The sequence below is a fragment of the Pelobates fuscus genome, chromosome 6, assembly GCF_036172605.1.
Source record: "Pelobates fuscus isolate aPelFus1 chromosome 6, aPelFus1.pri, whole genome shotgun sequence".
Lineage (NCBI taxonomy): Eukaryota > Metazoa > Chordata > Amphibia > Anura > Pelobatidae > Pelobates > Pelobates fuscus.
The window spans coordinates 163,561,749-163,705,927 of record NC_086322.1 but is presented as its reverse complement, the minus strand read 5'-3'; the positions used below and the strand labels follow the sequence as shown (position 1 = coordinate 163,705,927).

At 42.8% G+C, this 144,179-nt stretch overlaps 1 protein-coding gene across 1 annotated transcript; it reads left to right on the top strand.

Moving 5' to 3' along the window:
• Nucleotides 1-51,595: 51,595 nt before the first annotated feature.
• SETD7 (SET domain containing 7, histone lysine methyltransferase) lies at nt 51,596-135,409 on the top strand. Its single transcript, XM_063460076.1, has 8 exons — nt 51,596-51,816; nt 93,973-94,102; nt 111,426-111,627; nt 112,911-113,100; nt 114,341-114,422; nt 130,073-130,190; nt 130,391-130,548; nt 135,061-135,409. The coding sequence occupies exons 1-8, from the start codon at nt 51,777-51,779 to the stop codon at nt 135,239-135,241; spliced, it is 1,101 nt and encodes a 366-aa protein (XP_063316146.1). The 5' UTR covers nt 51,596-51,776; the 3' UTR covers nt 135,242-135,409.
• The last annotated feature ends 8,770 nt before the right edge of the window (nt 135,410-144,179 follow it).

Here is a 144,179-nt window from a genome sequence, read left to right as displayed (position 1 = left end):
GAAGGGGTGCTAGAGGGGAGGAAATGTGGTAGCCAGGAAGAAACGTGTTCAATGAATAGCCTAGACTGGGGGGGGGGATGATAAATTATGGCAATTCTTAGAGGAGTGGGTTAAAATAGACGGACAGTGTGAACTTCAAAGGAAGAAAAGGATAGGGCAGGGGCAGGGATTATAGGTTGAAAGGTACATTGAGGGTAGAGAAGGATACCTACACCACCTCCTTTACAGTTGTTTGGTCTGGGAGTGTGGGAGAATCACCCACGATAACATAAGAAAGCAGGAGTAGCAGTATCAGAGGGGGACAGCCAGGTCTCAGTGAGTGCAAGAAATGTAAAAGAATTTGAGATGAAGAGGTCGTGTATGGCTGTTGATTTTATATTGCTGCAGATGGAGCGGGCGTTCCAGAGTGCACACTGAATATTGGTCCACTACACAAAATTAGTCACATATCACGTGTTTTCATACAGTTATCTTTCTGGTATAAAACCAACTTAATCGGAGTGCGTGATAAGCCTCAATAACAAGTTTAGAGTTGTCACAATGATTTTCACAAATATTTTCATATCTGAATGGATTAGTGATATGAGCCTGTAGTTTCTTTGAAACAAAAACACGATATATGGTATAAAACTATATACCAATAAGTGGAGCGCTGTTATATAAATAAGTGAATAAAAAACACAACTTGTGCAGGGGTTGACTTTCCCTATAAATTGTCAGGATCGGGACAGGGATCCAACACGCAGAGTACAAACAGGTACAGGGTGCGTATACCGGACCTTAGAATGGCCGGACTAACGTAAGAGTAGTAAAGAATGGTCTAAAGACAAGCCGAGGTCGAGGGAACGAGAGAGCAGGTAAACGAGATACAAGCTGAGTCAAAGGGTAATAGAGGTAAACGAGGTAGAACAGACAAGCCGGGTCAAAACCAAAGAAACTAACAGAATACAAGAGCACTGAGTGACTAGACAAGCTAGAACCACGACAGGGCAATGAACAAACGTAGAAAGCCCTCTTTTATACCCTGATTCTAAACAGGTAATCACGCCCCCGACGAATCCTCATTCGTGCTTGGGGCTTGATTGACAGATCGGGTTGGATTGTCGTCATGACGTCGGCTACTGAACGCCGCGTCATAAAAGGAAGTGGATCTCTCGCGGCCGGCGTGTAAACGACCGAGGGAGCCGCGAGGAACGAGTGATTCAACCCTTTTGCGAGGAAGAACGTCCAAGTGTCTCACCTCCACAGAGGTAGAGACAACAGGTACCCTGACAGTACCCCCCCCTCAGAAACGCCCACCGGGCGGAAGGAACCGGGACGAGATGGAAAACGGGAGTGAAAAGCCCTGCGGAGGCGGGGCGCATGCACATCCTCCTGAGGTATCCAAGACCTCTCCTCAGGACCATATCCCTTCCAATCAACCAGATATTGTAACTTCCCCCGGGAGATACGAGAATCGATGATGGAATTGATTTCGTACTCCTCTTGTCCCTCAACCTGAACAGAGCGAGGAGGGGATGCCGTGGAGGAAAACTTGTTACATATTAGGGTTTTAACAAGGAAACATGAAAGGAGTTAGGAATGCGTAAGGCAGATGGAAGAGCCAGACGATACGCAACTGGGTTAATTCGAGTCAGGACCCTGTAAGGTCCAATGTAACGAGGAGCAAATTTCATAGAAGGAACCTTCAAGCGAATGTTTTTGGTACTCAACCATACCCTGTCCCCTGGGACAAAGACTGGAGCCGCCCTTCTATGTTTATCAGCGTGTTTCTTGAACAACATGGAATTATGCAGAAGAATTTGTCGAGTCTGATCCCACAACTTCCTCAGATTGGCAACATGAACATCAACCGATGGTACTCCTTGGGAAGGAGAAACCGAGGGAAGAATGGAGGGGTGAAAGCCATAATTCATGAAAAAGGGGCTAGAACGAGTAGAATCACAAACGAGATTGTTGTGTGCGAACTCTGCCCAAGGAATCAGACCAACCCAATCGTCCTGGTGTTCGGAAACGAAACAACGCAAATATTGTTCGATCTTTTGATTAGTGCGTTCAGCAGCTCCGTTAGACTGGGGATGATAGGCAGAAGAGAAATTCAATTTGATACCCATTTGAGAGCAGAATGACTTCCAAAAACGGGAAACAAATTGGGAACCTCTATCAGAAACAATTTCGGAAGGTATCCCATGTAAACAAAATATCTCTTTAGCGAATATCTCAGCCAATTCAGGGGAAGATGGAAGTTTAGGTAAGGGCACGAAATGAGCCATCTTAGTAAACCTGTCAACCACCGTGAGAATCACAGTCTGTTTTTTAGAAACAGGTAAATCGACAATGAAGTCCATAGCCAAACAGGTCCATGGTTTCTCGGGAATTTCCAAGGGATGCAAAAGCCCACAAGGAAGCGTCTGAGGTCGTTTAGTCTTCATACAGACCTCACATGCTTCGACGAAATCCCTAATATCTTTACGTAAGGTGGGCCACCAGAAATCTTTGGCTTTTAAGGAGCATGTCTTACGAATGCCAGGATGCCCAGCCACCTTACTATTGTGAAAGCATTGTAGCAGTTCTAGTTGGAGTTCAGCAGGAACAAAATGCTGTGACTCAGGACTCTGTCTAGGAGCCAGATGTTGTAGCTTCATAATCTCGGCAAGCAACGGAGAATGAATCCTGAGGCTAGTGTTGGCGATAATATTGCACTTGGGAACTATAGAAGAGAAAACCGTCTCAGATATAGTAGAAGGTTCATGTTGGCGAGACAAAGCATCGGCCTTAGAGTTCTTAGAACCAGGTCTATAAGTGAGCACGTAATTGAAATGGGTGAGGAACAAGGACCAACGAGCTTGTCTGGCGGATAAGCGCTTGGCCTCCCCAATATAAGACAAGTTCTTGTGATCCGTCAGAATAGTAACAGGATGCAAGGTCCCCTCCAATAAATGTCTCCACTCCTTTAAGGCCATGATAACAGCTAGTAGTTCCCTGTCACCAATATCATATCTGCTTTCAGTCCCAGATAGTTTCTTAGAAAAAAAAACACATGGATGTAATGGTTTATCCACGCCTAACCTTTGAGACAAGATGGCACCTATACCTGTCTCTGAGGCGTCTACCTCGAGTAGGAAAGGTAAGGTTGTATCGGGATGAACTAAAATTGGTGCAGAAGCAAAAAGTTCCTTAAGTGTCTTGAAGGCAACGAGAGCTTCAGTAGACCAAGTCTTAGTGTCAGCCCCCTGTCTGGTCATATTGGTAATAGGAGCAATAATGGAGGAGTATCCTTTAATGAAGCGCCTATAATAATTGGAGAATCCAATAAACCTCTGAATGGCCTTGAGACCCCTAGGTAATGGCCAATCTAAAATAGACTGGAGTTTATCCGGATCCATTTTAAAGCCTTCCCCAGAAATCACGTAACCAAGAAAGTTTATCTGAGATTGATCAAAACTACATTTCTCCAATTTGCAGTACAATCCATGTTGTAGGAGTTTGCGCAATACCCTTCTGACTTGTCTGTGGTGGGTCTCAATTTCTCTAGAGTGTATTAGTATATCATCTAAATATACAATAACACAATCCTGTTGAAATTCCCTAAGAACTTCATTGATCAGATCCTGAAATACTGCCGGTGCATTACAGAGCCCAAAAGGCATTACCGTGTACTCATAGTGCCCATATCGAGTATTGAACGCTGTTTTCCACTCGTCTCCCTGCTGAATTCTCACCAAGTTATACGCCCCTCTGAGATCTAACTTGGTGAAAATCTTGGAACCCTTTAAACGATCAAAGAGCTCAGTAATCAAGGGAATTGGATATGCATTTCTGATAGTTATTTTATTCAAACCTCGGTAATCAATGCAAGGCCTTAACGTACCATCCTTTTTATTCACAAAAAAAAAAACGGCCCCGGCAGGCGAGGATGATCTCCTAATGAATCCCTTGTCTAGATTCTCACGGATATATTCCTCTAAGACTAAGTTCTCCTTAGTGGATAAAGGATATACATTGCCCCTCGGAGGCATAGTACCAGGTAGGAGATTAATCTTGCAATCAAAGGACCTGTGTGGAGGTAAAGTATCAGCATTCTTTAAGTCTATGTATCGAGACGGTATTTGTAAGTCTGTAGACTGGGTGGAGTTAACCGGTGTATTACCTACACAAAGTGGTGAGACTTTCTGTAAACACCTGTCCTGGCAACCCTGACCCCATGAAGTTATCTCCCCTAGCTCCCAATCAATAATAGGGTTATGTTTCTTTAACCATGGATACCCCAGAACTATAGGAACAGAAGGGGAAGAGATAAGCATAAGGGATATATCCTCCTCGTGTAAGATACCAACAGTCAAAATAACAGGTATAGTCTCATGAGAAATCACAGGTTCAGATAATGGTCTACCATCTATGGCCTCAACGGCCAAGGGAGTATCTCTTAGCTGAGATGGGATAGAGTGTTTAGAAACAAAAACTTGGTCGATAAAGCTCTCAGCAGCTCCGGAGTCTATCAATGCCATAGTCTTTATTACTCCCTTCTCCCATGCTAAAGAAACCGGTAGTAGAAGCCTGTGATCTTTATAATTGTGTGTAGAGGACAAAATAGAAACACCCAAGGCCTGTCCTCTAGAGAAACTTAGGTGCGAGCGTTTCCCGGACGATTAGGACAATTTAGGGAAGGTGCCCTCTTACTCCACAATACATACACAATCCCTCCTTTCTTCTGTACTGTTTCTCCTCTTCTGAGAGGCGAGTATTGTTTATTTGCATAGGTTCAGAAAAAACTGGGATAGTGGTTTGAGGACTTTGAAATAAAGGCGCTAGTTTAAAGGGAGGTCTACGAATATTATCACGAGTGTTCTGTCTCTCTCTTAAACGTTCGTCAATACGAGAAATAAAAGAAATTAAATCCTCCAAATTTTCAGGGAGCTCTCTAGTAGCCACCTCGTCTAGGATTACATCAGATAATCCGTTTACAAATACGTCTATATAGGCCTGTTCATTCCACTTAACTTCTGCCGCCAAAGACCTGAACTCTAGTGCATAATCCACAAGGGTTTGGTTATCTTGTCTAAGGCGCAATAGTAATCTAGCTGCATTGACCTTTCTATCTGGAGGGTCAAAAGTTCTTCTAAAAGCAGCGACAAAGGCATTATAATTATAGACTAACGGATTCTCATTCTCCCACAGAGGATTGGCCCATCTCAGAGCCTTATCAATGAGGAGTGTGATAATGAATCCAACCTTTGCCCTATCTGTAGGGTAAGAGCGAGGTTGTAATTCAAAATGAATACCAATTTGGTTTAAGAAACCACGGCACTTCTCCGGAGAACCACCATAACGTACAGGAGGTGTAATACGGGAAGAAGCACCTACAGTGGCTACTTCTAGACCTGAACTTACAGGAGAGATGGACGTAGCTCGCATCTCCTCCGGTGGATTGCTAGATCGAGATAATAAAGCCTGCAGCGCTAGAGCCATCTGGTCCATTCTGTGATCCATGGCTTCAAATCTAGAATCGGAAGGACCAACCTGAGTGTTTGTACCTGCAGGATCCATGGCCCTGTCGTAATGTCAGGATCGGGACAGGGATCCAACACGCAGAGTACAAACAGGTACAGGGTGCGTATACCGGACCTTAGAATGGCCGGACTAACGTAAGAGTAGTAAAGAATGGTCTAAAGACAAGCCGAGGTCGAGGGAACGAGAGAGCAGGTAAACGAGAGACAAGCCGAGTCAAAGGGTAATAGAGGTAAACGAGGTAGAACAGACAAGCCGGGTCAAAACCAAAGAAACTAACAGAATACAAGAGCACTGAGTGACTAGACAAGCTAGAACCACGACAGGGCAATGAACAAACGTAGAAAGCCCTCTTTTATACCCTGATTCTAAACAGGTAATCACGCCCCCGACGAATCCTCATTCGTGCTTGGGGCTTGATTGACAGATCGGGTTGGATTGTCGTCATGACGTCGGCTACTGAACGCTGCGTCATAAAAGGAAGTGGATCCCTCGCGGCCGGCGTGTAAACGACCGAGGGAACCGCGAGGAACGAGTGATTCAACCCTTTTGCGAGGAAGAACGTCCAAGTGTCTCACCTCCAAAGAGGTAGAGACAACAGGTACCCTGACATAAATATAGTGTAATAACAAACTTGAAGGTACATATGAAAAGAAAAAGAGCAAGTAAAAAATATATAGAGTAGATGGTCTTGAGAATAGTAATCATTAGTAGAAAAATAACTAGAACCACTCACATAGTATGGAGCCTATAAAATATTGGCTCCATAAAATGGACCTCTTTGCTTTTAGGGCAGCAACACACCACTCACTCTATGACGTTTCCTCCAAAAGAAATACAAAAAAAGAGAGAAGTGACCAATGTGTGATATTGTACAAATTCTGATAAATCTCCTGTTGGTAAGTATTACGCTCACCTTTTTCAGAGCCTTCAATGTCTGGCTCTGAGGGTAATTAGCAGAGTGCCACTTTTCTGGGGATGGCACTTGCCCAGTGAAGATTCTTTAAAGCTTCAAGGACTTGATTGGAATAGCGTATATAAATAAAATTCAAATGTATAGTCTGACTACAGCTGACTGAGGAAGCTCATGGATGAGTGAAACGTGTTTCGGCAATTTGGACTTTAATTAAATTTTTCTTTTGGTTTGTTTTAGTTTTGAATGTTCGCCTTCGCAGTCCAATGGCCGTCTGTTTGTTTGTCCCCAATCGAATGATCTCATAAGGTGTAAGTTTCCTCCAAGACACTCAACCCCATCAAGAGAGTCAATAAAGGTAGGGAAGGGGAGGGAGGGGGATGGGATTATAAGAAATAAATAGAAAAAAAGAAATGTCTTATTGGATGCCAAGCTTGTGGGGGAAGGTCATCTACCAACTGGGGGATACCTCCAGAGCACGTAAAGCCCCTTGGGTGCCTAGAAGTCCTCCGGCACCTCTACCCCCAGGCCCAACAGGCCTCCTTCTGGGTTCGATCTGTGCGTGAGCCCTGATATTGTTCCTCCTTGAAGACAAGGATTTTGAATGGGAAAAAATGCAAATTATAGATTGTTGCCTCGTAGGTCAGTGATTGGCTTCCATTCTCGCAGTAGATCTTTTTCCTTGCTTTTTGAAAGCTGCATCTATGCTGCTTTTAAGGATTCTCTTCTTTGTCTGGTAATGATGAAATGTCATGATGATATCTTTGGGGTGATCTGAGTTGGCTCTGCCTGCTCTAATTTCCCTATGCACCCATTTGACATGCCAGTGCGATTCACGAATCCCCAGCAGTTGGGGCCAGAAGATCTCAATAAGATCGGTCAGGGATTCCCCACCCGCTCTATTTGGCAGACCTCTTATGTGGAGGTTGTTCCTCCTGGTGCAGTTGGGTAAGTACTCCACCATTGCCTCAAGCAGCTCCACCGTGCAAGAGAGTGAGTTAGTGTGAGCTATGGCTCCATTATGAGCAGTAGGGATGTGCATTGGCAAAAAATTCGGTTCGGTTCAGCACTTCTGAAATTCGGGACTTCAGCAATTCAGGACTTCCGAAATTCGGCACTTCTTCGGTTCAGCACTCCTGAAATTCGGGAATTCGGCGATTCGGCACTTCCGAAATACGGGACTTCAGTAATTTGGCCCTTCGAGACTTTGGCAATTCTCTAACCCTACCCCTAACCCTAACTCTACCCCATGACCCTACCTCAAACCCTAACCCTACCTCTATTCTTAACCCTATATCTAACCCTTACCCTAACCCTAGGGGTAGGGTAAGGGGTAGAGGTAGGATTAGGGTTAGAGGTAGGGTTAGGGTTAGAGGAAGGTTGGGGTAAGGGTTAGGGGTAGGATTAGGGGTAGAGCTAGGGTTAGATTCCTGTCAGCATTCCCTTAATTTTATCTCCCTATCCTGTTTTTCCACTTTTCAGAAATCCGAAGCACTTCGGCACTTCCGAAATTCGGCAATTCGGTTCGGAACTTCCGAAATTCGGCACTTCTGAAATTCGGCAATTCGAACATTCAGAAACTACCACAACAAGAGGACATAGTCTTAAATTAGAGGGACAAAGGTTTAAAAATAATATAAGGAAGTATTACTTTACTGAGAGGGTAGTGGATGCATGGAATAGCCTTCCAGCTGAAGTGGTAGAGGTTAACACAGTAAAGGAGTTTAAGTATGCGTGGGATAGACATAAGGCTATCCTAACTATAAGATAAGGCCAGGGACTAATGAAAGTATTTAGAAAATTGGGCAGACTAGATGGGCCGAATGGTTCTTATCTGACGTCACATTCTATGTTTCTATGTTTCTATCCGAATGTCCGAATTGCTGAAATTCATCCGAATTTAAATTCGTACTGAAACGAATTGCACATGTCTAATGAGCAGCCACAACTTCTTCTAGCAGTTGCTCCAAGGCTGGGATCCAAGCTCCCAGTATTTGAATTTCTGCTTTGACCTCTTTTGCACTCCTGTCAATTTGCCTTGTGTCGCTTCCTGTGAGGATTGTGAGGTCCTCAGGCTCAACTGACTGCAATTTCATGGGGTTTGGTCTGCCCTGTGCAAGGCCAGCAAGGGAAGCTGTCAGTCAGCCTTGTGTGCATCCACATCAGGTTGAAACGCTACTTTTCTGGGTGGTCAGCCTCGTTTTTGGGTAGGTGACAAAAGACAAAAGAAGCATCACAGGCATGCTTATTATGCTCGCCAGGGGAGGGCTGGCAGCCTTAGACCTGGGGGGCAAAACCAGTCAAGTGGCCCATTGCACCACCAAATCAGTTCACCATCCATGCCCACCTTTTCCTGGTGTTATAACGGATATCGATGTTATGCTAATACCCGCTCCTTCACGGCTCTGACTTTCAATGTTGTCAGAGCGCAGGCTGAGAATCTCTGAGCCTGTGCTCTGACTCACTAACTGAGCGCCGGAACCACGAGGGAGAGGATGTAATCTGACTGCACCTACTGCTGGTGCGCACCAGTGGACCACCAGCGAATCGTTTAAATTGAATATGCTGGTGTCCCCAACTTGTGAGCTGTGTTTGCCGCCGGTCGCCTCTGTTGTCATGGCGCCCTGCGTGACCGCACAGCGTGTACACCCCAACAGCTGGCCCTGCTGACACACACTGATGTTACTACTTAGACATCCCTCAATATTAATACAGACATCAGAGTAAACACCAATAAACTATATGATCTGCCATACGAACTAATGCCAGTGCTGCACACAGTGTGTGTTTACATTAAAAAGCCTGCAGGGACCGGCTATAGACACCAGAACCACTTCATTAAGCTGAAGTGGTTCTGGGGACTATAGTGTCCCTTTAATGTGAGGTAAATTATAGATTAGTGTCACTAATAATATACTAGATTGCCTACTTACAACCAGATGGGGATGATGATGCCCTGCAGTTTGGCTCCACTGGTCTGGTGTAGAACAGGATCTCTGGAGGCTGTTTGTAAATGTGGTCACAAAATTCAAAGTTCTAGTAGAATGGGAAGCAGCTCAATTTTTTGGGGGCCCCTTACGCAGCTCAAGGTCTGGGCCCCAGGGCCTGACGGTGAGTATGCCCATAAGGCCCACCTACATGTTCCACCCATGAGTTCGCTCACAGGGAGTGGAGCGTGTAGGGGATGTGTTATGTGTTATTGGAGAGGATCTAATGTGTGTGCTTATGGTATGTAGTGTATAGGGATACCAGTCTGTGTAGGTGATGCAGTGTATTTGTTTGTAGTGGGAGCAGTGTGTGTTTGTGTATAAGGGATGTATTGTGTGTTTCTGGTTGTGTGTAAAGTATGCATTGTGTGAATCTGTGTTTGTATGCATAAGGGATGCAGGGTGTGTTTGTAAGTGTGTGTAAGAAATGCATTGTGTTTCTGTGTATATGTAAGAGAAGCAGTGTGTGTGTTTGCATGTGTGTGTAAGGGTTTGCATTGTGTGTTTCTGTGTATGTGTGCAAAGGATGCATTGTCTTTGTGTGTAATGGATGCATTGTACGTTTCTGTGTGTGTAGGGATGCATTGTGTGTTTCTGTGTATGTATAGGGATGCATTGTGTGTGTGTGTGTGTGTGTGTGCGCGAAGTGTGAAAGAGCTCCCTGTCCTATAGAGCTCTCCCTTCTGTCCCTTAGAGCTCTCCCCTGCCCCTCAGCGGTTTCTTCTCACTTCCCCCCCCCCCCGTGTGTTCTCCTCACCTCCCCCCTCCCTGTGTTCTCCTCATTTCCCCTTCTCCCTCCTCCCTGTGTTCTCCTCATTTCCCCTTCTCCCCCTCCCTGTGTTCTCCTCATTTCCCCTTCTCCCCACCTCCCTGTGTTCTCCTCATTTCCCCTCCTCCCCCCTCCTCCCTGTGTTCTCCTCATTTCCCCTTCTCCCCACCTCCCTGTATTCTCCTCATTTCCCCTCCTCCCCCCTCCTCCCTGTGTTCTCCTCATTTCCCCTTCTTCCCCCTCTTCCATGTGTTCTCCTTACTCTCCCGCTCCCTGTGTTCTCCTTATTCTCTCCCCCTGTGTTCTCCGTACTCTCTCTCCCCCTCCCTGTGTTCTCCTTCTTACTCCCCCCGCGTGTTCTCCTTCTTACTCTCTCCCCCCTCCCTGTGTTCTCCTTACTCTCTCTCCCCCCTCCCTGTGTTCTCCTTCTTACTCTCTCCCAGCCCCCTGGGTTCTCCTTCTTACTCTCTCCCTCCTCCCTGTGTTCTCCTTACTCTCTCTCCCCCCCTCCCTGTGTTCTCCTAATTTCCCCTCCTCCTACCCTCCCTGTGTTCTCCTCATTTCCCCTTCTCCCCCCTCCTCCATGTGTTCTCCTTGCTCTCCCCCTCCCTGTGTTCTCCTTACTCTCTCCCCCCGTGTTTTCCTCTCCCCCCTGTGTTTGCCTCTCCCCCCCTGTGTTCTCCTCTCCCCCCTGTGTTCTCCATACTCTGTCTCCCCCTCCCTGTATTCTTCTTCTTACTCTCTCCCCCCTGTGTTCTCCTTCTTACTCTCTCTCCCCCCTCCTTACTCTCTCCCCCTCGCTGTGTTCTCCTTACTCTCTCTTCCCCCTCCCTGTGTTCTCCTTCTTACTCTCTCCCCCCTCCCTGTGTTATCCTTCTTACTCTCTCCCCCCCTCCCTGTGTTCTCCTTCTTACTCTCTCCCCCTCCCTGTGTTCTCCTTACTCTCTCTCCCCCCTCCCTCCCTGTGTTCTCCTTCTTACTCTCTCTCCCCCTCCTCCCTGTGTTCTCCTTACTCTCTTTCCCCCCCTGTGTTCTCCTTCTTACTCTCTACCCCCACCCCCTCCCTGTGTTCTCCTTCTTACTCTCTCCCCCCACCCCACCCCACCCCGTGTTCTCCTTCTTACTCTCTACCCCCGCTCTCCTTCTTACTCCCCCTGTTCTCCTTCTTACTCTCCCCCCGTTCTCCCTCTTACTCCCCCCTGTGTTCTCCTTCTTATTCTCTCCCCCGTGTTCTCCTTCTTACTCTCCCCCTCTGTTCTCCTTCTTACTCTCTCCCCCCCCCTGTGTTCTCCTTCTTAATCTCCCCTCCCCTGAAGCGTGGCCGAGCTGCTCTCCGGTCCGCGGTGCCCGGCCGGAGTGATAGGAAGGTGCACACTCAGTGTGTACTTCCTGTCAGTCCGGCCGGTTACAGGAAACAGAAACTCCGCGTGGAACAGGAGTATTTTTTTTTTCACACACACTACTCTTAGGGATTCCACCTTTCTTTTATCTTATTGGCAAAGCCAGTATTTGAGGCTGCCTGGCTGGTGCCAATATTGCAGTGATACTGGCAATACAAATGCTGGTATTTTTCTCAGTATAAACAAGAGATTACTCTGCAATACCAGCACTGGCCAGTAGGGGTCGCTGTATGTGGAGACAGGCAGGGATAGGAAGTTCCAGCATAAACCTCCCTGCCTATCTCTACTCACTGATCTGCAGGGGTGCAGCTACAGAGAGTCCAGACAGCAACACCCACCCTGCAGAGACAGCCTACAGCTCAGCGAAGTAAGGAATGGAGGGAAAGACTGCAAGGAGACATACACTGAGGCACTAAGGGATACTGGGAGACATTATGGCAGGCACTGAGACACTAAGGAACATTGGGAGACATTATGACACAGACACATGGGGACACAGTGTCCCTAGTCTCCCAGTGACCCCTAGTCTCCCAGTGCCCCCAGTCTGCCAGTGTCTCACTGTCCCCATGTCTCCTAGTGCCTCCATGTCTCCCAATGCCTCAAGTGTCTCAATGTCTCCAAGCTAGTGTCCCTGGTGTCTCAGTGCCCCCTAGTCTCCCAGTGCCCCCAGTCTGCCAGTGTCTCACTGTTCCCATGTCTCCTAGTGCCTCCATGTCTCTCAGTGGCTCAAGTGTCACAATGTCCCCATGTCTCCAAGCTAGTGTCCCTAGTGTCTTTGGCCCTGGTGTCTCAGTGTCCCCATGTCTTCCAGTGCCCCATTTCTCCATGTCCCCATGTCCCCCAGCCAGTGTCTCTAGTGTCTGTGTCCCCATGTCTTCAAGTGTCCCCTATTTTCCCAGTGTCCCCATGTGTCCCAGCCAGAGTCCCCTAGTCTCCCAGTGTCACTGGTGTCTCCGTGTCCCTAGGTCTCCCCGTGTCCCCAGGTCTCCCCATCTTCCTAGTGTCCTAGTGACATGGGGACCCTGGGATACATGGGGACAAAGGGAGACATGGGGCATTGAGACACTGTGATACATAGGATCACTGGGGGACCTGGGGACACGACACTAGGGGACACTGGGAGACATGGGGCACTGAGACACTGATACATAGGAACACTGAGACCTGGAGTAATCGACACATGGGGGCACTGAGTCATGAAGGCAAAGTAGTTTTTTGGTGATTTTACAGCATTTTCTCTTATGTCACTCCTTGTGATTTACATCATGTGATGTTACCCATACATATTTAATTATGAAAATTAGTAAGGCCGGTATGTTTTTCCAAGAAAGGTGGCAACCCTAACTACTTTTCACATACTCTTACTTAAGTATGGAAACTTAAGAGGGATGTATGGGAACAAAACTTGTGTGGACTGGCTGACAATGAATATAGTTAAAGGGACACTATAGTCACCAGAACAACTGCAGCTTATTGAATTTGTTCTGGTAAGTAGAATCATTACCGTCAGGCTTTTTGCTGTAAACACTGTCTTTTCAGAGAAAATGCAGTCTTTACATTACAGCCTAGTGATAACGTCACTGGCCACTCCTCACATGGCTGTTAGAGATCCTTCCTGGGTCATGGCTGCCTAAAATGCATCCAAACATTCAGTGTCTCCTCCCTCTGCATGCAGACACTGAACTTTCCTCATAGAGATTCATTGATTCAATGCATATCTCTAAGGAGATGCTGATTGGCCAGGGCTGTGTTTGAATCATGCTGGCTCTGACCTGCCTCTTTGTCAGTCTCAGCCAATCCTATGGGGAAGCACTGTGATTGGATCAGGCCACCACTTCTAATGATGTCAGCAGACTGCTTTTTTTCTGAGGCAAACAGCATGCAGAGTTACAGCTTCGGCTTGAATATAGTAAGATTTTGCATGAGGGGCCCAGGGGGGCTAGATGGTGGTGTTAACACTATAGGGTCATGAATTCATGTTTGTGTTCCTGACCCTATAGTGATCCTTTAAGGTAATGCTGACTTTGGTCTCTCTAACACTATGGCATGTTCCCTTTCTTCTGCACTCACTACTTTTCTCTGTCTCAGACTATATACCAGGAACTTCTGCCTGCTAGTAAGAAGGTAAGGAGACAAGTGGACCAGCAAATGCTAGGGGACAGTCCTTAGAAAGCTTTGAGCGAGCGCATCATTAGATGCATTTATGCCAAGCTCAGGGTGCTGCCTGCATAGTATGCCCTTAGTTGGCCAGCTGCATGATTGGCAGGCAGCCTGACATGCATTTAGGCCAGGCTGGCTTTCTAATTCTTTGGGCAGGCATGTCCTCTTTTTGGGCATGTTCGCCCCTTTTGGCAGGTTACGTGATTTGTGTCAGTGGCACACCCTTTTACCCTGCCCATTGACTTCCTGCTTGGCTGGACACTGCTGTTAGGGGTTATGGATTTACTTGAAAGATGAAAACATAAATTAGTGAGAGATTAGCATAGGGTATGTGTTTTCTTATAGCTGCTGTTTTCTTTCTCTCTAGCACCATCTCCATCAGATACATGACGCTTAGGAGTGTTTTATTGTTTTTGGTCGATATGATTCTGTAATTAGGCCCGTCATAATTATCAGCACCAGGCCCACTGGGCTCTTAATCTGGCCCTGATTGTAGGTGTTTCTCTCTAAGTTTTGCAGAACTAACCATGAAAAGGGTGCAAAAATCAGACCTTGTTTGTTTCAGGACCCCACTCAGAGCTCCACCCCATATCAGCTACCACCTAGTGCTCTGAGAGGAGGTGTTTATGAGTAGGTTTGCCATTGTGTGTCTCAACAACATTTTTTCTCATTTTTTTACTTTAAAGATACAATGAATGAATATAGGGCATATCCTCTGCCAACCACCTTATCATGTGTTTTAAAGGCAGCTAGCCTAATTTAGAGAAAGGAATTTTGCTGATCATGGACTACAGCAAACTGGAATAGAGTTAAGCCAATTAACAAATATATCAACAGCTACTATTTTTATTTACTATATATTTACAAATAAAGTTAATACATGCTTTTTTGCTTTAAAAGTAGCAAAAGTAGCAGAGTGTACTTTTCCTAAAGTGTCTCAGAAGATTGCCAAGTTGCGTAGCAAACTGATTCAAGTAAGTTAGACTATTGAAGTGTATCTTGCTTTAGACAAGCTGGAAATTTAAGCATTTACCCCTTTTTTTTAGGCAATTACAATCCAAATTTATGAAATTTGTATGGGCACACAGGAGATCACGGTTGAACTATGACATCTTAACTAGACCCCGGGAGATGGTCGCGGAGGTCTTACCCAACATAAAACTCTATTATCATGCAGTACATCTGGGTTGTATTGTTGAGTGGTCCACCAGCTCCCTCTCCAATCAGTGGGTAGCTCTGGAACAATCTCACACAGACACTGCCCTCCAGGCCCTTCTATGGCAAGCAACACACACCCACTTACACACATACCATCTCACAATCACCACAACTATTCAAATATGGGCCAAATGAGCCAGACACTCTGACCTATCACCAAATATATCTCCTAGATATCCCATATCCCACAATCCTTTAGTTCTAGCCGCATGGCAAGGAAACTTTTTTCCACCAGGAACCGAATTGCACCCATTTTCACACACTCCTCTGTTCCATATATATAAAGACACTGATATCAAACGTATGTCAAACCTGTTCCCGGGAATCCAACATAGTACCTTGCAAATATTTCAATATGCCCAACTGAAACACTTTATTAAAACCCTGCAGATACCATCATCTGGTCTCCGAAAAGATTCCAAGTTTGAACAGATGTGCTCTTCCACCAAACCAATTCCAAAACTACAAACTACTCCAACCAATAACATACCCAACCCTCTCCTCTTTTGTTTGTATGTGTAATGACCACATTATCCCCACCCTGTCAGAGAAAGATTGGTACCTTTCACTCTCACCCTAGCATTTCATTGATAGAGGCAAATTACTAACTATTATCAAGATAGAACTGAGTCCCTATGGACATTCATAGATATTTTCCATCGGTCCCATAGTGCTGTTGGAAATGTAAGAAAGACATTGGTACTCTCCACCACATATGGTGGACATCCATCCTTTTTAGAGAGTAGTGCAGGAACTAATTAGAGAAGTCATAGGGCTCCATGTAGATCTGGACATACCCTCCATGCTCTTTCACAAAGTGGACATTGCCCAAAAACAATATAAAAGCTCCTTTGTCTTCTTCATACTTGAAGCAGCAAAATTAATGATCACCAACCTGTGGAGGTCAACGACGGTACCGACCTTACCATACTTGCTTAACAAAATAGAACATTTCCACTATGGAGGAAATGAGATGGTCTTCACTGTGCAACTACTCCCAATACAAGGCACTTTGGCATCACATATATGACAAACAATAATAGCACGGGGCTCCCCACTTAGGAAAGACCCGGATAGTCAGGTACCATACATTGGGATGCCAGAATAACACATATTCAACATGAAACCTTCATGACCTTCGAACAATGCTCCTTCCTTCCCCCCAATGAGGGAAATCCACATACTACTTAATGCACTATATTCTCTGTGACAGTTCATTACAACGGCCCTTGGGAGGTCAGTAGGCTAGACCCAGGGCATCCCCCCTACTACGATTGCACTGTCTATATGTATTAACTGGTTCAACATATCACTCTTCTTTGCTTTCATTGCTAACTCCCCTCCTCCCACCCCCTTATATATATACACACCTTGTTCACCCCTCAGGGCATTATGCAGGCGAGAATGTAGTAACGTAATGGTTTGCAACAAGTTACATCACGATTTTACTCTCTTTCTCTTTGTTTTCTATAAATGTTACAATGTCATCTCTATGACCAACTTATTTCAGATTGGTCTACACCTGCTAGTTTGCCTAACTGATGTATAATATCTCAGGCATGATATGACTGTCAATCTCCTGTACTCTTTATGTAACCATACACCTGTATTGGATTGTCTTCACTTTCATATGTATATATCGATGCTCTTTCACCTTGTTAAAATCTAATAAAAATATAAATTAAAAAAAATGTAAGCATTTACCACATTCTGATCCAAAATTTGTATTCTAAGCAAAATATTTTGATGTTTGACATAGTTGGAGCTCCCTCTGTCTTCAACGCAGAGATATTGCAGCTTTCTAATAAATGTGTGAATTCATAAAAGGAGCAGTCTACAGAAAACTTTAGACAAGTGAAACTGAAATGCAAAGTTAAGACAAAAATAATTGATTTAGAAAAAATCTCAAATGCAGCTACAGTCCCACATTGGCCAATTAAGCCTACAGTTTACAATTCTCTTTTCAGTTCTGTACAATTTACTGTTTAGCAAATAAACCCTTTGGCTTTATAACCATTACGGCTCAGTGTAATGGCATGAGCAGCAATAGTTACTTCCACAATATGTTTATGAAACTATTTCAGAGTGGTTTATCAAGGGCCTGCTTGCGCTATGAAGCTATCGCTATCGCTATTAAGGTGCAGACCTTAAGTTTTGCCCCGTTGACTACCAGTGAACATCATCACAGTCCACCAGGGAATTTGGATCATAGCTCCCAACACCTTCCTAAAGGATAGCAAAATACAAACATCACAGATATATACATCACACACAGTCCCAATGCACATCACACACAGTAATTCCCCCATGCACCGTCACCTCATGTGCACAACCATCCCAGATAAACTATTAAGTTTAGCTTCACAACACACACACACACACACACATTACATGAAGCAACACCACAAACAACATACACTCTGCCATAATCAGCCTCCCACAAACAGTCAGCAGGTAACCTCCACACATACTGCTGCACTCATCCTGTCACAGTCATCTCCCCTATAGTCACCCTCATAAACAGACACCCGCCAACAGCAAGTCACTCTCATACATACACAGTAAACATCATGCACACTCGTCATCCCTCACACACAACAAAACCTAACCATAAACACAACGTGCACATCAAGACCACAAGTCTCCCATAGTCCCCCTCATAAACAGACACCCTCCAACAGCAAGTCTCTCTCATACATACACAGTAAACATCATGCACACTTGTCACCCCACACACACAACACATCCTCACCATTAACACAACGTGCACATAAAAAACACAAGTAGACCGCCATTCTCATATGCTCCAAGACACAGAGACATATATGCTCACAGACACAGAGATATGCACATACAAACACAGTTACAATACACACTGCCAAACACACTCAGTCAGAAATACAAAAAGCTAGATACACATTGTTAGATAAACACACTGATTGTATGTCTGTACCTGCCAATGTGTATGAGTATCATTGTGTGTATCTGTGCATTAGTGTGTTTGCATGTGTATGTATTGTATCACAGTGTATATATGCATGCGTAATATGGTATGGGTAATATGACGTGTTAATGTGGCATATGGGATAATGTATATGTGAGATAATTATAGGCTATGTTACATATTCAGAAATGTTATTTTCAACACTGTTTTCTTACCTGTAACATAATTTTGTAAATGACTCTGACTCTTTAAACATTTTTATGTCCAACCAAAATATTTAGTTTTGTTTCCATTAAATAATGTGCTATCAATGCATACTAACATGATAGATACTTTTAACCTAATACATCCCAGTAGACAAATAAATCGAGGATGCCATTCACCAGCTTTAGCTGCCCAAAATGCATCCCACGGAAACCTGGTTAGTGTACTTGCTATATGATATGTTTTGGCACTGGTATGTGGATCACTGTGATGGTTATGTTATGTCACATGCACAACAGAGCCAGATACTCTCTACAGATGCTGTCATACAGGCTATCAGTCGGATTGGCATTCACATCCCTTCTTTGGGTGTCCAGCAATTTATAAGGTAGGATCTCCTCCTTTGGGCATTGCCTCTTTAGACACAAGAGGCATCACTGGCATGCCCCCATAGGCCCACCCACCTCCTGTCCTCATTCCATGCCTCCCAGTGTCTAGAGGCCATGGGATGCACTTTTCAGTTAAATATTCACCTTCTAATGTTTTACCTATTAATATGAAATTGTCAGAGTGCAGCTGTAACACTTAGAAGATGGACTTGATAACTAATTTCACCCATTAGCATCCATGACCCATCTGCTCTTACTATCTTTATTGGTAGCTGACTTCAGGGACAGCCTCGTCCATTCATAGCAGGGGTATGCAACCAGGTTTAGTGGATTACATGTCCCCCGAGGCTTTGCCAGCGTTATAACTATAAGAGGATTACGGGAGATGTAGTCCACAACATCTAGAGTGCCAAAGGTTGCCAACTTCTGATCTATTCCATAATTTACTGATCTTCTCCTGTGTTAGACAAATGCTGGATTAACAAACTTGTCTTGCTCTTTTTTTGGTACCACAAGCATTAAGCCTATCATACACTTAAAATCCCAATGAGGGGTATTATTATTGTCTGTGACCATACAGTCACTGGACTGGACTAACACTGATTTGCAGAGAATAGGTCAGAACAGACTGACTGGAGAATACAGAGGTTAGATACACATTATTGATCCTTATTGCGCCCGTGATTAACATGAATACCTATGAGAGACAAAAACTACATTGGAGTGAAAAACAAGAAAAGCCAAAAGACAAGCCAGGTATTGTAGTATGTAAATTAAAAAAATCTGTTAACAATATCTAGGTCGAGGCATACCAGAAAGAGAAACCACGCAAGACTAGCCAAAATTGTATCCAGTAAAAATAAATTGAATAGAGATGTCCCGAATAGTTCGCTGGCGAATAGTTCCTGGCGAACATAGCTTGTTCGCGTTCACTGCGGATGGCGAACATATGCGATGTTCGGTCCGCCCCCTATTCGTCATCATTGAGTAAACTTTGACCCTGTACCTCACAGTCAGCAGACACATTCCAGCCAATCAGCAGCAGACCCTCCCTCCCAGACCTTCCCACCTCCTGGACAGCATCCATTTTAGATTCATTCGGAAGCTGCATTCTTTTTTTTTTTTTGTATTTTTTTCTTTTTTTTTTAGACAGAAGTGTGTTATATTTGAGCATGCTAGGCTGAACGTGCGTATATCATGGCTAGTTGCACAGAGGGTATGAGTATATAGCAGTACATTGTTGTGAAAGATGGCTGTCATGTTTAGGGTGTAGCTTGCACGTTATCAACTGTGTATTTATATCAGCAGCTCCACCACTAGTTATAAATCAAGTGTGAGTCGCCCCATGAGGTGAGACTAGTGAATAACATAATATATGAACGGTTAAGGTAAAGGCATGTAAGGAACTACGACAATAAACTCTTTAGGAGGTGAAATAATGGCATGTTTAAACGCTTGCTACTTTACAATTAGTTAATGTGCAGAGAGCAGTTCATGTGATCAAAGGCATGGTGTGGAGGATCGGCTATAGTGGGACATGCTTGGCAGGCTGCTGTTTACTGCTTGTGCTCATCCTATCCCTTCTGGGTGCCAGGTGCAGACCCTGGAAGTCCCTGATACCTGGAACAACAAAGGCAAGTCTCTGGCTGAGTGCCGGGTTCGCGGCTTGAGGTTGTGGAAGCTTGTTTTGTCGGGTGGTCGGATCTGTCCTGGTGGTTCTTCACGTCCGGTGCGGGATTGTGGTGGCTTAAGGTGGAGGCGAGTGCTTGATGTGGGGCAGGATCTGGTCCCGTCTTCGACGCCTTTTGCGTTGGTGGATTTTTAAAAACTCTTTATTTTTGTTGTGCTTATATGGATCACAGGCAGGTAAGAGGTGCCCCAAAGGCAGTCCTCCAACTTTTCCCACACGCAACATGCGGGGTACAGAAAAAACAGGCACATTTTTTATATAATAACGAGTGGTAACAGACGTTTGTGTCGATAGCTTGGTTACTGTAGGCCAGGTCCATGTATTGACCATGCTTTCGGTATCTAGATAGTGTTAGCTTATAACGTATATTTTGAGAACAATCCCAATCTATGTGTTTAATCGTGTAAAGTATATGCGTACTTGGTAAACCAAGCTAAAATAAATAGAAAGAAAAACGCTGAACAAGAAAACAGTAGGTTATTCGAGTCATACTACATGGATTGACATTAGAGCCTTGCCGTTAAATTAGTGGTATGTTTTGGACTAGGGGTTGGTCGTGAGGGACGACCCGGGGAAACTCACATGTAGGCGTTTAGAGATGTTTAGAGATATCGGCTAATACACTATAAAACTGAGGCCTGTGACTATGAAGATCATGTTGCTGGGTGGAGGCACAGTGTAGTCGGTGCGTGCAGGAGTGAGCTGCGCTTATCAAGTCCACCGCATACATAGTAAAGGCAGATAGTGCTTTGAGACCTCTGCCGCCACAATTGTGTTGGCAGGCCCTGCATTCGAACCCGTGGGTTCACATGGGGCTCGCTATGGGGAGTAAGAGTAGTTTTTATGGTTGGCTATGGAGGGCGTTGGCGGATTTTAATGGGGACTGCTTTGCTTAGCTGTGGTGGAGCTTGTTGGGGCTGTGGTGGAGCTTGTTGGGGCTTCCTGCTTGTTATTTGCTTCCAAAATTGATTAAAGAGTTTGTCCAGCTTAGACTCAATATCCTGCCATGCTTTGCTGGTACCAGGAGGACACGCGGCTGCCGCCATATTGGGAGAGTCGCAGATGAGTATGTCAGCCTGGGCGGCTGTGCTCTGTGCGTCCATTAGCTCCAGACAGCCTCTCAGGGGTGGACCGGGATAACCCCCACAGGTCCGAGGGGGGGGGAGTAACGGAGCCCCTGCCGGGAAGTAGCTGCTCCTGGGCATCCCAGGATCGGGAGATCGGCCTCCTCTCCCGCCAGTTGAGCACCAGGCCACACTTGCCACGCGGAGGTAAGTAAGACTCTGTCGAGTTGCTGACCGCTATTAAGCATGTTGGGTCGGTCAGGTAGGAGCAACATTGCTGGGTCATCCCCTTCTGGGGTGAAATTCGCTTGTTGATAGCTTAAAGTGAGATATTGAGGGAGCTCACACAAAGTGCGTCTTTCCTCCATGACAGATAGGCCACGCCCCCCGGAAGCTGCATTCTTAGTGAGAGGAGGGACAGTGTAGCTGCTGCTGATTTAATAGGGAAGTCGATAGCTAGGCGAGTGTATTCAGTGTCCACTACAGTCCTGAAGGACTCATCTGATCTCTGCTGTAAGGACAGCACCCCAAAAAGCCCTTTTTAGGGCTAGAACATCAGCCTGCTTTTTTTTTTTTGCCTGCCTGCCTGCCAGCCAGCGTGTGTGTCAGGCTCACAGCGTATACTGTGCCCACTTGCCCAGTGCGACCACTCATATCTGGTGTCACAATAGCTTGCATTTAAAAAAAACAAAACTTTTTTGACTGTAATATAATATCAGTCAGTTTCCTTCACACATGTGAGTTTCAGGGCCTGCCAGGGCACAGTGTCACACCAGTGCAACTTATATCTGGTGTAACAGTAGTGTCCATTTAAAAAAAAAAAAATACAATTTTGACTGTAATAGATTGAATAACAGTTAGTTGTCTGCAAGCGTGTGTGTCAGGCCTACAGCATCTACTCTGCCAGTGCACAGTGCCACTCATATATGTTGTCACAGTAGCTTGCACGCATAGTACCACTAATCAAAAAAAATGACAGGCAGAGGCAGGCCACCCCGCAGGGGCCGTCGTGGTTGTGGTGCTGTGATTCCCTTTGGCCCTAGAATAATGCCCAGTGTTCAGAGGCCATGTACCCTGAACTCGAAAAGTTCTGAAGAAATAGTTGACTGGCTAACTCAGGACACCCAATCTTCTACAACTTCCGCTCGGAACCTTGACGCACCATCCTCCTCCAGCTTAGCTTCGGGCACCTCTCAAGTTACCACTCGCCCGCCTGCCGCCACCACCAACACTAGCACCACAGACGGTTCACTTGATCTGTCAGAGGAGTTATTTACACATCAGTTGGAAGAAATGAGTGATGCGCAACTATTATTGCCAGAGGATGTAGATAACAGGGATATGTCTCAGTCAGGCAGCATTACACACATGGACGTACAGTGTGATGATGATGATGTTGTACCCGCTGCTGCTTCCTTTGCTGAGTTGTCAGATACAAGTGAAGCAGTTGATGATGACGATGCGTCCGTGGATGTCACGTGGGTGCCCGCTAGAAGAGAAGAAGAACAGGGGGAAAGTTCAGATGGGGAGACAGAGAGGAGGAGGAGACGAGTTGGAAGCAGGGGGAGGTCGCCGCAAGGAGCTAGTGGCACAGTCAGACAGCATGCATCGGCACCCAGGGTCAGCCAGACAGCACGCCAATCAACGCATGCTGTTGCCACCACCATAATGCCGTCATTGCAGAGCTCAGCAGTGTGGCATTTTTTTGGTGTGTCTGCCTCTGACAACAGTTTGTGGTGTTTGCGGTGCGTTAAACGGGGAGTTTGGCCTGTCACTGTGAAGCGGGCGTGACCCTTACACTACCTGATCGATACAACATCATACCTGATGTTTTAAAGCACGTTATTCCAAACAATTTAGGAATGTTAGGTGATTTATGCCCTTTATGGATTAAAACCAGACTCTGCATCAACTATGTAATTTTCCATGGGAGTTTCGCCATGGATCCCCCTCCAGCATGCCACACTCCAGGTGTTAGTCCCCTTGAAACAACTTTTCCATCACTATTGTGGCCAGAAAGAGTCCCTGTGGGTTTTAAAATTTGCCTGCCCATTGAAGTCTATGGCGGTTCGCCCGGTTCGCCCGTTCGCGAACATTTGCGGAAATTCGCTTTCGCCATTCACGAACGGAAAGTTTTATGTTCGCAACATCTCTAATATTGAACAATAAAATGGTAGCAGGCCAAACAAAACCACAACGGTGCAACTTGGTCCTGAATGCAGCAGACTAAGAGACTTTGTAATTCTTGTAACTGAAAACTGGCTCGATATACACTGTGCGCTCAGCAATGGCAGGTGATGTCATCTGTCATCATTGTGTGAAAGCACAGTGTCAGTGAGAAAGAACAAGGGACAGAAAATGGCTGATTCTGACTCAAGATTACTCAGAATGGCAATCTTCACCAGGTAAAGGAGAAAAGTTGGCAGAAGCAATATCCCTTCTGTTTAAATAGACATCATTACTGGAAAATTGAGCAGCAAGTAATGTGAACTTTTAAACTACCGACAGAAAACAAATGGAACAATTTTCGTTACATTTGGAACCTGGAGAATTTACAAAAGTTTTCACTCAGCAGAAATAAAGTCTGTAAAGTAGTGGAAGGTTTAGAAATATAAAGCAGCACATCTTCAGCAAATGCAGTGATTCTGGTAGTGCGTAATTATTGGATTGTATGTGAAGGACAGGACACATAGGGGTCAAAGGTGAAGTTATGATGTGGATAATCATTTGTTCTTTTTAACTCTGCTTTCACTGGCAGCTTGTGCGGCCACCTGATTTATCTGTGGGGTTTTTTAGGGCTAGTAATTAATTGATGTGTCATTCTTCCCCAATTCAAGGATGATTTAGGTCAATTTATTAGAATTAGCATAAATTATTTTTAATTCAGCCATTGTGTATTATGAATTTCACATGAATTCATGAAATTGACCTGTATTACTTTGCTCCTCAACTTTTAGCTGCAAATGTGTCCCTTACTTAGTAATCCTTTGTGACATTATGTAGTATGTATAACTGGGCTGGACTGTGAGATAAAATTGTTCTTGGCACAGTTTGGTCCACACAAGCACAGAAAAAGCAAGTTTATAGAGAGCGCAAGTAAATATCTGTAGTATAGTGGATTTTCTAAGCAAATGCTCCAAATAACATTCATCCACAAGAAAGAATTAATACATACAGCTGCTTAATACTTAAAAAATCTTCCCAAGTTTTAAAACATCATATATGACACAAATAAAATAAAGAACAGTATCAGCGCTTAGTTAATATACCCCTATATTACACATAGGCATCAACTATAAGAATATATAAAACAAAGGAGTCCCAATTCCAATCTTAATGTGGGTGCTTTCAAATGTCCGCAGGGATTTGATAGTTGTAACAGTAAACTTTGTCTTTGTAACGGATCGCCTGGCACCCCGACTGAGTACCTCCGTTAATGGATGCTCCTAGTGCTTCCTGAGGACTCCAAGCACTCTGGCAGACACCACAATCACCGAATCCGAGAAACCTTTTAAATTCTCCCAAGCATATGAATGCTGTAGACCATTGAATAGGAACCATACGAATAGGCTTGTACTCCTAGCAGTCAACTGGAACAGCATGCAATAAATCCTTCCCCCCAATAATGAGACGACACATCACTTTGAGGGTAAAACAGGAACTCTGGACTGGCTCATCCAGCCTGGCTTTTATTTCCAACTCACACATACAGGCCACACCCAGGGGGAGGCATAAAAGAACCAATGACATAGATGTTACCTCCCACACATCCCCTCCCCTTAGTGTGACACATAATCCCATTATGCATACAGTGTAAAATATACTTTTACACAACTTTCATAACTTTAAAACCATACATCACATTCACATAAAAATACATATCCACAATCAATCCATTCAGGGGAACAACATATTAAAAAATGGCATGAATCCGACCAGGGGTTCAAAAGTTACTAAAAGTATCTTTTGTTCCTTTCTGGCTGGCAGAAAAACATCCCCACAATGCACCCTGGTTTCCTCCCTTCTGCCCTGGAGTTAATTGGAGAAGTAATCCAATTACCCAGGACTAAAGGCAGACTCCATTAACCACATGGTTGCAAAACAACATAAAACACTTTAAAATACATAAAGTCACATTTACACATAACACACAGACATTTCACCTATCCCCAGATAGCTGGGATCTGCACGCACAAAACTACCGAATAGCGCGCAGATCCTACTCACACAGTACAATTGCCATGGAGCTAAAGTCTTTCCCATAGTCTTTCATTATATGAATAGGCTCCATGGTATGGCTATCTGGGGTATCACATTCCCATAAAGTCTGGTCCATAGTCCAAAGGCAAGAGGCGGGCAATCAGCCCCCTCCAAGGACACGTGGCGAGGTCGGTTTCGCCACACTTCTCCCCTTTACCCCCCAGACTAACAGGGTACTTGACCTCCTGCCGGTCAGTGCCCTTGTTAGTCCAGCAGCCCACCCACAAGACAGAAACAGCAGAGCATCCCACCCACAATAAACAGTTACTACACCTGGGTGAGGGAGAATCTTGTCCAGGTTCAGGTGCCTCACCACGGCTGTGTGGGGGACTGGTAGGCTGCCTTGGTAGGTTGCTGAGGGGGCAGAGACCAGCGGTACTCTGTCCTGTTGCCAGCACTACCACGGGAGTAGTCTGGTTGGAGCCTGGTTGCTGGAGACCGACTGTCTCCCCTTTAAATACACCGCTCTGCTGCTGGAGACCGACTGTCTCCCCTTGAGTTACACCGCTCTGCTGCTGGAGACCGACTGTCTCCCCTTGAGTTACACAGCTCTGCTGCTGGAGACCGACTGTCTCCCCTTTAGTTACACAGCTCTGCTGCTGGAGACAGACTGTCTCCCCTTTAAATACACCGCTCTGCTGCTGGAGACCGACTGTCTCCCCTTGAGTCACACCGCTCTGCTGCTGGAGACCGACTGTCTCCCCTTTAGTTACACAGCGCTGCTGCTGGAGACAGACTGTCTCCCCTTTGGCTAAACAGCCCTGTTGTGGGGGGGCAGGACCGACCGTCCCTACCACCTGTGCTGGAAGTGCAGAGACCACGGTCCCATCTGCACAGGTGTGGGGCTTACAGTCTCCCCCTGGTACATTAAGCTGCCGCTGGGGAGAGGTGGTAACCAGCTCCTCTCCCATTAGAACACTCTGCCGCTGGGGAATGGAGACTGGGCTCTCTATTCCCTGTACATTAATGATCCGCCGCTGGGGAGAGGTGGTAACAATCTCCTCTCCCATGCATACTTCCCGTCTCTGCGGAGGGAGACCGACTGTCTCTCCTCCCAGCACAGAGTCCTGCTGTGGGGGAAAGGGGGATGGGCTCTCTATTCCCTGCTGGATACTCTGCCGCTGGGGAATGGAGACCGGGCTCCCAATTCCCAACAAATCACACTGCCGCTGGGGAGGGAGGACGGCTCCTTCAGCTCCCTGTAACTTGGGCGCAGAGACCACGGTCCCATCTGCGCTGGTGTGGGGCTTACGGTCTCCCCTTGGTGGGTTAGGCTGCCGCTGGAGAGAGGGTGTAACAAGCTCCTCTCTCTGAACTGTAACCTGCCGCTGGGGATCTGGGCCGACTGCCCAGCATCCCTGTAGGGCCAGTAGAGAGACCTCAATCCCATCTCCACCTGCCATCTGTGGGTCTCTCCAGGACCAGTCTATGAGGTCTGGTTCTGCTTTTCGGGTAGGTTGGAGCTGCACGAAGCTGAGCAGGTGTTGGTAGTCCTGCTCCAGCTCCCACTCCCTTGTTACCAGGTGGGTCATGTCTTTGCTCACCTCGCATTCGTCAGCCCAGACATACATGCCCATCCGGTAGTCGTAGATGTCCCAAAACCTAGACCCCTCCGTGCTGCCAAGATCAATGTCGTCCTCCAAGGCATCCCATAATAAACCCGGGCCATCATAATCATCCCCCTCCGGTAAGTCGTCCTCGGCCGTCCATGGGGTAAGTCGAATGGTATGCCACCAGAGGGCCTGGTATGCGTTGTCTAGCCAGATCTCTCGCCATACCAGGGTCTCTAGTCTTGTCACCCACTCATCCAGGGGCTGCTCTCCCAATAGATACATGCGCATCGCCACACGCTTCTGTAGCCGCTGCTCATCACTGGGGAGACTCTCACCTCGCCGCCACTGGGCGTCTTCCAGGGCATCATACCAGACTTCCTTTCTGTCTGCATCCCTGTAGTCCGCGGCCGCCTCCTCCTCCTCATCATGGAACGCTGTCCAAAAACTAGCTGATTCCATCCTGCTGTAGCCAGGGGCGCTGTACGGATACTAGCGTTGCCCTCAATTTGTAATTCCAAACGTTACCAGTGTCTCTGAGCTGCTTCTCCTCGCACTAGGACGCCATCCCACCGCTTGCCACCAATGTAACGGATCGCCTGGCACCCCGACTGAGTACCTCCGTTAATGGATGCTCCTAGTGCTTCCTGAGGACTCCAAGCACTCTGGCAGACACCACAATCACCGAATCCGAGAAACCTTTTAAATTCTCCCAAGCATATGAATGCTGTAGACCATTGAATAGGAACCATACGAATAGGCTTGTACTCCTAGCAGTCAACTGGAACAGCATGCAATAAATCCTTCCCCCCAATAATGAGACGACACATCACTTTGAGGGTAAAACAGGAACTCTGGACTGGCTCATCCAGCCTGGCTTTTATTTCCAACTCACACATACAGGCCACACCCAGGGGGAGGCATAAAAGAACCAATGACATAGATGTTACCTCCCACACATCCCCTCCCCTTAGTGTGACACATAATCCCATTATGCATACAGTGTAAAATATACTTTTACACAACTTTCATAACGTTAAAACCATACATCACATTCACATAAAAATACATATCCACAATCAATCCATTCAGGGGAACAACATATTAAAAAATGGCATGAATCCGACCAGGGGTTCAAAAGTTACTAAAAGTATCTTTTGTTCCTTTCTGGCTGGCAGAAAAACATCCCCACAATGCACCCTGGTTTCCTCCCTTCTGCCCTGGAGTTAATTGGAGAAGTAATCCAATTACCCAGGACTAAAGGCAGACTCCATTAACCACATGGTTGCAAAACAACATAAAACACTTTAAAATACATAAAGTCACATTTACACATAACACACAGACATTTCACCTATCCCCAGATAGCTGGGATCTGCACGCACAAAACTACCGAATAGCGCGCAGATCCTACTCACACAGTACAATTGCCATGGAGCTAAAGTCTTTCCCATAGTCTTTCATTATATGAATAGGCTCCATGGTATGGCTATCTGGGGTATCACATTCCCATAAAGTCTGGTCCATAGTCCAAAGGCAAGAGGCGGGCAATCAGCCCCCTCCAAGGACACGTGGCGAGGTCGGTTTCGCCACAGTCTTTATATGTATCGAACCTTCAATAGAAAAGATACTGACATAGCGTAATATAGTTACAATATTTTATTTCCCATACGAAAACCCCCCCATAAGAAGAACTCTTACAATATAGAATGGTGAAACTTATTTCTAAGGTTCACAATAAATGCTTAGTGATACAGAGTATTAGTTGGTAGGTAGGTGGTTACCGCTCCGTTGATATTCAGTTCCAGACTGGTCCTGTGCACTCGGATCGGTCCTCACAGAAACGCCAACCAACCGATACTGCTGCAAACACTCCAAATTCAAAAATCTCGCCAGAAACACAATCTACGCGTTTCGCTCGTTCCAACAAGCTTTCTCAAGATACAGTGTTCTGGGGGATTGTGGTTACATATATACATCGTTCAATTAGAAAATCATTCAATTACAAAATCAAGAAATTGTCTAGTGCATATGAATCTTCTATGTATCTCTGTATTCTATAATTATTATTACTTTTTCATAGCAGCTTGTAAATGTTTCGTGTCAACCAATATAGATTTACACAATTAAAACACAGGTCATAACCTAATGTAACATAGATCAATTTCTAAACATAATAGATGGTTAGTCATGACAGATAAATTAGATCAGCACAGTCTTACATAGCTAACGGAACAATTAAGTTCCGATGTTTTATGCAATAAAAATTATAATAAATGATCTACTTTCCTCTGGTTTTTCATCAGCTAAAACATAATAAGTCTGAATCTTAAATTAATATATTATAGATTCATTTCTAAACATAGTGAATAGTTAATCTTAACACACAATTTAGATCAACACAGTCTTATATATCTGATGAAACAGTCAAGTCCCGATCTTACGTGCAGTGAGAAGATACACAATGTATTTTTCTCTGTTTTCTCGTCACTTTAGATCACATTGTCCCTTATTCCTGCATACTATTCAAAACCATAGAAAATGACAATTAAAATGATTAAAATAATACATTTGTAGCAAAAATCTAATTTTATCTTTGTATATTTCTGATAGTGAATATGTGCAGACATCCTCCTGTTCGTGTTTAAAGGTACAGACCTTATTTCTGTTCAATTATATCAGCCTATGTGTCCTAGATTTCCCACCAGGGATGTCTCGCATATTACAGTATCATGTAGAGATGCACAAACAAATATACGTAAATCAATAAAAAATGGAGAAAGATCTCATAAAAAAAGTAAACTATGAATCCTATTAAAAATACCTTATCTCCATTTATTGTGTTAAATCATAAAATATGCTATTTCCACTTCAGCATTAAGTCCAAATGGAGCCAGGGTTTTTAAAGTGTAAATCCAATAAGTTTCTCTATGAATCAAACTTTTGACTAAATCCCCCCCCTTCAAGGGACTTTAATATTCTGGATTCCACAATAGGATAGTGATGCTGGGTTGCTGTTATGGTGTGTATTAAAATGTTCTGACAACGAATGTTTTTCAAATTTTCTATTAATATTATATACATGTTCTCCCAATCTTGTCTTAAGCATTCGTTTCGTTTGCCCGACATACTGTAGACCACAAGTGCAACCTAATAAATAAATAAATAATCTGTTTGGAATTACAAGTTATACATTCCTTAATTTTGTATTTTTCTTAGTAATTGTTGATGAAAATTCAGAAATGGCCCCAAAGGGTGGACCTACTAATTTACATATTCTACAGGACCCACATTTAAAAAAACCTATATGAGAATTTAAGAAGTGTTTCTCAGGAGACGGTCTGATATGGCTATGTACTAATGTGTCTTTCAAAGTTGGTGCTCCCCTAAATATAATTTTGGGTTTTGGTGGTAATATCGATGCCAATACTTGGTCCTGTTTTAACAAGTTCCCATTTTTTGAATACTTCCTTTTTAATATAGTTGGTCTGGGCACTAAAATTGAAAATTAGAGGACAGAAAAACTTTTCCTTATTTTTATTCATCTTTTTTTCTTTTGGTGCCAAAATCTCCAGGATTTCGTTGAGGCCCTGTCAAGTAGATCCGGATCATACTCTTCTTCTAAAAACGGGCTTTTCACTTTCCTTATTTGGTCTCTGCACACAAGCACAGCCTGATGCAGCCAACTCATTTCCCGATGCCCTTATTATTCTTTCCTACTTTTTTTTACACTCTTTATTTTTATTTTTTGCAAGGTCAACGTAGTGGCATAGATTAAAACAGATATAGGGATATTAAACAATCAAATAATAGTTATACAGTACAGTCATAGGTAACCAGCATAGTACGGTGGCCCAGTTGCAGAGATGCTTGGGTGGAACATGAGATCTCCGAGTGCGATTTATATTCATCTCGGATTCAGCAAAATACTACATCAACCATCGTACTTTAGCATGATGTACCCTAGTGGAGTCTTTCCTACTCCTTATTGCTAGTTGTTGGCCACAATATTTATAAGTAATAGAGGCTCAAGCATCTTGGTCTCTACTAAATCAATCCAAAGCAAACTGAATTACCTCACAACAAGGCCAATGAGCGGCAGAGAGAGGAGGAAATCAAGTCTGGCTGATACATAACCCCTGGTTATTTGACTTGGAAAGATTCAACTGCCTCTGTCTATATAGCATTGCACCCACTGGCCATTTGAGTATGTGTGTATGGGTCAGTCTGTGTGTATGGATCAATGTGTGTGTGTGTGTCAGTGAATGTTTGTGTGTGTGAGCCAGTGTTTATTGTTTAGGTCAGTGTGTGCCTATATGGGTCATTGTCTATATGTGTGTGCGTTTGCATGTATGGGTCAGTCTGTGTGGGTTAATTATTATTATTATTATTATTATTATTATTATTATTATTGGTATTTATATAGAGCAAGCATATTCCATAGCGGTTTACAATATTATCAAAGGGGGAGATTTAACAATAAATGAGACAATTACAAAAACTTACAGGAACAATAGGTTGAAGAGGGCCCTGCTCAAACGAGCTTACAGTCCATAGGAGGTAGGGCGTAAAACCCAACAGGACAGGAGATAGAAATCAAACAAGGTGGAGTGAAGCAGACCTAGAGGAGAGAATAGAGTGCTGCCCTTTAGGAGAGGACCCTTTAGGACAGGTATGTGAGGTAGAGGTTACTCTGGGAGGCCATAAGATTTCCTAAAGAGATGGGTTTTGAGGCACTTTTTAAATGATTAAAGACTACAGAGGCGCTTGATGGTTGTAGGCAGGCTTTTCCAAAGGAAAGGAGCCACCCGCGAGAAGTCCTGCAAGCATGAGTTGGCAGTACGGGTGCGAGCAGCAGACAGGAGAAGGTCATGAGCAGAGCGGAGATACCGAGAAGGGGCATACCTACGGATCAGTGAAGAAATATAGGAGGGGCTAGAATTGGTCAGTGCTTTATAGGTGTGGATTAGTACCTTGAATTGACTCCTATAGGATACAGGAAGCCAGTGTAAGGACTGACAGAGGGGTGAGGTGTGAAAGGACCGACTGGAGAGGAAATCAGTCTGGCTGCAGCATTCATTAAAGACTGTAGTGGGGCAATACAACTTGTGGGAAGACCAATTAGGAGAGAGTTACAAAAATCCATTCGAGCGATTACTAGAACATGGACAAGCTCCTTAGTAGCATATTGTGTAAGAAAGGGGCGGATGCAGGCAATATTTCTTAAGGTGGAATCTACAGGATTTGGTAACAGACTGGATGTGAGGCTCAAATGTGAATGCAATTAGTTTGTATATTTTGTGGTTTTATGGCTCTGTCTCTGTGTATATATGTTTCAGTTGGTGTGAGTATGTCAGTGTGCATCTGTGAGTGTGTGTGTGTCAAGGAGTGCATACATTAATTAAAAAGTTCCTTTGAGGTATATATATAAAGTTGAATATAGTTCCTTAATACATGTGATTTCCTGTGATAATTGTCCATAGAATGAAAGTGTCCTAAAATGTTTTTCCGATTGTTGGCAACTGTGGAAAGCTTATGCCTGCACCTCCACTTCAGATATCACTTGCGAGCTCCAGCTCTTACAGTGTCAGAGTGTTGCCATGGTAACCCATGGCAATGCACTGACATTAAGTGTAAGTGTCAAAGCTCCAAGAGAGATACCTCTCATTCTTTGGCCTGCCCTGATCCAGGTGGATAGGCAGCCCTCTGGACCACCAGGGATCTGAAGTTAAGAACAGGGAGTGGGGAATATATATTTTTTTAATTTAGAATTTTTAAAATAAAAATACTAAAGCCCCTCCCTCTCCCCCCACCCCCCCAGACACACATCCATATACACACACAATACACCTCCCCATACACATTCACTGCACTCCTCAAACTAACACTTCACCCCACACAAACTACACCCTCACATACATACACACTTCATCTTTCTACACATACTTTACCCATATACATAGACACTACAACCCCTATATACATACACACTACAGCTCCTCGATACAAACACAAAGCAACCCAAATACACTCACACACTGCAGCCCTTAGAGGCACATGCACAAACTCTACAGCACCACACATACAATCTCCACAGCGCCTATACTTGTGCACATGCACACACCCCACACAAACTACATCCTCACATACATACACACGTCATCTTTCTACACACACTTCACCCATATACATAGGCACGCGCCTATACTTGTGCACATGCACACACAGGACAGTCCATAGCTATACATTGTACGCCACAAACAGACCCCTTTACACATGTTGCACCACAAACAGCCCTTTTTACACACGTCGGCCCTGTCCCAGTTTTGTTCTTTGCCGTCCCACTTATGGGGAAACCAGATACAAGACACCAGCAAACACAGTGCAAGCATGTCAATAAATTTGCTTGTGTTGGGCAAAACAAACACTGGGCATTTCAGCCATCCCCAGGTGGTGGAAATCTTGGGTGAGTTCTCACACTTTCTCCCCAGGACTTGACCACTGTTTGTGAGACAAGATATTCCCCTAATTTTCAGTCACTGGAAATAATTTGTGACAGATATTGCATCAAAGACATGCCTACACTTTTACTTTGCACCCTCTAACCCTATTCTGGTCTTCTGTTCACACTCCCCGATATTGCTAAGTGTGTAAATGTGTGTGTAGAGATTCAGTGTGTGTGTCATGCCCCAGCTACCGGTAATTCCCTGTCTCTTCCGGGTTGACGGAGTTTAGCCACCCCCCCTCTCTGACGCGGTCGCTCCACGCTACATAATGCGACCGCGCCAGATACAAGACGCTGGATTAATGAACAGCGTTACCGCGATATCAACCCGGCTGAAAGTTTTCTCTGCAAACCTACCTGTGTACCGAACCGGACTGGAACTCGAACTAACCTCCTTCTCCTCTCCTCAACCACGGGTAGTATCTGGACTTCTCTCATCCTGTCTCATAAAGAACCTCCCCGGAGGAGAACTCCGGAACCTGAATTCCACCCTCTGGAAGCTAAGTTAATCGTTTCATCTGTGATACGAACTTCTTTCTCTCAAGACTGCTGAGCATTCCTTCCATAGTCTGCTCTCAAGTTCTCCAATCATGACCGGTGTATAGTCGCCATATGGGCAGTCGGAATCCAGGACAACCAACCCACATACCTTACCCAATAATGCACTGACACTAGAGATATATGGGAAAAATTGTCCACAGCTTTATTAACAATTTCAACTAATAACCATTATAATAATATCATAATATAACATAACCAAATAATTTAACATGTAAACATGGGTCATTGCCCCCCATACTCTGCCCTTGCACCCGTATCCTTCTGTCAATATAAAAGGCAATGACCCCAATATAAATAACACGTATATACAAATACATAACATATCAAATTATTCCAACATGAACCAATTTAAAGTGCCAAACCATTAATTAACCACGGCAGGGGTATACCCGGATACCCCTACCCCACCAGGTTCTGAGCCACCGACAGGACTCGAAACCTACCAACCACCAATGTCCACCATTTTCCAATTCCATCCGGTTCCTCCTGGGGAGCCTATTTCTTCTCCTTCAGCTCCCCATCCCGCCGCTGTGACAAAACAGGATACCCTTAAAACAAAACCACAGGGAGGGTGGGCGGGACAAACTTAGCCAGGTAGGAATTAAAAGTGACTGTTATAAAATGGCTGCCTATTTAAATAGACAGCCCACTTACCCATAACTCCATTCCTATCTTCCTTCCTCCTAAGCCCGCCTCCTAACCCCTGTCAAGGCCCTTTTCCGCTAAGCTGTGCTTTTGCTCCATGGGGCTACATTTCTGCTACAGCCTGCTCTCAAGCCCGTTAAGCATTCAGGCACCAGCTGCTTCCTAACCTGCTAACTTTAAACCTAAAAGAATCTCTGCTGTTACAACTTCATTATAGCTTTCTTCATTAACCTAAAATTTGCAAACACCAAATCTGCTAGATTGCATGTATATAGGAAGCTGCTCACCAACAGCAAAGTATTTAAAGATACAGTACCTGTATTTTCCTTCAGCGAAGTAATTAAAGATACAGTACCTGTATTTTCCTATATTGAATAGACAATTCCTATTTTATTCTCTAATTTTCTATTCATCAATTTAAATCCTAAGAAATCTGCAGTTGCGCTCCATCTCAATCTATGTAAACGTGACAGTGTGCTGCTAAAACTGCAGTCACTGAGCTAGTCTTGGAAAATTATGCATGCTTCCCACATGCTTTGCTGACTGAGTTTTGACTCCTATAGTGAACTCCATGCTCAATTATTTTGTCTAAACCCAAGCAATTATATTCCATGTAGAAAGTCTCAGTGCTAGTACCCCGGCGTTAAAACAGATTGCTATTCAATTCAAAGTTCCAAAAAGAAACACTCCAATGGAAGGGTTACCTGCTGCTACAAATTGCTACCCAAAATTAGAACCACACAAACAGAGTGTAACAGATCCCCTATACTCCGCCTGAGTATATTTATTATTATTATTATTTATATAGCGCCAGCAAAATTCCATAGCACTGTACAATGGGTGGACTAACAGACACGTAATTGTAACCAGACAAATGGACACACAGGAACAGAGGGGTTGAGGGCCCTGCTCAATGAGCTTACATGCTAGAGGGAGTGGGATATAGTGACACAAAGGGTATAAGTAGGGGTAATGAAATACCTTAGCAGGTTATTTTAGACAGTTGCAGGAGAGGAGTCATTGGGGGGAGGGGGAATGATATGCTTTCCTGAAGAAGTGTGTTTTCAAAGATTTTTTTTGAAGGAGTGGAGACTGGGTGAAAGTCTAACAGAGCAGGGAAGGGAGTTCCACAGAAAAGGTGCAGCCATGGAGAAGTCTTGGAGACGAGCATCAGATGTGGGAGTACAGACAGATGATAGACGTAGGTCTTCAGCAGAGCGCAGGGGCCTCGACGGGACATACTTGTGTTTTAGGGAGGATAGGTAGGTTGGAGCAGCATTATGTAGGGACTTGTAAACAAGCACCAGAATCTTAAATTGAGCCCTATATCTAACTGGAAGCCAATGAGCCAATGTAAGGGCTGACAGAGGAGGAAGGCGTGGGAGGAGCGGGTGGACTGGAAAATGAGCCTTGCCACCGCATTCATAATAGATTGCAGCGGTGTAATGCGGGAACACGTAAGACCACTGAGAAGTGGATTGCAGTAGTCAAGATCTGCTGTAGTTCTCTCAAATCCCAAGTAAAGCAGTGATTACAGCTCTGAGCTAAGCAAACATCAGCCTGCACTTGATGAAGGGTACAACAGGAATGACTTTATTATGGCCCGGTGGCCCACTTTTATACACAGCAAAGGTACAATGAAACACGCCCAGAACACTCCCACAACACGCCCCGAATGTCTGTGTCAGAATAACTAAGCATAAAAATATAAAACATCAAAAATGCCCAAAAACATCATGAAACTATATAACAACCCCACAAAAATTACATCCCCAAATAGCCTTGGTCTAAGCGCCAACATTCTCCAAATAGCGCTTAGAAGCATGCAGTGTAGGGGAAACGCCACCATGTCAAAGTTCTGACCGACCGCATACGTGGTCCTATGCCCAAAACAGTTCCAGGGTGTTTGGTGCTTTGGCCGGTCAAACTTCGGGAGTTTCTGTGGCCATAATATGGGGTGCTCCGCCGGGGTCTGGGGTAGTGTTTGTTCCCCTTAGTCTCAGGCACCTTCCCTCCAAAAAGCGCTCTCCTGACGGATTTCAGTCGTTCAAAACCCAGCCGCACGGTCATCTCATGCCGAAAACAGTTCCATAACATTCGCTTCTAAGTCCCGCTGAGGTGACCGGGAACCCACGATGTCCTCGTGCCGAATTTAGTTCCATAACGATCGCGGCTAAGTCCCGCTGAGCACAATTTGTGGGTTTCTTCATGCGAACGGCCGCCAGGGAGCTAGTGTTCAGTTCCATTCGAATGAAGGGAAAGTGCTGAACCAGGGGCACCCAGGGAAAGCTGCTGATAGTCGCTGGGGAGATTTAACCCCTTTATGAATGTGGCCCATAGTCCTTGGGCAGGAGGCTAGCTAGTAGGCTCGTCCAGGAGTTTGTGGCAAATGTCCCGGGTAAGAAGCGTTTGTCGCACAGAGCTTTCTCAGTGGTTAACTTTTGAGAAAGTTTATCTGTAGATCTGAAATGAGCACAGCTGAATCATTTTTAATTATGCATTTAATCCACAACTAAACTGCAAACAATCATATAAACAAAAGACAGACATGTAATGATATCCTGAATATTTGTATACTTGGTTGTCCTGTTCTAATAATAACAACTTCTACCGACAAGGGAGTCTTCTTCTGGAAAGGAGACAGGTTTACGGTGCAGCAATCTGCAAAGCATTTTTCTTTGAAAAACTAAAAAAATTTGATCATAAAATACAGCATACTAATGGGGCTGGAATCTATCAAATGCACTAAGATTGTATATACATTTAAAAGAAAATGTAACACCACAGGTTTTAGGTAAATTTGAACATTTTATTCAGTGATGTAATATCAAGTGATGTTTTTTCTTTTTCTTTTAACTTTTAGTCTTCTGGGAAATAACTTGTCATGTTTTACTTGGCTCAACGGTTCGATTATTTCAATTAGGCACTCTAAAATGTCTTTTAAAATCTCCTACGGTGAAATGCTTGTTGTAGCTGAATGAATCTGAAATAATAAATATAAAGCACACAACTCCCAGTTAATCATCTGTAGTCTTAGACAGTTCTGTTCAGATAGGTGGTATGCTGTGAGTTCTCTAAATAAGTCTGTCACATTATGTAGACACAGATAAATATCTAACTATACCTTAATGATCTAATTTCTCCTTAATCATATAGCTAGCACCATTAAATTATGATGACTTCCCAGCTCCCACTAATGAAATCAGGAATGCAAACTGACATCACCCACTAGACATAAGTAAATCATTACTTTAACCTCTTAAGGACCAATTATATGTTTGATTTCATCTTAATCTGAACACTGAAGACCTACTGCCATCATGCACTTCTGCTTGTTAAACATCAGCAGCTCGGGGCGGGGCCTGACCAGCATGGCCGACATACGTGTGCAGGGTGAGCTCCCCACACAAACTCAGCTAAACCGGGCACAAATTACGATGCTATCCCCAAAACAGCAATCAACGAGAACGTATACTACAAATAACCGAAGGGGAGCACTACTAGACGAATCTGGAAACTCACCCGCCGCTCAGAAGCCAAATGCCACTCCTGAGGCCTACTCAGCCGGAGGGACCTGTGGGGGGAGGAAACGGCCGATCCTCCAACCCGGGACCACTGGGCAAATACAATCAACCCGTTCCCCCCCCTATGGACCGGTGGGGGTAATCCCGGTCCCTGCTGGAGGAAAGGCAGCCGAGAATACTGCATCAGAATATGACGCCGCTTCCCGCTCCCGGGCCACAACCAACATGGCCGACGGAGAAAGGGAACATCCTGAAACTACATGGGAAGCCAACTTTAACGCCACCTTCGACAAGCTATGCGCAGCATTCTGGAGTAGGATAGCTGCTCGGGCAAAGCAGACACAGACAGTAACCCTGCAAGCGACTTGCCCCACCAAACCAACAAACGCAGCCATGCACATGGACGATCCAGCAGTTACCGTCATGTGTACTTCTTCTGGGCTGGGTACCCACATGGAGACATCTCTCGAATGCCGGCCATACACCAGGGGAGCCACCCGAGCACCGGAAGCACCCTGGGCCCATGACCCTCAAGACTGGATCTATGGCACGACGGCGCAGGTTCCCTTTAAGGCCTCAGGCCAAAGACGGGTGGCATGCAGACTCCGCGAGACCGTGAGCAACTGGAAACAATCCAAGCCCAGGCACACCAAAAGTCCTCCTGCCACAGAAGAACCAGCTAGAGAAACACAGCTGACCCTTACTCGAGAGTGGGATGGACAAGGTCCCTCATTGCAACCTGATGAACTGATCCCCCAAGACCACCGCATTATCCCCCAATGCGGAGTAGGCTAAGGACACTTACCATCGTTTGCGCCTGAACCGGCACGGAGACACGCACAGTGCGCAATAGTCTGCTTAGACCTGATGAACCTAATTGCATATATAGCATAAAAATTTAAAGCTTTAGGGGCGGAGCCAGCAAGGCAAGGCAACGGAGCGGTAGCAACTTTCGGAGCTCCAGCTCTAACTTACCTTAACATAGCTTTGATGGTGGAACCCAAAGCCCAAAGACCCCTCAAACCTTGCCTACAATGGGCCGCAAAACGAAGAAGGCTAAAGCGGACAGAAACTCCCAAGGGAGAGACATTGGCGATATGCTGCGGAACTCGCAGCAGGCCTCGTGGTCCAAAATGGCGCCGGCCGACGACCTCACCTCCTACTCCTCGGAGGACTTCACACCGGACCTCCTGGAGGGACCACCTTACGGGGCCATGTCAGACCGCAAAACGGCTCCACAGAGGACCGGGGACCCGGTCACCGCAGACCAAATTAAAAAAATGTTGGCGGATCTCCGCAAAGACCTAGCAACTGATATGGCTGGATATAAAGAGGCCATAGCAGGGGCCACATCTAAAATCTCCCAGCTGGAGGCCCACTCTACCACCCAAGACACCAGGATATCAGAGGTGGAAAAGCAAGTGGCAGACTTGGCACGGCAGCAACTAGCTACATCAGACAGGCTAGACGCTATGGAGGTTCAGAGGCGGCGGTATAATCTGAAAGTCAGGGGGATACCTGACTCGGTCGACACCGCCGACTTACCCCACTTTATGCGGCGCTTCATCGGAGGCCTGCTCCCACCAAAGCAAGCTAAGTCCCTGAAGCTGGATGGCATGTTCCGGTTACCTAAACCGGCCAGAGCGCCGGCAACAGCGACGGCCGACCTCATCCTCAGACTCCAAACATTATCAGACAAGGCCGCACTACTAACGGCTCTGCGGGGTAAAACTCCCTTTCAATTCGAGAGCTCCTCCATTACAGTTTTCCCAGACCTCACCAAGAGCACACTTACCTGGAGGAAATCGCTGCAGCCTCTCTTGCACCACCTTCGAGCCAAAGATATCCCCTATAGATGGGGCACACCACGAGTTGTAATGTTTACACAAAACGGGACTACCCATAGAGCACAGGGATATAAGGAGCTGGAAGCACACCTACAATCAACGGGCATTTTGCAGGCCCCACCGACGAGCAGAACGGGACTGTCCCAGCTGAACCCGGCCACCATTCGGGAATTTACCCCGAGAGGGCAACGAGGAGCCTCATCAAATGGCTCACTCACCTGAGAGACTCATGGGGACTTGTGTGTTCCACCACTTCTAAAACAACATGCTTACCACAGTTAGAGAATGTTTTCGTTTTATCTGTATTACTGTTCTCCTTTATTTACGTTTTTTTTTTTCTTATTTTACTTTTCATTTCCTTTACTGATGTGCAACTGGTACTACAAATGCAAAGCCTAATAGCCTTCTAGGTGATCGACCAAACTGTACCATAAGTGAGAAATTTACACACATACAGAGAGGACGCACTGATACTTGTTAACTGGCGGCCTGCTTACCGCACGCTCGAGTAACCACCGCCGCTCACGAAATACTATTAACCCCCCCCCCCTCCTTCTGGGGAACCAACATTACACTGCCAAACACGTAATCAAGTAGAAGGAGCGGTATAACTCCATCGTAGGTAACATTACGCTGACTCCCCATTCTTACCATACCCATAAGGGGCTTCACATTTGAGTTCACCTAACTATGGATAGTATAATGTACTAAAAATATAAAATGTGCTATGTTTTTCTTTGAATGCCAACTATTGTTTAATATTGTTGACTGCTGCGTTAGCAATTGCTGTTGGGGCATTGCTCACCTACTTGTACTCTAAACGCACAACTAAATAAAGAATTAAAAAAAAAAAATGTAAAGCTTTAGACTCAAACTATAAAAGTGTCATTCTTACTACCCACCCAGGCATTATAACCACAGGGGCGCTAGAAAAATCGTATAAATAGTAATGTTTTGCGTATGCCCAGCATGATATTTAACCCACTGTCTTCCTTTAGCTATCAACCTACCCACTCTATGGCTCATAAAAGTCAAAAGTGATGCGTGTTCGCAAATACAGAATTTTCACTCCACATACATAAGCACCACAACCAAGCCATGTTTAAGCCTGACAGACACTAGATATATGCCTACTACCTAGCACACAGGTTAGAATAGAACGTAATGTTATACCGGTTTATATCTCGACATGTTAACCTTGCTAGCTACTGCATTCAACACACCTACTTACCTAACCTGTGATCTACTATTATACTCATGATAAAACATAACATGGGGCACATGTAGCATAGCAGACCTAGCTAAGCAACCAGCATCATTACTTAATTTTATCTCACTCAATCTTCTTTGGACAAATCAACTGTTTAGTTAAAATGTTAAATATAAAAATTGTGCAAATTATCATGCCACTGTCTACCATGTATGAAACTTGAACTACGCTGTTGTGGCGCTTGTTGAAATATTGTTTTTATCTGCACTACTAAAAATAAAGAATTTAAAAAAACAAACAAAAAAAAACCATCAGCAGCTCCTCTACTCCTACATGAGTGAGACATTCTAAACTGTGAAATAAAACTTAGTATTCACTAAATTTCAAGTTCTCAGTAATTAAAATTGAACTTAAACTGCATTTTAAATTTTAAGGCACAATAGCTGAACTGTAAAATTTAACTATATATTGAGCTTGGCTATTATGGCTTTGAATCTAAAATTCATTGTAAATTTATTTGAATTCCTGACAATTTTTACTGAACTGAATAACCCTGTTCCAGGGATACTCTAGGCATTATAACCACTCTGAGTTCTGAGCGGGGACCCACCGAAGGGCAGGCTATTTCAGCTGCTGTCCGTCCTCAGTGCACTCTTGCGACTTGTTTTTTGCTCTCCATTATAACCACTCTATCTCATTACAGAGTTTATAGTAGAAGCATTATCCTGAGCAGCAATTAGCGGCACTAGTTGTCGATAGCATCAGCTGAGCTATGGTGGAAAGTAATCTTTACCTTAACCATAGCTCCAGCAAGAACCAGGCTGCAGAGTGCTGGAGACCCTTCTGCTATTTACCAACTTGTTTATCTCACATACTTTTCTTTCTTTTTTTTTTTTTTTAATTCTTTATTTTTGCATACGATAGGCATAGCAAGAGCAATACAACTGTGAGGCTTGCGCAGAAGCCAAAATGCAAAAGATCAGTCTTGGAAACACAAAATTTGACATCAGCCCACATGACAAGCCTCTTTATAGATGCTATACTACTTGCCTCCCATCGAGGATTTTGTATTTTTTAAAAAGGAGTCCTAACTCTATCCATGTCAGATTTTACTTTAGGCATCCTCAATTCTCCGTCAGTATAATCATGCCTGAGTGACGGAAAAAAAGAAAAACGAAAACATAGACTGAGACAATGAGAAATATAAAAAGGTAAAGAAGAAACGATACCTTTGTAAACCAAGGATTTAGCAACAAGATGGAAAACGTGAAGAAGTAAAATAGGAAAAGAAAAGAAAAGATTATGCGAGAAAGAGGGGAGAAAAGGAAGAGAAAGATGTGAGTATAGAGGATAGGGAGGAGGTGGGAGGGTGGGGGGGAGGCGAACAAGGTTAACAAATTCCACTCCAATACTGGACCTCGCGGTGCCAGATCCCGACCTATACCAGATATCCATCCCATCAATCGTTACTGGAGTCCATTACACTATTGTCCCATGGTTCCCAAATCCTCTGGAAAGTTACGGTTGTTCCTCTTAATCTAGCAGTCAGGTCGTCCATGATTCTGCTTTCCTTTATCCTAGAAATCACCCCCCTGAACTCCGGGCCTCCAGGTGAGAGCCACGCTGTTGCCACCGCTCTGCGTGCACTTAAAGTTATCGCCCGTACCAGTTTCTGCTCTCTTCTCGTCCACCCCTCAATAGATCTGTTTAACAGGTCCATGGGTCCAAGATCAGGGGTTTGCCAAACGTCTGTTTCAATAGGTCTTCAACTGATTTCCAAAAACCGTGGATTTTCGGGCATTCCCACCACATGTGGAGATACGTGCCTCGGAATCCGCATCCCCTCCAGCATTCGTCCGTATCTATCTTGCGCATTTTGTGCAAAGTTATCGGAGTAATATACCACCTGAGTATGGTTTTCCATGCCTGCTCCTGTTGCGTGACACATATAGAAGCGCTCTTGGTTGCTTCCCAAATTTCCTGCCATTCGATTCCTTCCAGTTCCTCCCCCAGGTCCGACTCCCATCTATCAGTGTACTTCAATCTACCCCATTCCTTAGTTTCCGTGCTGAGATGAGCATATAGAAGCGTAATCATCCCTTTGGAGGCAGATCCCTCTCTACATAGTCTCTTGTAAAAGGTAAACTGTCCCTGGGCTGCTGCTTTAATACGGGGTCTTCTAGCGAAGTCCCTTATCTGGACATATCTAAAAAAATCTGCTTGTATGATTTCCCTGTCTCTATACAGTTGGTAAATACGTTGTAACCCAGTCTTTTCTATATTTCGGAAGTTCCTAGGGGTCATTCCAGGTGGAAACTCTCTATTTGTGAGTATCGGATCCATAGGGGAGGGGGATGAAGCGAGTCCAAATTTGACGCAGTTCGTATCCCATAATCGAAGAGAGTTCAGGATTGCCGGGCATGTCGCCCTTATCATGGGCCTGTGTTCTTTTGGGACCCACAACGTGAATTGGGGGACGTCGAGACCTACCATCAAAGATTCAATTTCCACCCATCTCCGTTCCCCAACAGGGGAATGCCACATGGACACTTGAGACACTCACATACTTTTCTGTGTGTGACATGCCTGTTTCTTACATTAAACTGCCTAATAAAGACTATAGAAAAAGAAATCAATTCAGTGATTATGTCCTGCTTTACTGAATAACCCTGATAATGGCATATAACATGTTTCAATGCCCGTGTAACCAGCTTCCGAAAAGGCAGCCACATACAATTGCTATATTACCGTATTAATTTCTCCTGCAAAACAAGACCGATACATCATAGTAGGGTTATGTAAGATGACACACACAGCTATTTACTATTTATTTTAAACTCCACATGTAGAGTATTAAATTCAAGCTAAAATAGCTGATTATGAATACAATTTATCCACAGTATCAGCTGTATAGTTATCTAATTTTTGCCATTTGGATTTCAATTTGTTGTAATTTTGAGGTTTACTGAATAAACACCACAGACACCTGCTCACATATTAGTAAGCCTTTACATACAGGGTTAGTTAAAAAACAATGAATGCCCCCAGCCCTAATTGATATTATGCAGTGTATATAAATCCTATATTTTTGCATGTAAAAGCAGATACCTGATAGTACCAAATGAAATAACCAAATTCCAAATAGATTTGCCTTTGTAAGGATGAGAGAATTGCAGATTCCATTAATAGTTTTTATAATTCATACAAAATTCCATCCGAAAAGGGTTATTCACTAAAGTCCGAATGGCTCCGTACTGAACAGAGCAAATCCATCAAGCTGTGTATGGGGCCATTTGGACAGCAAAACCGGGACATTGTTTACACTGTTTAACAATGTCCATATTTCGCACCTCAGGCTCAGAACAAGCCTGAATTAAGACCAAGCTGCCAGACAGCTGAAATTCAGACATGGATGCTTCCAAATCAGGCCCGGATTATAAAAACCAAACTATTTGCATGCTGACAGCTCTAGCATTCAATTGGCAAATAGTTAAAACCCCTCAGCACTGCGAGGTTTAACAACGCTTGCTAGCCAGCTGATACATTTAACAAGTTTTTTTTAAAGGCCATTAGGGGTCACTATGACCCTCATAATAAGGGAGGTTTTTAACCTTACTATGCAATGTGGCTGGTTGGGGTGTATTTAGTGCACCTTAAAACCTAGCTACTTGCTAGCCATTACTCATTTAAAATGAATAATGCTCGGTATTGGCCAGCAGGTGGGGCTATTAAATAAAAATGCCCAACCATGGTCATCGTGTTGGTGGCTACTTACAAAACGGGGAGGTGGGGGAACGAGTCTAGACAAATAAGCCAAACTGGAAGCATAGTTGACTTGGACATTTTTTAAATATTGTGGCTTTACATTTGGAATTCACTTTGAATTCCTGACAATTCACACTTTAGTGAATAAATGTAATAAAAAAAAAGTATATATGTAGATGTGTAATGGATGCAGGGACCATAAATTGCATAAAATTAGCTACATGTGTTTGCAACTGTGTTTCTATTAAAGGGTCAACAAATTACACTTAGCAGGTAGATATGTTTCATCAACCAACATTTGTAAGTCATATATACAAGTAGGTAACCTTTCTTATATTGTAATTCTTCAGTTATCATACTTCTATTATCTAGTATGTTCGTATTAGAAGAGTGTGTTCAGGGCCGGCGCCACCTGTAAGGCGACCTAGGAAGCCACCTAGTGCGCAACTTAGCAGGGGGCGCCGGATCCCTGCACCCGGAATCACCGGTGCATCTCCTCATGCTGCGCCGCCTGAGTGCTTTAGCAAGCCCCAGGCGGCGCAGCACTGCTGTGTGGGGGTGGCCGGATTTGAGTGACCGGCAGGAGGGAAGCGCAGAGCGCTCCCTCCTGCCGGTCTCTCAATGAAGCGTGGCCGGGCGGCGTGGAACGCGGGACAGGTACCTCTGTTTCCTGTACCCGGCCAACGGCGGACTGACAGGAAGTGCTCACTTCCTTTCAGTCTGCCGGCGGCCGGGTACAGGAAACAGAGGTTCCTGTCCCGTGTTCCGCGCCGCCCGGCCACGCTACATTGGCAGGCGGGAAGAGGAAGAGGAGGGTAAGGACCACTGGGGGAGGAGGAAGGGGGGACACTAAGGACCACTGGGGGAGGAGGGGGGACTAAGGACCACTGGGGGAGGAGGGACACTAAGGACCACTGAGAGAGGGGGGACACTAAGGACCACTGGGGGAGGAGGAGGGGGGGAGTAAGGACCACTGGGGGAGGAGGGAGGGGGGACACTAAGGACCACTGGGGGAGGAGGGTGGGGGAACACTAAGGACCACTGGGGGAGGAGGGTGGGGGAACACTAAGGACCACTGGAGGAGGAGGAGGGGGGGACAAAGGACCACTAGGGGAGGAGGGGGGGAACTAAGGACCACTGGGGGAGGAGGAGGGGGAATAAGGGCCACTGGGGGAAAAGGGGGGACTAAGGACCACTGGGGGATGAGGGGGGGGACTAAGGACCACTGGGGGAAGAGAGTGGGGACTAAGGACCACTAAGGGGGGAGGGGACTAAGGACCACTGGGGGAGGAGGGGTAGGGGACACTAAGGATCACTGGGCGAGGAGGGGGGGACACTAAGGACCACTGGGGGAGGAGGGGGGAGTAAGGACCACTGGGGATGAGGGGGGGAGTAAGGACCACTGAGGGAGGAGGGGGGAAGGTCCACTAGGGGTTTGCCAGAGGGAGGACCACTAAGGTGGGAAGAGGGGAAGGACCACCAAAGGGGGGGGGAGGGAGGACCACTGAGGGAGGGAGGACCACTAAGAGGGGGAGGGGGAGTGAGAAGACCACCAAGGGGGGGCTGCAGAGGGACAGGGGGCCAAGGGAGAACACTGAGGGACAGGAGGGAAGGGGAAATCACTAATTGACAGGAGGGGAGAGCACTATGAATTTTTTTTAAAAATAAAGAGCTGCTCCCCTCTCAGTCCCTATCCTACCCCACAAACCCTCTCTTTTACACTACACACATACACAATTCATCCCCCCCCCACACACACACACAGAAACATACAATGCATCCTTACACACAGACACACCCGAAACACACAATGCATCCCTTACGCTCACATAAACACTAATTATCTTACACACAGAAACATTCATCTCTTATACACTCAATGCACCCCTTACAGACACACACTGCATTCAATTACATACACAGAAACACACCTTGCATCCCTTACACACACACACACCCAGAAATATACAATGCATTCCTTACACGCAAACACACACTGCATCCACAATACACACACTACACCCCTTACACAAATTGGTATCCCTATACACTACATTCTATAAGAACACACACATTACATCCTCTACAATAACACATAAAACATCCCCTACACACATACACTCCACTACCTGTGAGAGAACTCATGGGTGGGCCATGTAGGTGGATTTATGTGTGGGCATTGTAGGCATACTCACGGTCAAGCCCTGGGGGCCCAGACCTTGAGCTGTGTAAGGGGCCCCAAAAAATGGCGCTGCTTCCTGTTCTACACCAGACCTGTGGAGCCAGACTGAGCCCATCATCAGCCTATTGTCCTCATCTGGTGGTAAGTAGGCAATCCAATATATTATTAGTGGCACTAATCTCTAATTTACCTCACATTAAATGGATACTATAGTTACCAGAAGCACTACAGCTTAATGTAGTGGTTCTGGTGTCTATAGCCTGTGCCTGTAGGCTTTTTAATGTAAACACACTGTCTTTTCAGATAAAAGACACTTTGTGCAGACTGACGTTGGCCCATTTGGCAGAGCATATGAGCGGGGCATTGTGATGTCACATGGTGGGCAGGACATATGGGGGGGCGGCAAATTTTTTTTTGCCTAGGGCGGAAAAAAATCTTGCACCGGCCCTTAGTGTGTTCTATTGTTATTGTAATTTACATAGTAAATTAAAGGAATCATAGAGCTCACATGATTTAAACAGAAATTCTAGCGTAAAAATATATTGTATTTGCATTTTGTTATTTTACCCTATGGTGTACGTAAACTCATTGCTTCTCTCAGTTGGCTGCCTGTCAAAGCTCACCGCGACCTGTTCTGCTCAGACTCAGGTGTACGTTGGCCAACAGGTGACTCAGGAGTACCCCCTGGTAGGAATTTGGTCCTACACATTTTATTTTTTGAGAATCTCATTCTGGTGTATCCCGTAACAGCATACCTCAAGGATTCATGGTATAAGTTGTTTATTCTTCAAAAGCAGTTGCACTCATCACTGAGCATTAGGAGCAGATGTTAGTCTTGAGGTGCTCTATGTACCTTTGCAGGCATACAAAGTTTTGATGGTGGTAAGAGTTTAACCTCTTTGGTACCATAAGGAAGTGCTCCGGTACTTGTAGAGTTAATGCTGTCCCTTTTTTATTGAGAACATCTTGAGGTGACATCATAGAGAAATTAAGTCATACTTCCAGTATTCCTCAAATTAATTATTCATAATGATGAGTTATCAAACAGTATTTATTTTTCTCTAATTTGTAAATATTACTCCGTGATATCCTCTGTGGTTTATTCAGAAAGTAGTGAGGTTTTTAGTTCACTGTAAATAATGATTATTTGATACATTTGGGTCAGAGAGATCAATCTTTTTACTTATTACAATTTTTCAATTCAAGGAGATTCCATGACCCTGTTTAAATAATAAAGGCTGATGATACTGCAGTGAGAGGTACAGGGTTCACTGTATTGATTACGGATAAAACAGTAATCTCTCAATGCAAGTTGCTGGCAACCTGCACTATTCATCTATAATTGAAGTGGGACTGTTCCTTCTCTGAATGGGACCGATCCTAATTCCTTCATCCCTGGACACACTATAAAACTTACTGTAGTGAGTAGGGTAGTGGAGAGGATGAAAAAAAAACTCTCCACAGCAGTTCCATGTCCAGAGGGATTTTATTACACCTTGATACACCAAGGCACTTGCCTATATGCAGAGAAATTATTTATGAGAGCATGGGTATTTGGTTATTCATTCGAAAGTGCTGTACATGTGCATGTGCCTGACTGCAAGACACCATGGGAGTTTATTTAATTTGCATGGTATGCTCTGGTTGTGCCAGGGAAGCCAGGTATACAATGTGAATATAAAAATAGAAAATGGTACAGACTTCAAAACAAAAAAATCACAACCCATTAATAGGCTGGTTCAGAAGGGAGTATAGGGGCAAATACTTACTGCCAATAAGCCAGTTGAAATTATGTCTGGCTGGCAACAGGGCCTAACAAAGTCTCTTTCTCCTAGCTGACTTGGCAAACGCTTGGCTGTTTTGGCTATAAATTTTCAAATCTTTTTGAACTCCCAACAATTCTCACTGAAGCTGCATGTCTAAGTGCGTGTAACTATTTGTCACTGTAAACATATTGGTACATTTCCATTTGGATTTGAGTGAATGTATACGTCTACCTTTTTAGAATGTGTTACAAAATTCCATGAAGTCCCTAAGTCCTCACGTAGAAACTGTAGAAAACCAGTACGTAGTTTGGACAGCTGGAAATAGGAGGCATGATGCTCTGTTATGAAAATAGCAACTGTGTAACTTAAATGGAGAGTCTTTACTGTGGATTAGAAGCCACCAGTAATTCTATTTATTTTGTTTTATTGAACAAGTCATAACCTAGATTACTTATGGCACACTTTGTAGTAACAGTAGAAGAAATAGTCAAATGTATTTAAGTGGCACTGTGGCCCACCACAAACTCTAAGCTGAAAGTTTGTGATGAGTGGAAATGCATTTGGTAACCTTTACCAACTTGTACTGTAGACCTTTTGAGACAGAGCAAGATCCCGCTAAGTTCACATATCCAGTCCACTCTTTGATGCATCTCAGTTTACATGAGTGAAAAACCTTGATAGTAATTATTGACTTACACCCTGATTATTTTTATCATGCAGGAATATTTCAAGACTTTACTTAAATATAACACTAAGGAGAATCCAGTTGGCATTTTGTTCTCATCTGATTTAAAAACATTTCATAAAGATAGAGATCCCAGAACAAAGTGGTTTAAAGGGACACTATAGTCACCAAAAAACCTTTAACTATTGAAGCAGTTTTGGTGTATAGACCATGCCCCTGCAGTCTTGTGCTCAATTCTCTGCCATTTCGGAGTTCTTTATTTGTACAGCACCACCCACACCTTTCCTGGGTAATAATACTATGACAACCTCCCTGCACGCTTTCTTTAACCCCTTAAGGACACACGACATGTGTGACATGCCATGATTCCCTTTTATTCCAGAAGTTTGGTCCTTAAGGGGTTAAAAAGCCTACATTATTTTAGGCTCCCATATTGTACAATGTGTTTAATTGGGTTGAGGGCCCTGCTCAATGAGTTTACATGCGAGAGGGAATGGGGTATAGTGACACAAAGGGTATAAGTAGGGGTAATGAAATTGGTTGCTAGAAAAGTATTCACTGAGAACTTAGTAGGTTATTTTTGACAATTGCAGGAGAGGAGTCATGGGGAGGGGAATGAAAACCCACTAACAGTTTAAATTATATGCTTTCCTGAAGATGCGTGTTTTCAAAGATTTTTTGAAGGAATGGAGACTGGATGAAAATCTAACGGAGAAGAGAAGGGAGTTCCACAGAAAAGGGTACAGCCCGGAGAAGTCTTGAAGGCGAGCATCAAATGTGGGAGTACGGACAGAGGTTAGACATGCTTCTCATCTATCCTATGAGTCACCATCTTCTTGGCTGAAGTATTCATCTAACTATGATAATGCCATTAAGTATCCTACTTGAAATTTCTTAAATTGTTTTTTTATCTCCAATATCAGGTTTATTCCACTCTGGCTCTGTTGACCTTAAATTTAAATTCCACTTTAGTGAAAACCTTGTATATCTGTGCTGTCTCTGGTGGTTTTAACGCTATCCTTGTGGCACTCACCTAGAACTTTACCTGAAGCTGGGTACCATTTGCTGTGCATCAGAATGGGAGCGCTCACAGAATAAAAAGCTTGAACTAGTAATAGCTGCTATTTTTTTTGTACGAATACCAAGTACCCTGCATGAAATGTAAACATTTTCGGGGTATTTTTAAGCAGCTAAATTAAATGGGAATTTGCACATCTGGGGCAAATCTCTAAATCCTGCCTCTGAAGTGTCCTTATTAAATACCTGATTTCTAATTTTGGTTTCAGATTTAGGAATCTGTCCACAAATTTAGCAATTTGGAGTTTGATGAATTATCCATTAAATCTCCTTAGTGTTTGAATGAGTTACTTGACCTATTTGTCACACTTTCCACCCAAAGGCTACATTTCACTTAATAAGTAGAGTATAAAACGAAATTAGAAATATATTACCATCCACCTGTAGTTCTGCAGTACAGTAAAGTGACATCACAAAGCAATGCATTTGTAACTACCTGGAAAATAAGAGATACCTAATTTCCTAAACGAAAAAAATAAATCATTTAGATAAAAAAATAAAAATAATATATATATATTCTAAAATGGAATCATCTGTTCCACATCATCACTGCTATATATATATATATATATATATATATATATATATATATATATATATATATATATATATATAGCAGTGATGATGTGGAACAGATGATTCCATTTTAGAATGTTAATATTTCTGGGAAGTAGGAGACAAAAGAAAGCAGCTCTGGGTGATGTCAGCACATGAGCTGTTTAAATCTCTCACACACGTTGCACTGCCCAGACTGGCATGGAGAAGGAGAGCACAGCGCAGAGCTCGCCGGGCTCTGTAACAGGAGGACAGTGTGACTGGAGGGGCAGGCAGTCCAGCCAGCGCTGACTGAGCACACACTGAACACATAACACCCAGAGGAGGGAGAGAGGGAGGGGAGCTGGGAGTCACACGCACGCCGAATAACTTGCTGCCTGTCAATCGCAGAGGAAGCCATGGACAGTGATGATGAAAACGTGGAGGAGACGGTGGAAGGTGGGTTCTTTGTGTCTAGATCTGCAGTCTGTGTCTCCTGGCACTCCGGTGCCAGCTAAGGGGCCCTCTATATCAGCACAAGATGCTTCTACCAGCTAGCAGGTCATCAATGAGCCTACTGCATCGACTCAATAACAGGTTTTGGGGGTGAAGGTATTTCATAGGTGCAGTGATCCCCAGAATTCCTTCCAAAGAATTCTAATAGTGCAAGTTGCAGAGGGCCCCTGTGATAGTGTGGTTGACCCTTGCAGGAGCATATTATGAGCAGAGGGTTTGCTATTTGCATGCAGTTCTTGCAGTGTAGGGGGTACAATCCATAGAAGGGAAGAGGAGAGCATGCTGTCCTATGATAGGGTGCATAGCCTTGGGAGGGAGTGCAATGTGTGCTGAGATATTAGGAGACACACATCATGTTTACAGAGATAGAGACACAGGAGCACTGTCTGTAATCAGGTGCTGTCACTGGTGCACAAACAGGACACCCTGTGCTGTCACTGCAGACTGTCCCACATCCTGACCACCTGCTGGCTCTATCCTGCTCAGATGGACTGTCTCCCCAGGGAGAGGACAGCATGTATTTTATTCTTGTCAAACTCAGACTTGCACTAATGTGAACTGCCATGGGCATCGTTAGCAGGAATGCCTTTGTCTTGGGATGATGGGATTTGCGATCCATGTCCTGCGAGGTTACTTGTATGTGGTTGTGGGTGTGATTATTCTTGCAGACATTATCAAGACAATGCCTTGTGTTCCAGGATATAATGTAAAACAAAAAAGTAGAAAAGCAGAAAACACTTTGTTCGGTATAATTGCATTAAATGTTTTTTTTTGTCAACTTGCTGAAGACTATTTTCTTTTTAAGTGAATGAAAGGAGCTTTTACTAAAATCAGCTTTTCACAACTGGTCATCTTGTATTCTGCAGCCTTTTCGAACCATAGCAAAGTTGAGATGAGAGGTAAATCAGCTTTAGTTAACTGAATTGTGGAGAAGTGATTAGCACTTTTTCTTTGCCCTGTCTATAAATATAACAAAGTGTGCATTCTCTGTCATCAGCTGTTTCTGCACGCAGGCCTTCCTACCAGCCTTGACAAAAATTAAAGCCAAAAGCAGAAGTGAATGCTTGGCAGCAGGGGCATGCCTTCAGCCCTCTACACTAGCATATGTGAATGTAAATCAGCTTTTCAGAAATACATTTGGATAACACCAGCCCCAGATTTATGGGGCAGCAAAAGGCCAACACATTTGCTCTAATCCACACAGAACTTGTAGGCAGCTATATTTAAATCTAATGTCAGCAGAACCGCAGAAAGTAACAGAAACATTGCACTGGGATTACCAGCATGTTACCCACATTTACTTAGTACTATTTAACTTACATGTATTTTTATTCTCTAATATATGAGTATTATTCATTTTCAGTTTAGGTGAGCCCCTGTCACAAACACTTGACCAAATGCTCAAAAATGAACAGACTGCTTAAATTCCGCTGCATCCTTTGTTTGCAAAAATACAATTTTACACCGTTGTTCTCAGAAAAATGGGTGTAAAACGGTAGTTGAGAGCTTTGTATTGTTCAGAAAGGAAGCTACATGTGAAACAGGTTGGTATAACATGAAGGCAGTTCTGAACAACCTGTGATATGTCCATACTACTCTATAATGTCCAGGAGCTGGTGGACAGCAGATTCTTATAGTCACCGTTTGATGCTTTTATTGCACCGAATAAACAATCTTCCGCAAAATGATTGTCAGCTCTTATTTACATGTTCTAAACCAGGAATCGAGTATATGTGAAATCAAATTAAATATTTCAAACCTCCAAGTGTCCCTATTTAGGAGGAACAGTCCCTGTATTTGGCCCAAACCCCTCTGTCACTATTTACTATCCTAATGTCCCTCTTTTCTAGGAGCTGCAAACTTTAGGTGTGTCTGAGTGTATAACAGAGCTCCAGAGCCATGATACACTCATTAATGTGTCTTCAAATAAAAATACATGTGTTTCGAAATCAGGCTGTGTACATAAGATACATCATTTTTGTTCTAAATTACTATATTACTTGTCCTATATTCTCATTGCTGTGTTCTTTTGCTGTGCTTCACGCAGGGTGTATATTGTGTAGCTTCTGAGTTTTTTACAAATTGCTACAATTATAAGTCCCTTCTCTAAGATTGGATGCAGGGTACTCTCTGCACCATATTGCAGCGTTATTATGCTGCTTGGACTAACTCTTTAACCCCTTAAGGACCAAACTTCTGTAATAAAAGGGAATCATGACATGTGACACATTTCATGTGTCCTTAAGGGGTTAAAGGGTTACTGGAAACACTATGACCACATCAGTGATTTGAAGTAGTCATGGTGCTTTGGAGTCTGGATGTGTAGTGTTTCACCACGAAAGGCTGCAAATACAAAGTTTAATCACTTTGCAGCCGGAGGTGTAACTCCACCTCTGGCTGTGCCGTTGGGGTATCATTAGCCAGTCTGGAACAAGCTAATACTAAAGTTTCTATGTTATGTGGATTTTTGTACATTATTAAAACACTCAAGGAATGAACATCGTGGTGCTCTGCATAGTACCTATATAGTTGTATCAAGAACTTGCCGTGGCAGTCTCCCCTTAAAATTGATACAGTTCAAGATTTTAATTCACTACAGTTTGTTGTTTAGTGCATAAACCCCTGATTTTCACATGGAATAAATGGTAATGAGGACACGGATTATGAGAGGTTACAGGCTCAACCAGCAATGGCTAAAATGAGCACCAGGTTTTTGAGAACTACATTCTATATGATTAGGTTTCCTAGTCTCCAAGATCTCTGGTTTCGATGTCCTGGCAATGAATGAGGCATATCTAGTTCATGGTGGAGGTACTCCTTTATTTGGAGAATGACCAGTCAGGTGGGTGAGGACAGGAGGTAGATAGGCGTTGGGGTTGAGTTTATGTTAGTGTGATACACTCTGGACCTGCTTACTGTTGGTGTTGCTGTTGTAGCTATAGGTAAATCTTTAACGTCTCCTAGAGAATAAAATATATCATATATGATTTTGATAAATGATCCATTTATTGCATAAATCAAATTTATCGTTTAAAGTGAACTATTACAGATTTACTTTGAATATTCCTACAAATATCCCTGTAGTCTCCTACAAATATCCCTGTAGTCCATGTGCTATAAAAAATATTTGTAATAATGCTATATTGTTTATTTTGGACCTGTGGTATGTAAGATGTCATTTTCAGAAAAGAAAGCACATAAAATTAGGTTGTCATTACAGGTGTTTATGTTGTTTGTTTTATGGATGAAACGACAATAAATCATGATCGAAACATTAATCAGACACTATTAAAAAAATATAGCAAAGAGTCAGATGGGTAAAGGAGAGGTCTTATATGCAAAACCATCTGAATCTTGACTTCTGGACCACACGTTAATAAACAAAGCTACAACAACTGGTACAATTTATTATACTAAACCGTTTTAGTTTTACTTTTGTAATTGATTGGGTATGCAAAAATACAATGACTGCAGAGACGCTGGGTGAAATAAATATAGATGCAAACCGTTGAAGAAATATTTTATGCATCAAAATGTATGCAACAATGCACATTACTGACTGTTGTATCCATGAATTTTAGGCTTTTTTAGTGAAGGCAAATATAATTATAATTCAGAAGGAAAAGCCTAACAATATTGTAGTTCTGACTTTTGCATTGGATCTCATGAGACCATGGTGTTTCTGTGAGAACGGTTTATGCATCATGCTGATCCTATGAGATTATACTGTATGAGAAAATTTTTATACGCTGTTAGATTTAGTTCAATTCTGTGAGAAAACATTATGAAAATGTCTGAAATTCTATTAACACTGTGATACTAGTTTTTATGCAAAACACAATAATTTAACATGCCTAGTGGATATGACAGATTAAATGTATCACAGCTATTCGCTGTTTCACTGGTGGTAGTAATTATTTTATCATTATTCATGCTTTGGCATCCCTTAAAAACTGCACTTTAAAGGAACTATAGGCACCCAAACCATTTCATCTCAATGTCATGCCTCTTCCCCCCGCAACAAGGTTAACCTCTGGCACTTCCGCCAGAATACTGGAATTAAACTTTTAATCAGCTGCACCAATCAGGTCTCTTAGAGACCATCTGATTGGCACAGCGTTGTGTTTGGCTGCATCTGTGTACTAGCCTCTTAAAATTTTCCTGTGGGAAAGCATTGGATTGGCTGAGTTCATCAATCTCAATAATCTCAGCCGAAGAGGCGGAACTGCATGCTGGTGGCCAGGGCCGGACTGGCCCACCGGGATACCGGGAAATTTCTCGGTGGGCCGCGGCATCTGGGGGCTGCGCAAGTATGTGCCACCGGGTGGTCGGTCCGGTGGCACACTCAGAGGGGGGCCGGCGGCCGCGTTCCAGGCTGGAGCCGCCGGGCCGGATGGCAGCCTCGCCGGTCCGGCGGCACTCCTATTGCTGTGGGCTGAAGGGGGAGGGAGCATATCTCTACCATGCTCCCTCGCGGTTCCCACAATTCACAGCACGGATGCTGCTGGGGATTGTGGGAACCGCGAGGGAGCATGGTAAAGATATGCTCCCTCCCCTTCAGCCCTCAGCAGTAGGAGTGCAGCCGGACCGGCGAGGCTGCAGTGTGGAATGCTGCCGGCCCCCTGACTCCGCTAAGGTGGGTAGGGGGGGATGGGGGGGGGGGTGAATAGAGAGAGAGACATAGGGGATGGGGAGCTGAATAGAGAGAGAGACAGAGGGGATGGGGGGGTGAATAGAGAGAGAGACAGAGGGGATGGGGGGTTGAATAGAGAGAGAGACACAGAGGGGATGGGGGGGTGAATAGAGAGAGACACAGAGGGGATGGGGGGTGAATAGAGAGAGAGACAGAGGGGATGGGGGGGTGAATAGAGAGAGAGACACAGAGGGGAAGGGGGTGAATAGAGAGACACAGAGGAGATGGAGGGGTGAATAGAGAGAGAGACGGGGGTGAATAGAGAGAGAGAGACAGAGGGGATGGGGGGGTGAATATAGAGAAAGACAGAGGGGATGGGGGGGGTGAATAGAGAGAGAGATAGAGGGGATGGGGGGGTGAATAGAGAGAGAGACAGAGGGGATGGGGGGTGAATAGAGAGAGGGACAGAGGGGATGGGGGGTGAATAGAGAGAGAGACAGAGGGGATGGGGGGTGAATAGAGAGAGAGACAGAGGGGGAGGGAGAGTGCCACAGGGAAACTCTAGCCCTGGAACTACGGGCTAGAGTTCACTCTCACCACTGCGACCACCAGGGATTCCTGGTGGTCCAAGTGGTGAGAGTGAACTCTAGCCCCATACAAACACTGCCCACACACTGCCCCCCCCATACACACACACAGACCCCCATACACACATTGCCCTACACACACAGCCACCCATAGACACACAGCCACCCACACACACATTGCCCCACGCACCCTACACACTGAACCTTTCACACACATTGCACCCCTCACACATTGCACCACTGCTCCTATACCCTACTACAGCCCCATATCCCAGCGGACCCCAGGTAAGTTGTCAAACTGTACTTAAACGGTTTGACTATTTACTCTGGGAGCGGGTCCCGGCACTCCTGGCACCATACCCACTACACAGAGCAGTAGTGGTTATTGTGCATGGATTATTTCTTTAAATAATCTATAGGTGCCCCTCCTGAGATCAGGCTCTGGATCCGCCACTGATTTTATATATATATATGTATTAAGGCCTTTTGGCCTGTAATTGTGGGAGGGGCGTATGACTCACCTTCTACCTACTTAAGGGACACCCCTTACCTGGCTCCATACCGTCCGAGGTCAGCGCTGCATCCTGAATCCACTTCCGGTTCACGGACGGCGCCATCTTGCTTTCGGGAAAACTCCGCGTTTCGTTGGTGTTAGCTGTGTCCAGGAACTCCTTTCAGGTCTTTCCTCCCGGCCAGCCACGCACAAAAACCCGGTCTTCATTGTTGATTGAGTCCTCAGGACTTCAAAAACGTAAGTCCGTCGCCCGGATCACTTCCCACGGCGTCGTGATTTTTCACGGCCTTACTTTACGGCCGCACGCTTTACGGCCAAGTCACAGGCGAATTAACCCTCTGGTTTCCGGAAACCTATGTACCGTGTATGTAGCAATCGTATGCATCCTTATTCAGTATTCACAGTATGTTACCATGTTTCTATTTATCCTTATCAAATTTTCTGTCAATTATCCTGGTAAATAAGCTTAATTATAGTCTTTTATTAAGTACCTCTGTATATATATTTTCATCTTGATACTTCATCTATTTTATACATACACAAACACACAAACACAGACTGTATTTTATATACATATGATGTTTAAAGCATATCCTCCCTATTTCATGTGTTATAAATTATACTTAAGTTAGGGCTCAAGATATATTATTAAATTGGGATATATTAGTATAACATCCTGTTATACAACAGTTATGGTTAGCCTACATTACGACTCCTTTTTCTGTCATGCTCGTACAACATACCACGAGCTCAAGGACACGGTCCTATTTTCTAAGAGTATAATGGAGATATGATGTTATTACAACCATGTACATTACGATTACATGGCACTAACTATTCAGGCCATTTCTTATCATACTCATACGAAATACCACGAGTATATAAGAACACGGTCCTACCTTCCAGGGTTTCGGGTTGAATCACACGCATTGGTTCAACCACTCATACGTCACAACATTTTCTGCATAGATTGTCATTTCACATAATTTCACATGGCATTTACAAACTCAGGCCTTTTCTTGACACACTCAGACGACGTAACACGAGTATTCAAGAACACGGCATATACGTTTCACAAGACTTTCGGTTTTGAATCACACGTTCTGGTTCATACATTCATACGTCACTTTACAGCAACATTTATGATTCTGCATATTGTCATTTTCACATTAAAAAGTCCCTTACATTCCCAGATCAGTTTAGTGACATGCATATCATCTGATCACCTTCCATATATACACATTACACGGCCAATCCCCTGCTGCCAGGTATCGGACTCAGCGTAACGCTTGTCACCAAGCATGGGCAGTCATGTCACTATCCTACTCATAGACTTTTACACCTCCCACACATACTGCTAGAAGCCCTAATCCCAGCCTATACAGATTACAATGGTCTCACGGGATCCATTCTCACTCTATCCCTTTTTAGGTTTATCCAGGTTTTCATACCTGTCGATTCTTAAAACTTTATACATACTACCAGGTACGTAAGCCTGCTCACGTTGTAGTTCACATACGTTTCATTCTTCTAGGCCATAGAGTACTCGCAAGTTAGGGGTATAGGCCCAAATAGGTATCTCCCTTCTTGGCATTTCTGCCTATCGTTTAGTGGTCCGCGAGGCCAACACCCCGCCTCAACGTTTCGGAGGCAAACGCCATCGGGCCACACGTGAGTTAGCCGCCTCGCAATATTTATAGAGAGGGCCTCACCTGTCACTCCCTCCCCCTGTTTTCTTTTACTATCACCGAGAGGCCTACGATTCCTGCCACTACGACGGGTGGCCTCAATAACCCCTCGCGCCAACTCATAGACAGAGCCTCTCATAGCCACTTGGCAACTAGCAGGGCCTCACCTGTCACCAAAGAACAAGATTAATGGTTTCGCTTTACCCGGCATAATTAGCCTGCCAGTACATCCCCTAGGATTTTTCCAAAGTGTCTGGCGCATTCTCACAGTACGGGACAAGGTCCAACTGGAGCAAGATTGATACAGTTATTTTCTGCAGACACTTTGCAGGTCTGAGAACACCGGCCCGTGCATACTGCTCCTCCATGGCCATACTGCCAATTTTTGTCCTACCACTGCAAACGAACCTACTACCTCACAGGGCACTGGTTCCGCTGGTTCAGCAGAGGAAACGCCCAAAGATAAACTGGGTCGTCCTATCAAGTTTTTGGGGAAATCCCAAATATGTAATAATTTCAATGTCTGTGCATGTAATTACAGTGGATGTAGGTTATTGCATATATGTTCAAACATGCTTTAGAGCACAGGCGAAAACTATGTGTCCGAATAAAATGTACCCTAAGCAATACTTAACGGATATAAACATTTCTGTACTCACGGCATTACTGTCACAACATCCATCTAGACATCTGGTAGACTTCATCATCACTGTTCTATCACAAGGATTCCATACTGGTCTAATACACATGCCTACAGAAATCATTGAATGCCTTAATTTGCAATCTGCCCAACAAAACTCTACAGCGGTTAGCACACTTATTGCCAATGAAGTGGCAGAGGGCTTCTTATTAGGACCCTTTCAGTCCCCTCCTTTTTCCACATGGAGGACAAATCCCATTGGTATTGTCACAGGGAAATCTTCCCACAAACAAAGACTTATCATCGATCTGTCTGCACCTCACACCTCTGCCACACCGAGTCTGAACTCCCTTATCCCCTCTGAGGAATTTTCTCTTCACTACTCCACCATAGATCACGCTATTACGGCTATCATGCAGGCAGGTGTCGGAGCACGGCTCAGCAAGACTGACATAACACATGCTTTCAAATTATTGCCTATCCACCCTACACTATGGCACCTGCATGGCATTAAGTGGGCCGGGCACTACTACTTTTTCTCACGTTTAACGTTTGGTTCAAAAGTAGTCCGGCCATTTTCGACGTATTCGCCGAAACACTATGCTGGTTATTGTTAAATGTAGCCAGATGCCCTACAGTTATACACTACTGGATGATTTCTTACTGATCAAAGAGAATATTTCTCCACCCAGTAGCCTCATAGAAACCATCAGTCTTTTTAAACAGGTGGGCGTCCCAGTTTCTCCCACCAAAACCGAAGGACCAGATACAGTTATCACTTTCCTAGGAATCATACTAGACTCAGTCACAGCCAGCAAGCCAGCAAGCCAGCCTGCCACACACCAAGATAGAGAACATTCTTACCAACATCAACCTTTACTTACACCTCGGTACTTGCAACCGCAAGAATTACAATCTCTACTTGGGTCACTAAATTTTGCCATGCGCATTATACCCCAAGGCCGGGCTTTCATCTCACGACTCCTAAACATGTTCCCACTGTTTAGCATGATGCACACAGGTTACCCCTGGATACCCAGGCCACGGCAGACCTACTTATGTGGAGAAACTTTTAACCACCTGGAATGGGAAGCATGTTCCCCCCTGAATTGTCTGACTCTTCACCTACCATCTGGTCAGACGCGGGTCTACCACAGGTTTCGCAGTAATTTACGGGAATGAATGGCTTTGGGGTAGTTGGCCTCCAGAGGTTCAGGACCTGGAGAGTTTTTCAACTACTTCAGCTCTATTTGAGATATATCCCATTGTGGCAGCTGCCGTGACATGGGGGCATCTATGGGCAGGTTCATCAGTACGTTGCTACTCAGACAACCAAGCAACGTACCACATCATAAACAAAGGTCGATCCAAATCACTGACCATTATGAGGTTCTTGAGGAAACTCACCTGGCTGGCCGCGTGTCACAATTTCTTCTTGTTTTGTGTGCATGTCCCAGGTGTATGCAACACGGCTGCTGACCATTTGTCTCGTTTCATTTACAGGCTTTTCGACAAATACTTCCGTCAGCTGCACGCACAGCCACGACCACTCCACCTTTCCACCAACTAGTCAGGGACTAGACGCTATAATGCAACATAGCAGGACATTGTCACAATTAGCGCTATCCGCCAATACCCGGAAGACCTATGACAGGGCTTTCCTTCTATTCAAAAGATTTCTGTCATCACACAATATCGCACAACCTTTCATTATGACATCCTTGTTGGGTTTTGCTTCCTTTTTGCCACCTCAAACTCAAATTATCATACAACACAATCAAGCTATATCTAACAGGCATACAACATCACATGTTAACATTACAACCAAACAACACAAGTTTCATGTCCTCCTACCAGATCAAAAATATCCTTAGGGGTATTCAGAGATCCGAACCCCCACGTACTGCGCAAAGGCTACCCATAGACGTCAATATTTTCAAAGATCTATCCAAACTACTAGATTTAAAACCCTTTGCCAACAACACAAACCTTGTTATTAAAACCGCCATCTATATGGTTTTTATGGGTTTTAAGACCAAGAGAATTTACCGCCATCTACACAACCCAGTCCACTCACATTCTGCTTCACTCACACTTAACAAAACACATGGATTACTATATCTTGCCTCTGCATCACTCCAAAACCAATCAACACGCACCTCCGGTAGAGGTTAGATACTATCCTACCCACAACGAGTGGTGCCCCGTCACATTACTGGACACATATACCCAGGTTTTACAAGCATCACCATCTCAACCACTTTTGTCTACAAGGTTCGGTACTCACTACCACCACCTTCATGACCCACGTCAGGTCATTACTTACACAACTAGGCCTAAAATCAAATAACTATTCAGGCCACTCCTTCCGCATAGGAGCAGCCACTACAGCGTCCAGTGCAAACATTCCAGTACATGTTATCAAGTCACTAGGGCGCTGGAAGTCCTCTGCATACTCTAGATACATACCTAACCCAGTACAAGAAGTTAGAAATGCCTTTCAAGATATGTCTGGTTAAAGTATGTATATTGCTCGTTTCGTAATAAATTTTGATTTTCTACTTTTGCCCTCTTTATTTACAGGTCTACCTCATCGTCGGTTCCGGCACACCACAACCGACTTGCTCTTGTAATACCATCCCACACCTAACAGTGTTTGTATCTTCTGTACTATCAGGAGCCCTTAACACAAGTATTAAGGCCTTTTGGCCTGTAATTGTGGGAGGGGCGTATGACTCACCTTCTACCTACTTAAGGGACACCCCTTACCTGGCTCCATACCGTCCGAGGTCAGCGCTGCATCACCCTCCCACCCACTCCTCTTTATCAACTCCTTTTTCTTACATTTCTTCTTGGTGGGCCCTCTTTATTTACAGGTCTACCTCATCGTCGGTTCCGGCACACCACAACCGACTTGCTCTTGTAATACCATCCCACACCTAACAGTGTTTGTATCTTCTGTACTATCAGGAGCCCTTAACACAAATATATATATATATATATATATATATATATTTATGCCTATAATATTTACACATATATTAAATGTCATTGTTATGTACAATATGTAATAAGCAGATATTGGCCCAGTCTTGTTGCTAGGTACATACTCCAGCACAATAACATATTTAACCCCTTAAGGACCAAACTTCTGGAATAAAAGGGAATCATGACATGTCACACATGTCATGTGTCCTTAAGGGGTTAAAGTGAAGAGTGCACCCACAGGACCTCAAAATTAACAAGATAACGTAATTGTGCCCTACATACATTCACCATTTCAGTCCCATTACCAAGCTTTCCTTAATATGTCATGGTAGTTGGACTGAAACATTGGTTATATGCAAAGGCACGTCTGCTTAAAATAAATCTGCACTCTTTTTATTTTTTTAAAGCCTATATGTGCTTTTTTTCACGTTGGAGTAATAATTTTAATTTTAAGGTATCTTTTCTAACTCTGTATCTGCACACTATGCTGGCGCGACGCATTATGGGGCTGGTAAATAATTTTTTTTCAGGGCTGCTTTTAATTCCCAGTCCGGCCCTGCTGGTGGCCAGCGTTGCAAGGGGAAAATGTTTAATAAATTAATCTTTCTAACAAAGGCAGCCAGCACTGTGTTTAGCACTGGGCTGACAAGGCATTTGACCTGTGCGGCACTAGGAGCTGGCCGGCTGGCCACCTAAGGGCCCCCCTGAGGCTAGCATGTGTTGATGAATGAGGCGGGCGGTGAGGGAGCTCTCTCCCCTGAGCTCGCTCTGCTCCCTCGCGCTAACTGCAGTGATGCCAGAGCCGTAATATGACGTCACTCCGGCTCCGGCAGCACTGAGAGGCGTGAGAGGGAGCTGAACAGGGAGATCAGAGCTCCCTTGCCACCCGCCTCCAATGTGAGCCTGCCTGCCCAAACGCAGCCTGCATGCCCTGCCAGCCGAGCTGCAGCCAGCCCCACTGAACCACAGGGAAGAATCCACTCCAGCACTCACAAAGGTAGGGTGGATTGAAATTAAAAAAATAAAATAAGTTAAATTGAGTGTATATGTGTTTGTCAGTGAGTGTATATGTGTCTGTCAGTGAGTGTATATGTGTCTGTCAGTGTGTGTGTATCTGTCACTGAGAGTAAGCATGTCACTGAGAGTATTTATCTGTCACTGTCTGTCAGTGAATGTGTATGTCTGACAGCTAGTGTATATGTGTCTGTCAGCGAATGTGTGTGTCTGACACTGAGTGTATATATGTCTGTTAGTGAGTGTGTATGTGTGTTTGTCAGTGTGTATCTGTCAGTGAGTATATGTGTGTCTCAGTGTGTGTGTGTCTGACACTAAGTGAGTGTGCGTCTGTCATTGAGTGTGTATGCATTTCTGTCAGTGTGTGTGTGTCAGTGCGTGTGCATGTGTGTCTTGTCAGTGAGTGTGTATGTGTCTGGCAGTGCATTTGTTTCTGTCAGTTAGTGTGTATGTGTGTCTGTCGGTAATTGTGACTGTGTGTGTGTCTAACTGTGAGGGAGTGTAACTGTGAATGAGTGAATATGTCTGTGCATATGTATGTTTCAGTGAAAGTGTGTGTTGGTTAAACAGTGTGTGACAATGACTGTGTATCTGTCATTGAGTGTATGTCAGTGCATGCATCAGTGAGGGCGTTTGTCTGTCAGGAAGAGACAGGGGTGGAGGGGGCAGGGTTTTGCCATGCCTAGGGCAGCACAAAACCAGAATACACTACTGATGGCAGCGGCCCGTTTTATGAGGAAGTTGCCAGTGTCGGATATCTGCAAAATATATAAATGTTTCACTCATTCAACACAGAGAGTTTACATCCAGGACCACAAAGATATGGGATGTCATTATACCTCAGTAACTGGGTCACCGGTCTCATCGTTTGATGCCACGTTACAGTGGACCTAGAGAGGTCATTGTAAAAGGACAGGTCAACTCCTTCGAACTGGTAAGCAGCTTAAGCGTGGGTAGCACTTTGGATCAATTGTTTGCTGCAAATTGTTTGGAAGCATATCAAAATGACTTCTGGGGCCCCATCTAGGGGCTTTAGGCGCCTTGGCCACTCTGTAATAGTATTAAATCTGAACATATCTGACTTTAGTCAAAGAAGTCACCAGCCATTGTAAGTATTTCATTGTCATCTACGTCCTCTGGGAAACCCCGGACTCTAAGACTGTTTTCTTTTATCTAAGTTCAGGAAGACAGGAAGTTTAATCAATGTCTCCCAGGAGCTCTGGTCATATGCGTCTGCTTCAGTCTGTGGCTAGCTTCACCCTCCTTCTTTAAGCACCATACATACTTCTGCTCAATATGGTGGTTATGGTACCATGAGTCCCATAATGCCACTCCTTTTTAAAAGCAAATCATGTTTGAACAGTTTGACACTCACCTGGGTGTCTCCCAATGCATTGCAATAGCATTTGTGTCCATATTTGGTGGAAATAATTGACTGACCGTGTCAATCCATGAATTCTGCCAAAATATGGACAAAGTGGATATGTTAATGCATAAGGAGAACTTAAGAACTCATATTCTAGCAATATATCTTTGAAAAGTGCCTGGAATGTGAGTGTCACGCCATTTTAAAATAATTTGTTTATAACAGAGGGACCATGCCAGGGTACCATAGAGGAGCACTCAGAATGTACTCGGAATGTAGTTGTTATGATCCCTGGAGTTGGCTTAACTTAAGGGGTTAAACCATTAACGAATGGTTTAACGCCAAAGTCTTCAGTCCAGCACTTTAAACTGTCCCTGAACTTCCTTCAGAGTTTGCGTCTTGAATCAAAGAGTGTTGAACAGGGGACCAACTAATAGGGTGAGAGCGTCAGATTATGCTCAGTAGCTCCCTATACATGATATGGAGTGAAAAAACTACCTTGTGATTTAAAATAGAATTTTTACAAGAAAATGAAGCATCATATAAATAAAACATTTAATACAGGTTATAGGTGATTTTAAATGGTTTATTAAATTTTGTAATTTCTTGGAACGCGACAATTCCCATTTTTAACGTGTGGCTAGTAGTGTAGAATTTTATGCATGTATATTCTTTTGGGTGATATCTCTCTCATTGTGACTGACCATGTAATTATGGATTTTTCATGTGTGCACAGCTTCTACAGGATTCTCCGTGAGTGTCTTTTTCAGATGGAATCATTTCATTAAAATTTGTTCCTGTTTCTTTGTTTGGAAGTCTTTATAAAACTCCACACATCATCCATTAACCCCTTCAGGACGGAGTCAATAGTGCACGTTCTGATCAAAACAAAACGTAAACAAAAACTGGAATTTGCGCTATATGTCTGTTCACCCGTAGTTCCCCTCTTTCATATTAAATGCACCCACACTTATTATATATCATTTTGTTCAGGAGAAACAGGGCTTTCATTTCATATAAAATATTTATATATGAAACAATTTATTATGAATAAAATAAAAAAAAACTGTAAGAAATTAGAATTTTTTTTTTTTAATTTGTAGTTCCGCCTCACATTTTAGCTGTAAATGTCATAATACTGTTAGGTTTTACTGCAACAAAATGCACATATTTGTAATCAGCGATGTCTCACGAGTACAACAGTACCCCCCATTAACAGGTTTTATGGTGTTTTGGAAAGTTACAGGGTCAAATATAGAACGTTCCATTTTCAAATTGAAATTTGCCAGATTAGTAATGTTACCTTTGAGACGGTGTGGTAGCCCAGGAATGAGAATTACCCCCATAATGGCATACCATTTGAAAAAGTAGACAACCCAAGGTATTGAACGTGGGGTATGTTTAGTCTTTTTTAGTAGCCACTTAGTCACAAACACTGGCCAAAGTTAGCGTTCATATTTGTTTCTGTGTGAAAAAAGCAAAAAACTAATATTTGGCCAGTGTTTGTGACTAAGTGGCTACTTAAAATGACTGGACATACCCCATTTGCAATACCTTGGGTTGTCTACTTTTGCAAATGGTATGCCATCATGGGGGTAATTCTTATTCCTGGGCAACCATACGGTCTCAAAGGCAACATAACCAATCTGGAAAATTTCAATGTCAAAAAAATGAAATGCGAGCCTTATATGTGACTCTCTAACTTTCCAAAACACCATAAAACCTGTACATGGGGGGTACTGTTATTCTTGGGAGACTTCACTAAACACAAATATTAGTGTTTTAAAACAGTAAAACATATTACAACAATAATATAGTCCATAAAAGTGCCGTTTGTTTGTAAAAAATGCAAAAAACGTCACTTTTACTTAAAATATCATCGTTGTAATACAATTTACCAGTTTGAAACACTAATATTTGAGTTCAGCGAAGTCTCCCGAGTAAAACAGTACCCCCTATATACAGGTTTTATGGTTTCTTGGAGAGTTACAGGGTCAAATATAGTGCTTGCGAATTAAATTCTCTGCACTTTCTCCCTGTGTTGTCAGGCATGTCAATCAAATTTTAATTAATTAAATGACATAATTATGTTAAAAAATTACTTAAATATACACGTAGAATTTTAATATATATGCATTTATAGGTATTTAAATTCTACGTGTATACTAATGTAATCTTTCATGTAATTATATGTATTTATCTATCTATATATATTTGCGGTTATTTGTATTTTATATATAGATAGATATATATAGAATGTCATTCTAAGTGTATTCTGTTTCCAATATATATATATTAATAACAAAATACAGTTAGAATGAAATTACATATGAATATATAATTTATTTTAAATTTTGTTTCAATATTTTATTTATTTATTTTATTATTTTATTTATTTATTATTGTAATTATACGTATATATATATAATATATATATGTAGATCTATTATATATATAATATATATATACATATTATATATGTAACGTCATTCTAAGTGTATTTTAATACTAATATATATACTAATATTAATATTAAAATACATTACGTATGACGTTACATATATATAATATGTATATATATTATATATATAATATATATACATATATTATATATATATAAATACTTGTATTTTATTTTAACATGTGTATTTAATTTTTTTTTTACACTACCTACCAGCAGGGGGACTCTCTAATATTTTAGACAGTCCCCCTGCTGGCAGATCCATAGCCAGCTATAGGGGGCCATGTGATCGCTCTTTGAGAGCGATCACATGGCCCCCGGGGGCCTCATTTGCCGGAGGGGGGCTGCCTGGGCTCTCAGGCAGACCCACAGAAGAGGATCGCGGCGGAGGTAAGTATAGCTTACCTCCTGGGGGCTTCAGCCGTTACGGCGTTCTATGCCGCCGCAACGGCTTTAAAGCCCTTTAAAGCCGCGACGGCATAGAACGCCGTAACGGCGTTAAGGGGTTAAAAAAGGCTCCAACTGATTAATAATATCCTCTCTTGTATCCTGATTTGACTCTGCTGTTCCAATTTTTTGTTTACTTTCACGATACCTATTAAAGGAACTCTATATCATTAAGGATGCAAACCTGTGTTTCTAATGCTACAGTGTCCCTGTCCTGTCCAACATAAAATTAAAGGAACACTATAGTCACCTAAATTACTTTAGCTAAATAAAGCAGTTTTATTGTATAGATCATTCCCTTGCAATTTCACTGCTCAATTCACTGTCATTTAGGAGTTAAATCGCTTTGTTTCTGTTTATGCAGCCCTAGCCACACCTCCCCTGGCTATGATTGACAGAGCCTGCATGAAAAAAAAAACTGGTTTCACTTTCAGATGTAATTTACCTTAAATAATTGTATCTCAATCTCTAAATTGAACTTTAATCACATACAGGAGGCTCTTGCAGGGTCTAGCAAGCTATTAACATAGCAGGGGATAAGAAAATCTTAATTAAACAGAACTTGCAATAAAGAAAGCCTAAATAGGGCTCTCTTTACAGGAAGTGTTTATGGAAGGCTGTGCAAGTCACATGCAGGAAGGTGTGACTAGGGTTCATAAACAAAGGGATTTAACTCCTAAATGGCAGAGGATTGAGCAGTGAGGCTGCAGGGGCATGTTCTATACACCAAAACTGCTTCATTAAGCTAAAGTTGTTCAGGTGACTAGTGTCCCTTTAATTAACAAACAGGTCTATGAGCTAAGTGGAAAGGAAAATATATCTATATATAATCCACCACTAGTTGTGATTGAGAAGCGCTTAAAAGTAAAATCACTTACCCCTAAGGGTTAATACAATATTCAGCGTTCAATAAATGTAGTATAGTTCTAACATCTGAAAATATAAAACACATATAGTGCAATAACGTAGTGGAACAATGTGAGTTAGATAATCACAATGGTCACACTCACATGGGAAAGAGACACTTAGGATAGGCTCAGGTCACTTTCGCCTGTGTGTAGTATGGTGACACTGTACCTCTTCTTAGTCAAATGGTCCCCGTATAAAAAAGAGAAGAGTGTAGGAGAACAATGAAAGCGAGGTAGCTACTAGTGCAATAAATTCCACAGGATATAATATAAAATGCAGTGAATGAGTGGCTTCTTACCATTTCAGGAGCCTAGACCTGGCTCCTGGTATGTAGGTAAAGGTGCCTTTGAGGGGGCAACAACCCTTCTTTAGACAGCAGATGATGGGAGGTCGAATGGACTATGAATAAAATTACATTTATTAAACAAGTTTGACAAAACAAACATATCAAAAGGATCTATAAAATCAATATAAAAAGTCATATCGAATCGTCCTTCCCAAGACGCGTTTCGCTGTATTGTGACAGCTTTCTCAATCGGTGTCCATCATGCTGCTGTTGGCGGTTTAAATACCTCTTCATTCCTGCTGATTGGTAAAATTAATTTAATGCATGTTTTACTTACCCATTTCAAGCACCAAGTCTCCCTTGGCATTGCTCAATCCCCCCGCCTCCTCCTTGGCACTGCTCACTGCGACAGTCCTGATTGGGGATCTGATGCGTGCGCATTCAAGCTTCTCCGTAGAAAAGCATTAAACTCAATGCTTTCTTATGAGATTCTGTTTCCTGTGATCAAGTTTTACTTGGCCAATGCAGTGCAGTGCAGTGTTTGACAGCCACTAGAGATGGATTTAATCCGGCATTTTAAACATTGCAGTTTCTAAAAAAAAACTGTAATGTTTTGCATTGTAGGCTTAAAATGACAGGACCACTGCATCCAGACTACTTCATTGAGATGAAGTGACATGGGTGATTTTAGTGGTCTTTTGTTGATACACATCTGGTTCATTTGGGTACCTGCAACTTAAGAAACCTGTTATTTTGCTTGTGGCTTAAGAAACTTGCTTTGCATTTATTCCTTACGCAAGCGTTCTTAAAGGGATTAAATACACAAACACAAACATGTATTCCTGACAGTATAGTTTTAAACCCACTATGGTCCTCGGCTCTCCTTGCATAGCATTAAAAAGATGTTAAGGTGGAGCCTAACCTCTGCAACGAGAAGCCGCACTAAATTGAAGCTACTAAATTGAAGCTAACTTAACTACGAAAACTCCGGTTTACACGACTAACCTGTCCCGACACACGGACTGGGGGACCACCCTTGTTGCCCTGAACCATATGGTTTGAAAAATGAAGAAATCGAAGCCGGACAAACCCACGTACGGGCTGACTATAGGGGATATGTGGAGGCAAGCGCATAGCGCCCTCGGTCCCAAGATGGCGACAATGTCAGGCGGATGCTCTGACTTCTCCGAGGAGCACTCAGAGGACGCAGATGAAGAATTCATACTCACCCCCGTTCCAGCACTAAAAGCCCAAACAGAGTCGGACAACTCTCCGGTGACGACGGCTGTCCTAAAGGCCCTCCTGGCGGACCTGCTGAAAAATATCCTGGCTGATGTCACCACAATCCGCAGCGACCTGCAAGGCCTGACAGGCCGCATGGCAGCACTGGAAAGTACCTCCCAATCAAACACACAGCAAATAATGTCACTCCAGTGCGAGGTACAAGAATTGAAGCAACCGGCTCAAATGTATGACCGACGCTTTGCAGCCCAGGAAGACACCCGGCGGAGACTAAACCTCAAAATCAGGGGTTTCTCGGAAGAGGTCCCAGAGGCAGAATTACCGCACTGCCTGAGAAGCCTGTTCACAGCTCTCCTAACTCCCAGACAGGCCAAAACCACAAGATTCCTGGATGGAATGTTTTGGGTCCCCAAGCCTGCCAAGGCACCGGCAGAGGTCTCCAGAGACCTAATCATCACCTTCCAAAATGGAAGGGATAAAACTACGGTCCTCACAGCCCTGAAGGAGAACACACCCTTTCAATTTGAGAGCATGTCCCTATCGTTCTATGCCGACCTTTCAAGCAGCACCCTGGCCTGGCGAAGATCATTGAAGCCGCTTGCCACCCTGCTCCAGCAGCACAGAATTCAATATCGCTGGCGCCGGCTCGAACACTAACCAGACAGAAGGGGAACAACTCGTACACCATCCACGACCTACAGGGCTCGGCGGCACTGCTGAAAGACATGGGCCTACCCCCGGACTCACTAACCAGGCAGAAGAACCATCCAGCACCACAAGTGACCCACAACTGGGACCCAGCGAGGAGCACTCCGTTTGTCCCAAGACAGAAGACACGGGACTCATACGCTGCTGTCACCACATGATTCAGGACTCATGCAGCCCAAAGGGCACTGTTTCCTTTGTTTGCAATGTTTCCATGTTTACTAGCTTAATATAAGCCGCTGCACACTGTTGACTCATAAGTCGCAACACCACTGACCTCTACCAGCCCACATAGGCTTGGGCATCCCCCCGACGGCCAAGGTGATGACTGATCGCCCCAAACACACCACCTCCCTAGACCCACCTAGGCCCCATCAGCGCCGCTACCTGGCGGCAACATTAGGGCTAAAAGCTCCCTGAATGTCCATTCAATTTACCTGGCAGAGCAGCACACGGCGAACCACCCATCTCTTACAGGTGGAGCTCCCCATACAAAGGACGTAGGCAGCCAGACTCACCCCCTTTAAGAGAACAGGACGCAGAAGCTGATCCCCAGCCCACAAACAACCCCTACTCAGGTACCACCTCATGCCCAAAGCTGTACAGATCCCATCTACCCCACCGACGGTACATCACCCACGACCAGACACACTACTGACACGCTCGACACTCTCACTAAGCATACTCACTCTGTACAGGATATACCCAGCTAACATACCCACAACGGCACTAGCTATAGACCCCAAAGTGTATCTTATGACCCCACACGAGTTGACGTTTTGTCTCATTATTATAAAAAATGTGTTACCACCCATTCTATAGACCTACCTAGTTGTTTTTTCAATATACTTGACTAAGCTGTTGTGGCTGATAAGCTCAAATGTAACACTATGCACAATGAAAAATAAAGAATAAAAAAAAAAAAGTGTTACAACTCACCTTTCTCCCATGACACTCCGGTTTCACTGCGGTTACCTCCGTCTCCATGGCTGAGATCATCAAAACTACCAAGGTTTTTTAATCTATTTGCTCGCGGAATGCTAGCACTTGTTTGGAGGTTTGCACAAAAGGATGGTAACCTAAAATGGAGTAATTTTTTATCCTTTGTTATTTGCGTTGGTGGTTGTTGAATATTATAATGCATTATGGTCCACTAAAAAGCATCGGTCAATTCAAGCCTAGAGTGTCCCTTTAACACCTGATACATTAAATCTCAGCCAGACAAGCTGTGGAAATAATCTACTTTACTCATAGACAACTACTGTGCTGTGACAGCAGACAAACAAAGAGAAGATTAGAGGGATGACGGATAAAGGTTTAGATGTAAAATGCTGCTGGAAGCTACCAGCATTGAAGAGACATTTAAAACACATGCAATGCAAAGCCCAGTATTACAATCATTGTGCAATAATTAGGTAGGCTGGAAACCTTAATTACACACTCCCAGTGTTATTCACTAATGTGGGAATCCAAAGTGAATTTAAAAATTAAGGCCAGAAAAACTAAACTGAAAGCATAACTGTCTAACAGAATTTTTCCTGTTCAGCCATTTTGACCTTAAAGGAACATTGTAGTGTCAGGAATACAAACATGCATTCCTAAAACTATAGCTTTAAAAGCACTGCTTAGGTGGCCGCACCCCTCTCCTGTGACAGATTCACTTTCCTTGTTTATATTTCATTAAGCAATGAACAGCAGTAATTTATCATAAAGATGAATTATCAGTGGCTTGTAACAATATATTGTTGTTTCTAATATTATTAGGATTCCTTATTTGACCCCTGCATATCCTGAATTCTTCATACCATAGATTTAGTAAGATGATAGAAACATTCCTTAGAGATATGGGTCTATGTTGACATGAGAGCATCACACAGTTTCTGAAGATTTGTTGGATGCAAATCCATGATGCATTCCAGTACTTCTCAATATGCATTGACAGTGGCCATAAAGCAACTGGTCAGAAACAACAATGAGGAGGTAGACTGTGCCACTTAAGGTGTATTTGGTATCAAGGGCCTAATATGTGACATGAAAATATTCCCCTACACTGTTGCACTACCACAAAATCCACAAATAATCCTTAATTCTCAATGCATCATTTCCATGTCCCTCCAGAAATCGAGATTCATCCCATTCATGGGGGCATGACAATGCACAGAGTTTACTAAACGGTCATTCTTCCCTTCTTTCATGGAGAGTTGGCTCAGCTCACCAGTTTAAATACCATATTCAGCTCACAGCATCTCTTTGTGTTGTCCTTTTCTGAGCCTTGCCTTGTGCGGTGCCTCTTAAAGTATCTCCGTTATAGGATGCGTTTGTGAAGTGATATGTAATATCTTACTTTGCTGACTGTTTTGATTATATATTCCTATCAAACTTGATAAATGATGTAGCGTCCTGTTATTTCAGTCATTGTTGTCCTCCTGTCATATTGTCATGAGCATTCTGACCACAACCACATCCAGTTTGTTGCCAAGTCCTGTAGGTTCCAACTCAAAAACATAGCCCGCATCCGCCCCTTTCTTACGCAAGATGCTACCAAGGAGCTTGTCCATGCTCTAGTAATTTCCCGCATGGATTACTGTAACCCTCTCCTGATTGGTCTCCCCAAAAGCCATACTGCCCCGCTACAGTCTGTAATGAATGCTGCAGCTAGACTGATTTTCCTATCCAGTCGGTCCTCTCACACCTCGCCCCTCTGCCAGTCCTTACATTGGCTCCCTGTATCCTATAGGAGTCAATTCAAAGTGCTAACCCATACATTTAAAGCACTGAACAATTCCAGCCCCTCTTATATCTCTTCACTGATCCAGAGGTATGCCCCTCCTCGTACCCTCCGCTCTGCCCGCGACCACCTCCTGACCGCTGCTCGCACCCGTACGGCCAACTCACGCTTGCAGGACTTCTCACGGGCGGCTCCTCTCCTATGGAATAACTTGCCTACTGCCATCAGACTCTCCCCTAGTCTTCAATCATTTAAGAAGGGCCTTAAATCCCATCTCTTCAGGAAAGCGTATGGCCTCCCAGAGTAATCTCTCCCTTACATACCTGTCTCTTGCTCTCCTATGGGATAGTGCTTTGCTCTCTCCTCCAGCTCTGCTCACTCCTACTTGATATTTCCTATCCTAATGTTTCTAATACCCCACCTCCTATAGACTGTAAGCTCATTTGAGCAGGGTCCTCTTCAACCTATTATTCCTGTAAGTTTTCTTGTAATTGTCTTATTTATTGTTACATTCCCCCCTCTCAAAATATTGTAAAGCGCTACGGAATCTGTTGGCGCTATATAAATGGCAATAATAATAATAATAATAATAATAACCATTAAGTGCAGTGATATACAATATAAAAATTACAAAATAAGGCACAGACAAGTAAAATATAGGTTGTGGTGGGTTATTTTATTATATAGAATAAAAAATATCATTGTGGAAAATAACATTCCATAAAAAAAAAAAAGCTACAAGTACCGTAGATAAAAATTTAATCAAAGACAGTCTACCCTAACCAATAGCCAAACAGCCATTCATATACGTCCTGTGCATCCCCTCTATTTAAAAGGACACTGCCTACCATGAAATAATATCACCACAAATATGTACATTTACAATGTAGAAAGATTTACAGTAGAGAGAGTGGTAGGGGCTATAGATATATATTTATAGTTCTTCTGTTTAGCTGCTGCCTCCCCAGAGGCCCCATCACAAGTGAGGAAAAACTGCCTACATATCTTGACTGCTTTCTAGATGTAATGCCCAACCAACCCGTTGCCCCCTTTCCCAATGACACACAAGAGACCATATTAAGTTGGGTGAGGGCAACGGCCACAGCTTTATTCATTCTTACATGCCAGCAACATAACCATACTGTCAGCTGTTGGGGTGATTGCCCAACAGACAGGTCTATCACCACAAACCATGAGTCCAGAGCAGCCTGCCTCCGCCATCAGCTCCCAACAGGCTGCGACTCCCCAAGCCTCCTCGGCAACTTCTTCACTTCTGCCTGCGCTGGCCAGGACTCCCGCCACCGCGATGACGACTTCCCTTCACGCCTCCTGCCGTCATCGCGCCCCCCGCCGACAGGGTAGCCTCAATCTCGCCCTGTAAACCCGTATTTAGGATATCCAACCTTATGGCATTTAAGTGTACCCTTCATCAAATCCTGGTTATCACCTTCCAGCTCCACGTGTCGGACGACCACCCCGCCCAACCACCGTACAAATTTTCCTACGGCAATGTTAAGCTTGCGCCGGCTCTTCTCCAAACCGCGTGAGTGCGGCAGCGCGCGCCAGCACAGCCTGAAAACCACCTCCGACCAAACCAAGGTCATGTCCGGAAATATCGCCATGCACCTCGCCAAGTCGTGCCGAATCGCGTGGAGAAGATCCACTGTCCTGGATTCCCCTAAGTCATTTCCTCCCGCATGGACCACCGCCACCACCGGCCCTGAGACAAACGCCGCAGTGCAACGAATTCTGGGTATATTTGCTGCCATCGGAGGCCCCTAATGCCCTTCCACCGGACTCGGGCCAAGTCAAATGAGAACCCCAAATTCCGTCCGTAGGCCTGGTCTTCTGCTCGCCGAGCTGCCCAGTACACATAGGAATGCCCTATAATCCAAACGTACCGGGGCCGACCACCTACAACGAGAAGAGGGTTACAGCATATGAGGACGGACATATGACTTAAAGCGTCGAATGCCCGCAGCCGAGTAGCCCAATACACTTGCCTGAGTGGCCGCCCCAATCCGAAAGGAATGGGCCGTAAACCGCGACCATCCATCCCACCAGCGGCCAATGCTTTTCGCAGCATCGCCGAGAACTGATTCCGCGTTAGGGGCGACCCATCCGAGTGAGCTAACAAAGGGCCCCCCCGCTCCGGACGCACCTTCAGAAATTCGTGAAAGGCCCCAACCGGGCCGCCTGGTCTGTCTTAGAACGCCGCACAAGAATGTCAACGGTGGAAGTAGACCACCGCACATCAGACAATGCCAATGGCGAAGCCTTCCCCTTACTAGGGGCAACCAACTCGCCGATGCGAAAAGCTCCAAAGAAGCAGAACGAGAAGGCCAAACAAAATAACTTGGAACCATACTCAGAACTACAGACCGTCGGCAACACTGAAAGAATCCGCCGCAACATCTCCGCCAAAATTGGGCGACGACGATCCGGGCACCGCCGCAGCCGCCACCCCTTTATCACCCTCTGAATCCCAAATTCCTTGGTGATATCCCGCCAACCCATGAAACGGAACAAAAAGGACAGAGCAGCCAGCAGCCGCTGCGCAAGACCTACCTCTCGTGACCATGTCCTCCAACAGCACAAGAGTCGCCTCCAGATACCCTGTTTCCGTGGATACATTCCCATCCCGTGCTGACGACAGCCACTGTCTCCACACTGCCCGATATGCCTTCCAGGAAGACTCCGCCAAGGAGTCCGATACCAAGCCCATCAGGCCTCGAAATCGAGCGTCCATAAGGAGTCCGGACACCGCAGACCGATCCGCCGCGCCTCCGGTGCTGCCTCGCGAAACCGCTCCCACTGCAATCGAGACAATGCATCAGCCACCACATTTTGCACACCCGGGACATGCCGCGCCCGCACCCAAACATTAAGCTGCAGACTAAGGAGCACAAGGTGACGGAGAAGAGCCAAAACTAGTGGGGACGAGGAAGACGACCGGGCAATCACATGAACCACACTCATGTTGTCCGTGTGAAAGACCACCGTGTGATTTCGCAGATCCTCACCCCACAGTTCCAGCGCGACCACTATCGTAAAAAGCTCCAAAAAAGTCAAATTCCGTCGAAACGAGGAAGACCGCCACTCCTCAGGCCACTCCCCCGTGCACCACTGGCCCCGAAAATACGCCCCGAAGACAACGGACCCCGAGGCATCGGTAAAGAGCTCTAACGCAGCATTGGAGGTGGCCTCCCTCAACCAGCAAGAGTGCTCATTGTAACGGCGAAGGAAGGAGCTCCACACTGCCAGATCCGCCCGAAGGCGCCTGGTTATCCGAATGTAATGGAAGGGTTCCCTCACCCCCACCGTGGACAAGGACAATCTGCGACAAAATGCCCGACCCATCGGTAAAACCCGACACGCGAAAACCAAGTGCCCCAAAAGGCCCTGCATTTGACGCAACTGAACCTTCTTGGAACCCTTGACCAAGTCCACCAGACAAAGTAACACCTCCAACTTCTCCTCCAGGAGCCGAAAAACCATGCTCTCGGTATCAATTTCGATACCCAGAAACGAAAGAACCAACACCGGGCCAACCGTTTTCTGTTCTGAAACTGGAACTCCGAAATCCGACGCCACACGCCGGAAGGCTTGGAGCAAAGAAAAGCAATCCTGAGAACCCGACGGACCGACAAATAAAAAGTCGTCCAGGTAATGGGTCAAGGAACCCAAACCCGACACTCTTGCCGTGACCCACTCCAAAAAAGAAGAAAACTGTTCGAAATAAGAACAAGAGATAGCGCAGCCCATGGGCATGCACATATCATAATAGTAGGAACCGTTAGCAAAACACCCTAACAAGTGGAAACAATCCGGATGGACCGGCAACAAACGAAAGGCGGACTCAATGTCCGATTTCGCTAATAACGCCCCACGACCGGCCCGCCGAAGGAGGAGCAATGCCGAGTCGAAGGACGCATAGCGCACCCTGCACACATCCCTGTCGATGTCATCATTGACCGACGCCCCCGAAGGGTACGAGAGATGGTGAATTAACCTAAACGCTCCTGGATCCTTTTTGGGTACCAATCCCAATGGAGACACTCTCAGATTGTGGAATGGGGGGGAATCAAAGGGGCCGGCCATGCGGCCCCGTTAAATCTCCGCCTCCAATTTTTCCTGTAATAAGCCCTCTTTTCCCCTGAGTGGACCGAAGGTTGTCGGCAAACTGACCCTCGGCCGACAGAACGAATGGAATCCAGAAACACGTTGTGAATCCGTCGAACAAAAGGCTTGCAACGTCCCGGAATCTACAGGAACTAAACCACTTACAATGGCTCTCGTTGAAGAGCCAACAGACTCTCTTCCTCTGACCCGCCGACGTACCCGTAGGAACGCCGGCAGCCCCCGGAAAGGGAGAGGGACGACATGGTGTCATCAGTAGCAGCCACAGGCTGCCGTCTTGCACCCCAAAACCCACGCCCGGACACGCCGCCATCTTCTGGCGGAATTGCTGGTCGTATTTGAACCAGCATTGCCCCCCATAAACCTTGTAAGCGCCCCAAATTAAGTCCAGATAGCCAAATAGCGAAGGGGCCCTCTCTGGGAATGACGCGCTAGAACACTAGCAAAGATATTAAATCCCTGCAGCCAATTACCAAACGTGCGCGGGATAGCCTTACCCTTCTCGCCTTCCAATTGTTCACCATGCCGCGGTCTGTCCACTGACTCCTTGTCCAGCGGAACGAGGGAAAGGAGATCCACATACTCACCCCGAATAATCTTCTCCTGCACCTCAGATGGCACATGTAAACCTAGCGGAGCCAGTTCACACCCAGGGAGAAAAGAACCAACCCCTACCCCCTGACCCCTCAAACTATCCACACTAACTTGACCCTGAACCCCTTGACCACTACCCTTGGCTTGTCCCTCCACTAAAAGCCTCAGCAGGCGCAGCACCTCATTATCCTGCCCTGATGCCCCTGCAGAACCCCAGGCGCCAGCGCATGCCAACTCACCGAATGGGGCAGCCACAGGGGTCGTCCCTCTCCTTTTATGACTCCTCCTCATCTCCCAAATCCCCCTGGTGCCTCCCAGCTCCCAGGGGTGCTGCAGCCGACACGGCCTCCCGACCGCCGGCATCCTGGCAGTACATGAGCCTTGGGGCTGCCGCCCGACCCGTGGCACCCCATGAACTGGCCGGTCCTGTAGACTCCCACAGCCTTGGGGCTGCCGCCCGATCCGCGGCACCCTTGGAACTGCTTGCTCCTGAAGGCTCCACTTCATTCCGAGTGCCCGGCATCCTACTTCCGGTGCGGGCACCCACTTCCGGGTTTTGCCCGTCGACGGCTGCTGATGTCACTTCCGGTGCGCCGTCCGTGCGCGACCGGCGTCGTGACAACACTTCCGGCCGCGCCGGAAGAGAAGGTGGAGGGCTCCTCAATCTTCCCGCCGCTCCGCCATCTTGAAAATGGCCGCCGGACACAGCCGCAGCCCTCACCTGGGACCGGACCACTCGGGGGGGCGACGGAAGGCTCGGCCCCACAGCCCCAGCCACCTCAGAGTGCCGGCGTCATCTTCCTTCTCGACCTCCTCTCACCGGGCTGGGAGACAGTCGCGACGGCGGCCTAGAACGCCTGGCCCGCCACCCTCCATCCACTGGCGCTGCCACTTCGCTTGGGACACCATCCATGCCAGCCAACACCGCTGCCAACGAGCCTGCACCATGTGCAGCCCGGTAAGCCTGCTACAGGGCCACCAAAGACTCCTGGGAAACTTCCATCTCTCTCAGAAACTCAGGAAAAACAGGTAAGTCGAGAATTCGGATGATTAATACATATTTTTTTATTTTTTTGGAGGGGTCAGCAAATGGGGACAGAAAGAAAGTCAGGATCCCTGACCATATTAAGTTGGGTAAGGGCAACGGCCACAGCTTTATTCATTCTTACATGCCAGCAACATAACCATACTGTCAGCTGTTGGGGTGATTGCCCAACAGACAGGTCTATCCCCACAAACCATGAGTCCAGAGCAGCCTGCCTCCGCCATCAGCTCCCCGCCATCAGCTGCGACTCCCCAAGCCTCCTCGGCAATTTCTTCACTTCTGCCTGCGCTGGCCAGGACTCCCGCGTGCTGTGACAAAACAAGAAAAGAACAAACCAACAACAAGCACCGGAAAAACAAACCCACATTCCTTCAGTACCCAAATGTCCCGGGAGGGCGGGAAAGTCAGGATCCCTGCACTTCCAAGAGCTGACTGGTAAGCCCCCCTCCCCTAACTGTCCTTATAACTGTCCTTCCATCTTGGCCACTATGTATCCATCTATACCCCTCCCCTCTCCTACTCCTTCAAGACTCCTTAGCCTAGCTGCAGTCATGCCCCCCCTTCCTTGTCAGTCCAGGGAGGTGTCTTTATAGGCACCAGACGATATGTCACATTTGCATGATCAGTCAGCAGTACACCAAAATATGCATGGAAACAGCGCAAGGATGTTCTTGAGTCAAAAAAATACAACCAATCGGTGTCAGGGAAATGTATGACCCAACAAACAGTATTTAAGAAAAAAAAAACAATAACATAAACACTAACAAAGATATGTATGACCAGGCTCTAAAGTAGCTGGACCTAACATAATAAGGAATGGTCAAGAACAAGCCGAGGTCAGAGGTACAGAATGAGACAGATACGAGAAGACAAGCCAATAGTTAAAGAATACCAAAATAGGAATAGTCAAGGACAAGCCAAAGTCAAAATACTAAAAGAATCCCATGATAAACGCACTCTGTGATAACCAACAAGTGGGAACCATGACAGGGCACTGACAAAAGTCCTTTTGGGGTTTAAATAACCCTAGGAACGTAATGATTGGTCAAATCAATGACATTTTTCTTTATTAAGAAGATTTTTTTCACATACAAATACGTTAGAATACAGTAACAATGTCTAATGACTGAAAAAAAATAAAAAATAAACAGGAAGCATGCATCCTTTAACAAAATACATCTGCATACGTATTCATAAACCTAACAATACACACATAAAACTATAACGCCTACCCTCTAGGCCCATCAGCCACAGTTATATATTAGTTTTTTAATATAATGAAATAATATAATGTATATTTACATCTTTAATACTCAGTATTGCTACCTAATCAATATAGATATTTATTCTATTTGAATTTATGCCAAGCCTCCCATCTTGTATTATGTTCCCTGATTCTCCCCTTATTCAGAAAGATAATCTGTTCAAGTAATTGGATTTCGTCAACTAACTCGATCCATTGTTTTAACGGGAGTGGTTGAGGCTGCCTCCAGTATCTTGGAATCAATAATTTAGCCGAATTTAATAGCCTCAATAATAGGGGGCCCACATAAGCTCCTTTTGATTGATTTGTATTGTAGATCAGAATTATTGAAGGTGATGCAGTAAGGGCATTATTTTCTATCTGGTTTATTGTATTTATATTTTTTTTTCCCAAAAAGGTTTATTAGAGAGCAGGTCCACCAGACATGTATATAAGTACCTTCATCTATCCAAATTGTTTTTATTTATCATATGAAGTACATATGGACCTCATACACCAGGCCCGGACTGGCCATCGGGCACACCGGGCAAATGCCCGGTGGGCCGCGATGGCCGCGGGGCCGAGGCCGGCAGGGGAAGGTCCAGGACTTCCCCTGCCGGTTTATGCAGGGCCGGCACTATCCGAGCGCCGGCCCCGCTGTATTCCATGACGGGCCGGTGGGGAGATCAAAGATCTCCCTCACCGGCCCACTTGAATAGATATGCGGCCGCCGGCGGGGAGAGAGGGAGGGAGCCAGCCCTCCCGGAGAGAGGACCCGGCGGAGCTCTAACTTGCAGCTCCGCCGGGTTCCTCTCGCGAGATCCGGAGCGTTGCCATGGCAACGACCGGATCTCGCGAGAGTGAGCTTTAGCCCGCAGGCTAGAGTTCACTCACCACGAGGACCACCAGGGAACACTCCCAGTCCCAGGTACCAGTCCCCCCCTCCCAGGCTAAAGGTATGAAGGGAGGGGGGGACATAATGCCTGTTATTTTATTTGTTTACCCCCCCTACACACAAAATCCATTCTAACATTTATACATCACTCACACCCATCACACTCAGCACTCTCACACCCATCACTCACACCCATCACACTCAGCACTCTCACACCCATCACACCCATCACTCTCACACCCATCACTCTCACCCACAGCACTCTCACACCCATCATACACAGCACTCTCACCCACATCACACACAGCACTCTCACACCCATCACACACAGCACTCTCACACAGCACTCTCACACCCATCACACACAGCACTCTCACACCCATCACACACAGCACTCTCACACTCAGCACTCTCACCCACATAACACACAGCACTCTCACAACTATCACACACAGCACTCTCACACACAGCACTCTCACACACAGCACTCTCTAACCCATCACACACAGCACTCTCTAACCCATCACACACAGCACTCTCTAACCCATCACACACAGCATTCTCACACACATCGTACACAGTACTCTTACACACATCACACTCAGCACTCTCACACACAGCACATTCAGCACTATCACACTCAGCACTCTCACACCCATCATACACAGCACTATCATACACAGCACTCTCACACACATTACAAACAGCACTGTCACACACATCACACACAGCACTCTCACACACCACATTCTTACACACATCACACACAGCATTCTCACACACACCACTTACCGCACCCTCACACACAGCATCCATCACGCACACATACTGCACCCCTCACATACACACAGAACCCCCCAACACACTGCACCACACACATACACAATAGTTCCAAACACACACACACACATATATATATATATATATATATATACATACATACATACAAACAGCACTGTCACACACATCACACACAGCACTCTCACACACCACATTCTTACACACATCACACACAGCATTCTCACACACACCACTTACCGCACCCTCACATACCGCACCCTCACACACAGCACCCCTCACACACAGCATCCATCACGCACACATACTGCACCCCTCACATACACACAGAACCCCCCCAACACACTGCACCACACACATACACAATAGTTCCAAACACACACATATATATATATATATATATATATATACATACATACATACATACACACACACAGCACCCCTCACACACATACTGCACCCCTAAACACATTACATTCCAGACACACACTAGATCCCTTACCCAACTCTGGATCATCTACACACATATACACACTAGATCCCTATATACACTCTGAATCCGTTATAAACACACACTCACTAGATCTCCTACACATTCTGGGTCCTTCAAACACACACTAGACTCCTACACATACACACACACACACACTACACTCTTAACATACACACTCTGAATCCCCTATACACACACACACACACACACACACTAGATTCCTTGGAAGCAAACACATACTACACCCCTAAACACACACTTTCTACAAACACTACATCACCTATACACACACTCTATAGCCTGTTTGCACACATGCTACATCCCCTTTACATACATTCTCTACAGCCCCTAGCCACATATGCATCACATTACACCACAGACACAACATGTCTAAAACTAACCTTATTACACAATACCACACCACAATCAGCTCACTCTACACACACGCAATACCACAAGCAGACTCCAAACACATGCACAATACTCTTTCCTGGCATTTTTGTCTCCTGGTATCCAGTTATAGAGACACCAGAGACAAGTTGCAATTAAACACAGTGCAAGCATGTTATTAAATTTGCTTGCACTGTGCAGAACAAATACAGGGTTTTTTTTTCTCATGCTAGAGCTCTTCAGCAGAGCTCTGTTCATGGTCTGCCCTGGAAGAGCATTGAACCAACATGCTCACTTTGAGAGGGGGCGTGCTTGTCATTAGTGATGACAAAACACACCTCCTCTGCCCCGCCCCCTTCTTAGTGGGCCGCTGGGATAAAAAAATGCCCGGGCCGAATTTTTCTCCCAGTCCGGCCCTGTCATACACTCTAGATAAGAAGAAAGTTTTCTTGTGTTCTAATAGATAGAGAACATTTATGGATTATTTTGGCAATTTTGTGCCATTGTTCATCTGAAAATAATATATTGCAGTCTATTTCCCAATTCCTAATAAAATAGGGTTTAGTCTGTGTTACCTCTTCTTTTAATTTTTTGTATAACTTGGAAACCGTACCTGTCTGAGGTTCACATACGGAACACATTTTTTTTTTTTTTTTAAAAAAAGCACACAACTTGGGATTTGGGGCTTTTTGCTTTAACCCCTTAAGGACACATGACATGTGTGACATGTCATGATTCCCTTTTATTCCAGAAGTTTGGTCCTTAAGGGGTTAAAGTAGTTAGAATATGGTTGATTTGGTTTTCTAAAAAAAAGCTCTGAGGACTAAACTCTTGCTGTTTTTTTTTAAAAAGAAGTATATTCATTAAAAAAAATAACCAATGGTGCAAGTGAAAAAAAAATTTGGTTACGACAACGAACTGCAATCAGGTCGAGACCCCGATGAGGATGACGAGCATGCAGATGAACTTCCCTGAGACAGGTTCTGACAGTTTGTGTAAAAATTCTTTGGTTATACAAACTGATTGTTGCAGCAGCTGTCCAGGTGGCTGGTCTCAGATGATCTTGGAGGTGAATATGCTCGATGTGGAGGTCCTGGGCTGGTATGGTTACTCGTGGTCTGCGGTTGTGAGGCCGGTTGGATGTACTGTCAAATTCTATGAAACACCTTTGGAGATGGCTTATGGTAGAGCAATTAACATTTAATTCACAGGCAACAGCTCTGGTGGCCATTCCTGCATTCAGCATGCCAATTGCACGCTCCCTCAAAACTTGCGACATTTGTGACATTGTGCTGTGTGGTAAAACTGCACATTTTAGAGTGGCCTTTTATTGTGGCCAGTCTAAGGCACACCTGTGCAATAATCATGCTGTCTAATCAGCATCTTGATATGCCACACCTGTGAGGTGGATGCATTATCTCAGCAAAGGAGAAGTGCTCACTAACAGATTTAGACAGATTTGTGAACAATATTTGAAAGAAATAGGCCTTTTGTGTACATAGAAAGTCTTATATCCTTGAGTTCAGCTCATGAAAAATGGGGGCAAAAACAAAAGTGTTGCGTTTATATTTTTGTTCAGTGTATATTACCCTGATATTCTTTAACCCCTTAAGACCGGAGGGCGTACTATTACGTCCATTTAAAAGCGGCTCTAAACGCCGCCGGACGTAATAGTACGCCCTCCGGTTTTTAGTAACTTACCCGGTCGCTGGCGGTCCCACGCCGGCGATCGCGGTTCGGGGGACTCCCAGGGAGCCCCCCGCGGCACGTCCGCCCTCCAGGAGCCCTCCCGGCCATGTGAGAGTGAGGTCCTTGCGAGGACCTCACAATCACATGGCCGGTATAGCTGCCTGCTGCATTGCCAGCAGGGGGACCAACTGTAATGACAGTTGGTCCCCCTGCTGGCTGAAAATCAAATAATAAAATGTTAAAACAGTGTAAAAAAAAAAAAATTATATACTTAGATCATATATATATATTATATATATATGATCTAAGTATATATATACACATATACACACATACACATACACCGTCTAGGTGTATTTTAATATTAATATATATATAATTATATATATATATTTATATCAAATTACACGTAGACTGATACTGATTAAATATATATATAATTATTGTTATATATATATTTATAAATAATATAAAAAAAATTAATATGTAAATACGTAAAAAAATTAAATAAAAAAAATAATTAAAAATAAAATATTAAAAAATATATAGATGTGTTTTATTTTGTTCTAACTGTATTCTGATATTAATATATATATATTTATATCAAAATACACTTATAACGAAATAATATATATATCTATATACATAAATATATACGTATATATCACTATATATATACCTATATATAAATAAAAATATTAAAAAAAATATATATATATATATACGTATATATACACATATGTATATATATACATATATTAATTCTACACATATATTTATGTAATAATTTTACATAATTAGGTATCCTAATTAATTACAATTAGCGGGACCTGCCTGACCACCCATGCCGAAAGTATAGGGAATTTAATTTGCTAGCACTATATTTAACCCTATAACTTTCCAAGACACCATAAAACCTGTACATGGGGGGTACTGTTTTACTCGGGAGACTTCGCTGAACACAAATATTAGTGTTTCAAAACAGTAAAATGTATTACAACCATGATATCGCCAGTAAAAGTGACGGTTTTTGCATTTTTCACGCACAAACAGCACTTACAGGGACGATATTATTGCTGCAATACTTTTTACTGTTTTGAAACACAAATATTTGTGTTCAGCGAAGTCTCCCGAGTACAACAGTACCCCTCATGTACAGGTTTTATGGTGTTTTCAAAAATTACAGCGTCAAATATAAGGCTTGTGTTTAATTTTTTTCACATTAAAATTCGCCAGATTGCTTACGTTGCCTTTATGACCCTATGGTAGCCCAAGAATGAAAATTACCCCTATGATGGCATACCATTTGCAATAGTAGACAACCAAAGGTATTGCAAATGGGGTATGTCCAGTCTTTTTTAGTAGCCACTTAGTCACAAACACTGGCCAAAATTGGCGTTTTTTGCATTTTTCACACACAAACAAATACAAACGCTAATTTTGGCCAGTGTTTGTGACCAAATGGCTACTAAAAAAGACTGGACATCGCTTATTTGCAATACCTTGGGTCGTCTACTATTGCAAATGGTATGCCATTATGGGTGTAAATTTATTTCCTGGGCTACTATACAGTCTCAAAGGCAACGTAACCAATCTGGCGAATTTCAATTTCAAATGTAACACGCTATATTTGACCCTGTAACTTCCCAAAACACCATAAAACCTGTACATAGGGGGTACTGTTTTACACGTGAGACTTTGCTGAATACAAATATGTGTATTTTATTGCAGTAAAAGCAAACAGTATTATGACATTGACAGTTAAAATGTCATGAAGAACAAAAAAAATCAAAAAAAATCTTATTTTCTCCCATTTTTTTCATATTAAATTATGTTTCATAGCTAAATATTTGATATTAAATGAAAGCCCTGTTTCCCCTGAATAAAATGATATATAATAAGGGGGGGTGCATTTAATATGAAAGAGGTGAATTACGGTTGGACAGACATATAGCGCAAATGCCAGGTTTTGTTTACGTTTTGTTTCGTTCACAACTTGTACATTTGGCTGCGGTGTTAAGGGGTTAAAATTCTGTGAAAATACTCATACTGACACATAAACAGACATTGTACCATATAATAATAGTAATACATTGGTAACGATAACATCTAGACCACAAGCAACAGGCCATACTTGCAAACCTGTTATTTTAAAGAAAAATAAGCGATTTTATCAAGTTACTAAGTTCCTGTAGCAATAAACAGTTAGCAATGCTCAGAGCTGTGGTGAAGGACCCACACATGAATGAATAAGGGCTAACTTAACCATTTATTTAGCTCATCAAATGGACAGCAATCTGTATGACATTTTACACCCACCAGGTTTAAAAATAAAGGGTTTTACTTATAACGCTGGAGTGTTTAACCCCTTAAGGACTGGACAGTTTTTGCGATGTTGTACATTTGCGACCAGGCCTCTTTTTACACTTTTGTGGTGTTTGTGTTTAGCTGTAATTTTCCGCTCTCTCATTTACTGTTCCCATACAAATTCTATATTGTTTTTTTCAGGACAAAAAAGGCTTTCTTTACATACCATTATTTATATAATCTCATGTAATTTAATTTTAAAAAAACAAACAAATATGCTGAAAAATTTAAAAAAATACATGTTTTTTTTACTTTTACTTGAAAAATATTTTACTCATCTACAAAAGTGAATAAAAAAAACTGCTAAATAGATTAAAAATATTGTCCTGAGTTTTAAAATACCCAGTGTTTACATGCTTTTTTGCTTTTTTTTTGCAAGTTATAGGGTTATAGGTACAAGTAGGATATTGCGATTTCAAAACAAATATTCTTTCAAATTTATCAATAGTGACATTGTAACACTATTATCTGCCAAAAGTCTCTGAATAACACCCCACATGTACATATTTTTTTTAAAGTAGACACACCAGGGTATTCAATATAGGGTATATCCAGTCTTTTCTAGTAGCCACCTAGTCGCAAACACTGGCCAAAGTTAGCGTTCATATTTGTTTTCTGTGTTGAATGCTAATTTTGGCCAGTGTTTGTGACTAAGTGGATACTAAAAAAGACTGAACATACCCCATTTGCAATACCTTTTGTTGTCTTCTTTTGCAAATGGTATGCCATCATGGGGGTAATTCTCATTCCTGGGCTACCATAGGCTCTCAAAGGCAACATAACCAACCTGGCCATTTTCAATGTAAAAATATTTGACCCATATATTTGACCCTGTAACTTTCAAAAACGCTATAAAATCTGTACATGGGGGGTACTGTTATACTCGGGAGACTTTCTTGAACACAAATATGAGTGTTTCAAAACAGGAAAACATATCACAACAATTATATCATCAGTAAAAGTGCTGTTTGTGTGTGAAAAATGCGAAACAAAGTCACTTTCACTGACAATATCATCGCTGTGATAGGTTTTACTGTTTTGAATCACAAATAATATTTGTGTTCAGTGAAGTCTCCCGAGTAAAACGGTACCCCCCATGTACAGGTTTTAGGGTGTCATAGAAAGTTACAGGGTAAAATACAGTGCTAGCAAATTAAATTCTCTGGAATTTCGGCCTGGGTTGGCAGGCAGGTCCCTCAAATTGCAATTAATAAAATTATTTAATTATGTAAAAATATTACATAAATATGCACGTAGAATTTAAATATATATGCATATTTGTATATTTGAAGTCTACGTGTATATTTATATAATTATTTATGTAATTTTGTATATGGACATATGTATATTTCGTATTATTTTTATTTATATATACATAGATATATACAATTTCATTCTAAGTGTATTTTGATATAAATATATATATTTTAATATCAAGATACAGTTAGAATAAAATTTCATATAGATATGTAATTTTTTTTAAAATTGTATTATTTTTACTTTTTTAATTTAATTTACTTATTATTTGTATTTTATAATAATATATACTATATATACAATATATATAGTTATTATATATATTATATATATATATACGTGTGTAATTTAATTATAGGTGTATTTTTATATTAATATATGTACATATTAATATAAAAATACACTTAGTATGACATTATATATATATATGATCTATAGACGTATATTATATAGGTATTTAGTTTTTTTATTAACTTTAACTTTAATTTTTTTTTTATAGGTATATAGGTTTTTTTTATTAACTTTAACTTTAATTTTTTTTATGATTTTACACTAGCAGGGAGACTGCCTGTCAGCACAGACAGTCCCCCTGCAGGCAGACACATGGACACCTATTGTGACCATGTGGTCGCCCTGATGAGTGATCACATGGCCCCAGGGGTCCTAATCCGCCCTGGGGAGACTGTCTGGGCTGCAGGCAGTCTCCCCACACCGGGACCAACGCCGATCGCCGCCGGGGGAACGACGGCGATCGGGTAAGTACATTGCACCGTTATGACGGTTCAGGACCGTCATCGGTCAGCAATGCAAAAATGCCGATGACGGTCCTGAACCGTCCTCGGTCGTTAAGGGGTTAAACAAGCTAAGCTGTAAGTTTGGTAATGAAATAGAATGTGTATATATCTATACACACTCACACAAATACAGTCCTGGAGTAGAAAAGAGGGGCAATAAAGTTAGAAACAGTTGACAAATTAGTTTGGGTCCCAAAGATGGATAACTGAGGGCATCATTAATTAAATTGAGATTAATTGTAGATTGCTTTTAAGGTCCTACATTACAATTATGTCAATTTTCTAGGTTACTTCATATTTTGTACAATTTCTTTCTTTTCAAGTTATTAATGTTTCTGTCATTAGATCAATGTAATATTTTTACATATATACACTGATCAGCCAATATATTAAAACCACCTGTCTAACAGCTCTGATGCATTGAATCCTCCATGGATCGGATTTGTTGTTCCAGCACATCCCACAGATGCTCAATCAGATTGAGATCTGGGGAATTTGGAGGCCATGGCCACACCTCGAATTCTATGTCATGTTCCTCAAACTATCCCCGAACATTTTTTGCACAGGATGCTGAAAGAGGACACTGCTGAAAGAGGACACTGCCATCAGGGAACACCATTGCCATGAAGGGGTGTACAAGGACTGCAACAATCTCTAGGTAGGTTGTAGCTGTCAAAGTAACATCCACATGAATGCCAGTACCCAAGGCTTCCACGCAGAACATTGCCCAGAGCAAAATACAGCCTCTGTTGGCCTTCCTTCTTCCCATAGTGCATCATGCTGCCATCTCTTCCCCAGGTAAACTACACATATGCACTCGACCATCCCCCTGATCTAAAAGAAAATGTGATTCATCAGACCAGGCAACCTTCTTTCATTGCTCTATGGTCCAGTTCTAACGTTCTCATCCCCATTGAATGCTTTTTGTAGTGGACATGGGCACTTTAACCGTTCTGCAGCCACACAGCCCATATGCAGCAAACTGTGATGCACTGTGTGTTCTGACACCTTTCATGGCCAGCATTACGCTTTTCAGCAATTTGAGCTACAGTAACTCTTTTGTGTGATCGGACTAGATGGGCTAGCTCCCACCGTGCATCAATGAGCCTTGGAGATCTTTGAACTTGATGCCGGTACTGTGGTTGTCCTTTCTTGCACCACTTTTGGTAGGTACTAACCACTGCATACTGGAATCTCCCCACAAGACTTGCCATTTTGGAGATGCTCTGACCCAACTGTCTAGCCATCACTATTTGACCCTAGTCAAAGTCACTCAGATATTTTCACTTGTCCATTTTTAATGCTTCAAACAATGAACAATGAAATACAAGAACTGACTGTTATAATATAACCCACCCCTTGACAGGTGCCATTGTAACAATATAATCAGTTCACTGCCTCTGTCTGTTTTTTTTTTTTTTATAAATTCTTTATTTTTGACGTATGGAAAAAGGTACAGACATGCCCCTATTGCCACAACAGCAAAGACAGGCTGAATCATGCAAACAATAGTATGACATGGTATAAAACAGCACAGGTTCTTAAAATTAAAACATGCTAAAACAAGGATGAATAAGTGTAAGTAGATGAAACATGACATTGTGATGCTCATAAAAAAGACAATGGTTCCAGGAGAAGTAGTATATTGCAGAGGCTAAAAATAAAAAAATAAAACTTAGACTGATGGTAGAAAACCACGCGAAACTCAAGCACTGGAGTTATGTCAAACAATAGATTGTAGAATCACTAGCAAAGACCATTGTGTTAGAGAGATGTAAAGTGTATATGAGCAGCACGATAAGTATGCTGGATAGATTGGAGAGCAGACAGGATAATGTCTAGTTTTGTCAGTGGTGTACAACAAGAAATACTGTGTATTGTTTGTTTGATACCCCTAACCAAGATGGCAACAGAGGCATTATATGTCGCCAAATAGCATTACACACAAAATAAATGCATAAAGAAAACCCTGTCAATCGGGCCAAAACAATAACCAAGACAAAGCAAAAGATATCAATCGTATCATAACCAATAGATGCAGATTGACAATAGGTACAGTGTGGGCCATATGGGGCCATCGCCTTATCCCGCTTTAGTCAGGCAGTTGGATGGTTGTCACTTCGGTTCTTGGGACAAAGGGCATGATGTTGCTAGGATCCCAGGTTCAACCAAAAGCCTGTCTGCCAGAGTCAGTATGTGTTTCCACTAGACCCCCCAAAAAAGTTGACGCTTCTGCCAATGAGGTGAGGGTATGAGTAGTCCTGTTGTGGGTAGCAAGTAGAGATCCTGGTGCTCCCCATTTGTAGGCCACAGAAATGAATGCAGTGTTTACATTACAGCATAGGAACACCTCTAGTGTTAGTCACTAAGACGGCCGCTAGAGGTTCTTTCTGGGTCAGTGCTGCACCATGTGCAACACTGGCGTTCAGCGTTTCCACACTCTGCATTGAGGCGCTGGATATTATTATCATTATTATTATGTTATTTATATAGCGCCATCAAATTCCGCAGCGCTTTACAATGGGTGGACGAACAGACATGTAGTTGTAACCAGACAAGTTGGACACACAGGAACAGAGGGGTTGAGGGCCCTGCTCAATGAGTTTACATGCTAGAGGGAGTGGGGTAAAGTGACACAAAAAGGTGAGGATTGTATTAGACTAATGACACAAATACAAAAGCATCAATTCAATGAGGATATGCTTATAGGCGGCATTTTGCCACGTATGTGCAATAGCCTCCCAATGGTTTCCCATGGGAAAGCATTGGATTGGCTGAGATCTTCAAATCCGATGATCTCGGCTAAGGAGGTGGAGCGGACTGGAGACAGCTGCGACAAGACTGGCACAACACTGTAAATAGGTGAGTTTTACTTTTGGAAGTAAGGAGATTGGGGCTGGGGGCCTACACTATGCTTTCAAAACTATAGTGTCAGGAATACATGTGTATATAGTTCTAAATCTATAGTTTCCCTTGATTAAAAGTAATGGTGGTTCTACAAATTACTGCCCACCTCTCTGTCCCCACCCGTGGCCAGCCGTTAGGAATATTTAATTTAAAAAAAAAATACCTCCCTCTCTATATACTCTATAATGATGATCCAGACCTAAATCCCTCCAAGACTGCACTCTTAGTGTATCAGTGTCTTTTTTTTTTTTTAATTATTTTTTTAAACAAATCTCTCTGCTGCAATCTATTTGAAAATAGCAGGGATATACAGGGCTCATTGCAGTTTGATTGATAGTGAATACAATGAAGAAGCATTTAGCTGAACTGAAATGAACGAGGCAAAGGGAAGAGACCACATTTTCCAAATCGAATTCAGTATTTAGTGAATACACCCCCTTTGTGTTTGTTAAATCCAGCAGATTAGTTGCTGTTAATCCATGCCGTGAAATCTACTCTTGTTCTTTGAAATCAAGATTAACCAGCTTTGTAAACGGCTGTAATAGACATTGCTATTCTCCTTAACACAACCTACTGAGGCATTGTATTACATGAGGGGTAAATGTGTGTATTAGCTATATGATATTTGTTAACATATAAAAACGACACCTTATTTAGTGCAATTCTACCTGTACCTTACATCGCCTTGGGATAGATTTCATTTTAACACTTATACTTTTATACACAGGCAAGTTGAAGGGATAATATAGTGCAAGAAATATTAGGCTGTATTCCCGGCACTATCGCTCCCTCTGCCTCCCTAGCGCCCCAATCCCCCACCCCGGCAAATAAAGGGTTAAAACCCTTTATTTACTTACCTGATACAATTCCCTCGGCGCTGGGTTGAAGCTCACTTAACCCCCCCTCCAACCCTGCCACAGCTTCTCCCACTCACCCTATCACAGTACCCCCTGAAGATAGTTATCGTCATACACAGTCACCTGCCGACATGAAATACAGCCTCACCATAAGCACAACACACAAAGTCCACAAGCATTGGCTGCTGGGAAAGCCAGTGGGCGGCTGCACTCTGGAATCTCTCTGATCCCAGCGAGCACTGGCTGCATGCACTTGATAGGAGAAATAAAGGACGTCCAACTGAGAATGCACCGATACAATTGTCTTTTTGTGTTTTGAGCCAATCTGCATGAGTTTATGTCAGAAAAGAAGACACTAAGAGAGTTGTCTGTGAAAACATTTGTGACTCATCATATTTCATTATTTTCATCTCTCTCTGCAGGTCTTTTGGATGACGACGGCTTGCCCCATGGTTTCTGCACTGTCAGTTACAGCTCCACTGACCGCTTTGAGGGACACTATGTTCATGGAGAGAAAAATGGTCGTGGAAAGTTTTTTTTCTTTGATGGCAGGTACAGACGTGTACTTTCTTATTTGTCGTGACAGGTTTACTTTCACAGAAATTGCTCCAGTAGATATGTGTCAAAATAAATATATATTCGATGCAAAATATTTGACTTAATTAAAAGGTATAGCTTTCCTCCAGGCAAGTATTGCAGTGTTCTCAGTGAGTTTTGCGGCTTTAACACCTGCCCTCAATCCTGGAATGTCATTTGCTCTGCTTGTGCCCTGATAATCAATCACCTAAAGCTCACTATTGCAGGGGTGAGACATTCATATTTGTGTGTGCCTACTGGAAGCTGAACTGTCTTTTCTTTTACAATGATTGTCTGGTGAGCAGATTACTGGAGGTGCAAAAATGGATATCTGCTAGGCCATTTCATAAACTACAGATTTCTCGATCAACAGCTTTGTTACAGACATGCAAAATCACACTTAATGAAATTTATGAAATTAGAACTGAAATTACTCTGAAAAAATAAATATGAAAAATTCTAGGAAAAAGTTCTAATTTTGCGTATTGAATATTGGGTAACTGGTAAAACAACTTGCTATGATTATTGTACAGTTTTTTTTTTGCTATTTATGAGCAGCTAAAACACATTGAATTCAGAGCATTCACTTGAGTAAAGAATAAATAAATTGGGTTGATAAAGGTAGTCGATGTGATGACGTACCCTCTTATTATGCAGCTGAAAAAACTTTGTTCACATTCTAATATTATTGCTGAGTTTCTACCTTAACAAATGCCTTTTTCAGCAAGGTTGCTAGAAACCATTTTATCATTTAAGAAAATTTATCACAACTACTTATATATAGAAAAACATTTCACAGGGTCAGACAAATAATGAATATTGCACAGTCAAAATAATAGCAAACAAAAAATGTCTTTTAAAACAATGTATTTAATCTACTTGGAAGGCACAAAGACCACAACATGGATTCAACGAAACACAAAAGAGCTGCAAAGAATTTGGATTTCCAGTCTCTGCAAAAAAAATTAGCAGATTAAAAAAATTATTTGGGAGGCCAGGTTTACCATTCAAAATTTTAGAGCCCTTCCTAAAATACTGGCTGGACACCCCCGTCGTACTCTTCCTGGATTGAGGACATAAGCTATCACATGCACTACATTATGCTGCACAGTGTTGGCATATTGTATGGTTTTAATGTACTGGTGCAGGTTTAATGCTGTATGTTTGGGGTTAATACAGCAGAATGGGAGTTTAATACATGTCTTCATGGATTGCAGGGTAAAACGTACCAGGAAAGGTTAAAGGAACTTAACATTTATAGCTTGGAGGAAAGACGAGACAGGGGGGATATGATAGAAACATTTAAATACATAAAGGGAATCAACATAGTAAAGGAGGAGACCATATTTAAAAGAAGAAAAACTACCACAACAAGAGGACATAGTCTTAAATTAGAGGGGCAAAGGTTTAAACATAATATCAGCAAGTGTTACTTTACTGAGAGGGTAGTGGATGCATGGAATAGCCTTCCAGCTGAAGTGGTAGAGGTTAACACAGTAAAGGAGTTTAAGCATGCGTGGGATAGGCATAAGGCTATCCTAACTATAAGAGACTAATGAAAGTATTTTAGAAAATTGGGCAGACTAGATGGGCCGAATGGTTCTTATCTGATGTCACATTCTATGTTTCTATGTTATTATGTCTTGTGTTAATATTGCGTGGAGTGGGGTGTTGTTTTGGGAGCAGATTTAGTCAGTATAAGAGATTGGTCATTCAAGTTACCCTTCGGCTGGGCCCCTCGTCTTTTTGCCATTTAGCAAAGTCCCTGTTGCCGAACTTTTTTTATTACAAAATGGAACAACTCTCAGCATGTATAATGCACAATGTGTTATTTTTAGATGCTTACGTGTGATTGACCACACTGTTGAATATAATGCAGAATAATATGCAGAATGCTATACACACAGTAATCAAACATAACACACCTTTTGTATTGTATGCAGTGTTAGCATTCAATATGTCTCCCTTTCTGAATTTCTCAATTTTTTTTATTCTTTATTTATTACTGCACAGGCAATATATTTTCACGTATGATACACATTAAGGGTAAGTACCCCTAACAAAATAAATCAAATGAACGGAAAATATAACATAATGCTAAAACAATAATACTACAACAGTAGTATACCACACATTTCACCCATCCCCAGGCAAGGCCGCTCTTGTCAGAACACACGGCCCTGGGAAACCAGTATGTAAAACATTGCAGTTCCATAGAAAATACAATGTTTACATTGCAGCTCTAAGTCTGCCCTCAGTGGCTGTCTATCAGACAGCCGCTAGAGGGCTTCCTGAAGTGAAATGGACGCTGCATGAGGATCTCCAGCATCAGATTTTTCCCCATAGGAAAGCACTGATTCAATACTTTCCTGAGGGGAGGTCTAATGCGCTTGTTGCATTTGCTGCGCATGCACATTAGACCCTGCTCGGCACCGGGTTAAGGTAAGTAAATAAAGGGTTTTTAACCCTTTATTTACAGGGGTGGGGGTAGCGAGGGAGAGGGTCAGCAGGGGGAGGGGTAGTGCCAGGAATGCAGCATTGTTTTCCTGGCACTACAGTATCCCTTTAATCTGGGTCATAGAGTGAGAGAGGAGAGAGTTTCTGTGTGACGAAACCAATCTCGCCACATTGTATTGGAGGAGCCTGGTTGCCCGCCTGCTGCCTTTGGATTATGGACCAGCAGCTAAAGGGTTAATTTTACTGTGCAGAAGGATTTATTTCTCCCTTTCTGCACAGCAGTTCGGTAGATTTCATCTACCGAACAAACAGCCGTTTACCAACCTTCCCAGAGCCGTGGGAAGCCGGCCGGCGCTGTTAATTGGCCACCCAGGAGCTGGAGTGTGCCTCCTATTTACCTCCCTGAAGCTGCGGTTAACCGCAGCTTAATTGCTTGTTAACTGGGTGGCCGCTGTTACACTTAGCGGCCGCTAGGTGGCGGTGTTATGGAGCTCCCCGGGCAGCCAGCACTTTTCTGCCCGGCTTTCATGCACCAAAATCGGACACTTTTACGTGCAGGCACCGCTGAACCCCCAGCCCCTGGTTCTAATTCGTATGGATTTGGTGAATGCAGGGAAATTCGGTATTTTATGTTTTATGTGAATGCTTTAACCCAGATAGCAATGCCATGGAGCTTGTTCGTATAATTAAAGACTTTAGCTCCATGGCACTTAAACTGTATTCGGGTGGTCTGGGTGCCATTCACCTAATAATGTGCACCCAGACCTGAGCTATCTGGGGATATGTTACATGTCTGTGTTTTATGTATAAAATGTGTCTGCATGTATTTTAAAGCGATATACTGTTTCTGTGTCACCACGTGCATAATGAAGTCTGGCCTTTGTCCTGGGAGATAATTGAATTACTTCATTAATTATCTCCAGGACAGAGAGGAGGAAACCAGGATGCATTGTGGGAAAGTATTGTGGCTGTGTGTACAAACATGATACGTCTGTCTGCTGTTTCAGTCTTCCATCTGGTCCCCTAGGGGAGTGTCCACCAGGTGGGAGACCAGCATAAAAACAGGGGCAGGTAGCCCTCAATAAACAGACCACTGCTTGACCCTCAACACGGAGCCTTGTCTCGTTCTTGGGGGGATTCACTGTATTCTGCTGGAGATTGATTGCTAGGAGTGTAAGCTGATGCCTGCTTTTCCTGTTCGTCTGCTAGCAGCTATTCGTGAGGTTCCAGTTTGGAGTGCTACCTTATTCCCTTCTATGCAGTTCGGGAGTTTGATGCATTCACCTATATCCGAATTCGTGAGTTTTGGTACTTTTACAGTAGCTGTGCCTTTCTGAGAAAAGGGGATTATCGCCTAAACGGATTTTAACCCCTTGTCTGCTGAAACGGTCCGTTACATTCTGATTATGACATTATGTCGATCCATTACATAGTTTTCCTTGACTTAATGTCTCCCATCCATTTAACTGCTAATAATCTTCTCACTGCCATCATAATCATATTAAATGACCTTTGCGAATGTGATGGAAGTCCCTCCATAGATCGTGAGAGCAGCATCAACCACGAGTCTTGGTCAAAAGGCCATGATAAACCTCCCGAAGAAGGTCCTCCAGAACTTCACTAATAAAAGTCAATCCCACCACATATGGAGCCAAGATCCCTTGTATACACAGCCTCACCAACAAAGGTCCATAGGGGACCATCCAATTTGATGCAATCGAACTGGTGTTGTGTGCCATCTAAATAATATTTGATACATTGGTTCTTGAGAAACTATGCATACGAACACCTTAGCTGGTGCCTCCCATGCAGTGCCCTCCACTTCTCCCCCCCAGGTTTCCCTCCTCCTCACTATATCCATCAGAACCTTGAGCCCTTGATTCCTTGCGGAAATTGGAGACACCACCTCATCCAAAGCTATCTTGGTTCCCAAAGTTTCCCTTATCTGGTCATTCAGTCCGGGTAGTTTAAAAAAAAAAAAAAGCTTTCCGTTGGGTCGGTCTTGTGCCTGGCCTCTGCCTTCCTACGTGTCTTCTGAAATTCAAGAAGAAAGTGAGATTCACTCATTTTTTATGCATGGCAATGCGAATAAATGCACCCTGAATCAATTCTTTATGAGCCATATATATTGTTGTGGGGGAGACCTAGGCGTGTTTTTATTAAAATAAGTAAGGGTCTGTAATATCTTCTTTAGTACTTACTGATCCCTCAGTAGCGAGGTATTAAGTTTCCACGTCAACATGTTCCCCTTTTTATCTATAATTATTCTAAACTCCTTTTCAAGGTGTATTAACCGAAGGTATTATTATGTAGTTGCTCAAATAGTTTTAACCTCAAAGTGACAACATTTCATCCTCAGATATATGATCTGTGTGTCAGGCATGCATTCTTGTTAAACTAGAAAAACCGCATCTTATCTTAAACGTTCTTCGTCTATCCTGTCTCCACCATTCAAAAATTCTTCCTTCTTGCTTGTTATTGTACTTGCATACTTGACTTCATAAGTTCCTTTCTGTACTTGGTTTGCACGGTTTGTTCAATAATGCAGTCCATATAAGGAAGCACAGCATAGGTTTCTAAAAGCTGTAGTCCAACTAACAACTTTCATAGACAGAAAGTTGATAACTAATCTACATCTTCCAGAAAATGCAGCAAAACCCAGAACGTTCTGCTGTGCAGAGATTGATTGTATAAAGACAGCACTTTGAAAGGTGCTATAGAGTAGTGTTGACTGCACAATATCTAAAACCTGTGAGTTTATCGAGAATTACACAACTTTGTGTGAATATATTTTGTTATCTCTTATTTTGGATATTTTTTTTGCATATATTTTAGATGCATTATCTATGCAATGGCTTAAAAATGTTGGCCAAAGAGCAGAGCTAACATTTAAATGAAGCAGACACCATACTTACAGGCTTCTCTTCTTTTAAGATTAATTTCGACAATCCCTGTGACTCCTGGTTCCTGTACAGTTAGCCATTACATATGCCAGCAGCCCTCTGCCTCAGTTGTGTGTGTACAGAAATGTGTGCATGTGTGTGTATAGGTGTGTGTATCTGTGTGCAGGCTTAACCCGATGCTGCCGGTAGGACATTCCATTATGTCCTGAACGGTATGGGCTTTTACAACATTAGGGCCTAATGATACATCCTAACATCTGTGACCCCACAGCCCTCTGGAAGCATACTCGCCTCACAAGTTCCGATCAGAGAGACTGCCTGGCAACCTAAGCAGTGCTTCAGCAGTCAATCGGTTGTAATTATTTATTAGTTAAATAGAACAATTTAAAAAAATAAAATTCCCACACTAACTCTTTTGGAACACAGCCAAATATTATCTTTCTGAATCTCTCACCTCAGCTCAAAGTGAGATTACAATGTCACAGCCCATGATGATACAACTGATTTGCTGTCATATTGTATCAGTGATCACAGTGACAGACAGTGAATTTCACTATTGATCCTACCGTGTTTCTCCGAAAATAAGACCGGGTCTTATATTAATTTTAGTCACAAAAAAACCACTAGGGCTTATTTTCAGGGTAGGGCTTATTTATTTACGGTAAAGGTATGTACATTGAACCCCCCCTTTAATTAATCCACCCCCCTTTAATTAATCCACCCCCTTTAATAAATCCACCCCCCCCTTTAATAAATCCACCCCCTCTAATTAATCCACCCCTCCTTTAATAAATCCACCCCCTCTAATTAATCCACCCCTCCTTTAATAAATCCACCCCCTCTAATTAATCCACCCCTCTAATTAATCCACCCCCTTTAATAAATCCACCCCCTCTAATTAATCCACCACCCCTTTAATAAATCCACCCCCCTCTAATTAATCCACCCCTCTAATTAATCCACCCCCTTTAATAAATCCACCCCCTCTAATTAATCCACCCCCTCTAATTAATCCACCACCCCTTTAATGAATCCACCCCCTCTTTAATTAATCCACCCCCTCTAATTAATCCACCCCCTCTAATTAATCCACCCCCTCTAATTAATCCACCACCCCTTTAATTAATCCACCACCCCTTTAATTAATCCACCCCCCTTTAATTAATTCACCCCCCCTTTAATTAATTCACCGCCCCCCTTTAATTAATTCACCCCCCCCTTTAATTAATTAAGTCCCAGACATAAAATATCTACTCACAGTTCAAAGAGTCCGACCACTGGGTGCCTCACCGCCCGGAATGGATCCTTCCGCTGAAGATCCGTGAAGGCAGACTGACGGCGCTGCGCACGTCGTCATCACGCTGCGCACGTCGTCATCACACTGCGCGATGCCGCGACCCGCAACGCTCCTCCCCCTCCTCATAGAAGAAGGAAGTCTCGCCGGGCCGCAAAGGTAAAATCCCTAGGTCTTATTTTCGGGGTAGGGCTTATATTGCAGCCCACCCCGAAAATTCGGCTAGGGCTTATTTTCGGGGTAGGTCTTATTTTCGGGGAAACACGGTAGTGAATTTCACTACAGAAGAAAGAATATTAGGCACCCTACTGCCACACTGATGCAGGTTTTGGGTGCAGGTGCTAGTAATTGGGATTGTGAAAAGAAACAACAAAAAAAACGTAATAGTAGTTACTGGCATAAGCACACCATTCTAGCCACCTCTCTTTTTTCTTGGGATTATAAAGAGAGATAGGTATAAACAGCTTCTCTGTTTCCTCCATTTCATCCAGTGCCCCCCTAGAAATGATGCCCCTAATTGATCACTTGTCAAAAAAAAAAATCTGAAAATTAAACACACACAAAAAAAAATCTGCATGGACTAGTCACTTTTACAATTCTTGGGAAGATTGCTTTTCAAGCAGTATGCTCCATCAATTTATTATCCATGGAATAAAATTTAAATTGGGGGAATGCAACACTGGGTGTACCTTGGCAGTTTGCATTTATGCAGGGAATGACAATCAACTAGATCCACAAGGCTGCCTTAATCCTGTGGTGACATTAATGAAAAAGGGATATCGCCTATGGCTAGGTCATTTTTATACTAGCATACATTTATTTGAAAAAAATATTTTACTTTGATACCCCAGCCTATGGCACAGTGCAGAATAATCAGAAAGGTTTTGCCACCGAACCTAACTGTTGGAAAAAACGCGAAGGCACAACCGCTTGGCGACATGATGAGTTTGTGGCCCTTAGGTACACGGACAGAAAAGACGTATACATGTTGTTCACACTTCATGATGAGAACACAGTGCCAGTGTCAGTCCACAGAAGCCATGCACAAATCGAGAAGCCAAGTGCATTGTTGAATACAACAAGCATATGGGGGGAGTAGATTTGACTTGTTCATATCTGACATACAATGTCCAGATTGCAGTATATAATTCCTATATACTTTACAGAAAGGCAGCCACAGGGAGGCAATACACTTTCCTGGAGTTCACCCTGAAGCTTTTGTTTTATATTTTATTTCGACAGCCCTCTTATCCCTCGTCATTGCCACCTGAAGATGTCTGAAGATTCTGTGGAAGACACACACTTCCCTAGTAGAATCCCCCTACAGCCCATAAAGTCACTCCAGAATGAGTGTATAGTCTGCTTCAAAAGAGGCATTAGGAGGGATTCAGCTACTACATCTCATTGAAGGGGTCTTGGTGCAGGGGCACTGTAGTTTAAACCCTGCAAGCTAAAACAGTACAGTTTGTAGAAAATGCAATATTTTCATTGCAGGGTTACAACCCCTCTAGTGCCTTTCTTCACGCTTCCTGACAACAACTAGAGGTGCTTCCCTGTAAGAGCTCAGTCATACGCAATTCTCACGCACATGCGCACTAGTCTCCCAATTGCTTCAATTTTTGGCTTCACTCGGGAATGTGGGGGGCGGGGGGAGGAATCTAAACAGCTAGCAGGTCACTGTATAACACTATAATGTTCTTTTAAAACACAACCTAAGCCAATCGAATGAAAATTTACATAACATTAATTATTAGCTAATTACCTATTTGACAATCATTGCGTCCACAAAAAAGCACAAAAACACATATGCATTTACTGGGCATAGGTTATATTTTATAACACGAAGAAAACTCTTTGGGATGTGACAGTGGGGGTCATAATGTTGTAAAATTGTATCTGCCTTTCTGCTTTTGTCAACTAGCTATTTCACAAAACAAAAGTATATACAGTAACAAATGGGACTAAATGTGGTAGCACTAAATGCCAAAGACCACCTGAGTGGAAACCCCTTACACCACTCAAAGAAATGCAAACATATAATACATACAATATAGTAGGTGGATCACACTTCTGGATATATCTGTAAAATATATAAAGCAATATAGTGTAATATTGTCTGTACAAATGATAAATAAATAGGAATTGGAGTCAGGTACTCACAAGCCCAGAGCCAAATCTCAACATATGGCTCTCATTGTCAATGCTGTGGGACTTTTACTAAGGATGTCCCTTTCCTTTTTACAGATGACCTTATGGTTGTTCCGGCTGAGCATCAATAAAAGCTCCGGAAGTGTATGGAGTGTATTTATTGAAACTAACATGAGCTTGCATGATATTATATAGAAATTCCGCAATGTGGGCGGGGCCTAGCCGCAGAGCCGAGCGGTCGCAATCTCAAGGGCTCCTGTACTAGCCCGCATGGAAAGCCATTTTACATGACCCAAACGGCGACCAACCGGCCCAACAATCAAAAGGGCACAATAAGCGGAGGACAAAGATACCCATTAAGCAATATTTGCCGGAAAAACAACTGAGGCCTACTCGAAGGCTGGTGCGGGAGAGACGGCCGCTCTCCCCCTGCCACGAAAGAGGCTCCTGTCCCCCCCCCCCGCTGGACCGGTGGGGGTCATCCCGGTCCACCAACACACAGAGAGCACCCACCTCTGGCACACCACTCGACACAAAGCCGTTCAGACGGCCCCACGAGGCCTAGCTAAGATGGCCGACAGCGGGACCACTGACCTGAAGCAGCAGACCACTGAAGAATGGGCAGCGGCCTTCAAGGCCAAAATCGATACAGTGTGCCTGAGATTCTGGGAGCGACTGCGGGTAAGAAGCTCACACCCAGCACTGATATCAGCCACAACGGCAGCACGCCGCCGCACACCACCTCGCAAGCAAGCAAAGCACCCGAGCAAAGCGCCACCACTGCTAGAGCGAGTGCAGGGCAATGTGACTGGGCGGCCGAAGCAACGAAAGGGCATTAACCACCGGCACCGGGGATCCCCATGGGAGGCTCGTGCGGACCCTCCTCCACCCGACAGGGTCACCACGCCCCACAGCAAACGAGGCACCGCAACCAAGACAAAAGCCTGCAGACATCACCCACCCACCACACTGCCAGCTCCACTAAGACTGACCTGAAGAGCAGAGTTACACAGCGGGTCACATACCTAGCCAAAGACGGCTCCTTGCTACAGCCCAGATCGGGGACGCCGAAGCTGAACAGCACCCGCATGCACGAAGCTCAACACCGGCAGCAGACACATGAGACGGCGAAAGGGAACACCATGAGGATTTTAACCCCTGGAGTGCTGGCAGTCAGGAGAGACCCTCGGCAGAGCGACCAACGACTTTCCCACAGACTGGGCATTGGATGAATGGGTGAGAGGCCCTGGACTGTCTTTCGGCACAGGCTCAGACGGCATTGCAGACCCGGTTTATCATGGTGAACTACCGATATGACCTCGCTTTCTTATATGCCCCTTACATGCCACCACCTTTACTCTGGGACTGATGCCTGGACACATTCCCTGCCTAACAACCAGAACAGTTAACTACTGAGTTTTTATTACTGCAACTCACATCATTCCTAACAAACACAGCATGCTTATTCCTGCACTGGGTATCGGCTAGTCTGTTGCATGGGTTGGTGACTGCCCTCCAGTTGCTCCCCGCAGAAGGTTCCCTCATGACTTGCCAGCTCCACCGGGACCCTTTCTACTAAGCTGTGAACCATATACATGAGGTTTTTCTTGTTTTGTCTTTTTTCCTTTCTTGATTCTCCTTTTCTTTCATGACTTGACAGAATATTAAGGCTAGCAGTGGTATGTGCCATTACCGAGAAGCATTCCAGTGGTATTCCCTGTTGAAATTATCTAACAAGTGCAACATTTCCCCTATCTCTAGACACGTTTGTTAGGCACGTTAACGCTCAACCTGCTATGCAGGACTCTAATCGAGACAAACGCAATTTACTGTAACCTACACTATAGCGAATCACTGGATAGTATGAAAATGTTGCATTGGATCTCTAGCATATTACCTACGCTTGCATATGGTATGTTAATCTTCATAAGTTCCTGATGTTAACCAAAATGTCTATCCTACCTTTCGTAGCTAGCAGCCTGATTGAAACTAATGGTATAGACATTTATGCCTTGCCTGATTCCTTTTGAAAATGTGTGCTGTCAATGATTGCCACAAAACTGTTTATTATTTGTTATTCCATCTGCTTGTATGTGCTGTCGTGGCGATATAAGCATGTTTGTAACTCTAAGCACTACAAAAATAAAGAATATAAAAAAAAAAAAAAAATGAAATTCCGCAATGGAACGCACGATCCGTTCGGTATGCGTTCCAGTGACGTCAGCCGACATAGGCGACGCCACCCGGAAGTGGAACGCATTCCGTCGGATTTGGAACGCACGTTGCGTTCCAAATGTGCGATAGCCGGAACCCGGAAGTGAAAATAACGAGGTGGTTAATGTCAGGATCGGGACAGGGATCCAACACGCAGAGTACAAACAGTAGCCAGATACGTATACCGGACCTTAGAATGGCCGGACTAATGTAAGTAGTACAGTATAGAATGGTCAAAGACAAGCCGAGGTCGAGGGTAACAAAAGACAGGTAAGCGAGAGACAAGCCGAATCAAGGGTAACAGAGATAAGCAGAGTAAGGTAAACAAGCCGGGTCAAAACCAAAAGGGATAATAGAATACACAAGCACTGAGTGACTAGAACAAGCTAGAACCACGACAGGGCAATGAGCTAATGAACGAAGCTCTGTTAAATACCCTGTTCAGAGCAGTAACCACGCCTCCGAGGCGTCCTGATTGGTCCTGCAGCAATTGAGTGACAGGTCGTTCCGGAGGAGTGTCCTGATGACAACTTCCTGCCTAGATGCTGTAAAAGGCAGTCACTCCCTCGCGGCCGGCCTTGCATGACCGGATAGACCTTGGGGAAGGGAGCCATCAGGCCGTCTGGATGGAGGAACAGCTAAGTCTCTACCTCTTTCGGAGGTAGAGACCGCAGGTACCCTGACAGTACCCCCCCTCTCAGATACGCCCACCGGGCGGAATACACCAGGGCGAGAAGGGAATCGAGAGTGAAACGCCCTGCGGAGACGGGGAGCATGCACCTCCTCCTGAGGTACCCAACTTCTCTCCTCAGGACCATAACCCTTCCAATCGACCAGATATTGCAGTTTCCCCCGGGAGATTCGAGAATCAACGATGGAATTGACCTCATACTCCTCCTGACCCTCCACCTGAACTGAGCGGGGAGGGGCGATCGTGGAGGAGAACCTGTTACATATTAATGGTTTTAGCAAGGAAACATGAAATGAATTAGGAATGCGTAAGGCATTAGGCAACGCTAAACGATACGCAACTGGGTTAATTTGAGACAGTACCCTGTAAGGTCCAATATATCGAGGAGCAAACTTCATGGACGGCACTTTTAACCGAATGTTTCTAGTACTTAACCATACTCTATCGCCTGGAACAAACACCGGTGCTGCCCTTCTACGTTTGTCAGCGGGTCTTTTAACCAGCGTAGAATTGTGCAGAAGGATTTGTCGAGTTTGATCCCACAACTCTCTTAAATTGGCAACATGAACATCCACCGACGGTATCCCTTGAGAAGAAGACTCCGAAGGAAGGATGGAAGGATGAAAGCCATAATTCAAGAAAAAAGGGCTAGAATGCGTAGAATCACAAATGAGATTGTTATGTGCAAACTCCGCCCAAGGAATCAAACCGACCCAATCGTCCTGGTGTTCTGAAACGAAACAACGTAAATATTGTTCAACTTTTTGGTTAGTGCGTTCAGCAGCTCCATTGGACTGAGGATGATAGGCAGAGGAGAAATTCAATTTGATGCCTAGTTGGGAGCAGAATGATCTCCAAAAACGGGAAACAAATTGGGAGCCTCTGTCAGAGACAATTTGGGAAGGTATCCCATGCAAACGGAAAATCTCCCTGGCGAATATCTCCGCTAATTCGGGCGAAGATGGGAGTTTAGGTAAGGGAATGAAGTGAGCCATTTTAGTAAATCTGTCTACCACAGTGAGATGACAGTCTGCTTTTTAGAGATAGGCAAATCAACAATGAAGTCCATTGCCAGACAGGACCAAGGCTTTTCAGGAACCTCTAAAGGGTGCAGAAATCCGCATGGAAGCGAATGGGGTAGCTTGGTCTTGGTACAAACTTCACATGCCCCGATGAATTCTTTAATATCCATGCGTAAGTCAGGCCACCAAAAATCTTTAGAGACCAGCGCATAAGTCTTGCGGATGCCAGGATGCCCAGCCACCTTGCTGTTATGGAGACAGCGTAGCACCTCCAGTTGGAGAGCGGTAGGAACGAAGTGTCGATCCCCAGGAGTCTGTTTGGGTGCCAAATGCTGAAACTTCATGATCTCAGAAAGCAATGGAGAGTGAATCCTGAGATTCGTGTTCGCGATGATATTCCCCTTAGGAACTATGGAGGACAGAAGTGGTTCAGTTATAGTGGATGGTTCATATTGACGAGACAAAGCATCGGCTTTAGAGTTCTTAGAACCAGGTCTATACGTGAGTACATAATTAAAGTGAGTGAGGAACAAAGCCCAGCGAGCCTGCCTGGCAGACAAGCGCTTAGCCTCCCCAATATAAGACAAGTTCTTATGATCCGTTAGGATAGTAACAGGGTGTAGTGTCCCTTCCAGTAAATGTCTCCACTCCTTTAAAGCCTTAATGACCGCTAACAGTTCCCTCTCCCCGATGTCATATCTGCTCTCAGGCCCAGAAATTTTTTTAGAGAAGAAACCACAAGGGTGTAACGGTTTATCCACCCCTAACCTTTGAGACAGAACAGCCCCAACTCCTGTCTCAGAAGCATCGACCTCGAGCAAGAAAGGCAGAGTCGTATCAGGATGAACTAGAATGGGAGCTGAGGCAAAAAGTTCCTTGAGAGTCTTAAAAGCACCAAGAGCTTCCTCAGACCAGAACTTAGTATCAGCCCCTTGTTTCGTCATATTGGTAATAGGCGCAATGATAGAGGAGTAACCCTTAATGAAGCGCCTATAGTAGTTGGAAAAACCAATAAACCTTTGGATAGCCTTGAGTCCTTTGGGCAAAGGCCAGTCTAAAATAGATTGGAGTTTACCAGGATCCATTTTAAAACCTTCCCCAGAAATCACGTACCCAAGAAAGTCTACCTGAGACTGATCAAAACTGCACTTCTCCAATTTGCAGTATAGACCATGTTGCAGAAGTTTGTGTAACACCTTTCTGACCTGTCTATGGTGAGTCTCAATCTCCTTAGAGTGTATTAGTATGTCGTCCAGGTAAACAATAACACAATCATGCTGAAACTCCCTAAGTACCTCATTAATCAACTCTTGAAATACTGCAGGAGCATTGCATAGTCCAAATGGCATAACAGTGTATTCGTAATGGCCATACCGGGTATTGAATGCCGTCATCCACTCGTGACCTTGCTGGATTCTCACCAAATTGTAAGCCCCTCTGAGATCTAACTTGGTGAAGCCCTTAAGACGATCAAATAACTCGGTAATCAGTGGGATGGGATAGGCATTTCTGACAGTTATTTTATTCAAGCCTCGGTAATCGATACAAGGTCTCAGCGTGCCATCTTTCTTTTTAATGAAAAAGAACCCCGCCCCGGCCGGAGAAGAAGACCTCCTGATGAATCCCTTTTCTAAATTCTCCTGAATATACTCCTCTAGAACCGAGTTTTCCTGAACAGACAAAGGATATACATGGCCCCTCGGAGGCATAGTCCCGGGTAGAAGCTTAATTTTACAGTCAAATGACCTGTGTGGTGGCAAAGAATCGGCATTCTTCTTGTCAAACACTGCCCTTAAGTCTAGGTAAAGGTCTGGTATTTGTCTTTCTGTGGACTGAGTAGGATTCTCCTGTATGTTAATATTAGCTAATGGAGAAACCTTGCACAAACACCGATCCTGGCAGCCCTGGCCCCACGAGTGTATCTCCCCTAACTCCCAATCAATAATAGGGTTATGTTCTTTCAACCATGGGTACCCCAGAACTATGGGAACGGAAGGAGACGAAATGAGCAGAAGAGATAAATTCTCCACGTGTAGAATACCAACATTTAACTCAATGGGTATGGTCTCACGAAAGATAACAGGGTCTAGTAGTGGTCTACCATCTATGGCCTCAACGGCCAAGGGTGTCTCCCTTAGCTGGGATGGGAAATTGTTTTTACTAGCAAAGGCTTGGTCGATAAAATTCTCAGCAGCACCGGAATCTATCAAAGCCATAGCCCTTACTACTTCCCTCCCGCAAGTTAAGGAAACTGGTAGCAGAAGCCTGTGATCTTTATAATTAGGAGTAGAGGACAAAATAGAAACACCCAAGGCCTGTCCTCTAGAGAGACTTAGGTGCGAGCGTTTCCCGGGCGGTTAGAACAGTTTGAGAGTAAGTGACCCTTAGCTCCACAATACATACACAAACCCTCTCTTCTCCTGTACTGTCTTTCCTCCTCAGAGAGGCGGGTATACCCTATCTGCATAGGTTCAGGAAGCAAAGATACCGTGGAGTCAGGACTTGGAAAAGCGGGGGCTAACCTAAAAGAAGGTCTCCGGTTCCTCTCTCGAGTGTTCTGTCTCTCTCTTAAACGTTCATCTATATGAGAGATGAACGAAATTAAATCCTCTAAATTCTCAGGGAGTTCTCTGGTAGCAACCTCATCAAGGATTACTTCAGATAAGCCATTCAAAAATACATCCATATACGCCTGCTCATTCCACTTGACCTCTGACGCCAGAGACCTGAACTCTAGTGCATAATCCACCAGTGTTCGGTTCTCCTGTTTCAGACGCAACAGTAATCTGGCTGCATTAACCTTTCTACCTGGAGGGTCAAATGTTCTTCTAAAAGCAGCTACAAAGGCGTTATAGTTATAAACTAATGGGTTATCGTTCTCCCATAATGGGTTGGCCCATCTCAGAGCTTTCTCAATAAGTAGGGTGATAATAAATCCTACCTTTGCCCTATCTGTAGGATAAGAGCGAGGTTGCAATTCAAAATGGATACTAATTTGGTTTAAGAACCCACGACACTTCTCAGGAGCCCCACCATAGCGTACTGGGGGGGTAATGCGAGAAGAAGCACCCACTGTGGCTACCTCTAGACCTGAACCGACAGGAGAAACAGGGGTATTACGTATCTCCTCTGGTGGGTTATTGGCACGAGATAATAGAGCCTGTAGCGCAAGCGCCATCTGATCCATTCTGTGATCCATGGCTTCAAACCTAGGATCAGGAGAAGCAAGCTGACTGTTTGTACTTGCAGGATCCATTGGCCCTGTCGTAATGTCAGGATCGGGACAGGGATCCAACACGCAGAGTACAAACAGTAGCCAGATACGTATACCGGACCTTAGAATGGCCGGACTAACGTAAGTAGTACAGTATAGAATGGTCAAAGACAAGCCGAGGTCGAGGGTAACAGAAGACAGGTAAGCGAGAGACAAGCCGAATCAAGGGTAACAGAGATAAGCAGAGTAAGGTAAACAAGCCGGGTCAAAACCAAAAGGGATAATAGAATACACAAGCACTGAGTGACTAGAACAAGCTAGAACCACGACAGGGCAATGAGCTAATGAACGAAGCTCTGTTAAATACCCTGTTCAGAGCAGTAACCACGCCTCCGAGGCGTCCTGATTAGTCCTGCAGCAATTGAGTGACAGGTCGTTCCGGAGGAGTGTCCTGATGACAACTTCCTGCCTAGATGCTGTAAAAGGCAGTCACTCCCTCGCGGCCGGCCTTGCATGACCGGATAGACCTTGGGGAAGGGAGCCATCAGGCCGTCTGGATGGAGGAACAGCTAAGTCTCTACCTCTTTCGGAGGTAGAGACCGCAGGTACCCTGACAGTTAAGAAGACGCCGAGCTACAGGAGAGCTTTACACACCGATTGAAAAAGCCCGCGTTTCGGACATCTTTATTTGGACTTCTTTGCCAATTGGCAGGACTTATTTTATAACTTATAGAGCTCTATAGTCATAAGCTATAGATACACTTTTATTATTTCTCTTTTTTTATCTGAAGAGTTTTATACAGTTTTTTACTCCAAATTGTGGAGCAATAAAGTTTCATCCTTAAAGGATATCATCTGATCTGTGGAGCTTTTATTGATGCTCAGCGGAACAACCATAAGGTCATCTGGAAATAGGAAAGGGACATCCTTAGTAAAAGTCCCACAGCATTAACAATGAGAGCCATATGTTGAGATTTGGCTCTGGGCTTGTGAGTACCTGACTCCAATTCCTATTTATTTATCATTTTATCATTACACTATATTGCTTTATATATTTTACAGATATATCCAGATATATTTTACAGATATATCCACCTACTATATTGTATGTATTATATGTAAACTAGCTATTTAAGTCTACTTATTTTTGCATGGCATAGGAATTAAAGGATTTCTGTATGTTTTTTTTGTATTTTGTAAAAAAAAAATATATTTTGTGTGGAGTTTTTAATATACAATGCACATCTCTATTTTCTAGTCTGTAATAAACATCCTAAATGACATTAGGTTAATGAAGCATAGGGAGAATATTTACATTTTTGATCAGTGATCTGATATGTTCCCTTTTCTCTCTAGCACTTTAGAAGGATTTTATGTGGATGATGCATTACAAGGCCTTGGTATTTACACGTATGAGGATGGAGGGGCCCTCCATGGAACATATGTAGATGGAGAGCTGAATGGGCCAGCTCAAGAGTATGACCCAGATGGAAAACTGATCTTCAAAGGCCAATACAAAGACAACATTCGACATGGCATCTGTTGGATCTACTATTCAGTAAGAGCATTCCCACAAGCCTTTTAAAAATTGCTTAACGTTAAGCTAATAGTCCCCAAAATAATATTCTTTTGTTTAAATATAATAAGGTCTCTGCCACTATAGTGACTTCTGCCCCTGTATTTTCATATAAAAATGAAATGCTTACCCTTTACTTACCTTTTTCCCAGCTTATTGCAGCAGCCTGATTAACCTCTATTCTTGTTATCATGCATTTTGACTTCTTTCTAACTTTATGTCCAGTTATATGCTTCTCAGAGAGCAGCTCTCATAGGGAAAGCATTGTGAACGAAAAGAGCCTATGCAGCAAGTATGGTGTTCTCAGCTAATCAAATGCTTCTAATGGAGGATGTCATATGCCAGGATCCGAGTCGGACTTGGTTGTGGGAGACACCCACTGGAGGTGTTGTTAGTCCCACAATGTAAACATTTCTGTATTTTCAAAAAGGAAAATGATTTACATTGTGAGACTGAAGTAGCAGGATTACAGTGCCAATGCCATTTCATTAACCCCTTAAGGACCAAACTTCTGGAATAAAAGGGAATCATGACATGTCACACATGTCATGTGTCCTTAAGGGGTTAAAGTGGTCTGGATGCCATGTCCCTGTCTGTTTAACCCTGCGACTGAAAACATGGAAGACAGTCACTAGAGACACCTCCGCAGCTATAACTGACTATGGCTAAAATGAGTCTCATTGCCACGTGGGCGCAATGGCCTTCCAATTCTTTCCTATGGGGAAGCAATGGATTGGCTGAGATCATCAAGACTGATGATCTCAGCTAGGGAGGCTGAGTTCCAGCATGGAGACCAGTGCTCCACTGGATGTAATGTAAGAAGCATTTACCTTTTAAACCCCTTCAAGTAGGTGGTAACTGAGACAATATAGGTAGGGGAGCCCTACAGTGTTTGTATTCCTAATGTTTCTTTAACATGAAATGGTCTTGGTGCTCATAATGGTCCTTTAAACCAAAGCAGTTTTTATGATAAAGAAACTTTGCACATTTATCTATAAGTTAGATTAAGTGCAATACTACTCAATCTAAATGCAAAGAAAAACATCTAGTTTATTGCATATTTTTTTAAATTGTGACTATAAGCCTACATTAGTTTTATAATCAACCTATTTGGAGGAAATAACAGATTGGTAGTTTGGTATCTATAAATCTTATGTGATTTAATCATGGCACTTTTGATGATGGCACTTTACAAAATATTAAGTAGGAGAACAAAGCAGACCCTGCAGTTCTTGTGATTATTTTCTGTGTCTGTGCTTTGGCAGGACGGAGGAAGCCTTGTCGGGGAGGTGAATGAAGAAGGAGAGATGACCGGAGATAAAATAGCCTATGTTTACCCCGATGGAAGGACAGCGCTCTATGGAAAGTTTATTGATGCAGAAATGTTAGAGGGAAAATTGTGCTATCTCACATCAGAAGAAGAAGGAAAACCTCACTTTGAAATGGTCCCTGGTGGTATGTATATTTAGAAATGTAACTTCAGAGTCTGGCTAATTTTATTCTTCGTTTGCTACAAACTACACCCCTAAAGAAACAACACAGCCATACATCTCCTTTTATACCAATTAATTGTAGTAAGTGGAATTGTTACATTGTGGCTAATAGAAGAAATATCTCAAGCCATATGAAAGGTACTCAGCAATCCTCGATCTCAAGGTTTCTCTTGGGGATGGACCGTCTCTGATTTTGAAGCAAATGCACATAGACAACTTAGGGATCATATCACAGCATTGTTTCCACTTTAATAAAATCCATCTTTATTTGCATCTCCTTTGAACACTATGCAAAAAAGCAAAAATAGCAGTAAGTTCTCACAAGAGCCCTGTTCACAGGGAACGGATATCAGAACAGATAAAGTGTGTTTCATGCATCCAAAGTAAGTAAAGTCCAACATCTATGCATCCATTTAATCATGATCAATTGACGCACATGTCTGTATAGACCATTATTGCTCTAAAAATGCTGTATCGCCTTTGATAGGGTGTTTATTAAATTCAGCCTAATGAACATTTTCACCAAAGCATAAAGGTGTGTTTGTAGAAGACAGCTTATTTAAAATATCCATTCCGCCAACTAACTAAATTATTTAGAGATTTATCTCGTACGCTTGTCAGGCTGGCAATGATGGAGAAATAAATGGGAAATCCTTGCTAGGGTCACAAACGTGTACCCTGTTTGAAGAAGACAGCTTATTTAAAATATCCATTCCGCCAACTAACTAAATAATTTAGAGATTTATCTCGTACGCTTGTCAGGCTGGCAATGATGGAGAAATAAATGGGAAATCCTTGCTAGGGTCACAAACGTGTACCCTGGTTATAGAAATTGTGTAGTGGTTCTAGACCATTAGCTGTAGATTTTAGAAATATAACGTTTTAGCCTATAGCAGATAGAATCTCCTTCTGTGGTCATTTTAGCCTGTATGGTAATATCAGGTCTGTCTTCAGAAATCCATGTTTGGATCCATGTTCTAAAAAAGTTTGGCAATTTACAGTGAGGGGTGCCACTGTACTCCTAGAACCATCACCACTACAGCAGGCTGCAGTGGTCATGGTGCTTGGAGTGTTTCTTTAAGAATGCTTAGGGCCGTATGTCATGGGATGATTTGAAAGCAATTTCTCAGTATTTGTTTTTTTGTTTTGTTTGGCACCCACACTTAATTCTTCCTTTATGCCCCTTTCATTTTTCCCCACAGGCAAAGTTTATAATTTTGATAAATCTACTCCAAATTGTATTTCTACGAATCCTTTGCTGCCTGATCCATATGAGTCAGTAAGGTAGGTGTAAACTGTAAATTGCTTTTATAAACAACAGACAATGATACTCATTTACTAAAGAATTAAGTGATGTTTGCATTGTGGCTTTCATTTCACCGTGATTTATTGTTTTGCTGTTTCAAGGGCTTTAGTCACATTTCTATACATTTCATTGCCATCAGCATGAATATCATGTTTCTGGTTTATTCGCTTTAACCTGTTTACGCGGTGGTCCAAGTCAATTCTGTCAATCAGTTCTATTAGGAGAGTGTCTGGAGAAATTAACTTAAGGCATCTCCATATTGTTGGATGTGGTTTTATCTGCCTGTTGAACAGACTCCAACAGAATGTAATTGCATTCCATATGGGAGTGTTTGTAAAGCACTAGTTTTGGATCCAAAGTTGGGCCATCATGTTTGTTTGCATGTGTGAGTCACACTACTTTCATCTGTCCCAGTCAACTACACACACAAAAAAAATATTTACTGTAGCAATGCTGCCTTCTCTACTATGACAGAGACCCCTTTGACATTGTAAACAGGTTAATGCAGACATAAAAAAAAAACAACTTAGCAATATCAGACATCATGCTTTACTCATTCCTTCAAAAAATATTAGAGTTACCCCTTCTTTTAAGGGGCAATCTAAGCACTAAAATATCTTTAGCTTATTAGAATAATTCTGGCGTATAGATCGTGATCGATTCTCTGCCACTTAGGAGTTAAGTCACATTGTTTATATAGTCACACAACTTCCATACCCACTTCCTGAAAAATAGCTAAATTTTCTTAGCTTCCCTCACTGCACAGTATTTCCTGCACATTTATTTGCCTGCTATAGCCTGCAACAACCTCCTGTGTGTAATAAAAGGTCAAGATTCATAAATTCTAAAGTAAATATACTGTACTGCAAAAATTAGACTTTATTCTATGGAGACTGTGTGAGTCAAAGCCAGGGGAGGTGTGGCAAGGCTTGAAAAAACAGAAACAGACGTGATTTAACTGGCAGAGAACTGAGCAGGTAGACTGCAGGGGCATGATCTATACACCAAAACTGCTTCATTAAGTAATTAGTGTATCTTTTTTAACCCCTTCCCGACCGCTGACGTATCAGGTACATCCGACAAAAAACGGTCCTTAAGGACCGCGGACGTACCTGATACGTCCTGGGGTAATTAGAGCTCTGGAAGCGATCATGATCGCTTCCAGCAGCTCTAATGGTATTACAGCAATGCCTTAATGTTGAGGCATTGCTGTAATACCCCCCTCACTGCCGGGGGCCACCGGAGATTAGCGAATGATCGCTCCCCCTGGAACCCGACAGTGAGACAGAGAATCGGAAGCCTTCAGGCAGGCTTCCAATGCTCTGTCTCTACTGAGTGCCTTGAGGGGTCGAGGCACTCAGTAAAAAGTAAAAAAATTAAATTAAAATAAAATAAATAAATTTAACCCTTACTCTCCCTCTCCCGTGTACTTACAGATCGCCGCGTTCCCCCGTCGGTCGGTCTTCTCCAATTTAGGACCCCCAGGTGCCATGTGATCGCTCAAAAAGAGCGGTCATATGGCCCCATAGGTGTCCATAGTGCTGCCAGCAGGGGGACTGCCGGAACTGACAGGCAGTCCCCCTACTGGCGAAAAAGTAAAAATAAAGTTTTAAAAAGTAAAAATCAAATAAAAATATAGTTAATAAATTAAAACAAAATGTGTATATATATATATGTATATATGATATATATATATATACACATATATTGTATCTATATATTATACATGTATATATATATATCATATATAATCATACTAAGTGTATTTTTTTATTAATATATACATATATTAATATAAAAATACACTTAGAGTAAAATTACACACACATATATATATATAATAACTATATATATTATGTATATATTATAAAAATAAATAATAATTAAAAATAAATCAACTAAAAATATTTTTTTAAACATTACATATATATATGTATAACATTTTATTGTAACTGTATTTTGATATTAATATATATATTTTTCTCAAAATACACTTAGAATGAAATCATATATATATATCTATGTATATGCCCTTAACGACAGTGGACGTACTACGTACATCCGACAAAAAAACGGTTGTTAAGGATCGCGTACGTACCTAGTACGACCGTGGCAAATAGGAGCCTGGACTTACCTGGACCAGCGATCACGGTCAGGGGGGACTGCCGGAGACTCCTGCAGTCCTTCTGCAGCTGCTCCTGCCACCCTTGCCCTACAGGGCCATGTGATCACCATGATCACATCGCCGCAATAGGAGTCTAGGAGGTGCCAGCAGGGGGACTGTCTGAGCTGTTAGACAGTCCCCCAGGCTGCTAAAAAGTAAAAAAAAAAAAAATATATATATATATATATATATATTATATGTATAATATATTATAAAATAATTAAAACATTTTATAATATATTATACATATGTAATGCATATATATGATTTCATTATAAGTGTACATCATATATATGCATTATATATGTATAATATATTATAAAATGCTTTAATTACAATATATTATACATATAGGAAATAAAAGTGTGTGTGTGTGTGTGTGTGTATATATATATATATAAAAAATACAAAAAATACAAGTAGTGTTGCACTCACTGTGGTTAAATATTCACTGCCGGGTGCTTGTCTGGCAAAAATATAAAGGAAAAGTAGATAGCACTCCACGGACTCGCTTTGTTTAAATATAAAATTTAACTTTTAATGCTCCAAGTTAAAAAATCGACGTTTCAGTCTGACCAATCAGACTTTCATCAGGACAAGGTTAGCAATAGACAAAGTCCCACATATATACCCCACCAAAACCCTTAATCAAACAGTGTACTCACCACACCTGGCTAGGTGCAAACCCCCACAAGCTGTCCGGTCAATTGCCCCGCCGAAAATGCCGGTCGCGTGTGGATGACGTCAACACGTTTCACGCACGCGTCCGTCCAGCGCGCAGCACTGACGGGAGCGTCTCCATAGCAACCAGACGCTGTCCTGTCTTTGCGGGCACGGACCGGGGCTTGCATGGTCTGCCCCTCAGTAAAGCAAAGTGTGGTCGGATTCACCTAATACCAAGATAAAACAGTGTCATTAAACACACTTAAAAAAGGAAAAACACTCTATGTTATGCATAATTCCTGTTACACGTAAAAACAAATATTACCGCTGGGGGACTGCCTGGAAGGCCCTGTCTCATAACATGCAGGGTATGGCTACTCTCTTAAAGGAACATCAAATTATGAGATAATACTGTATGAACTATCTTTCTTGTTTTAAACACTATCACTGAAGGAAGAATAGGGGCCACACCAACACTCTTCTATTTATTATAATCCTGCCAGTCACTTCAGCTGACTGGATGGTGAATAGTGTGTACCTATGCAAAGCCATATGCCTGCATTAAATTATATAAGCACTAATAGCCCCAATTGATCTAATGCTATATATCCCCTCTCTACTAAACATCGCACCAGGCGATTAGTTATCCAACAAAGAAGTTTTATTCTGTTTAGTGATACAGATCACCTACTGGAATCTGCGCTTAAATCTAATTATCCTTTGCTAGCGTAAATCAAAAATAAGAAACACCAAATAGGTCCTAATCAGATCGCCTCATATAAAGGAAATGTAATAATCAAACATATAAACAGCCCTAAGTGAACGCTGATCACTTCACCTACATCTGTTTAAGAAACAAAAGACACTAGTTACAGCTAGGATCCCTGCGCAACTGTATCCCTCAGACACGTAGGGCTATGTTTACTCCTCCATACTCTGAAGGCTCATAGCCTATCCCCCAGGGTGGGCTCATGAGTTGATTCAGGGGTATCCTGGATTCATTGTAATATACCCTAGACCCAAACACGTCAAAACAATTATAAGAATACTGCTAAAGAGTATTTCTCATTGAGTCCCTTTGGTGCAATCGTGTCCAAGGTTCTGATCCAGTGGATTTCTCTCTGTAAGAGCATTTTCTTCCGATCTCCCCCTCGCCTTGCTAATGGAATATGGTCAACCGCCATTAATTTGAGTGACGGAAGCGTATGTCCTAGTTCCAAGAAATGTCTAGAGACTGGAAACTCTGATACCCCATCACGGTATGCGACCCGTATATTTGAGCGGTGGTTTCGGATCCGTTCCCTTAACGGTAAGTCAGTTTTGCCTATATAAACTAGGCCGCAGGGGCATGACAGCTTGTAGATGACGAAGTCACTGGTGCAAGTTAAACGATGTTTAATGGTGTACTGTTTGCCAGTATGGGGATGCGAGAACGTACGCCCTGGGACCATATGTCCACAGGTAACACAACCCAGGCACCGATAGCACCCGTAATTACTCTTAGTTGTTTTGATGTCATAGCAGTGGGAAGGATCCGTCTTCACAAGTAAGTCTCTCAAACTCTTGTTCCTCTTATAACTCATCATCGGCGGAGAAGCAAATTCCTTAGGAAGGCTGTTATCATTGCTGAGTATCCGCCAGTTCTTATTGACCGCTCTTCTCAATGCTGCGGAGGCCGTGTTGTAAATTGTCGGAAACACCAAACGTTGGGTTTTGTTGTTAAAACTTGTCTCCTGCTGCTGGCATTTCAGTAAAGCTTTATCCAAGGTTGCTTTCCTATAGCCCCGTTCAAGGAACTTGTCCCTCATGATGTTAATTTGTTCCTGTGCTTTGAAAGGATCTGAGTTGTTCCTGAAGACCCTTAGGAACTGGGAATATGGTAAGGAAGCTTTCAGATGGCTTGGGTGGAAGCTATCGGCATGTAAGAGTGTATTGCGGTCCGTGGGTTTGGTGAACAGGGTATGAGTAATTCTACTATTTTCAATCCCCACTCTCACGTCGAGGAAATCGACGGTGGTTCTACTGGCTGTCATGGTCAGTTCGATATTGGGGCTCGCCATGTTGATTGTGGCTACCATATCGGAGACGGTCTCTGGATCGCCTCTCACTATGAGGAACAGGTCATCAATAAAGCGTGTATACAATATTATATTGGTCTTGAATGGTTCCAGGATATGTTCCGTTTCGAATTTATACATATAACAGTTGGCATACATGGGTGCCATGGCTGCCCCCATTGAGGTGCCCGCTATCTGGCGATACCAACTATTCTCGAAGCGAAAATAATTGCATGTTAGCACTGCTTCCAATAGTTCCATTACAAATTCGATGGGCGGACCCCGGTAATGTGGGGATTGTGCCAGTACTTGTCTGGTAGCAGCTATGCCGTCAAGATGGGGAATGACAGTGTACAAGCTTTTGATGTCGCAAGTCAAGAGCATCACAGGTTCAGGAGGTAGGTCCACTGCAGAGATTAGTCGTAAGAACGAAGGTGTATCCTTCAAACATGTTGAGAGGTTGACCACTGTCTCCTTCATGAGAAAGTCAAGCCATTGGGCTATCGGTTCCAGGATTCCCTCTTTGGCTGACACAATGGGACGACCGGGAGGTTTTTCGATGTTTTTGTGTACTTTCGGTAAGGTATACAGAATAGGTGTCCTTGGATTTGATGGTGTCAGAAACTCATATAGTTCCTTAGTTAGATAGTCGGCCTCCAGACCTCTTCTGAGTACCATCTCCAAATGGTTCTGCAATTGCACCGTGGGGTCCGTAGGGAGCTGAAGGTACGTTTGCTGGTCACCCAATTGATTAAGAATCTCTTCTCGATAATCCACATAGTTCATAACAACTATACCTCCCCCCTTGTCAGCTGGTCTTATAACGATTTCGCTGTCATTAGACAACGATGTGATGATCTCTCTGTCCCTGGCCGTGCAGTTAGAGTGTGACTTGTGCTGTATGCCAAAAATATCTCTTGCTTCCTTCTCCACTGAACGTAGAAAAGTTTTGATCGTGGCTTGGTTGGATATTGGATCAAATGTGCTCTTAGGTTTAAACTTTGATCTTTGATCTGTTGCCTGTGCTGGATGGTTTTTGAAGAAATCTTTGAGTCGCATAGTGCGTCCGAATTTGAATAATTCACTCTCCCACTGGAGTTGATTAGGTCCATTAGTGGGGACAAAGGATAACCCTTTGCTAAGTAAATTAAGTTCATCAGGGAGGAGTTTTCTGGATGAGAATCTTGGGGGCCTCCCTCTTCCCCCAGAAGGTTCTCCCCTTCTGGCCCCGTCTCGTAATGAGCCTCTTTCTGGTGCCAGATTCCGATATTGGTTCCTCGTCCGTATCCCTGTAACTTCTTTTTGTGCCCCTTCTAAAAAAGGCTCAGAGGTAGTACTTCTCTCAGGATAGGTGTCAGACTCCGAATTTGACTCCCCCGATGTTTTGTCGATAGTGAATTGTCGCGGTTTACGTATGAACTTGCGTTTCCTTGCAAACCTAGGACGTTCACTGTGTCCACTCAACCACCTGTACACAGTGTGCTCTTTATAATCAGCCGCTACTTTTTCCTGTTTCTCTCTTTTGAAGCGTACCAAATCCGTTTTATATTGTTTCACATTTTCCTCCAATTTCAAGAGGGTTGGTGCTGCTTCTACAGATGACAAGAGGATTGTTTGTTGTGTCTCAAGTTCTGTGATTCTTCTCCGTATTTGGACCAGATCTTCTCTCACATCCTCTATGATCACCAGCATCAAATCAAGAGAACACTTGTTCAATACGGCCACCCATTTTCTGCATACCTTAGGCTTGAGTCTCCCAATGGTAGGAACGTTTTTCACTCTAAAGCCCCTCGGGATCTGTAGTTTCTTATGATACTCTGATAAGAATAACCCGTGTAGATCCAGATCAGTCTCACGTTTCTTCAGTCTGAGTAGTTCAAAATAAATTTCCCGTAACGTGGTGGTACTGGGTAAATCTGTCGTGGTTTCTGACCATCTAATCCTTTCTGCGTCAATGTCATTATATTGCCATAATTCGGCCTGTTCGGTCAGTCCCCCAGCTAGGGTAAAAAAATCCTCCATGAGAAAAGTCACTCGCTATCGGCCAGTGCTATGCTCCAATTGGTATTAATACTAATCCAAAAAGGTGTACAAGGTACGGTTATATAGGGAAATCTTCAATTTTAACTAAAATTCAAATATAATCCAAAAAATCCAGGGTGCATACACAGTCAGCCTTGCCAAACGCCAAACATAGATACAAAAAATACAAGTAGTGTTGCACTCACTGTGGTTAAATATTCACTGCCGGGTGCTTGTCTGGCAAAAATATAAAGGAAAAGTAGATAGCACTCCACGGACTCGCTTTGTTTAAATATAAAATTTTACTTTTAATGCTCCAAGTTAAAAAATCGACGTTTCAGTCTGACCAATCAGACTTTCATCAGGACAAGGTTAGCAATAGACAAAGTCCCACATATATACCCCACCAAAACCCTTAATCAAACAGTGTACTCACCACACAGGCAACAGATCAAAGATCAAAGTTTAAACCTAAGAGCACATTTGATCCAATATCCAACCAAGCCACGATCAAAACTTTTCTACGTTCAGTGGAGAAGGAAGCAAGAGATATTTTTGGCATACAGCACAAGTCACACTCTAACTGCACGGCCAGGGACAGAGAGATCATCACATCGTTGTCTAATGACAGCGAAATCGTTATAAGACCAGCTGACAAGGGGGGAGGTATAGTTGTTATGAACTATGTGGATTATCGAGAAGAGATTCTTAATCAATTGGGTGACCAGCAAACGTACCTTCAGCTCCCTACGGACCCCACGGTGCAATTGCAGAACCATTTGGAGATGGTACTCAGAAGAGGTCTGGAGGCCGACTATCTAACTAAGGAACTATATGAGTTTCTGACACCATCAAATCCAAGGACACCTATTCTGTATACCTTACCGAAAGTACACAAAAACATCGAAAAACCTCCCGGTCGTCCCATTGTGTCAGCCAAAGAGGGAATCCTGGAACCGATAGCCCAATGGCTTGACTTTCTCATGAAGGAGACAGTGGTCAACCTCTCAACATGTTTGAAGGATACACCTTCGTTCTTACGACTAATCTCTGCAGTGGACCTACCTCCTGAACCTGTGATGCTCTTGACTTGCGACATCAAAAGCTTGTACACTGTCATTCCCCATCTTGACGGCATAGCTGCTACCAGACAAGTACTGGCACAATCCCCACATTACCGGGGTCCGCCCATCGAATTTGTAATGGAACTATTGGAAGCAGTGCTAACATGCAATTATTTTCGCTTCGAGAATAGTTGGTATCGCCAGATAGCGGGCACCTCAATGGGGGCAGCCATGGCACCCATGTATGCCAACTGTTATATGTATAAATTCGAAACGGAACATATCCTGGAACCATTCAAGACCAATATAATATTGTATACACGCTTTATTGATGACCTGTTCCTCATAGTGAGAGGCGATCCAGAGACCGTCTCCGATATGGTAGCCACAATCAACATGGCGAGCCCCAATATCGAACTGACCATGACAGCCAGTAGAACCACCGTCGATTTCCTCGACGTGAGAGTGGGGATTGAAAATAGTAGAATTACTCATACCCTGTTCACCAAACCCACGGACCGCAATACACTCTTACATGCCGATAGCTTCCACCCAAGCCATCTGAAAGCTTCCTTACCATATTCCCAGTTCCTAAGGGTCTTCAGGAACAACTCAGATCCTTTCAAAGCACAGGAACAAATTAACATCATGAGGGACAAGTTCCTTGAACGGGGCTATAGGAAAGCAACCTTGGATAAAGCTTTACTGAAATGCCAGCAGCAGGAGACAAGTTTTAACAACAAAACCCAACGTTTGGTGTTTCCGACAATTTACAACACGGCCTCCGCAGCATTGAGAAGAGCGGTCAATAAGAACTGGCGGATACTCAGCAATGATAACAGCCTTCCTAAGGAATTTGCTTCTCCGCCGATGATGAGTTATAAGAGGAACAAGAGTTTGAGAGACTTACTTGTGAAGACGGATCCTTCCCACTGCTATGACATCAAAACAACTAAGAGTAATTACGGGTGCTATCGGTGCCTGGGTTGTGTTACCTGTGGACATATGGTCCCAGGGCGTACGTTCTCGCATCCCCATACTGGCAAACAGTACACCATTAAACATCGTTTAACTTGCACCAGTGACTTCGTCATCTACAAGCTGTCATGCCCCTGCGGCCTAGTTTATATAGGCAAAACTGACTTACCGTTAAGGGAACGGATCCGAAACCACCGCTCAAATATACGGGTCGCATACCGTGATGGGGTATCAGAGTTTCCAGTCTCTAGACATTTCTTGGAACTAGGACATACGCTTCCGTCACTCAAATTAATGGCGGTTGACCATATTCCATTAGCAAGGCGAGGGGGAGATCGGAAGAAAATGCTCTTACAGAGAGAAATCCACTGGATCAGAACCTTGGACACGATTGCACCAAAGGGACTCAATGAGAAATACTCTTTAGCAGTATTCTTATAATTGTTTTGACGTGTTTGGGTCTAGGGTATATTACAATGAATCCAGGATACCCCTGAATCAACTCATGAGCCCACCCTGGGGGATAGGCTATGAGCCTTCAGAGTATGGAGGAGTAAACATAGCCCTACGTGTCTGAGGGATACAGTTGCGCAGGGATCCTAGCTGTAACTAGTGTCTTTTGTTTCTTAAACAGATGTAGGTGAAGTGATCAGCGTTCACTTAGGGCTGTTTATATGTTTGATTATTACATTTCCTTTATATGAGGCGATCTGATTAGGACCTATTTGGTGTTTCTTATTTTTGATTTACGCTAGCAAAGGATAATTAGATTTAAGCGCAGATTCCAGTAGGTGATCTGTATCACTAAACAGAATAAAACTTCTTTGTTGGATAACTAATCGCCTGGTGCGATGTTTAGTAGAGAGGGGATATATAGCATTAGATCAATTGGGGCTATTAGTGCTTATATAATTTAATGCAGGCATATGGCTTTGCATAGGTACACACTATTCACCATCCAGTCAGCTGAAGTGACTGGCAGGATTATAATAAATAGAAGAGTGTTGGTGTGGCCCCTATTCTTCCTTCAGTGATAGTGTTTAAAACAAGAAAGATAGTTCATACAGTATTATCTCATAATTTGATGTTCCTTTAAGAGAGTAGCCATACCCTGCATGTTATGAGACAGGGCCTTCCAGGCAGTCCCCCAGCGGTAATATTTGTTTTTACGTGTAACAGGAATTATGCATAACATAGAGTGTTTTTCCTTTTTTAAGTGTGTTTAATGACACTGTTTTATCTTGGTATTAGGTGAATCCGACCACACTTTGCTTTACTGAGGGGCAGACCCTGCAAGCCCCGGTCCGTGCCCGCAAAGACAGGACAGCGTCTGGTTGCTATGGAGACGCTCCCGTCAGTGCTGCGCGCTGGACGGACGCGTGCGTGATACGTGTTGACGTCATCCACACGCGACCGGCATTTTCGGCGGGGCAATTGACCGGACAGCTTGTGGGGGTTTGCACCTAGCCAGGTGTGGTGAGTACACTGTTTGATTAAGGGTTTTGGTGGGGTATATATGTGGGACTTTGTCTATTGCTAACCTTGTCCTGATGAAAGTCTGATTGGTCAGACTGAAACGTCGATTTTTTAACTTGGAGCATTAAAAGTTAAATTTTATATTTAAACAAAGCGAGTCCGTGGAGTGCTATCTACTTTTCCTTTATATATATATATATATATATACACACGTATTATATGTGTGTGTGCATATATATATATGCACATACATACACACGTATTATTTGTGTGTGCATATATATGTATGTATATATATATATATATATATATACATATATACATATACACACACGTATTATATATATATACAATTCAATGGGAGTTTTGTACTCCAGCTCTCCTTTAAGTTTTGGCCCGGTGCTCAGCTGCACATAAATATAACCCCCAAAAAGAAAGCTAGCACTCAAGGACTTCAACGTAAAAAATATAGGCATTTAAGCCAAGTAGTCAACGTTTCAGTTCACAGCTGTGAACTTTCCTCAGGAAAGTTAATTAATATAAATTGAAAAAAAACATTTATAAAAAACAAATAAAAACGCTAACTTTGGCCAGCGTTTGTGGCTAAGTGGCTACTACAAAAGACTGGAATTACCCCATTTGGAATACCCTGGGATGTCTACATTTGAAAATGGTATTCCATGATGGGGTTATTTCACATTCCTAGGCTACCATATGGTCTCAAAAGGCAACACAGACCCAGCAAACCAATCTGACAAACTGAATTGGGCAAGCCCAATATTGACCCTGTAACTTTCCAAAACACCATAAAACCTGTACATGGGGGGTATTGTTATACTCGTGAGAGTTCGCTGAACACAAATATGAGTGTTTTCAACAAAAAAACGTATCACGACAATTAAATCACCAGTAAAAGTGCAGTTTTTGTGTTAAGCAAATACAAAAAACAAATATGAACGCTAACTTTGGCAAGCGTTTGTGGCTAAGTGGCTACTACAAAATACCTGACATACCCCATTTTGAATTCCGTTTCAATTTGCCAACATGGAAAAGGGGAAATCCCTACATTTGACCCCTGTACGTTTGCAAAAACCCATAAAGCCTGTACATTGGGGGCACTGTTGTACTCGGGAGATATTGCTGAACACATATTGGGGTGTTCTTTGTCAGTAATACATAACAGAAACTGAGAATCCATGCCTAAAGGACAATGTGATAGAAAAATAACACAAAAAAATGACCACCCAAAAGATTGACAAAGACTGGTGGTAGAATTAGTGCATGGAAAGTGTTAAAATACCACCACTTGAAATACCCTAGGGCAGGGGTAGGCAACCTACGGCACTAGTGCCATGCACGGCACTCGAGGTGTCTTTGCACGGCACTCAAGGCTGCTAGAGCCAAACAGGCTCTGTCCTATCAGGGGTCCCAGTAAAAACTCAGATATCTGCTAATACGAAGAGGTGGTGAAGGACAATCCTCAATTCATGCATTGCAGCACATAGAGGAAGTGATCTCAGATCACTTCCTCCCAGCACTTGTGAATGGGAATCCACACTGTAGTAGAGCAGCCTGCAGCTGCTGTTGCAGCTCCTGTCCTTGACCTGTACCTCGCCAGCCTGGTCCCCACTGGAACCCAGGGAAGCCACACACACTGCTAAATATACACAGAAATGCACAATAACCCTCCCCTCATACAAATAATACGAACAGCCCACAAACATACACACAATCCGCAGAAACGTAACCTGCTAACAATCCACATACATGCACACAACCCCACATGCAGTCTCTCACATGCAATACCCCAAACAGCCCCCACACATACACACACTACCAAAGACACAACGTGACATATCCATCCACAAACACAATTCCACAAGCAGCCCCCATACACAGCCCACATGCATATGTATCATACACAATACCACAAAGTACTCCTGTGAACATACACATTATAATAGTTCATATACGCACAAATATTCAGCGATACAATACAATTACCGTATAAATAACACAAGCAGAATACGGCAGCATACATACCTCAATTTAAAAAAAATAGGACTGGCACGCTACGGGACATCACAATCCTATATCGGCACAGTGCTGCTAAAAGGTTGCCTACCCCTGCCCTAGGGTGTCTACTTTTCAAAAATATTTGGTTTGATGGGGGTAAATTACATTGGCTGGCTTCAAAAATGTCCCAAATAGGACATGGGTGCATGATGACCAGCTGTGAAAATTCCTAGCTGGAAAAACTGGAATGTGCACCCTCCAAATAAGGTATTTTAGCCCCCAAAGAACCCGACACACCTATACATGGGTGATATCACTGTACTTAGGAGATGTTGCTGAACACATATTGTGGTGTTCTTTGGCAGTAACCCTTAAAGTTCTCAGTAAATGTATTCTTAAATTGCTATGTGTGTCAAAAAAAATCACCAATTATTATTATTTGTTTAAATTTGGCATAGATTGGTGGTAAAATGTTTGCATGAAAAGAGCATGAAAAGAGTCAAAATACCCCAAGTGTAATACCTTGGGTCGTCTTCTTTAAAAATATATATACATGTGAAGGGTTATTCAGGGTTTCCTGACAGATATCAGTGTTACAATGTAACTTGCGTTAATTCTGAAAAAAATGGTTTGGAAATAGCAAAGTGCTACTTGTACTTATAGCCCTAGAACTTTCCAAAAAAAAGCTAAGAATATGTTAACATTGGGTATTTCTAAACTCAGGACAAAATTTAGAAACTATTTAGCATGGGTGTTTTTTGGCGGTTGTAGATGCATAACAGAGTTTGGGGGTCAAAGTTAAAAAAAGTTATTTTATTTTATTTATAGTAAATTATATAATATGATGAAAATAATGGTATCTTTAGAAAGGCCATTTAATGGCGAGACAAACGGCCATTTAATGGCGAGACAAACGGCCATTTAATGGCGAGACAAATGGTATATAAATGAGTAAGAGGAAAATCACAGCTAAACACAAACACAGCAGAAATGTAAAAAGAGTCCTGGTCCTTAACGGTATGAAAATTTAAAAATGGTCTGGTCACTAAGGGGTTAATAATATTGAAAGGATCAGGCTGCATTTATATGTACAGTAAAAACCAAACAAAAAAGTTACCTGTGCTCTTTCCCAAATCCCTATGTATATTTAAACAAATGGAGGTTTTTAGTTACCTCCAATGGCCATAAGAGGGTATGCCCACCTGCCACGTCAAGGCAGACCTCATAGGTGGGTCCTAACTCTAACCATTCACCTTGCTTCCTTGAGCTTCTGGCAAAGATATCTCTAATGAGACAGAAAGGGGTATTTTTTTTTATATACATCCCTACATGCTTATTAAACCTTAATAGGGAACACATGGGATCAGGGGTCAAGTCCTGGAGTAAAAAGTGTGGGAACTCACCCATGATTCCCATCCCTCCCCCTCCCCCCCTTAAAAAAAAAATACACACCTATGCATATAGTGTATTGCAGGGTGTGTATAATGAATGTAGTGTGTTTGTAGTAAGTGCAGACTGTGTATAATGAATGTAGTGTGTTTGTAGTGAGTGCAGTCTGTATAATAAATGTAGTGTTTTTGTAGTGAGTGCAGAATGTGTATAATGAATTTAGTGTTTGTAGTGAGTGCAGAGTGTGTATAATGAATGTAGTGTGTTTGTAGTGAGTGCAGTCTGTATAATAAATGTAGTGTTTTTGTAGTGAGTGCAGAATGTGTATAATGAATTTAGTGTTTGTAGTGAGTGCAGAGTGTGTATAATGAATGTAGTGTTCGTAGTGAGTGCAGAGTGTGTATAGTGAATGTAGTGTGTTTGTAGTGAGTGCAGAGTGTGTATAATGAATTTAGTGTTTGTAGTGAGTGCAGAGTGTGTATAATGAATGTAGTGTGTTTGTAGTGAGTGCAGAGTGTGTATAATGAATGCAGTGTGTTTGTAGTCAGTGCAGAGTGTGTATAATGAATGTAGTGTGTTTGTAGTCAGTGCAGAGTGTGTATAATGAATGCAGTGTGTTTGTAGTGAGTGCAGTGTGTATAATGAATGCAGTGTATGTAGTGTGTTTGTAGTAAATGTAGTGTATAGTGAATGTAGTGTGTAGTGAATTTAGTGTGTATAGTGAATGTAGTGTGTTTGTAGTGAGTGCAGAGTGTGTATAATGAATGCAGTGTGTGTAGTGAATGTAGTGTGTTTGTAGTGAGTGCAGAGTATGTATAATGAATGCAGAGTGTGTATAGTGAATGTAGTGTGTTTGTAATGAATGCAGAGTGTTTATAATGAATGTAGTGTGTTTGTAGTAAGTGCAGATTGTGTATAATGAATGCAGTGTGTGTGCGTGCTGGAAGATGTGTGTGTGCTGGATGATGTGTGTGTTGGATGATGTGTGTGTGTGTGTGTGTGTGTTGGATGATGTGTGTGTGTGTGCTGGATGATGTGTGTGTGTGCTGGATGATGTGTGTGTGTTGGATTATGTGTGTATGCTGGATGATGTGTGTGTGTGTGTGTGTGTGTGTGTGTGCTAGAGGATGTGTGTGCTAGATGGTGTGTGTGTGTGTTGGATGCAGGACTGGAAACGGGAACGGCATTCCTGCTTTGGAAAAAGTACAGGAACGCCGTTCCCATGCGTTCCTGCAGGACTCGAGCCCTGCATGGGATGGGCAGTAGCATTGTAACATGTCTGTATGATACAAAAGTGAATACAAATACAAAAAAACAAGTCATGCGCTCAAACTCCCATTACTCCTGGGCGGCAGCAACGACCATAGTACACATCAGCCAAAATACATATAGTAAAAAACAAAGAAAAAAGTTACCTGTGCTCTTTCCCAAATCCCTATGTATATTTAAACAAATGGAGGTTTTTAGTTACCTCCAATGGCCATGAGAGGGTATGCCCACCTGCCATGTCAAGCAGATTTATATGTATAACCCAGTGTATGTATTTATGTATATGTATTTATATATATAACCCAGTGATGACATTTCACAAAAATGAACATGTAAACAAATCAACAAAAACTATGTAAAAATATGTATGTATGTGTTTATGTTTGTATCACTATTCCATCTCTTTAGTTTGTGTTGTGTGTTTAATATAATGTGTCTGTAATATAATAGATGTATGGGGGATAGAAGGATGGATAATTACATGACATTAACTTTTTCATCTGTGATAGTGTTTTTTTTTTTTCTTTTAGGGTCTATGTTGCAGTTTCACTCATTTCTAATGCTGGAGAAGGTCTCTATGCTAAAACAGCAGCTAAGGCCCATACTGTGATGTCCTTTTACAATGGTGTACGGATTACTCATCAAGAGGTACAAATTAAAATTTTAAATATCACAGAGACTTCTAATTAGTGGTACAAAAATGGGGTTAAAAGGGAGGACAGTGTACTAGACATAGAAGCAGAAATGCTGCCATCTCTGCAGAATATACGTAAAAAAATATTTATCAACCTTCAGCATGTGGCAAGAACAACTTCAAACTTTTCTAACTTTATTGAATATTTTGTTAGGTCGACAGCAGAGATTGGTCTTTGAATGGCAACACAATCTCTCTAGATGAGGAAAGTGTCCTGGATGTACCAGAGCCCTGCAATATGCCCACCAGATATTGCGCCTCTTTGGGCCACAAGGCTAACCATTCATTCACACCTAATTGCATGTATGACACGTAAGTATCACTGTCACCACAAACCAATTGTTTTTTGTTTTTTTTCTTTAGATACTGCCACTTGAATTGGGAGATTGAGAAAATATGGTGATTTTTCAAAAGTTTCATAATACTATGTAACCTACACAATTTCTCAATCTATTTTCTACCAATCACCCTCAGCCATAGATGCATTTTCAAGTTTGAACTGCAAATGTAGTCTAATTTTTTACAAGTACCCTAATAGCTAGTGTCATATCAAATACTAATTATTTGTAAATTTTAATCTGATATAATTTCCTGTAGTCTGGTAGATACCTACATTATTATTATGTAATAACATAGAATGTAACATAGAACAGGTAGGAAATATATAATCAACCATGACAGGTGCATTCTGTTTTGAGGTATGTAGAGAGGGATCTCTTAAAGGACTTTAGGCTTAGGGAAGATTTTAAATTGTGCGGGAGGTCATTCCACAATTGTGGTGCTCTGTAGGAGAAGGAGGATCGGGCTGCTTTCTTTTTGTATTGGGGTAAAGTGTCGGTACTGAATCAGAGGTTATAGGAAGTGGGAACAGCTGGGGAAAGCATTTTAAAAACAAGACTGGAAAGATGAAGGGTGCGTCTGGATTCCAGCGACAGCCAGTTCAGTTCTTTTAGCATGTCACAATGGTGGGTCCTGTAATTACATTGTAGCACAAATCGGCAGAACGAGTTATACAATGCGTTGAGTTTATTAATGTGGGATTGCGATGCAGATGCATATACTACATCCCCATAATCAATGATTGGCATCAGCATTTGCTGTACAATCTTTTCCTTTACTGTAGGGCTTAGGCAGGATTTGTTTCTGTACAGGGCACCTAGTTTTGGATAAAGTTTAGATGCAAGTTTTTATATGTGCAGGCCAAAAGATAGATTGGGGTCTAACATCATACCCAAGTATTTGAAAGAGTGGACTGCGGTCAGTGTGCCATTTGAATTTGTTTTGATGGATAGGTGGGAATTGTGTAATTTAGGTACTGTTCCAAAGATCATTGTGACAGTTTTGTCAGTGTACATAAGTGTACATAAGAAAATACGCTGATAAACCTCTTCATGCTGACTAAATTATGAATTTTTGGGGGGGATTTTGAAAGTGGAGGTTTGTAGTTAATTTAACTACAAACCTCCAATTAAAATACACATATTACCCCTGCTCTCACAATCTGATAATTCTTGCACTGTCTACAGTGTATAGAAACAATATATAAATGAAAGAAACACAAATAGGGTTTCTATTCTCTATAGTATCCCCCACTGGCTTTAAAGGACAATTGTCACATGAAAACAATTTTTTTTGTCAATCTATATTTTTATTGAGGCATAGCAGTGACATGGGTTACAAGAAAACGGTTGTGACATTATCGAGAAAAGCAATAACGTGACATTACATAGGACAGGATATTACATCAAGGTAGCAGTGGGCAATTTGTGATACTAGGTCACAATATGATGAAACAGGTCTCATTTTTTGTGATTAAGTAAAGAAAATAAGAACAATAATAGGTTATCAAAGCTTGTCAGGCCCGACTATGTGTTATATAAAAAAAATACAACTAGTGAACAAATTGAGAGCCATTTAAGTTGATCTGAGTGCAGAGAAATACGAGATTACATGGCATTACAACTTTAAACGGTTAAGAAATAAATGGTTGAATGGCTATCACCTGTAAATGAAAACTATTTTTTTATATAATAATCCTTTCATCAAGGAAACTATTTTTTTTAATTCATTTTTTAATGAAGTGTATATAAAAAAAATAAAGAAAAACCCACCCATACCTCTAGTATATGACAGGACGTATAGATGCATGACAGCCATAGATTCTGCCTTGACCTGACCCTCATTGATTAACAGACCAATGGTGTACAAAATCAGGACTGGCCATGCCCTTCCTCTTAGCTTCTCCCGCCCCCACGCTACCTCTTGCCTGTTCCCCAATTATCTCATTGTCTCATCTCCTCCCCCTCCCACTCCAATAGCTGCCCTCACTAAACTTGGCTCAATGAGCAGTAAGCCTTTTTTAAAGGTCATCTATCTGTCTCAGTGATGCACTTTGCTTTGCCAGATCTAAGATTCTAGAAAAGCCACTAGCTCACATTTCCCACATATGTATGTACCCTGCGACAGCTCTTCCAGGCATGGATAAACACAGTAGACTGTGCATTGAATCAAATTTTCAAACATATTACCACTCAGTCTCAAAGCACACAAAAAATAATGAAACATATATAGAAACATAGAATGTGGCGGCAGATAAGAACCATTCGGCCCATCTAGTCTGTCCAGTTTTCTAAATACTTTCATTAGTCCCTGACCTTATCTTATAGTTAGAATAGCCTTATGCCTATCCCACGCACGCTTAAACTCCTTTACTGTGTTAACCTCTACCACTTCAGCTCGAAGGCTATTCCATGTATATATTGAATATTGGATCAATGCTCTCCTATGGGAATTTTCGAGATGCTGCACGTCTTCATGCAAAGCATGACGGAGTTTCACGGAGTTAAACTCTGTGTGAATCGGGTAAGCACCTCTAGTGGCTGTCTGGAAGACAACCATTAGAGGGTGTCTTAACCCTGCAATGTAAACATTTTCTCTAAAACTGCAGTGTTTTACATTGTAGGGTTAAGGAGACAGGGACACTGCAGTCAGACCATGTCAATCAGCTGAAGTGATCTGGTTGTCTATACTGTATCCTTGTAATTAACTGAAACTAAAAAACACAATGAGAAAAAAAGTGTTTAAAGGACCACTACTGCGCCAGGAAAACACACTATTGCGCCCTGAAAATCACAGTGAGAAGTGCGGAAGCACCTCTAGCAGCTGTCAATGAGACAGCTACTAGAGGCTGGATTATCCCATATGTAAGCATAGCAGTTTCTCTGAAACTTCTATGTTTACAGCAAAAAGGGTTAAACCTAGCTGGACCTGGCACCCAGACCACTTCATTAAGCTGAAGTGGTCTTGGTGCCTATAGTGGTCCTTTAAACCCTTTGCATGGCAATAGAAGCTTTCACAATAGAAACAACAAACCATTGTAGCCAAATATGTTTTTTAGAGCCCAGCATAGAAACTACAAATGCAAACCAGCTACCTCTGTAATGCAATGATTTTGTTACACAAGTTAAAGTCTAAAATGTTTTGTCCTACTAAGCTACACATTTGTGACCATAAAACTAGAAGTTTTTGTTGTTTGTTAAAATAAGAAGAAATTTGCTAAGCTCAACATGCTTTCTCCATTGTCTGATTGCATGTTTTTAGAAAGTACCACAAATGGGAAAAATACTTCAATTCGTTATGAAACAACCAAATAAATTATTCTATTTCCATTTGAATGTCATAATATGTCCAGAACTTTCTCCAATAAATACGTAGGTAAAGAAACAAACTTTTATTTCTAAGTTAGGTATGATATATTGCAGACATATCTAATGAACATTGTTTTAAAAAAAATATATATATTAATAAATAAAAATTATATTTTAACACAAATGTGTAGACGTCTAAAAGTAACAGAAAAGATGTGTAATACAAACTAGTGCTATAAATACAGTATAACAAACAAAGTGAAAAGTGCAACTGATTAACACAGTGAAATCACTCACATACATCGCAACTCATTAAACACAAACACAAGCAAAGTCAAAAGCACACTTTAAAAATATAAATAATAGTAAATATCAAAAAATGTGAATCCACAAAATAAGTGATGTAGTGATATTAACTGAATATATACATATACCCCAAAAATGGTTTTGGAGTGTTGCTGCAAAATAAAGCACACTCACACAGGACAGCACAGTAGGTATATGTAATATATATATTTAGAGCACTCACTTTCCTTTGAGCCTGTATAGAACTGGCTCAGGTAAATCAACTTGAGTGTGATTAAAATGTCTTCAAATGATATTTTATTGCAGTTTTTATCCTCAGAACAAATGAGAAAAAGGCACCACAGGTAAGATTAAAATAATGGGTAAGTGAGGTGCCACACTTCAAGTCCACAATGGTAAGTAGTCCAATACAATGCATTTCAATGCTAAACATCTTCCTAAAACTGTACTTCTGTGTTGATATGTTTAAACATTACGACACATGGCCAATTTTCAGCAGCAGTGTGGAGGAACACTGTAATATAATTCCTTTGGCATATGTTATATGCAAAGGTGTACCGGCCTATGTATGTTTGTATGTGCACAAAATAGAGGTCGTAGGACTTGGATACTGAGATGATTTAAGACTTAAAGAATCACTGCAACAAGACCAACAAAATATAGAAGACTCCCACCCCCCCCCCCCCCACCCCCCTTCAGTTCTTCTTCATTTACAACAAAAAATAAAAAAATAAACCTAACAAAAGTTCAGGTACAAGCCTTTAAATAAATAAAAAAGTAGTACAGATTTCAATATTAAGTATGTCAATAAAGACTTTATAACTGTGTCTAATACAAGGAAGTGGTATTAAGCGGAATTTGTTATGTCCAGGTTTGTCCACCCTCGCTTTGGACCCATTAAGTGCATCCGGACCATCGTGGCAGTGGAACAGGATGATGAGCTAACTGTCTCCTACGGTTACGACCATAACTCTGCAGGGAAAAATGGCCCAGAGGCCCCGGAATGGTACCAGCAACAACTGACAGCTTTTCAGGTCATGGAGCAGAAGTGAAGTTGCAACTGTTTCCATTGCTTTGGGTTAAAGGATCTATGCATCAGATATGTTACTGGCGACTGAAAACCCAATGTTACTTCAGATTTACAACCGTTTGGACGTCTGGTTGATCGATCTCTAGCTAGTAGATATAATTTAGTCTTGTAGTGTTGTGACTGCAAAAGAATGTGTATATATATATATATATATACATAAAACAGTTTGGAAGAATCCATCCATCCTATCTCACAAAAGCCAAACGATTAGGCAAATAAAGTCAAAACTTGGCAATTTTTTGTTTACCATGTATATACTTTTAGGGCACGATATGTTACCCTTTTTGTGTATACATGCCTTTTGTAATGGTTACAAGGTAACTATCTTTGATATTGTAGACTGTAATGGTATGACGCTAGCTAATCGGGTATATATAACTGAGCGGTACCCTGATCTTATGTTTACTATGTTGTAAAATGCCTTCCATCGACTGCAGGTGGCTTTATAAAACATCATTTGATTGTAACTGGCATGCAGCTGAGTAAAGGCAGATTTACAACATATTAAACAAGTTAAAATTAAACTATTTCTTACATTAATGTAGTTTTTTCATTATATTTTATTCCATTGCATGTACTTTAAGCAAATCTTAATTCTACAGATCTAACTTCCAACAGCAATTCCTCCATATGGATCTTATACCTGACCTGTCTGTTACGAGATCTGTATTTAAATTAATTTATTGTGTCACTGGAGGTAGTTATAATGTTGGGGGAATAGACTGGACAATCAACCGTTGCAGGAAAAGACAATGAATGGACATGTTATCACTAAGTCGCATCAGAGAAGCACTTCTACTAGTGGTTTAACCACCCTGTACATCACTTGAAAAAAAGGTTTACTGATCAACTCTAGTTATGTTACATGTACATGAGCAAAACTTAAAGGGATATTATAAGTGCCAGGAATACAAAGCTGTATTCCTGGCACTATAGCTCAATCTGCCTCCCTGGGAGACAGCCACTGGAGGCAGACTTAGTGCAACAATGTAAACATTGCAGTTTCTCTGGAAACTATTAGCTGAAGTGGTCTGGGTGCCTATAGTGTCCCTTTAAGCACACATCTGTTTGTGTCATATGGTTCAAGGGAATGCAGCATAAATTGTGTAAATGCTGACATTGCATGCCCAAACGTTTTCATGGCCAGAGTATATCATGTATGACAAGGAAATACTATTATTGTATTCATAACCACCGGAAAAAAAACAAAAAACTAAACAACCCTGTCACTTTAAATGCACTTTGTACTAAAACTTGGAGGAGCTCTTGGTACAATTCTCCCCATTCATGTCATTTATTATCTGAGTAGCTGATCTTCCATCTGATTTTTCTAATTATGTGTTTGATCAATCATCAGCTCTCTTGCATAGATTGTGAAATCAGACATAGCCTGGAAATAATAATCGAAGGTCTTTCCAGGCCCGGTCTTACGTACTGAATAATTAGCAATGCAACAGTGTGACCTTGTTTATATGCAATCCTTGTTATTTATTTTCTGGTTCACATTCTCAGGTCAGAACACACCAACAGTGGTCTTCTCACTTTGGAAATGAATGGCACCCATTCACTGTACAGAGAGCCCAGCAGCATAGCACGTAGCTTGGCAGAAAAGCTGCTGTATTATTGAGAATGCACAGCTGTGATCGAAAGATACAAACTGGGCTTCTCTATCATTTTAACACAACGTTTCTTTGTTTGATTGTTACAGTCGGCTAGCTTTACAGCTGTTATACAGGATTACAGTTGGTTGATATACAAATGCAACCAAAGGAAATACTGAAAGGCACCATATTTTCATCTGTGAATATTGATTGCATTACCTGGCATCATAGCATATTTTGGAGAATGAGGGTGCCAAGCTACAAGTGAAATAGAAATTCTGCATTTTTTTACACTTTTATTTTGGGTTTAGTTTATATACGTTTTTGAGGTGGGTTAGATAAATGTATGAATGTTAAGCAGCTGAATGGGTTAATAGCTACAGATGTGATCTAACCAGCAGCATTCAGAGCCTTGGTAGAGATACCATTAACCCCTTAAAGACTAATTACTTTATAGTATGTCAATATAAACCATCACAGCCTTTAATAATCAAAATTGAATATCCCACTCATTTAAGAAATGCAGCTCTGCATATAGCTGCCAATGCAAAAAAAAAAGCAGGACATTCCATACGAGCACAGCGTCTTTAGGGACCAGATAATGTCCTTATAGGACAACTGTCACCTCAATATTTTTTAATATAATATTCCTTTCATCAAGTATTGAAAGAAAATATATTTTCTTTAAAATAACGTACAAGTAAAAATGAGAAAGATTCATCCCTACATTTACTATCCTATAGGATCCTTCAGCCATATATGTGTTTCTTTGGTCAGACAGTGTTTGAATCCGACATTTAGTCTCTATGGTCTTCCATGCTTCACTCCTGCACAGTGCTGTCAATTTAACTGGCCTATAGAGACCAGCTACAGTGTGGTCAGTAAAATAATGTGTTGGGATATAATTAGAAATATTTTCAGGGGCGGGGCCGGACCGCCGAGCTGAACGGTCGCAAGTTTGAGCAGCTCCTGAAACTCACCAACTTCTAAAGCCTAAAAACATGAAATCCGAACTAACCGTAGACCGACAGCAATGGCCCTCAGTGCTAAGGGCACACTGGATCCAGGGCGAGGCCGGCTCTTCGAGTTTCAGTCCCCTGGCGGTGAGGTCTTCGATGTCCCAGTTGGGGCCTTCGCCGGCGGTGAGTGGGGCGGACGGCCGCTGCCCCGCTATCCTGCCTGACAGCGCCCACCCAGAGGCCCAGCACCAGGTGGATCCAACCCTGTTCCCCCCCTATGGACCAGTGGGGGTGATCCCGGTCCTCACCCAGTGGCTAAGCAAACCAGGCCCAACGACCCCACCGCCCTGATTGGGGGCACGGGCGCAGCACACAAGATGGCGGACGCCATGTGCGCCGAGGTCGATGTGAACGGCTGCTCTCTCAATGAGCCCACAGCACTCAATGAGGCTTCTGAACAGAGACTCAGGGGTCGGAAGAATCTGCGGCCCCCATACCCTACAAAGCAACCCACCCTTACCTGTCCCATCAACGAGTCAAGCAAACTGAGGCACAGCTGAGCCGTCGACAGCCGTGGCACTGGACGGTCAGAACACTGCAAAGCGACTACCCCCGCCAGGGACTTACGACTATGCCGCCAAGCAAGGTACTCTCACAGCGGGCCCAACCACATACCCACCGTACACACGTCCTGCGGCGCAGCAGCCTCAGAGAGGGGTTCCACGTGGCAACCGGCAACAAGCTTTCCTAGAGCTAAGCTAACTACTCCAACAGATCCTATCCTCCTGATGCCCAGACTTGGCTGTCTTGGTCCAACACGGCTTTGGCCCACAGGAAACCAGCAAATGGACTTTGCCCGGATCCCTACCCTGGTGGACAATCGTTCCCTGCCATACTGATACGATTGGGTATCGGCTAACCGCAAGTCAGCTCATATCGGTGAGATATCACGCCCGCCATACAGAGGACTCCCAAAGCCTGTACCAGAACGTGCATATTAGACCAGCCAGGGTGACATACCACAAGCAGCTTACTATTCAGACCCAGCATGCTAACACTTCAAGGGGCTCACTATACCAGCATTATCTCTTACCACACACATTAGGCACATCAGGCATATAAGCAGTTAACCTGGCTACTACAAATTGTTTACTGACACAACTTACAAGCTACTAAACTGTGCACATGCGCAAAATGTCAGCCACCACTGGTTATTCTTCATGCCTAGCTCTTAGTGTGCCCCACTTTACTTTCCTACATGTTTCCTATTCTGAGAGAAAAAAGAAAAATGTGTAATGTTTTCTCAATGCCATATCAGTATTGTTGTATGTCTGTATATGTGCTTGCACCAGCTGTAGTGGCAGTGCAGATACAGATGTTCATTTCATGCACAAATAAAACAAAGAATAAAAAAAAAAAGATTTTCTTTTTAGCAAGTCTCCTTCTGTTCAGTATGTTGCATAGGGTAATGGCGGATGATGCACTGCACTGTGCATGGAGTGAAACTGGGAAGACCATAGAGACTGACTGTCGGATTCAAACACTGTCTGACCCAAGGTATATGTATATGGCTGAAGGATCCTGCCATATCCTAGAGGTAAGGAGGGAAAAAAGCAGTTTAGTACTTGATGAAAGGAATTATATTAAGAAAAGATTAAGGTGACAGTTGTCTGTTAAGGGTCTAAATGGGTGAATGTGAACATTTTTGTTAGCAGATGGGTAAATGGAGAATGACAATCATTGCTTCTTAAAGAAAGTAATTAGAAAGTTAGCATTAGTGGAAACAGTGTAGAAATTATTAAGAACCCTATGGAAGACCCAAAGTATGTCTAAAAGTGTGTAATATATGTATAGAGACTGGACGACGTAGCCATTTAGCTTTCTTTGAAACCAATGGTTTAGTGCAGATATAGAGCTGTCAGATTTTCAAATCCTAGATTTTATAGTTTAGTATCATTTAATAAAATGTATATAAGGATGTTTACAAATTTCCTATTTAAATATATTAGAAATAGGTCATACTTGCATCAAGGCTCAAAATTGCTCTAGCCACTAGCCATTTGTGAGCGAAATTTCAGCCCCGTGGAGTGTAAATTCACCCATGCTTAGTGTGCCATAGGCTTCTCAGACTTAGACAGCAAGTAACTTTAAAAGCCTGACTAGTAGCATTGAACGTGGAATTTTAGGCTCTGCTTATATGACAGAATTACCCCTTTTACAATGCTCTGCTACGTTGGCTTTCTTAGCAGCCTTCCATAGAAAAGTGAGAAGGTATAATGTGAATACAGAAAAGGGGTATCTATTTATGCATACTGTGATCGTATTGCCCTGTGCCTGTAGATGTTAAGTAGACTTTAACTATTATGCCAAATATATTCAAAGCTATATCCTTGACTGGAAATCAAAAAGCACAATATATAGGTACTTTCAATATATTTATAAAGCTAAAAACCTGGTAATGGACAAGCCCATTGTTGTATATTTATTTTGACCTAATTTATCAGATTTAAATTAGTAAATATATCCAGTCATGTCATTATGTAATATAGGGTAACATGTTACAAAGTAAATTATTTAGACATACACATCCAAACAGTTAGAATACAATGAAATGAAAGTTAATACGAATGCACTAAAAAATACTAAAGATTTCGTAATAAGACACATTGGGACATTCGAGGCGGAAGATTAAGTAGCAAAAAGGAAGTACTAACTTTTGTGGTTGTAAAGTTAGTGTTTGGTAAAAATGTTTGTTAAAAAATACGTGTTCTAAATTTGTAAATAAGCTCAATGACTAATTCTCATAATGCGTTGTTATTGATTAAGACCTTCACGAGCTCCATGTGCTGTAAAACACATGCCAGTAATATTCAGTAGGTTAATTATATGATGGTTAATAACTGTGCATAATCAACTAAGCTTCAGATCTGTATTATATCCATTTAAAATGTTTTACTTGGGTGGCGGTAAGTATAACGGCAGTCTTCCACATTTGCTTTTTATATATCTTAATATAATAATGTTATAACATGCCTTCTTTACTCCATGTTTAATGAAATGTTTGAATATATCACTGGCCTACCGTTGCCATTCTCCCTTTCTGACAGCCATCTTTATGCATCTTAGATCAGACTGTTGGTTTTCCCAGCCAACACTCAGTAATTTACAACCATCAGCTCAGCTGCTTTTCAGAACTCTACACTTTTCCACTTTTCTACACTTCCTGGTTCTGGAGCACTTTCTGGCAACAGATTTTGAAACGCAAATGTTGCAGAATAGTGAGCATTTGCTGGGATTACTGACAGTACGACCAAAAGGTGCCTAAAGATGACTGTCAGAAAGGTGGAGTGGGAAAGGTATGCAAGGGATTTGGTCAAAATTTTAATACATATGACTAAAAAAAAGAGATTATATGTTATAAAGATTAAATTAAAATATCAAAAACTTTTAATGAGAGATATCATATCTTTCAATAAAAAGAAAATTGTCAATATGAGCAATTTAGTCATCAATCTTGTCAGTTTAAGGTCTTGAAAGTTTGCAACCCAATTTTGCTAGATGTTAAACCTGCAGAATACTGCCAATAATAGGTGCATTGCAGAGAATTCCAACATTTACCACTAGAGGGCAGCATAAGGATATTTGTCTTTTTAGAAAGCAAATTTGCAGGATTTTAAAGGGGTATGGTAATCTCTCAGGATTTTTAATATTATGTTTGCGTATCTCCTATATTTAACAAATATGTTTTTATGTAAGGTGTGAAAAATAAATGTAGTTGTAGAAATCCATACTGCTGTATTTGCTTCTATCCAAGAACTAGGTGCCTCCATGTTTATCATCATTATAAGTGTAAGCCTTTTCTGCCATTGGATATAGTTAGTGGAAGAGGGCAAACTGAAACATTGTTTTTGTTCTCATTTGCTATGTGTCTGGTCTGAACTGGCTTGGGATTTGTAATTTGCTGAAATTTTATGATACATTTTAAAAGAAAATGAAACGTCACATAAAAAAAGATTAACACAAGTGGCTATGAAAACGGGGTAGGGGGATAGGCAAATAATTTCTTCATAACTTTCAACATAAATGAAAAATATTGGTTTTGCTCTAAATCTCAATGATCTCTTTAGTACATACCATAATATAATTACATTATGAAATTCCCAGGAAGATCCGTGATCTCTCTTAAACAAATCTCTAGGTCGGGCTAAACATGTGCTACCTAATGACTATGTCACTAGTAATACAGATTTTATGGTTAAGTCAAAAATAGTAACCATGGTTATTTTCAAAGGTAGAGTTAAAGGTTGTAATAAATTCACGCCAGTGTTCTTTATATTGCTGGGATTCATGCAATCTGCAACTAGACCTAAACATGCATATGCTAAGCTGAACAACGGGAACAGTATAGGAATCAGAATAGGAATAGGAGTAGTATTCCTCAACTCTTTTAAATGTAGGAGAGAGAATAATCTCTGGGTTCCAGCTATGGCGGTAAACTGAACACCATTATTATTAATTTTTAATTATTTATATAACACCATCAAATTCCGTAGCGCTGTACAATGGGATAAACCCGTATGCCCTGGCTGGAATGCAGTTAATGGGTGTGCCATTGGCTGCTTTATTCTTTAAAGTAAAACAAACATAACAGGTGTCATTAGTATAGAAGGCTGTAACTTGGCTAGCTAACAAAACAATAACAATAACTGATGTATATATACAACCATGTTATCGTATTTAAATCAAATATATTAAACTTAAAGGAACACTGTCTTCTTTAAATTCTTTAAATTTTTAGGGTTAATATACCATCTTGTTATTTTTTGTTTAATTCTTGTAATATTTGATGAAATTACTTGACTACGTTCCCTTTTCCCCTGGCTGATAGCCATATTTATGCACCTTCTATCAGAGTGTCAGTTGTACGACCAAGTGCTCAAGAGAGAGTGCCAAAGGTTCACAGCTGATTCCATTAACAGGGCAGTGGCGGCTATACAAAACAAGCTGCCACTGAATCTAAGGCAGCACTGTAGTATAGACAATTGGATGATAAGTAAAGCCATACTACTAGGTAAGAACCCAGAAGCAAATCTTCTGTGCCCATGGCAAAATAAAGTCTCAGGCAATCCATAGTTTGGAAGTCCCAAAGCAGGGGCAGAAAATAAATGTCTGGAGAACCAAAAAGGCTTTTTTACATTACTTGGGTTATGGAAGGTAGGTGTAAACTATTGCTTTCTGAGTGAGGGTTCGTATAGGGGCCACTGTTGATGACAAATGTGGCATCTAGACTTGTGCACAGCGGAAAAAAAATTTGGGATCAAAAAAATAAATAAGTTCAGGATGGCCGAATTTTGGCCATATGGTGAATTCCTCTTTTTTGCCTGCACTGGTGGAATCCCAAATCGTAAATAAAAACAAAAATGCATCCATTGAGCGTTTTGTTTGTTTCACGATTCAGCTACTTTTTTTCAGGGTTTGGGAATTCAGACGATCAACCTATCAACCAAAATTTGGGCAAATTGCAGTTTGGAAAAAAACTGCCTAAAAATGATCTTATTCCCTTTACGGTGCATTTACATGTCATGCAGTCTACATGCACTTGAAGCACAGAGAATGCGATTCATTTAACAAGTTGTGACCCAACTATTTATCAGTGAGTCACGATTATAGTTTTGTTCCTTTTTTTAGCAAAAAGGTGCAGAAGTTTCAGACAGTTCTGCTGCACTGGCCTCTGTTTAATATTTTTGTTGAGCTTTTCAAATGATTTTGTATTTCTGGATACATTTAAAAAAATGTTTTTTATATTAAAATATCAAAAATATATTACATATAAAATATAGCAATATCTCAGAAAATATTAAATAGTAAAATATTAAAATATTTTTCACAATATTCAATAATTTAAAAAGTTTATCCAAAAACATTAGATCAATTGAAAAGGTTATCCAAAAATCTCAAATTGAGGCCACAGTGCCTAAATCAGGTGAGGTGAGTAATAAGTTATCAACCTACTGTATCAAGGCAGACCTTAGAAGTTCAATGTCCTGAAAATCCATCGGGAATATTTAAGAAAGGTAGAAGGACTTTATGTATCCACGTGGACAACTAGTCAATGTGTGTTGCCTGCCCTCATAGGTAAATGCAAATACATATTGGGTTTCCTTTTGCAAGGAAATAGGAAAGAAGGCTGAAAATGGATTATAATATAAAAAGAATCAGTGTCAATGATTGGAGCTGGATTAGGAATAAGTAGACACATGGGTCCTACAATAGCATTAATGGCTCTGCAATCTTGAATAAAGTGGTTCTAGTGAAACTGCCCTTCAGTGGAGGGTTTCTT

Excerpts from the sequence above, each read along its gene's own strand:
- SETD7 (XM_063460076.1), top strand. The coding sequence starts at position 51,777 with ATGGACAGTGATGATGAAAACGTGGAGGAGACGGTGGAAG. Across the intron at positions 94,103-111,425 it reads TTTTTTTTCTTTGATGGCAG|CACTTTAGAAGGATTTTATG; the intron begins GTACAGACGTGT and ends TTTTCTCTCTAG. Across the intron at positions 111,628-112,910 it reads TCTGTTGGATCTACTATTCA|GACGGAGGAAGCCTTGTCGG; the intron begins GTAAGAGCATTC and ends GTGCTTTGGCAG.